Source organism: Acartia tonsa, chromosome 12, assembly GCF_053477335.1.
Source record: "Acartia tonsa isolate MP-2025a chromosome 12, ASM5347733v1, whole genome shotgun sequence".
In the NCBI taxonomy this organism is placed as follows: Eukaryota; Metazoa; Arthropoda; class Copepoda; order Calanoida; family Acartiidae; genus Acartia; species Acartia tonsa.
Window position 1 is genome coordinate 16,734,988 of NC_137271.1, and position 135,114 is coordinate 16,870,101.

General features: G+C 31.4%; 8 protein-coding genes and 2 long non-coding RNA genes across 11 annotated transcripts in view; 4 read left to right on the top strand and 6 right to left on the bottom strand.

Annotated features, from left to right (window-relative positions):
• Window positions 1–4,633, bottom strand: part of LOC145334502 (phenoloxidase-activating factor 2-like) — a 9,975-nt gene extending 5,342 nt beyond the window's left edge. Inside the window, exons 1-21 of the mRNA XM_080179968.1 lie at window positions 4,483–4,633; window positions 4,313–4,371; window positions 4,113–4,160; window positions 3,785–3,827; window positions 3,555–3,625; window positions 3,216–3,266; window positions 3,012–3,089; window positions 2,891–2,910; window positions 2,737–2,782; window positions 2,600–2,627; window positions 2,295–2,353; window positions 2,189–2,217; window positions 2,039–2,100; window positions 1,884–1,930; window positions 1,733–1,784; window positions 1,563–1,645; window positions 1,349–1,417; window positions 1,200–1,271; window positions 1,059–1,124; window positions 797–863; window positions 247–306 (exon numbers count right to left, since the gene is read on the bottom strand). Coding sequence (XP_080036094.1) covers window positions 247–306; window positions 797–863; window positions 1,059–1,124; window positions 1,200–1,271; window positions 1,349–1,417; window positions 1,563–1,645; window positions 1,733–1,784; window positions 1,884–1,930; window positions 2,039–2,100; window positions 2,189–2,217; window positions 2,295–2,353; window positions 2,600–2,627; window positions 2,737–2,782; window positions 2,891–2,910; window positions 3,012–3,089; window positions 3,216–3,266; window positions 3,555–3,625; window positions 3,785–3,827; window positions 4,113–4,160; window positions 4,313–4,371; window positions 4,483–4,494 — 1,122 coding nt within the window. The 5' untranslated portion in view covers window positions 4,495–4,633. The remainder of the gene's footprint in view (window positions 1–246; window positions 307–796; window positions 864–1,058; window positions 1,125–1,199; window positions 1,272–1,348; window positions 1,418–1,562; window positions 1,646–1,732; window positions 1,785–1,883; window positions 1,931–2,038; window positions 2,101–2,188; window positions 2,218–2,294; window positions 2,354–2,599; window positions 2,628–2,736; window positions 2,783–2,890; window positions 2,911–3,011; window positions 3,090–3,215; window positions 3,267–3,554; window positions 3,626–3,784; window positions 3,828–4,112; window positions 4,161–4,312; window positions 4,372–4,482) is intronic.
• A 548-nt stretch (window positions 4,634–5,181) lies between these two features.
• Window positions 5,182–12,188, bottom strand: LOC145333756 (uncharacterized). The gene is made up of 4 exons (XR_013884593.1): window positions 12,166–12,188; window positions 8,847–8,883; window positions 5,581–5,614; window positions 5,182–5,284 (listed from the first exon to the last, which is right to left on the bottom strand). It is a non-coding gene; the product is annotated as an uncharacterized LOC145333756 (long non-coding RNA).
• A 3,810-nt stretch (window positions 12,189–15,998) lies between these two features.
• Window positions 15,999–22,706, bottom strand: LOC145333784 (alpha-tocopherol transfer protein-like). Its single transcript, XM_080179019.1, has 4 exons — window positions 22,579–22,706; window positions 21,159–21,218; window positions 17,349–17,423; window positions 15,999–16,846 (listed from the first exon to the last, which is right to left on the bottom strand). The coding sequence occupies exons 1-4, from the start codon at window positions 22,629–22,631 to the stop codon at window positions 16,813–16,815; spliced, it is 222 nt and encodes a 73-aa protein (XP_080035145.1). The 5' UTR covers window positions 22,632–22,706; the 3' UTR covers window positions 15,999–16,812.
• A 342-nt stretch (window positions 22,707–23,048) lies between these two features.
• On the bottom strand, window positions 23,049–31,942 carry LOC145333216 (alpha-tocopherol transfer protein-like). Its single transcript, XM_080178359.1, has 10 exons — window positions 31,840–31,942; window positions 31,372–31,432; window positions 30,970–31,050; window positions 30,088–30,165; window positions 29,774–29,833; window positions 24,548–24,633; window positions 23,955–24,034; window positions 23,606–23,673; window positions 23,253–23,328; window positions 23,049–23,159 (listed from the first exon to the last, which is right to left on the bottom strand). The coding sequence occupies exons 1-10, from the start codon at window positions 31,928–31,930 to the stop codon at window positions 23,049–23,051; spliced, it is 792 nt and encodes a 263-aa protein (XP_080034485.1). The 5' UTR covers window positions 31,931–31,942.
• Window positions 31,943–36,629: 4,687 nt separating this feature from the next.
• Window positions 36,630–55,549, top strand: LOC145334642 (uncharacterized). Its single transcript, XM_080180178.1, has 16 exons — window positions 36,630–36,757; window positions 41,393–41,447; window positions 41,895–41,966; window positions 43,103–43,170; window positions 44,380–44,443; window positions 44,698–44,785; window positions 45,147–45,198; window positions 45,440–45,491; window positions 45,735–45,812; window positions 50,369–50,428; window positions 51,278–51,324; window positions 51,798–51,871; window positions 53,766–53,833; window positions 54,117–54,238; window positions 54,605–54,670; window positions 55,233–55,549. Exons 1-16 carry the CDS (start codon window positions 36,694–36,696, stop codon window positions 55,532–55,534), a joined length of 1,332 nt encoding a protein of 443 aa, XP_080036304.1. The 5' UTR covers window positions 36,630–36,693; the 3' UTR covers window positions 55,535–55,549.
• Window positions 55,550–55,763: 214 nt separating this feature from the next.
• LOC145334641 (peptidyl-Asp metalloendopeptidase-like) lies at window positions 55,764–58,532 on the bottom strand. The gene is made up of 3 exons (XM_080180177.1): window positions 58,506–58,532; window positions 57,907–57,968; window positions 55,764–57,710 (listed from the first exon to the last, which is right to left on the bottom strand). The coding sequence occupies exons 2-3, from the start codon at window positions 57,965–57,967 to the stop codon at window positions 56,140–56,142; spliced, it is 1,632 nt and encodes a 543-aa protein (XP_080036303.1). The 5' UTR covers window position 57,968; window positions 58,506–58,532; the 3' UTR covers window positions 55,764–56,139.
• A 3,457-nt stretch (window positions 58,533–61,989) lies between these two features.
• On the top strand, window positions 61,990–74,798 carry LOC145333463 (protein Shroom2-like). The gene is made up of 10 exons (XM_080178614.1): window positions 61,990–62,210; window positions 62,814–62,911; window positions 64,057–64,125; window positions 64,467–64,581; window positions 64,913–65,013; window positions 69,246–69,289; window positions 71,438–71,516; window positions 72,071–72,132; window positions 73,916–73,997; window positions 74,697–74,798. The coding sequence occupies exons 1-10, from the start codon at window positions 62,049–62,051 to the stop codon at window positions 74,785–74,787; spliced, it is 903 nt and encodes a 300-aa protein (XP_080034740.1). The 5' UTR covers window positions 61,990–62,048; the 3' UTR covers window positions 74,788–74,798.
• A 5,181-nt stretch (window positions 74,799–79,979) lies between these two features.
• Window positions 79,980–82,828, top strand: LOC145333217 (uncharacterized). The gene is made up of 4 exons (XM_080178360.1): window positions 79,980–80,266; window positions 80,656–80,767; window positions 81,581–81,663; window positions 82,737–82,828. The coding sequence occupies exons 1-4, from the start codon at window positions 80,221–80,223 to the stop codon at window positions 82,826–82,828; spliced, it is 333 nt and encodes a 110-aa protein (XP_080034486.1). The 5' UTR covers window positions 79,980–80,220.
• Window positions 82,829–83,672: 844 nt separating this feature from the next.
• Window positions 83,673–103,875, top strand: LOC145333007 (uncharacterized). Of its 2 annotated transcripts, none has more exons than XM_080178133.1 (30): window positions 83,673–83,745; window positions 85,048–85,127; window positions 87,656–87,756; window positions 88,119–88,174; window positions 88,781–88,868; window positions 89,285–89,385; window positions 89,907–89,968; window positions 90,122–90,182; window positions 90,633–90,712; window positions 91,073–91,181; window positions 91,408–91,492; window positions 91,984–92,074; window positions 92,898–92,973; window positions 93,144–93,256; window positions 96,073–96,132; window positions 96,442–96,476; window positions 96,586–96,699; window positions 96,791–96,866; window positions 97,040–97,110; window positions 97,262–97,323; window positions 97,515–97,570; window positions 97,696–97,743; window positions 97,874–98,009; window positions 98,281–98,380; window positions 100,428–100,524; window positions 100,733–100,798; window positions 101,017–101,120; window positions 101,246–101,314; window positions 102,824–102,944; window positions 103,351–103,875. In XM_080178133.1, the coding sequence occupies exons 1-30, from the start codon at window positions 83,700–83,702 to the stop codon at window positions 103,492–103,494; spliced, it is 2,508 nt and encodes an 835-aa protein (XP_080034259.1). In that variant the 5' UTR covers window positions 83,673–83,699; the 3' UTR covers window positions 103,495–103,875. The 2 variants fall into 2 exon arrangements, with proteins under 2 accessions (XP_080034259.1, XP_080034260.1); XM_080178134.1 differs by having other exon boundaries at window positions 97,874–97,958.
• LOC145333218 (uncharacterized) lies at window positions 103,654–104,831 on the bottom strand. The gene is made up of 4 exons (XR_013884477.1): window positions 104,768–104,831; window positions 104,536–104,584; window positions 104,275–104,342; window positions 103,654–103,661 (listed from the first exon to the last, which is right to left on the bottom strand). It is a non-coding gene; the product is annotated as an uncharacterized LOC145333218 (long non-coding RNA).
• Between the last annotated feature and the right edge of the window lie 30,283 nt (window positions 104,832–135,114).

Sequence of the window (135,114 nt, forward strand, 5' to 3'; positions counted from 1 at the left end):
TGATTAAAGCTATATAAAAGTAGAAGGATGTGTGTCTATTTGTTAAGTAACAATAGTTTTTCAGTTTATTATATGGAAATAGACCGTTGCCAAATTATAATATTACTTTAAAAAATCATTTTAAGCTAGTCCGGAGCCGGAGCCGTTTTTAACGAAAAATACGGCTCCGGATCCGGCTCCGGCTCCACCAAAAATGTTGCTGCTCCCGGCTCCGGCTCCAGAACACTGATTAGAACATTAACTTACTTTGTTATTAACCTTACAAACATGTGGAGATCCACCATCTCCTCTGCATGTATCAGCAATCTATAAAAAAAAAAAAAATAATATTTGTGTTACTCAAACTAATTAGGTTTATAGGGTGTAAAGAATTAAACAGCCAAATCAGTAATTGATTATCTGCTACATATAAGTTAAAACTTTTAATAAATCATTTGCAAGTTTCGGATTCCACTACTAATAACTAGTAGAGTTTACTACTGCAGTTTTAATTAGCTTCTAGTGGTACTTTGAATGATTTTTTTTATATTTAAAATATGTATATAATTAGAGAAATAATTGGTTTGTGTTTCGTTCAAGTCTCTTTTTCGGGAGGGGTAATTTTTCCCTGGGGGCGATTTCTCTTGGGAGGGTGGTGGTACCCTCCCCCAAAATAGTTATAAACTTTCCCGGGACCTATGAGAAGCTACCCTGTTAAGGAGAACCCGATCAGTTCAGCGGTTAGCGAGATCCTTTGGTACAAACACACAGACATCCTGTTACTTTAGTATAAGGATTTTAGTTGCAAAAATCTTACCCCTTCCCCTCCAACACACATCCAATCATCATAGACAACAAAGGTTTTACTTGGATTGTTGCTGAATCTATTTTGATTTAAAAATTATTGAAGTTGTATTATTAACTGTAAATTGTCTGTTAATTTATCTATGACAAAACAACAAAAAAACAGTTATGACCAAGAAGCTTAAGATCACTACTAGTTGGTCATAACTTGCTCTTCAATTGAAATATATCTGTTAATTTTTACAATAATGATTATTTTTTAAAATAATAGTTTCCTTTCTACGTTTTGATTTACAGTTCTGCTACAGCTTGTACTATCTACAACAGGCAATTTCACTTTTCTGAAAAGTTAAAAAATATTTTATTAGTAAAGTTCATTCAAGTTTTTAGATTCATTTTTAAAGAATTGAACTTACTTTAAAAAGTCACTGTAAACTGGAGAATCATATTTATCAGCTCCCCACCCTGAGGAATAACACTCTCTTGATCTAAATTGAATGAATAAGTGAAAAATATAACAACTAGGATGATAATCAATTTAATATTTATAATTGTTCATATTTACCCAGTAAATGAATCTGATGGGCTAGGCAAACACACTGGGCTGATATGGTTCACATAGTTAAATGGATCTCTAAATACCATATAGAAATATTGTAAAGTTAATTAGAATTCAAATATTTTTTAAATTAGGTCAAATTGAAATAATTCATAAAATCAATTATAATTTAAAAACCTGGAAATACAGTTCTAATAAGCTAAGAATAAACAATTCTTACTTGACAATAAGTATAGCAATGTTGTGTGTCAAAAGTGTAGGGTTATACTCTGGATGTATTACAACATCTGTCACAGTCCGGTCCTGAAATTAATGAATACTTTTAAAATTTGCAAAAAAATTAGTTTTTATATTCTAATATATTTTGAAGTAAATGAAATATTACTTTACCTGGGGGTCAGGAAGATTTGCTTCATTGTTTTTAACATTCAAAACTCCACACCTTTAATCACAACAAATTGGTTAAAATAATGATTTCTAACATGAGTTAACATACTCAAATAATTGCTATTATATTATTAAAAAATAAAAGAAATATAACCTTACGCCTAATGCTTCATTTCTGATATCAAGGGTCTTATCTGATTTCTAAAAAGTTTTCCAAAAAATAGTCATTAATATTTTAAACTGTACAATAAAAAAACTCAAAAAGTAAAAAGTAAAAAGATTAAATACAATTAAATTCAGAAAAAGTACCATATAGTAAAGTTTAGTTGCTGTGGTGAGTACAATATTCCTTCCAATCAATGATGCTCCTCCTAATAAATTTGGTAACAAATTATTTACAAAAAATTACCGATTAATTTAATTTTAGGTGATTTTTACAATTTTAGATTATAATGTTACCTCTAAACTCTTCAAAACTACCTCTCTTACTAAAATTATTTAAAGAAATCATTAACATTTATATTTCAAAAGCTATAAGAACATTTAAATCCTTTTTAATTAAGACCTGTAAAATAGACACATGTGAGGAAATTCTCCAATTTGAGCTGCATAATCTTCTAATACCTGCAAAAGAATGATTTAATAAATTATATTACCAAAAAATTGATCTTATTGTATTTAACCATACTGGTTCATAATTCAATTTAGATTGTTTTGTTTACAGGTTACAGGCAGGTTAAAATGTTAAAATGGATAATTTATGATCACTCTTAATTAAGGATCTAATTTTATCTAATATAATTATTAAATAAACTATTTATGATAAAATTTGTCATTTAATTAAATTAACACTGCTAATGATAAACCAACCTTTCCTGAGAGATCACTGTCAATAATTCTGAAAAAAGGACATATAAAGAAATTACTTGCTCTGTATGAGTTATTTAAAAAGTATTCAAAGTAAATAGAAAATAATATTAAAATAAATCTTATCCTAAATATTTTACCCGGGACCATTCACACCAGATATTCTCCCACAACCCGAGGAAGGTTCTAGTAAAAGATTTGATTTTAAAGTTATTATTGAGTTATTTAAAATTAAATAATATTAATCTTATAAAAAATACAATATATGAAGAAAATTATAAAAAAAACATTTACCTGTATCAACACACTTGGTTCTTTAAAAAAATGATAAATTATTTAAGGAAAAATGGTAGAAATAATAATGTTTAGATTTAGTAAAATAATTTTTAAAAAAATATGTGTTTAAGAAACATACCTTGGCTCTTTTGCTTTTCTACAACATGTTAGATGGTTAGGACATGTTTTATCTGCCAAATCTATGTTTCCAACATTTCTAGTTAAATATATTAATTATGGCATTTTCTCTACAATTATAAAAAAAACTATTAAATAATCATATCTTGTACATATATTTTAAAATTAAATTTGATTACTTCAAAACAGTTCAATGTCTGAGTACCTGTAGCACTGGTCTTTGGCATTGTAAATATCTACACTTCCACCAGTATTACTTAAAATTTTAATTAATAAGGTATGATCTAAACTGGATGCTGCTCAAGTCAAACAATGTACTCTTCTTTTAAATGTATTAGAAAATAAGAAATCTAAGTGTAAAGTCATAAAAATGCATAAATAGATTGATTAAAACAAGATTATCATAGATAATATGTTATCTGTAAAAAGATATTTTTAATTGTTCTAAAATGATCTAACCAGAGCTCAATTTTTGATATACTTTATGATTTAAATTTGTTTTTACTGAAATTGATTGTGTTAAATAAAATGTAAAAATTCTTACTCGCAAAGATACCTCTCCACACACTCATAGTTTTGGCCAAGATCTTCACATTTTCGGGTACAGTTACATCCCTATAAAAAGTAGCTCACAAACAAAATATGAATTTTTCTTATTTATTGAAACATTCTAAATTTTTAAAAAACATGTTTACTTTCTGATGTCAATGAGTATCTTAATTTATATATATACATATTGAATAAAACATGAGTTGTAAAAAACAATAGAAGAACCTGTTGAGCACCACTGACAACTCTTATATCAAAATCATCAGCACTGTTAATCAAATGACAAGATTTTGGTTTTTATATAAAATCTGCTTCCCTCTCTTAAAAACATAAATACAATTCTACCCTTTTATTTAAAAATTATGGTATTAGGAATGTTAAAGTATACTCTATTTTTTTTCAATCAATACTTAGGTTAGAATATTTTTATGCTTTGGTTTTTTTCTATTTCAATTTTTTTTCAATACTTCCATATTTAAAAGTAAAGTTCATTAAAAGAATGTATGTAGCTAAAGTATGTAATGCTGAAAAAAATAAACCATCATTTAATTTCCTAGCAACTCTTAAACAACAATCATCTTCTTCATCAGCACTGATACATCTAAATAAACAAAAAAATAATTATAAAACTCATCAGAAAATATGTAAGAAATTATATAGATGAAATTTAGAATGGTAAATTTCTAGATTCTGATTTAAATTTTTGTTGATTTTCTTAATATTTTGTTAGATTCATAAATAATATATTCAAACCTGACTTCTCCCCTTTGTAAAATTCTTTCTTCTCCTCTTTTACAATCATGTAATATATGCTAAAAGCAGTTTTGAAATAAAACAATTATTTTTTTTAAATTCATAGTGAATTAAAATTTATTAAAAATAAAAATATAAAATTAATTAAATATTAAAATAAAAATATGAACCTGCTGAGTCATTGTTTGGCATTTATCTAATTGTATATCAAATAATCTGTCCTGTAGTGAAATTTACACTCTTTGTATGTAGAATTAAATACCTAATATGTCTAGATTTTATAATAATTGCAAGGGCGTCAAAGCTTTTTTTTTGAGGGGGGGGGATACAATTTTTTAGGGGGGTAATTTGTATTTGGAGAGGGGGGTAATTAACCCCCTCCCCTGAAATATGTTAGGAGGGGTAAATATTTAGTGAAATGTTTTATTAAGTTGATTCATCTCTTTTATGGATGCTTTACAATAATTTTTGTTTTAATTGTTTTTTCTTAATAGACATTGTTTAGACACACCTAGTGCATTGTTTACTTGAAAGGTCATTACAAACCATAAAATGTATTTTTTGTGCTGTCTCAGAACTATTATAATCTGGTGGAACAATAAAGTATTTGATCAAGAGCATCCAAGCTTTTTAATTTTGGGGGCGGTAACAAATCTTTTTAGTGAAATTAAAAATGCGCGGGAAAGGGGGGGGGGGGGTAAAATAAAAGAAATTTCTAAAAATTTTGGGGGTGTCTACAACACCCACAAATTCATTTATTTTTGGGTCCCAGAATCTATGTATATATTTGGAAGTTTTTTGAAGTTTCATAAATTTAAAATTATCATCATTTATGAAATTTAGAAGGAATTTTTTCCTAGGAGAACATTTATAAGTAAATCTAAATTAATTGAAAGTGTAAATTCCCCGTCCACTGTCAGGTATGCATTTTTTCAAATAAACACTATACACTTCGTTAAGGAAACCACCACACTGAAATTGTGTAAAAATTTATATTGGATTTTACCCACTCAATCCATCCTTCACACAATAAAAAAAATTATGGAAGGCCTAACCCCTACTGAAAGACTAAAACATTTTTAATTTGCAATACTCCTTGGTTATTAGTTAAAGCCTTTATTTTTACAAATCAGGTAATTTTTTTGTCAATTTTATAAATCAGAATTTGAGTTTTTATTAACCCAAAAAAATCAGGAGATTTAATTACCCTCATAAATAGTTGTCAATACTATAAAAATATTTGTAAGGAAGTTTTTTTTCATATTTACCTCTTGTTGACCATTGGAAGGAATAACTCCAATACTGCAATATGAATAAGTTTAACATTTTAAAACTTGCAAAAATTTTATTTTAGAAATTAATATTCAATTGATGCAAACCTGGCAGGGTCATACAGGTAAAGAGCAAAAATATTTTGTTTGCCTTAAACTAAACATTTTAAGTTACCAAATACTAAAATATCCTATACTTTTACATACCAATATGAAATTTAAGTGTTTAAGTCAATTTCAGGGTCCAGGTATGATCCTGCAGGTCCTGATCCATCAGAAATCTTTAAACAGCTCTTGAGACCTATAGGCTTCAAATTTTAAACATATTCTTTTCTAACAAGTATGTATGACCTACTGAAATTATATGAAAATCTGCCGCCGTTTTCCCGCCGATCGCCGCTGCTGAAATTTATATTTTGAGATTTCTAATCTAAAGTTTACATACAGATAAGCCTATTTCTTATTTATTTTCTGTGTGTAAATGTAGGGAGGGAGGGGACAATAGGCTGTTTATTTAAATAGTCCCCAAATTCACAAAATAGCGTTTTCTTATTTGTAGGCATAACATTTTGTGGGACTTTTATTGAATTTTGATTGGTTGGTTTATTAGTTGAGTGTCCAAACGTTTCAATCACTAATTGTAATTTATAGAAGGGGCAATTTTGTGTATCAGCATTGGGAATGTACATTAATTTTTCGGCCTTTTTCTAATCCCTATAATCCCTAACTTTCATTTTATTTTCAATTTACTTGAAAGGAAGCATTTTCTAACTTAAACAATACAAATTCTACTTGTCTTTTTTTAATAAGTATGAGGGCACCTTTGGAAAAAGGTTGCTTAATATAAGGGTGAAGTAAATAATGCTAATTAAATAAGAATATATATTTGAACTAGGAAACCACATAAAATTTTTTAAACTTCTAGCTTTAATGGGTTCAGATGTGGATATTAGTAAGGCACCCCCCCCCCCCCAATAAAAAAAGATATAATGGTTCAGATAAGAGCCTAGACATTTAGGGATAATCTTTATTTAAAACTTTTCTTTACTTTTAGTTTAATTGAATATGTGTTGGAAATAAGTAGAAAAATAAATTACTTTTATATCTTAAAAAATTGTTATTTTTTGATAGACCAAGTGTCTTTGGGGCTTAAAAAAACAAACTTCGCATAGTTTCGCATACACAGGGTAAAGTTCTCTGATATTATACATACATCTAATATCACCATGTAAGAGGATTTGCTTGGACTTTTTTGGTCTTAAAAGATCTGGAACCAAACGTAAAAATTTCATTAGAAGAAAATTGTTTATTCTACAGAAATCGGGTATGCTAAGAAAACATAGAGAAAAAAATAAAAGAGAGGAATCGAAGCAACTAGAAGACGAAAATAGGCAGTGGGCCTAGAGGCCTACTCAGCGCTGTTGCCGCGCTAAAATTTATTGCTATTCCACTACTTTTCAAATGGGAGGATTAAAAATTATTAAAAAACATATTTTTTTACTTTTTACTATTTTCATATTTAGGGCAAGAATATTAGATTAGATATTTTCGTTTTAATGTTTTAATTAAAAATTACATAGAATTTTATTTTTATTTAAAAAAATTTGCTCATGAAAGATGAATCCTTCTATTTCTAAAAAGGGGGAAATTTTTTTCATAATGAACATTCAGCTGATTCTGACCGCCCACGGCTGTTTGCTAAATATCGCTTTTCTTTTTATTCACATTATTATTTATGATTGACTTACAAAAAGCCCTGGGCGGCTTTTGATTTTCGTCTGCTTCTAAATTTAGGGATGGGGAAGTAGTATTTTACCATGAAAAAGGGGTGAGTATTCATCCTCTTATCCTTTTTCCTTATGTAAGAAAACCACCTACAATTACAACAAAAAATGACAATTTGACTACTTTTAAAGGCTAAGCGTATAAATTATTACGTACTGATTCCAAAAATATATAATACTTAAAAATAGCTTTAAAAATAAAGGGTCCACATTGATTTGAAATGTAGTTTAGTTGACCTTAAAAATAGTTGTTTACAATGATGAAAAGGAACTTAATTCCATACCTCTGATATAATTACACATAAAATTCTTATTTTTCATAGTAAAGAGCTAATTCTTTCGGCTTTATTTCCAAAAACTTGTGTATATTACTAAACAATTGTTTAAAAGTGTATTTTCCAAAATGTAAAAAACGATTTTTTGTCACCCGTGGAACATAGTGTGATGGTTAATTAAAGACAGGTTGCTTTATTGCTTAGTTGGGCATGATGAAATTCAGTACTTATAGTGATTAGACAAGTAAAGTATTGTAGATACAAATGTTTTGTTCGAAATTAGTAAAGCCTATAGAAGTAAAGCAAGAAAGAAAATAAAGGAAAAATTATAATAACAAGGATGAAAACATCCATAAAAGCGAAGCACTATAACAGTAGGACAAACGGACATTAACACTTGTATAGTGTCTAAACTGAATAATCAGAATATAAAAGTATAAGAGTCGAAGCAAAATTGTAAGTAAATTTGTTGAAAATCTGCTTGATAAAGGATAATGTTTATGGACATACTTACATTTTAAGGACTTGATTATAGAGTTGCTTTGCTTATAATATTGTTCTTTGTTGTCCCAGGAATCAATAACCAAAAATCAGATCAAACGGATAATTAAATCATATTAAAATTTGTTGTTAAAAAAGTTGAAAAATCAACATGTTTAAAATGAACGTACGGACATTCTGGTAATGATTATAGAGTTACTACGCTTTCTAAATCGTACCTAACTACTACAGGAATCATCATGCAAAGTTTAAAATCGATAGGACAATTCTAACATGCCTAAGTTAACGAATAAAAGCTATCTATCTCGGACGGACGGACGTACGGGCGGACGTACGGACATACTTGCCCTAATTATAGAAAAGCTTCGCTTTCAAAAATTAAGCATAAACATGAAGCACAATATGAAAATATGTCATTTGATTATAAAAAGAAAGGAGAGGTGGAAGTGTGCAATAATTCTTAGAAATCATGAAACCTTTCAGAAATATTAATAAAAATATTTTTGAATTTCTTTTATGCATGACTGATGGACAGACGGACAAAGTACACTTTATGCTCCTTGATAGAGTAAAATTTCACCAAAAATTATAACTGTCTATCTTACAAAGCAGGCTAGAAAATTATATTTCCCCCATAGCGTTATGGTCGGACTGATGGACAAGCAACGTGAATTATAGATTAGTTTCACTACTAAAAATTTACCTTGATAAGAATAAAATCAGAATTAACATTTTTGCTTCTAAAAATAAATGTTATCAGCAATACAAAAAACAAATAAGTTGGATTAACATACATAACACTCATTTCTTATGTAAAAGAAAGTCAATGTGTTAAGGACATTTTTAGTTGAAGACGGTTATAAGAAAGTTATTGTAATTAACTATAATTTTAGCTTTTAAAATACATTTTATGCCACAAGCATCTTTAACGCAAAAGTTTTACTAACACTGTCTGTTGGTTTACTATTTAAAATACATTTTATGCTGTGCAAGCCAAAACAAAGAAAGTTAAATAAATGTAAGATTAAATACTTGAAACCGGTAGCTGATAAAAATCTAAACCTAACTAGAACAGGGAGTAAGGGAGGGGATGATGGGCAATTAATTCAATTCAAGAGTTTTCAAAGGTAGGCCATGAAATCCAGATTAATTCAGAAAATTTGGAGGAAATTGTAAAGGGTGTGTTAATGAAATTTAGAAAACTATAAAATAAAAAATAGTTCTAAGAAAAAAAGCAATCATTTGAAATTAGATTACCAGTATATAAAACTGACGTAACCATTCTGTAATTAATTACTAGAAAAATCTCCCAGGAACTCGTTCAACCCATATTCTTATATTTTAAATGCCACAATACACAAGAATTAAATTTAGGTTGTTAGATTAGGGTTCTTAGATTATTTATTACACAAATATCACAATAACACAATAAAGCTTTTATCTATGAAATGATATTTTTTGGAGAAATTTTTTTTTAAACCAGCCATATCATAACAAATTCTTCCGTCTGCTATATTCAAAACTAACACAGCGAGTAGCGGCATTTCATGTGCTAGTACCCAAATTTAGTTAGAAACCGCTAAATTCTTGCACATTCCCTTTAAGCCAGTACCCAAAGTCTGAGACTCCTAAATTTAAATATTCCATCAATTGCTTCTCCCTTACTCCCTGTAACTAGAAGCAGCGTAAAAACCCTAAATTTTATAGACATTTACAAGGTTGTCAGATCAAATAGGAAGGGATCTTAAAAGTAAATATATGCACCTAATAATCAAATCAAATGATTTTTGCTCAATGAGACAAAAGATTCTATGGTTACACATTTTATTTTGTGTAGTTTAAAAGATTATGATATACGTAAATCATTGATCTAGATGTTTTATTATACATGGAAGTTTTGGTGGCTATTTTTTTCATTTTTTTTTTGGCTACGAAGCACTTCATATTAATCCTCTAGATTCTGGAGGTAGCTTGGAGCCAATTGGTGAGTTTTAACAAGCAGATATTCAATGTCATAAAAACTAAATATATAACTAAAATTAAAAAACCTCATTTGTAGCATGACCGATGGACCTAAGACCTAGTTAATTATATGTATACTGAATGCTTATTAGTTATTAGTATTTTCTAAAAAAAAATTCTTACAGCTAATTTATCATTTTTAATTTTGGAAGTCTCGATAATTTGATGTGAAGACCCTGTTATTTTGCAATAGAATGTAAGCCAGCAACAAGATTTAAAGAAATTTTATTAGGTCCAACATGTAGATTTTTTGCGCACTTTAATTTTAAGTGCACAGCACTTTACAATTATCCGTCTCCCTCACTCAAGACCCATCCGCATGGCTCACTATTTTTTTTAAATCAAGGAAAAAATTGTGGGAAAGTGAAGAAATATATCTCAATAAGGGGGGGTGGGAAGATAAGATCAACTTGGAAATAGCCTAAAACCTGTATCTGTACATAATACACATATGTGCAGATACTCTATAGTAAAGAATTTGAAACTTGCTGAATGCAAAAAAACAAATGTTTTTTTTCATGGCTACGGCTTCATGATAATTTACAACGTTGGTCTGTCGGCAGTAAAATACAAGTTTTCACCAATGGTACCCCATCTAGTACTAGGGATCTTAAATGACACTTGACAAAGTTGATATACATCCCAATGATGATTTACAAAATCTATACGTCTTTACATTGAAATTTTGGTTGAATAGTTCGAGCAACAAAGATCTTTAAAAACTTATTCAGATTTTAAAAATAAACTTTAAGTTTTTCAGCGAACCAAGAATGCGTTGAGAAAACTGTGGGTACCAATTAATTTATGGTCCATTGCCCGCTCGCTCCTTTTCTGATAAAACACACATAAATTGCAACTTAAAAATGAATTAAAGTATAAATATTGATGTCACTAGCCTAATTGTTTATGTCGCCTACCCAAAACCTTTTAAATGCAAGAATTTTTTATTCTTTATCTTATCTTGACTGAACTTCTTCATGGGATTTCGCCTAACATTGAAAACTTACACTCAAAGTCACCGATCTGAACTTTTTGAACTTACTAAATTCAACGAATTTTAGAAAGCCTCTCAACAGGTCAGCCGAATTCTAGTTTCCGATTGTGTACATAGCACCGTCATCCTATCTCAATATTTACTACTAGCTAAAAAAGCTTCAAACTTTCAAAAAAATCAAAATTAAAAAAAAACTAAAATTTTGAATGTATAATGTATAAATCGTTTATACATTATATCGCTTTACCCTTTGACCGAAGTAGCTGAAAATAACTTTTGCAATAGTTGGGTCATCTTTTGTACAACTTCGGAAATAAGGCAAGAAATGGGTAGTCAATTTTCAGTTAATCCCTTCTCAACAACATTATGAATTAGCCAAGGATACAGGCTTGGGACAATAAAAATAAAATTTATTATTTGCTGTCGTTTGGCTTTAAAACAAACTTTGGTATAGTAGTTTCATTTAGGACGTGTGCTTTTTAGAGAAGTTTTTAATCAGTGCGATTCGCGTGCAAGTCCGTTCTGACTTGACAGGAAACTATCTAATAGGAAGTTACGAAAACCAATCGAACAAAATTCATAACGAGATTATTTTAGTTGGTATTACAAAATCGGTGAACCCATAATGAGATAAAGTTTGTCTTTGTTATTTTATTGTTATTATAAAAATCAAAATAATTGCACATTACCCTATCCCTGTATCCCTGGAATAACCCCCCATACCGATAGCCTGATATCTAGTTGCCGAAAGTGTACGCAGTTTCCTGAGTGTTTCCTCATCCTAGCTCAATATTTACTACTAGCTAAAAAAGCTTCAAACTTCAAAAAAAAATCAAAAGTTAAAAAATTCAAATGTATAATGTATAAATCGTTTATACATTCAAATTTAGATTTTTTAAGGGAAGTTTGAAGATTTGTAGCTAGTAGTAAATATTGAGCTAGGATGAGGAAACACCCAGGAAACTGCGTACACTTTCGGCAACTAGATATCAGGCTATCCCCATACCTGTTTAAATATTTAAATTATCGTCTGCGGTGGTGAACTGAAATTAGTTTACGAATGTGAACACATTTTCCGAGGTGTTTCCCAATCCTATCTCAATATTTGCTACTAGCTAAAAAACCTTCAAACTTCAAAAAAATCAAAATTTGAATGTATTAACGAATTTTATACATTATACATTCAAAGTTTTAATTTTTTAAATTTTGATTTTTTTTGGAAGTTTGAAGGTTTTTTAGCTAGTAGCAAATATTGAGATAGGATTGGGAAACACCTAGGAAAATGTGTTCACATTCGGAAACTAATTTCAGTTCACCTCTGCGGTTGCTGAACATTTCTTCTGAAAAATTTTGGATCTAGTGCAGTTCACGGTTAAATGTTCCTTGTAACGAGTATCTCCAAAAACCAATCGGTTGAACGTACATGTCATGGTGCACAGGAAAAACTTCACTGAAAAAAAAACGTGCAAATTAAGTCTTTTTTTGCGCGTTGTATGTGTAATGCGAGATAATTGTGCATTACTGAGTAGTAAATATTCCAGATTATTTATAGGTCTTTTTTAGCTGGTTGAAATTTAAATTGAGCCTAATCTACTGTTTAGCCGTTAGCAGCCTATATCACCGTTAACTGAACTGGATCCACAATTATATAAAGCAGAATATGTATAATGTATATTCCTTCAACAGACAAGTACTATCCAAATCCTCCCCCCTTCACATATTTAAAACAACATCCATGAGTAGAGACACACTAAAAATTCATGAATGACAAACCGACAAAGTAAATAAAGTATGTTCAGTGGTCTTAAAAAAGAGAAAAAGAAAGATTAAAATCTTCATAAAAATATTTATGTGGCTTTCGTTGCATGACCGACAAACAAGGCCCAGCTGTTTAAAAATCCGCATGTAAACTAAAGGAACGACGCATGCATACGTCGCAATACTATTATTTTCCTCGATGTAAAAAAACAACATATATGCACGCACTTGAGCTCATACGATGCTTTTTTAATATTTTTCTCGATATGCTCTTACGACGTACGTGTTTTTAAATGCATCGCGAATTGGACCACTTTTGCGATGGAATAATGAAAAATGCGTCGGTTTTATTTATTTGTGGAAAAAATAAAATGACGCCGTTTGCATCATGTGGGTGCGGGTTAGACGTTACTAATTATTAATACATACTTATAAATAAAAGTACTTAAAATCAAAGGATATACTCCTCTTATACTTTTAATATGGAAATTGAGTGAAGAGATTTCATGATATTTCTCTTGACTTAGCTAGATTATAATACTTTCCATGCTATACTGAAAATGATTAAATTTGTTATACTGTTGTCTATAGTTTAGATTTTGTAATGATTTAAATAAAATATTTCAAAGTACCAAAACACAATGAAATGGGAAACCAATTTACATAAGATTTACTTATATCATTTAAAAAAACCATACTTACATTTAAAAAAAAATAAAAAATTACAGTTTTTTCTAAAAAGTAAGAGACACCTGACAGCAAAAATTTGAACTATATATAGACACAAATTAATTACCATCCCTATTTAAATAAAATTTCATTATTTCAAGGTCACATTTATTTCAATTTAACAACATTCATATACGACGTAGAAGTTGTTATTTTTTAAAATTAAACTACACAATCAATTAGCTACATTTTAAAAAATTTGTCAACCTTTCTGTGCGTCGTGTGTGTTGTAATTTTTATGAAAGAAAATGGAAAGGTTTAACAAGTAACAATTTTAACAAATTCTCGACGCATTAATAAGGCAATAGCGTTACCTTTTCTTATAAACTGACGCATTTCTTATAATGTAACGTATGAATGTGTCGTTCAGCCATCCTCTATGCGGCTTTTTGAAAAGCTGGGGGTAAGTTAAGTATACTGGATGCTATTTGAAAAAGGGTATCATCACTAAAAAATCAGCAATCTGTCTTAACCAGCAGACGAGAATTTCATATTTCCTCTCATATCTTTACAGACTTTGTCAAACGGACGGGCGGGCAGACAAAGTGAATTATGGAGTAGCTACGCTGCTAAAGAGTTCTGAGTTCAATGTTTGGTTTGCTAATACTGAATCTTATGTAATAAAACTGGAAACAGGTTTAAAATTTCCAGAGATTAAAGATGCGCAATACTTTCCGTAAAAATATGTTTGAGATTTTACACAGTGAGATCTTTTGACAAATATCGAGACATTAAAAATACACAAAAGTAAACTTCAATTTCTAGGCTTGTATTTGAAGAAATTATTTATTTTTTTTGCTTTAGTTCAGAAATTACTTAAATTTTGCTTTTGTTAACTTCTAATGTGCATTTTGTAATTACGTCTGGCTGTTTTGGAGGAGCAAAGCTACCCTGTGTTTAAAAAATCTATAAACCTTCATAACTTTAGTGAGGATATGCCTATTTTAGCAAAATAAACGTCTATGTAAATATTTCTTCAATGCGAACAAGTCTGGGTTCGAGATTATAGCGTCAGATGCACCCAGTTCGAGTCCCGGCATTTTTAGGTAGGCCCAGTATAAGTAAAATATTACACTTATAAGGCATGTTTCCAAATATTTTTTTTGTAGATATAAACAACAATTACATCATTTTCAAAACACTTTTGATTTTGTGCTATTACATTTATTAGTAATGTCCATCTAAAGTTTGTATAAGAATATACACAAAATTACTTCCTTTGTCTCTCTCACATGCATTTTTTTTTCACTTTCACATGCATATATAAGGTTTTGGCAGAATTTTTAAAAATCCCCAAATTGAATTTCTGCTGAACCAAAACCGGTTAGAAATACAATTTTTTTAGAAAACATGAAATTTAGCTAATTTAATTGCTAAAATAAAAGTATTTTTAAGTCATCTTTATTAAAAGAATCCTATAATTTTTTGGACATCTTTTGAACAGGTAGCTGAAAAGTACCTCAACCAAAATATATTTTTATAAGATGAACAAAGAAGTTTTTTTTGCTTTGAAAAAAATGGGTAAAAAAATCATGAAAGCTGACAAGAAGTTTTTTACTACCTTTTTTAAAAATGGCATAAATCTGACAAAAATTTCAAAAAACTTTTATTCTAACTGTCTACTTTTAATTTTAAATTTTTTGGATGTCCCAATTTTTGTCAAAAGATCTCACTGTGTTTTAGTAAGATTATTAAATGAATAATCACAAAGAATAAAACACATTATAACAAGGATGACAACATCCATAAAAGCGAAGCACTGGAACGGTAGGACAAACGGACATTAATACTTGTATAGTGTCTAAACTGAATAATCAGAATATAAAAGTATAAGTCGAAGCAAAATAATAAGTAAATTTGTTGAAAAACTGCTTGATACAGGATAATTTTTATGGACATAATTACATTTTTAGGACTTGATTATAGAGTTGCTTCGCTTATAATATTGTTTTTAGTTGTCCCAGGAATCAATATACCAAAAATCAGATCAAACGGATAATTAGATCACATAAAAATTTGTTGTTAAAAAAGTAGAAAAATCAACATGTTTAAAATGGACATTCTGGTAATGATTATAGAATTGCTACGCTTTCTAAATCGTACCTAACTACTACAGGAATAATCACGCAAAGTTTGAAATCGATAGGACAATTCTAACATGCCTAAATTAACGAATAAAATTTATCTATCTCGGACGGACAGACGTACGGACGGACCGACCCTAATTATAGAAAAGCTTCGTTTTAAAAAGAACATGGTATAACATATATAATGTTTAAATCTTATAAATATCTTATTGATATGTTTAAAAGCTGAGCTTCCAAAATTTCTAAATAGTAACCACAAAAACTATTTAATTTTATCAATTTATTATTACTCAATAATTATATTTTATATTTTACACAAACATTTACAATAATTTAAAATTTTCAGTTCAGATACTGTATTTTTTTTGTAAAAAAAAATATATAAAAAGATTTTATGTATTCCGAATTGTTTTTTTTTTTAAATAAATGATTTATAGTATTTTAAGAATGTTTACATTTCAGTAAAAAAAGTTAAAAATTTAATTACATATTTAGACATTAGAAAATATCAAATAATATTTTGTTCAAAATAAATATCAAAAGTAAATTTTAGATAAAGAATTTAAATGGATGTATTGAGATATATTTTAACAATGATGCTTAATATCTAAGAGTAGCGAATCTAGTAATCAAAATAAAATAGATAATAATAAATACAGTTACATTATAGTAAAGAAGAAAAGTACTGAATAAAAACAAATGATTTAACAACTTTTGTATTCTATTCATTCTATTTGTCAAAAAAATTCTTAATAAAAGAGAAAATTGCTTTATAAAATAATTTTATTTATCGGATCGTATTGCAGAAACATGTCTGCCGAGGGGTCGAAGTCCTAGGCTCACAAAATCGGTAATACTTTTATGACTTTTTTAATGTTCTTAGAAGATTGTCTATAATACGATGCTATATATGATTTTTCAGTATGGCTGAGAACCGGCTCTAATCCAGCGGATAGTAATCAGTTTCGAAGCCATTCTAGAAAATGGTAACCGATTTTTATAGCCGTTTCTGATGGTATTGCGACCTCACTTGTGAATCTGGCTAATCAAACACTGTGAGACCTTGACAGGGCTCTTTGTCAGGCTCCTTGGGCTCCCTCCAACATCTGACATCTAAAATATGGTTTCAACTACATAGGATTACTCTAACAAACTGTTCAAAGGGATGAGACAATGGACAATAAATTAATGTACATCCCTAATGATAATAAAAACAATAAACATTAAGGTTGATAACAATTATTGGTTGAAAAATTTTATAGACACTGTTAGTTTGGAACCAACAAGTAAATTATAAAACCAGTGTAATTAAACAGTCCAATGTCCCCTTTCTAACCCCTCCGATAGATACTGAACCTTGCAGTAGCCTTAAGTGAATTTGATTTTATCTACTATAATTAATTGACTAACCCAACTTAACCTTTTAGTGCTTTCCTATCATATAAAGAAGTAAAGGATTTTGTCTGTAGCTTAAGATTTCGGTAAAAACTTAAGCTATATTTATTACGGTTAAATAATTTATTATTCAATAATAATTATATAATAAATCAATGTTCTGCATTTCTTATATTCTATAGGCGCTACCTCTAGTTATCTAAGTAAAATTATTAGTTACCTAAGAGTTTTAATTTCTTCCTCCATATCTAGAAGTGCTTGGACCACGCTACTGTTGTCTAACTCACCAACTCCTCTAAAATATATGCAAAATAAATGTATAAGAAAAGATGTATAATCCAGACCTGGCCCATATGGTAAAGACCCTTTTAGTCTGCTGGCAAATTTGCTGTTCTTTTGTAGGGACACGGCTGTGTATATATTTCCGACGTTATTAGGTGGATTCAAAGTACCAATACAAATTCGGGAAAGGGTCCCTGCCCCGAGGGAAAAGTTACATATAGCTCATACCTCCCTCTTTTTTTTAAATGCATGCATAGAGCAGTGTCGTGCATGCAAATTTTTACAATCAAAGGGGGTGTGAGGGCAATTTTTTTCACACCCCTTAATTTTGGCAGTTTTAATAAGGAGTATATATCAGGGGGTTATAGACCCTTGTAAAATGAGATGTATTGTGGTGATGAACCCTCGTCTTTATTTTATCGAAAGAGTAAACAGGGTGTTTAAGGGGTATTTATCCCCCTTAAAACAAATGTACTTTAAATTTAGGGAAGTAAACACCCCCACAAAACAAAACCATATAAAAAATAGCTATTGACATCCCGAACCATTTTTTTGGAGAGGCTTTTTTTAATAAGGGTAATTTTTCTTGGGATGGTTTCAGGGGGGTGGTAACCTCCCTCAAACTAGTTATAAACCTTCAGGACCTATACGAAGCTATACTTTAAAGAAGAATTAAATTGGATATTGTTTTAGCTATTTCTTTTTTTTCTTCAAAAAACTATATGTATCCCAGTATAAATCTTATATAATTTTTAATACCTCCTCATTTATATAACCAAAAGATGGTCGGAAAGCTGATAAGTTTCCAAATATTAAAATCATTAGTATATTAATGTACTATTAAATTACATAAGCTGCGCCGGTTGTTAACCTTTCTCCCACAAATCTGTGAACTGTACAAACTTATATAGACAACTTAACTTTTTATATAGCATCACACTTTTTCATACTGTATGAAATATTTTTTTTAAAAGGTTGCGTGAATAATTTGTCAACTAATCTTTCTTGACACTTAATAGTAACAGATTAACGATTTTTCTATAACTTTTAGTATCATGAACAATAACATTGTTGTTTATCGCATCGTGAGACAGCTTTCTGCGGATATTAAAACATATTCTTGGGGGCTAACAAAACTAGTATTAAGTTTATGATTTTTATTTTAATATTCGTGGAAAATTGTCTGTAATAAGATGCTTTACATGATTTTTTCAGTATTGCCGAAAACCGGTCGTAATCCAGCAGATATTTATTATTTCGATGCCATGTTGGAAAAATTCTTTCCTTTTTTAAAAAGTGTAATGTTAAAATATACTCCTATACAAATAAATAGAAAATAAACAAGGATGACAACATCCATAAAAGCGAAGCTCTGAAATGGAAGGACAAACGAACATTAACACTTGTAGATTGTCAGAACTGAATTAGCAGAATATTAATTCATCAGTACAAACAATATTTTAAGAAAATTTGTTGCAAAACTGCATAAATATATGATACTGTTTAAGGACATACTTACATTTTTGGGACTTGTTTATAGAGATGCTTTGCTTATAACATTGTACCTTGTTGTAATAGGAATCAGTTTTCAAAATATCAGAAGAATCGGATAATTTTAACATACAAAAATTTGTTGTCAAAAAAGTTAAAAATCGACATGTTTAAAATGGACGTACGGACATTCTGGTATTGTTTATAGAGTTGCTACGCTTTCTAAATTGTACCTAACTACTATATGAATCATCATGCAAAGTTTGGAAGTGATAGGACAATTCTAACCTGTTTAAATTAACGAAAAGAGCTAACTCTCTGTGACGGACGGACGGACCGACCCTAATCATAGAAAAGCTTCGCTTTTAAAAATGATAATATTTCATAATATCTATTTATTCTATTCAAAAACAAATTGGGTAATTTTAATTAAGTAAACTGTAAACTTATATTCAATTGAGTTTATGAAAGCAAATATAATTAAAATATTTGACATAATTTGTATATTTTACTCTAAATGGTTAATTATTTATTTTATATTCAGTATAGTCAGGGATCTAAAGGAATACGACAATAGCCGATAAATTGTGTACATCCCCAATGATGGTACACATATTATGATTGTTGGTTCAAACGTTTGGACACTTAACTCAATGAACCAACTTATTAAAATTCAATAAAAGTCCTCAAAGTTGTAAGACCAATGAATAAGAAAACGTTATTATTAAACTTTGGTAATAAATAGCGCCCAATGCCGCTCCCTCCCCCCGTAGTGTTGTTCTTTTCATTATCAATAAAACAAGGATGACAACATCCATAAGTAGCAAAGCACAAAAATATGTATAATAATTTTTTAGTTGTCAAAAGCATGTATATTAGGAAAAAATCACGAAACCTTTTCAACATTTGTTTTAAAAATCGGACCATAAACACCAAAGATATGAGGAAAAATGTGAAGTATTTAAAAATAGCCAAAAACCTGCAAAAAAAGCAGTCTGACCGTCATATTTGGTTTCTTGAAACGACAGGAAATTTAATTTTGATACTATAACGGAAAAAAAATTTGGAAATCGGACCATAAACACCAATGATATGGAGAAAATATGAAAAATACAAAAATAGCCTAAAACCTGCTAAAAAGCGGTCCTACCGCCATTGATGTTATATACTTAATTGTGTTCAGGGCTCGGAAGCCACAGTATTCATCAACCCCGTGGCTTTGTAATTTATCCAATAAGACTAACTGTCAGCCACTCAAGGCCTGAACTGTCCCCCAAACCTCTTTCAGTCTCAGCTAACCTCAATTGTAGCCACCAGGTCAAGCTGCTTTTTACCAGCTGTAGCCATTATAATACTCATTCAAACATCTTAGATTAGACTAAAGTAACAGTCGCAATTAACCGCACTGATATGGGAAAGCTTGGCGGCTTGAATGAAAAATCAGCCAACCTCAGTCTCAGCCTGAAGCTATGAGCCACCATAACTATTATAATACATTATTGTGTCATTTACTAAGTATATTTGCGATTACTTTTACTTAATGAAATCTTCCAATTTTTAACATTTACAAAACAGCCTGCTTTATTGCATCAAGATCCATGACAGATCTATATAGGAAATAAACGTCTATAAATGAGCTCGAGTCTTCCAATGGTAAAGTGTTTAAAACTCATAGTGCTCCAATAATCCTCATTAAACTCTCATTAACCAAAGCGATGAGACCTTTATCCTATTTGTTTATGGAATGAATTAAGTTTTTCACTTCATGTAAATATTTGAATTACATTGAAGTATTAAATCCTTATTTCATAAATAAAAAATATACGTTCATAATAGAGTAAATCTAAGAAAACTGTATTTTAAAAAAATTCGATTGTGGCGACACTTCCTTTGTGTTAAAATATTAAAACTAAAATTTTAATCATATTAACCCTTTGGTGATGGTATTGTGAAAAAAATATAATTGAAAAAAAACCCTTTTAAAATCATTTAAATTAATAAATATTTACTTCTTTCTTTTAGATAGTAATGGCGGGGGAGGAGAATTGATTTATTGAGAAATAGATAAATAGATATGTACTTATAGAAAACTAGCCAATAGCGATATAGTTATATTGAGCCAACTCTAGTAGATTATATTCATAATAGCACATGCATATAAATCTAACAATTGATCATTTACAATATTACTGGCCATTTCTTTTATAGGCACTATAATTTGCTCCTCTTCTTTGAGCTACCTAAGAAAAACACTTACCCAAGAAATTTAGGTAAAACGTTGGATGGAACTTCTTTGTGTAGTTCTGTAAAATCACTCCTAAATTATATACTATGTATTTACAAATTGATATAGAATAGGTGGATATATTGACAGGAGAAAATTGTCGTCAATTTAGGTTGGTAATATTGATCTCATTTATAGGTCACTTAGTTCATCCAGTAGAAGTGAAGAGGATAGAGTAAATATTTTAGCCTGTTGCAAGTATTACATTATTTCATGAAAATCTGGTCCAACATTCAAGTAATAATATATGGATTAATGTTCATTATTAAAACTTTTATTCTAAATAGAGGAATGTATGCAGGACTACACAAAATATAGAAAAAATAAGTTTAAAAGAAGCTTTTAGGTTTTTACTTAACCCTTAACGGTCTGGGGGGGGGGGGGCGTAGAACGCCCCCCCATCCGGTTTTTTTTCTATCTCATTTTCTATGTGTGAAAGATAAAGAGCCCAAACTGCTTGACTTTTTAAGTGTGGGTATGACACATAACTGAAAGTTGGAATTTTTTAAATATCTACATCCTGGCGGGCACAGGATGCCAGCAAACCTGGCAGGGTCATCCAGGTAAAGAGCAAAAATATTTTTTTGACTTAAACAAAGCATTTTATCTTACCAAAATACTAAAATATCCTCTAGTAGTACATCCTTATATTAAATACAGATATTTAAGTCAATTTCAGGTTCCAGGTATGATCCTCCAGGTCCTGATCCTCCAGGTCTCCAGAAATCTTTAAAAGGCTCCTGTGGCCGCAATTTTTGACTTAGAGACTTCAAATTTTAAACTTAAGCCCTTCTTACATGTCTACATAATGAATTAAAATTTCATAAAGATCCGCTGCCGTTTTCCCGCCGACCATCGACTGCGGCGGCTGGCAGCTACCAAGTACAGCTGCAGCCGCAGAAATTTATATTTTGATATTTCAAATATAAAATTTACATAAAGATAAACATTTTCTGCAAAAAAAAATTTCTTCTAGCTTCAAAAATAAACAAATTACAGCCGTTTGAAATTTTTAAGTAAAAAAGGACCTAAAAACAAAGGTTGTCAAATAAAAGGGTGAAGGAAGCGAAAATTGACTTTGACTTACTTAAGGTCGGAAATTCATCATAACACAGGGGACTTGCACAATTTTTTTTTAGCTCTAATAGGAACTGAGATAGGTGCGGCAAGGGGCCCGACTGTTAAGGGTTAATGTTTGATATAAAAAGACTTAAACAAAATGACAGCCAAAAAAAGACTGAAAAAGTAAGTTTGAGCGTTTGATGTTCATTTGAAAAATAGGTAAAAAAGTAACACTCAAAACCCATATACCTCATTAAACCCCCCTTCAAGAACAGACGGACGGACAGCCAAACTGAGTTATAGATTAGCTGCGCTTGTAAAACTGTCTTACCCATGAAAAACAATATTTTCTTTTACTCTTGGAACAAGGAAATGTTTGATCATCTTGTAAAGTATATTGAATATTCTTGGATGATGCACCACATGTATTCTGTTTACAATTTCATAACGGTTATTTTTTATTTTTATATAAATGCACTAGCGGCTACGCCCCTAGAGACCTATAGGGGAACTTAAAGTGGGTAAAAGATGACCACCAACCCCTCACTTCAATTATTATTTCAGTTTTAAAATGAAAATGAAATTTTTTGAAAGGGGGTTCATCTTTTATTTTGAGGGTGAATTTACCCTCACCCAAAATAGTTAAAAACCTTTCCTGGACTTATAAGAAGCTTCACTGTAAAAGAGAACCATATAGGTTCAGCGGTTAGCGAAATCCTTCGCTACAGACAAAAAAAACTTGCTACTTTATATTATAGGATATCATACCTACATTACTATTATATTGGTTGTCTTTGGGTGTTATTTAGCATAATATTCTATACTTGCCATTATATTATCGCATTCCACCATAAGAGGATAAATGAGACCGTTGATGTCTTGAAAAGTCTTGAACTCTAAGGAGAACCCTACCTTAACAAGATAACAAAGTATTGGCAGGAACAGAGACAGCAAAAAAAAAGACAGACAGACAGACGTTCACAAACACTTAAAATAAATAACTACATTCCTTCTGAACCAGATAGGAACAGAGCCAGTGAGCAATGCCGCGATACATTTTATCTGCTCCAGGCCTAAACAACTAAAAAAACACAAAATTAAAATATCAAATAGTTTCAAAGCACAGGCTGTTTCAAATTTAAAAAAAAGATTTCTGTCTCTTTCATATACAGACATACAAATCCAATAGAATGTCAAGAATTCTTTCTGATAATTTAAACAAAAAATGGCATTTTAGAAAAGAAAAATATCATTTTTGATTAAATTATGGAATCGATAAACAAAGCTTCTAACATAAAGAATTATTACTTATAGTATTTGATATTTTTTAACTTACTCAAGACAATGTATTTGATAACCTGATATGTTTGAGAGCAAAATTTGAAATGTCTGCTATCACAGTTACTCCTGCTATCTGAGTTTTTACCTGCAATTAGATTATATAAAAATGCGTCCATTGAATGGAGAACTCCATTGATTCAGGAACTATCGAAGTCTTAAGCAAAAACAAAAAAAAACACCGTACCACTTTATATGATAGGATTATGCAATTTGGTCAAAAGCAAGCTACCTCAAAAAAGGTTAAAGACCTACTATATTGTTCTTTTTGAGGTTGCCTCCTATATATCATGGTTTTATGCTATATACACACTCAAAGAAGCACCACGAGGCTAGGGGGGGGGGGGAGATAGCTATTAGTATGGTTACCTCTTTTGACATAAGATGAAATAAGAGAAAAGCCGAGGCGTAAAATTCATTTGTTGGTACGGTAGCCGGGTCCCATTCACCTGATAACAAAAAAAGGTCATAAGATCAGAGGATTTTTAGTCAGCAATCTAAAGGGATAAGTAGGTGGCTGTTAGATTGATGTACCTCCTCAATGATGATACAAAAAAATTCCCTTCTGTAGATTGAAATATGTGGCTGAAACGTTAAGTCGATAAAAATCGATGAAAGTCCCTACAGTTATAAACCTTCCCAGGGCCTATGAGAAGCTACCCTGTAATTTGGAACCATATCGGTCTTTGGTAAGCTTGATCCTTCAGTACAGACAGACAGACAAAGATCCTAATACTTTTTTATAAGTATTAATCAATTTGTTTTTATTTCCTATATAATTCAATACAATTAATTCCAACATTGTCTTATATAATCCGCTGTAGCTTAACCTTTTGTAAGAAAAGTCTCTATCTTGTTTTGGGCTGGTCAACTCTACCGCTCTAAGTTATTTTAAAATTCACCACGACATATATGAAGCTATTTCAAAAAGCATTCAACCCAAGCTGTTTAAGAGATCTTACCTAATCTAAATATGTAAACTCTGCGACCAAAAGAATCTCTTGTCTCTAGAACTGTATTCAGTTTATGTCTCCATACTGATTCCAATCTAAATCAGAGATTAATTACTCTCAATAAAATCAAAAATTTTCAATGTGCAGAGTGTCATGTAACACGAAAAAGGAGGAGACATTGGACAACAGAAAGGGTAATTAGGAAATCGCATTGTTTTTCATCCATTGTCTTATCCATTAAGATGCCTGGTTCTATAAGCCGTGCTATTATTTCTTCTACCGATTATAAGCAACTATTGAACCCTAAATATTAACGTATACTTATTTTAATTTGGGAACATAATAAGTACAGAGTACTTTTAAATACATTAGGTTTTATAAATCAAGTGAATTTTTGACATTTCATTTCAATGTTATTCTTCTTACAATCCCTAAACATTAAACACAGTGCATTTTTTTTCGTGCACTTCGCGCATAAGTTTATCATTTTCATATTTTGTATTTTACAAATAACATTATTTCTCACAAAGAATTACATTTGATATTCATAAAGGTAAGGTTAGATAAAAAATGCTATGAATATTGAATACATAAAATAAATAAAGAATGACAGAAATATAGTTTTTACAGAGGAATATATCTTATTTTCATAATGTTTCTTTCATAAGAATCAGAGGAAAGTTAAACGGAATGTTCGTACGTCTATTTTTAGCTTGTGGATTTTTGATTAACTTTTTAATGAAAAATCAGCCAAATAATTCCATTTTAAATGCTGAAAATTAAATATTTAGTTGGAGTATAACTTGTTTTTTGGTTTAACTGAAAAACTGTCAGAATCACATTCCCTTTTCCCTGATTATCCAAAAGACTTAATTTTTGAATGGTAATTATTATGACTGTTATAAAATTTATAAGCAAAGCTTCTAATAAGAAATAGATATATTAATCTAAGAATATTCATATTCATAGTAAGCATTTACGAAATAGTATAGTATATTACATTTTCTATCAGACTTGCACATAAGAATATGTTTTTCAATATAAAAGCATTGCATTTTATGGGTATTGTTATCCTTGTTTACTTATGTAAACTGAATAATATCAATATTTTTTTTATCTATTCTTGCAAAGGAGAACTCTTTTGTAACTTTTTAGCTTCAAAAAAACAAATAAAAGGAAAAGAAGTTTGAAAATGACATATCCAATCCATAAAAAAATTAAAGTGTCTATCTCTGTGTGTGTACAGAAGGATCTCGCTAACCCCAGAACCAATATGGTTCTTCTTTACAGTGTAGCTTCTTATTGGTCCTGGGAAGGTTTATAATATTTTGGGGGGAGGGTACCAACACACTCCTCTAAGAGTAATCACCTCCAGTCTCAAGGGTCTGCAGATATCCCTTGGGGCGTAGCCGCTAGTTATGAAATGCATGGCCAACTAATCGGATTTATCAATTATCAATATCTATTTTTTCATATTTCTAATTTTAATCCGAATTCTTATTTCCTTGAATAAATCAGATTACATAGTTAATATTTAAATTCACGTTTTTGCAGAATCCCTATAATCGTCAATTGGTGGGTTATATAACAACCCTCCCCCAAGATATAACAAGAAGATTTTTAGTAGCAAAGTTCATCTATAAGTGTTGTGTCAATCTGTCTGTCGTTCTGTCTGATTACTTATTTCTAGCCCTTGTAGGAAACTTTAACTGTAAGGAAAAATACCCTTGTACATTAAAAGCCTTGCTTTACTAATCCATAAGTAAAAGAAGAATAACAAAAAATCATAATCTAAAAGTATGAAATAAGGGATTAATGTTCCACTAGCTCACGTTAAATTGCATGTAAATCTATCATTGTGTACACAATTAATTATTGAGGCACGTGTAGTTATTATGCTTAGCTTCAAATCAAATTAACCCTTACAGCTCGGGCCCCAATTCCCACCTTAATAGATCGGCTCCTGTTACAGATAAAGACGTAAAATTTTTTTCTGGTGGTTCATGTGTATTTTTAGAGAAAATTACTTTTTCTTGGCGCGGCGCCGATTAATATTTTTATCTGTTTGATGTTGCTCAAGGATTTACCAAAAAAATTTATAGGACTCTAGCTGTAATAGAAGCCACGATATTCATGATATATGTCTGTAGTAAAAGCCGGACAAAAATCGGTCATAAAGTCGGTCAGGGAGCGGTCAAACGGTCATAACACATTTTTTTTCAGAAGGTCATTGATATCTAAGTATTCACCAAAAAAATTTTAGGTTTCTCCTTATACACAAAAGTCATAATGTAGAAATTAAGATTTTTTTAGAATTTTTTTCTAATTTTGGTGCTACCCAACCGACTTTGGCCGGACACCACGACCGACACAGACCAGATATCCTAATAAAATCAACTCTTGCCGACGTATAATTACTAAACTTAAAAAGTCATGAAGTCACAGCACTCCATCTTACCTACAAAAAAAATGAGATTGAAAAAACTAGAGGGGGGGGCTCTTGGAGCCCCCCCCCCCCGATCTGTAAGGGTTAACCAGATAAATGATATATTCATTACTATTGGCTACGATATTAATAGCTTCTAAGGAGTTCTTGAGGGAAGGAGTTCTGTGAGGTAACACTTTCCTTTCAATTTCAGTTTTTAAAACGAGGTATCTTATTTAGAAGCAATACGTCTTAGGAGGGATAGTTATAAACCCTCCCTGGACCTATAAGAAGCATCACTGTAAAGGAAACCATACCAATCCAGCGGTTAGCGAGATCTAAAGCAATAGAGAGACAACCTGTTACTTTTATATAATGATTCAGCAACTTTATAGAGTTTTTATTTATGGTCTCGTCCAAAAAACAGTATCATCCCCCAGGGGCGTCCAAGCTTTTTTTTTTGGGGGGGGTAAAAAATTTTAGGGGGGGGGGTAATTCGTGTTTGGGGGGGGTAAAATGGCGCGCGAAGCGCGCCGAAATTTTTTTTTACCCCCCCCAAAATTTTTACCCCGGGGGTAAAATTTGATTGGGGGGGGTAATTACCCCCCCTAAAGTCTGTTGGGGGGGGTAAATACTCCCCCCAAATCTGTTGGGGGGGGTAATTACCCCCCCCAAACTAATTTACCCCGGGGGTAAAATTTTTGAGGGGGGGTAATTTAATTATGTAAAAAAAGCACCTACCTAATCTATTAAGTTAATAAGTACTATCCTATAACATAAAGTAGTAAGTAAGGTTTATTTGACTATAGCTTCAGATTTCATTACTTTTAATACTGAGTTCTCCTTTTTAGGAAAGCTTCACATAGATCCCATGATGGTTCCACACTATTATAGGTCAATCCTTTGAGTGGTTTTAGGCTATTTTTCTCCTCCCTTTTTACCCTTTAGAAAACACGAGTTCTTAGATGCTAAGGGCGCCACTACTATTCAAATATATAGTAGTATCTCATTCTTTAGAACATAAAAATACAATAATTAACTCACTAACCAATGAACCAATATGATTATACTTTAAAGTGAAGCGTCTTATAGGTCCTGGTAAGTTTTATAACTAGTTTTGAGACACCCTGACATCCTCCCAAAAGAAATCGCCTATAGAAATTCTTTTTCATTATTTAATGAAATATTTAATTTAGTTAGGTATCTATTTTATGGAATCTTCAGTGCTTTACAATTACATCATAGATCCCCGGGATGGTTTTAGCCCTTATAAAGGCCCAAGCAAATAAAACATGATCAAACTATTAAATTTTTTGTTATCATGGTTAAGAACTGTTTTAACTGGTTGGACTATATTGGGGTATAGTCCCTTTTGTGGCAACGCTCTTTAAGGGGCGTTTCTTCGTTTTTTTCACACAAGCTTCTCTCCTATTTCTAGCCCCTGCGGGGGGCCAATTGCTTAACCATGTGGGGCAATCACCTAAACCAATATAACCTATCCTAAAATAAACTATCAAAAGCCATTTTAAAAATACGACGAATTGCCCCTTAAGGGGCGTTGCCACGATGCAAATTATGTAAAAGACAATAAAATATATTACACCTCAAGGCTCGAGTCACACTATGACTCTTTTTAGGGGGGGGGGGCGGGGATAACTCCCTCCCCCCCCAAAAAAAAATTTTCAGTAAAATTTTTTTTTTAAGAACATTCAATTTGGGGGGGGTAAATACCCCCCCCAAAAAAAATTTTTTAAAGAACATTTATTTTGGGGGGGGGGGTAATTACCCCCCCCAAAATCGTTTGAGGGGGGTAAATACCCCCCCCAAAATCGTTGGTAGGGGTAATTTTTTTTTGGGGGGGGTATTGTTCACAAAATTTTGGGGGTGCCTACGGCACCCCCAAAATCGTTTGGGGGTGCCAAATGGCCCATTACCCCCCCCCTTGGACGCCTATGTCATCCCCCCCTCACCAACAGAAAAAAAATATGTCAAAAAAATAACAACAATTTTGCAAAGCTGTATAAGAAATTAGTGTTTTTTTTATATTTAACCCTTCTCTTTCTGTTTCCTAAAAATAGATTTACTGACAAGAAACACAAAATACGCATTTTAGAGTGTCTCTTCTTGAAATAAACACATGTATTAAATGCATAGAATATCTAAATGTAAGGTTTCTTAACTTTCTCAAATTTCACTTTTACTTCCCATACACAAATTTAATTCTTTTGGAATTATTAAAAGCAAAAATTTTCTATAATTATAGTCGGTCCGTCCTTACTTACGTCTGTCTTATCGTTAATATAAGTATTTTATAATTGGCCTATCTATTTTGAAGTTTGTTGATGCATTCTGTAACAGTTAGAATTAGAAAGTTTATAATTTTTATAATCTTTACCAGAAAGTCCATCAATTTAAGACCTGCTTATCTTTTACTTATTTTTTAATAACAATTTTTGTTTCTATACTATTTAAATTCATTTTGATTTTTGGAATAATTATTTCTTGGACAACATTGTACAATATCACAAGCGAAGAATCTCTAGAAGTCCTAAAAATGTAATGTAGTAAAACATAATTATGTGATTAACCAACTTCCAACAAATTTAGGTAAAATTTTGATTATAATTATAAATTATTATTCTGTTTATTGAGTTCTAAAAATGTTGATGTTCGTTTGTCCTGCTGCCTGACTTTAAAAATACAAATAGGTTAAACAGGGAGAATTGGACTGTAAATAAATGGTTAAAATTCCTTATGGAACTATCTGAAATGGCCTACCTATGTAGTAGTGTGAAACTAAAAATGCTTACTGTTTAGGACTTGCCAAACTGATGATTGCTGGATAAGACTTGCCAAGCTGGCAAAAACTCCTAAAATTGAAATAGGTAATGATAAAATTTCAAGCGTTGGTTGATCACAGAAGAACTCTGTATTTTTTTAAACATCTTTAAAAGCGAAGTCTAAAATCCGAAGGAAGGACAAACGAACATTAACACGGACAAACGGACCAACTGTTGATTAGTGGAAAGTATAGGGAAGAGAGATTGTTGTTTTGCCTTTTTCATATAATTCCAGCACTCCAAACTTCTTAATAAAAAAGCTCCATAGCATACAAATAAGGTACCTCATAACTTTTAGTGAAGGTTCCAATTGCCAGGAGCCGGCCCGCAAAAATCTTGTCAAAAATTCACAACTGTTACATCTAGTAAAAAAAAAATTTAATCTAAAAAACTCAAATCTTGATAAAAGTAAAACTCAATGAAAAGAATCAATGCATTTTTAAAATTTCAGGGGGGGGGGGTATTTTTTCCTTAAGCCTAAGCTCTCCAAAGGCCTTAACACTGCGGGGACTATACCTGCGGAGTTCGAACTTTTCAGGGGCTACCTTATATCCTGTGTAACCTATCCTAAGGTAGAATACATATATACTAAAAGTAAAATCTAGCCTTTAAAGGAAACAACAAAAATTCCATTTACTATCAAAGAAACAAAAGTCTAAAGATGCTAATTCAGTCTTTGAAATACTCAAATGTATTGACAACATTTTTGAAAAGTCTCACTTCCAAGAATGGTTTTAAAATTGTCTTATGTATAAAAAGTTAGATAAAATACTGACATGGGATATATTTCAACTTTGGTTATAAAACTTTTTACATTTAGGTAAACCCTTTTTTCCGTCTTATTGTTTTTGTTTGTTTGTCTGACTAAATTTCAGTCTACCCGTATTTGCCTTTATAACTTTTGATCTGTCTATGTATTTATTAATTTTCCAATTCATCTACATTTAACCATCTTTCTATTACTATTTTAGAACAGGTTCTCAGCCATACTGAAAAATCACATACAGAATTGTATTACAGACAATACAAACCATAACATTAGGAACAGTTTTGTTAATCGATGCCTTCGGCCCCTTTGATCTAACAAAACTGATTTTAATCTAAATAATATCCACGGAATCTGTCTACAATACGAAACGATAACTATTATCTATCCATCTATAAACCTGTCTTTATCCATCTGAATCCAATGTCTGAGTTCATCATCTTGTAGGACAGATTGTCGGAAATTGTCAACCATTAGTTGTCTATAATTATTACATGGTTGAAACCATATAAAAATCTAAAATTGATAGTAATAACTGTAAGTATAAGTCTATTAATATCTCTGAAATAGTGTTATCACCTAACTCTATAAATGATTTCCCTATATTATATTTTATGCTTTTAAATTTAACCAAACGCCCTGGTTAACAAAACAGGTAATAATTTCATTATTTTTATTTGATATTTGTGAAAAAATGTATGTAATACGCTGCTATACTTGATTTTTCAGTAGGGCTGAGAACTGTTTCTAATCCACCGGATAACCATCAGTTTCGAAGCCATACTGGAAAAATCTATTCTACCTGTCTGTTTGATGTTCATTTAAAAGTTCGGTAGCTAGTATTCCCCAATCAGAATTATCATCTTAATAAGAAAATAATAAATTTTTTAACTGGCGAATCATTACCATGCAAACTTAAAACTTCCAATCAAATTTCTTGCAAATAAAGGGTTACTTGTCGTTTGGAAGTTACTTAACCCGATCTTTAAAAAGTAGACGTTCGAGTATCGCATCCAATTACAAGAGATTAATTCCCTCGTGTTCTCTAGATGATCTCTTGAATCGAAGGAGAATCCCGCCCCAACGAGATTATTAGCTCAATCTTAAGCTCTTAGTAGTGACTAAAACAACGAGGCCATAAAATACAAATGATCAATGGTAGGCCGTTGCATAGATTAAATTACCAATATTAGGCCAGTATAAATCTTAATTGACCAATGTTAGGCCAGTATGACGCCATTTTTTACACTGAATTTTTCACTTAATGTACCTATAAAAGGTTGGTTGTCTGCTGTGTTGAATGGATCCAGGTGAACCTGGAATGGTCCAGGACCAGGGGGGTCCAGTGGTACTGTCTCCATTTTTTAAAATCTAAATGTACAATTGACAGTATAAATAAAATGTTAGATGTAAGTTTGTCAGGAGCTCCAACATTATTGTCATTTATACAACTAAAAATCAGTCTTCCATAAATAATCTGTACTGTTTTAATTGAAATGGCAAAAATACATTTAATTACTGTTCTTCTGCTGGATGTGTGAATGACAGACCCCCACTCCCTTTGCATGTCACTGAAAAGAAAATATAGATAGCTAGAAAAGGTTAAGACTATTACTAAAACATAGTACATATTATTTTTAGTAATATTATATTAAGGCTACTTCTCTCTCTCTTACCCTCTCACTATCTCTCTCTCCCTCTATCTCTCTCTCTCTCTCTCTCTCTCTCTCTCTCTCTCTCTCTCTCTTTCTCTTCTGTCTCTCCGTTATATCCTTCTTTTCTAACTTATTTTTCCTTATTTTTTCTCTTTCTCTCTAACTTTTCTCTCGTATATTTTTCTTTAACAAACACATACCCTCTCTCTCTCTCTCTCTCTCTCTCTCTCTTTAACCTCTCAATTCTCTTTTTTTTCTAGCTCTAAAAATATGTCTCTTAAACGTGAAGAGCCTCGTATTATGAGTAGGGCTTCGTAAACTTACATCAATCTGTTTCCGTTTAAGAATGCAGGCAGGAAGGGGACATTGGCTGTAAATTACACTAGTCCCCAAAGTTTTATAATAAAGTTTTCTTATTCGGTGGCTTAATAACTTCTATTGAATTTTGTTTGATTGGTTCATCAAGTGTCCAAGCGTTTAAACCAATAATTGTAACCTACAGAAGGGGTAATTTTGTGTATCATCATCATCAATATATCGTCCATTGTCTTGCCCCTTTAAATCCCTGACAAAACCCACCGTTCCTTAATTTAATCAAAACTAAAACGTTTGTATTATTAGAGTGTTCTTACGGTTGTAATAAGAGGTAGTATCAAACAAGGACGACAACGTACATATTAGCAAAGCACAAATAATCATGTATAGTAAAACGGAAAAAGTAATTTAAAAAGCAGATGTTCAGTGGTCATAAAGAATGAATAAATTTATTAATTTTTACAAAAAAAAGTCCAATAAAGTCCAACACCTACATAATTAACATAAATAAAAGCCCCCCAAAAAGTCATTTGACTGCTAAATTGACGCACAAAGCGCGCAAATTCTTTTGACAACCCGCTTCTGCACAACTCTGAAAATTACCAGTAGTAGTTCTATTTTTATCTTTTTTCTGATATTGTAAAATATCTTGACAATAATAAGTACAGCGTACATTATAAATAAAATTAGATAAGAATACTATAGAAAAACAATTATATTATCCAATAACTATTTGATATCATGCTTGAACAAATTAATATTGCTGAAAAGGATAATTAGTTATAAAGGCATTTAACTGCAAGACATGCTTTTACTTTTATGTAAGGACTGCAACGAAGATTGTCTTCCTTGTTAAAAGCAATGCTTTTCTATAATTAGGATAGTTCCGTTCGTTCCTAACGGTTAGCTCCATTTGTTTATTTAGGCATGTTAGAATTGTCCTATAAATTGCAATGATGATTCCTATTACAATCGTTACCAGAAAGTCCTAGGATAAAAAGGTACAATATCATAAGCAAGGCATCTTTATATTCAAATCCTAAAAATGAAAGTATTTCCTTTACTGTACGATGTATTTGCGTCATTTTTCAACATATTTATGTACAATTTTGTTTAGACTTACCAATTAATTTTCTGATTTTTTAGCTCTGACATATTACAAAAGTTTATGTTCGTTAGTTTTTTCTACTGATTTTAGAGCTTCGCTTTTATGTCGACTTGTCGTCCTTGTTGAAACTACTTGTAATGCTAATACTCCTAGCATAATATACACAAGGGCTCAGCAACCGCGTGTAAGCCTTAGTAAAATCGTCACATTATAACTTAAATGCAGCCTAAACCTTTTCCTAAACAGACAAACAATCTTTTCAGATTTTTATTTCTCACACGCGGGTTTAAGTTTGGGGCTTAAGTTCGGCTGCCGAGTCCAGATGAATACTAATTAGCATTGAACTTTAAATTTAAATACGTATGTAGGTCAAATTATTAAGAAATTAAGGAATCTATTTAAATTTTTAGTAGCGAAGCTACTCTGTCATTTAAATGTCTTTTTGTCTGTAAATCAGAAACATTTTAGGAAAAATGTGATAATCTCAGCTCTTATTTAAGATAGATGGCTGATTTTTTGTGTGAAGATTTTACAGTTAAAACAGTTGTCCCTTTGTAGGTCTATCGCTCATGCAACGACTACAAACTCTATTTAATGTGTAAAGTTGACAAAGCCCAAATTGTGTTAAAATTGTGTCAAAAATGATCCATCTGACGTAATAAACATGAGGGATTAACCATCTCTTTTTATTACGTCACATGGATCATTTTGACACAATTTTAACACAATTTTGCCTTTGTCTGTAAAGTTTCATGGTTTTCTATTTAAATATCATATCTTTTATTTTTAAATAAAGTCCTTTGTCCATCCTTAATTTTTTTCAAAAAAAAAAAATAATATTCTTGTCAATGATGAAATACATAAATGTAGAATGGAAATATTTAGAATTAATTTTATTGTATGCATTTTGATGTTAACATCTTAGTATTTAGATGGCTTCTTAATTCATGTTTTATTCACTATAGCGGCTGCTCCTCTAGCATTTAGGGTTCTGTATTCACTGAACATTGATAAGGCCGGTCAATTTGCAATCTTTTTTGGATTTTCACATTAGTACACATTGGCAGGTTACTGGTCCAATATAAAACCCTGTGAAACTTGAAAGGGTTTTTAATCCAAGAACAATGGGCGCGCGGGGGGTGTAAAAAGTGCACAGTCCCTTATAAAACCAAAAATTTAAATTCCTTCAAACACAGGCATGTTGCATATTAAAATGACCATAACAAAATGCTGATTACGAATCTAAAAACCGTTTTGAAAAATATTGTTCCTAGTTCGAATAAGATCTCATTAAGTACCTAAAACAGCTGATTTTGTCAAAATTGTTTATTTTGGAAAGTTATTTGAATATCAGTTCAGACTGAATCAATATTTTTTAAAACGGTTTTCAGATCTGTAATCAGCATTTCAATGCGGTCATTTTGATGTCCAACATGCCTGTGTTTGAAGGAATTTCATTTTTTGGTTTTATAAGGGGCCGGGCACATTTTATACGCAACGCGCGCTCGTTGTTTTTGGATTAAAAAACCTCTTTCAAGTTTCACAGGGTTTTATATTGGCCCAGTAACCTTTGCCAACGTCTACTATTGTGAAATTACAAAATCGACCCACCCTACTGAACAAGTGGGAGAAAAAGAGATTATAACCATCCAAATTTAAAATAAAACAAGGATGACAACTTACATAAGTAGCGAAGCTCAAAATAATAGATAGACATCTGGAAAGAATCTATAGAGTATGTAAAAAAAAAATCCTTTAATAAAATTAAATCACGAAACCTTATAAGAATGTATGGTGGTCTTTTGAAGCATTAAGCTAAAAAGAAAAACGTGAAAATCTAGGAATCGATTCGATCTAGCACCCCAACCAACAGGAAGTCTTTATAAAACTTGGTGAAAATGTGTAGAATTTTGACTTAATTTAGATACCCAATCAGTTCAGTAGTTATTGAGATCCTAAGCTTCCGACAAAAAAAACCTTACTACTTTCTATAAATGGATATTGCCTAAGTAAATATATGCTTTGTTATTCTGTTAAATAATTGATTTCAGAAAATTTTACTATCATTGCATTGGATTTTTTGGGAAATATTTAATATCTAAAATATCTTTGTCCAGTGTTTTGTAATATAAATGTTTCCCCTAAAATACACTTATATGTATATAGTGCGTTTTACGCTTGTTCAGAGTGATTGAGTGTGTGTGTATGTGGGTATGTGAGTGTGTGTGTGTGTGTGTGTGTGTGTGTGTGTGTGTGTGTGTGTGTGTGTACGGGCGTGTGTATGTATGTGTGTAAAAGTGAGTATAGGTTGACCGTAGCAATTTAGTCGCGCTGCATTATGAATGATTCTCTTTTAATCCCACGGACATTTGACAGAATCATTGCCACAGCACATAAAAGGACTAGCAGAGTTCTGAATTGTGCTGTGCCTTGTAAAATTAAGAATATTAGACTTTGCTGAACGCATGTGTGTTACAATTTTGTCTTTAGTCAGCTGTGATACAGTATACTGTCCTAAGTAGCGGATTAGTTGTACTGCTGTATACTGTGTACAGTATATTGTTCTTAAACACTAAAATATCTGTCCCCCATTATCTTTTGTGATACAAAAGTGATTTAGTATGATCTTGAAAGGATCTTTATTGATAAGACAAAAGACTATCAAATAATAAAGAAAATACCTCTTCTGTATATTAAGATTTATATTTTTACAAAAGTTTTTACACTGTTAGTTTGTACTAATCCCTAGGTTTTTTAAGCCAACGATTGAAAGAATGTGTTTTGGCACTAGTGTCAAATTAGATCCTAGGGACGGTTACTCTTTGGAAGGTGGTGGTACATTCCCCTAAAATAGTCGTAAACCTTCCCAGGACAAATTAAAAGCTACATTGTAAAGGGGAATCATATCGGTACAACAATTATCAAGATCCTTCCAAGACAAACTATTAAACAAGTATTATTCCTATAATACTTTTTAGAAACAATTTTCTTTTTTCAGTTTGCAATGTAAAATATTTTGTTAAAAAGTTATAATATAAGTGTAAAGATGTCATCCCAAGCACCCAACAGAAGAGCTTTATTCCAACAAAATAAACAGAGCAATAGTTTTGGTAAGTTAGTACACGAATAATAGTAGTATTTTATTGCATCGTATTATAGACAGCTTTCCGTGGATATTAAAATTAAAAATGATAGTCACAAGGGGCCAAAACTGGTCTTGATTTTATCATTTTTATTTTTCTATTCGTGGAGAATTGTCTGTAATTCGATGCTATATGTAATTTTTCAGTGCGGCTGATAACCGGCTCTAATCTACCGGATATTAATCGGTTTGTATGCCATACTGGACTAACTAGTAGATAAAAGTTTAGTTTACATTGCGTAAGAAACTTTTAAAGCGAAGCTTTTCTATATTTTGGGTAGGTCAGTCAGTAAAAATTATATGATTTTAATGAAAATAAACTACTTTTGTTTAACAATTTTATTTTCTATTTTGTTTGTAACCCTTATCTTTCTCAATATCTGTGTTATAAAAAATGCATTTTAAAACTAAATTCAAAGGTTCTAATACACAAAAAATCTTTTCAACATTTCTAATCTACAAAGCAATTTAACAAAAGATAGAGTTTTGATAAAGATTGTTATTTAAATAATTTTTTTAGAGTCAGATAAAAGAAAATGTAAAAAATATTTCCAATGATTAAAATCTTTTCATGAGTTTTAAAGTGGTGATTTTTATTTCTTTTATAAGTGAAGAATGAATTTCAGTATTTTTAGGAAATTGTAAAACAGTACATCAAGATTAGCTTGTTTTAATACATTAGAAAAAAATTAGATAAAGGGTGAGCAAAAAAATGCGTATATTTTTAAAATTCAAATTGCGCGGCTTTTATTAATAGTAGAAAAATGTTAAGCATATCGTTAGAACCGCTATGAAGTGTATTTTTTTGGAAATATAAGAACGATTCCTCTGCTGCATATAGTTAGGGAGCTACGTGGTAAAATGTCCCAACTGACTTAAAACTTGACTTGCGAGAAAAATTTGGAACGTTTTACCACCTAGCTCCTATATTATTTGTAGCACAGGCACCGTTTTTATATTTCCAAAAAATAGAGTTCATAACGGTTCTAACGGTAAGCGTAACATTTTTCTACTATTAACACAAGCCGCGCAATTTGAATTTTAAAAATCTACGTATTTATTTTTGCACACACTATTCTCTAAAAGAAGGTGTATCAACTATTTTTTTTATAGCTAGCCGGTTCTTTTAGTAAGTAGTAGATGTAAAATTTTTCATAGAATTCAGATATGCAATCGGTTTTTTTGTAGACCTCTTATTTTTTAAGTAATTTAAGTTTTAAAAAAAAAAAATTAAGTCGATTTTAAGGTACTAAAATGCAACAAAAAAAAGAAAGAAAATGGTCATTATGAACAAAAATAGTAAGATCTTTAATTTGACACCTTACTTTTTCAATTCTGTCAGGTAATTATTGAAAAAATCGATTTTTTTAAACCCACGAGAATAAAAACTTTGAACTTAATTTTATTATTTCACAAATAAAAAAATATGGGTTCATATATACCATTAGAATCAGAAAAATATTACGAATCCATTGTAAGCAAAATTGAAAAAAAAAGTTTACAATATAGTATATAAACTACAATAAAAGGAATTATATGAAAATATCATATTATGTTGTACAGGCAACGTCTTAATTCTTCAATTGAGTATAAAAATGGGAAGGGGGTAAAGAGGGGGTAAAGAGGGGGTAAAAAAGGAGAGACAATAGTGTTGTCTGAACAAAAAAAATAATTGGCCATTTCTGTAATTTTTTAATTTTTTAATTTTTTTCAATTTTGCTTACAATGGATTCGTAATATTTTTCTGATTCTAATGGTATATATGAACCCATGTTTTTTATGTCTGTTTGAGAAAATATTTAGGTCTAAAGTTTTTATTATACCGAGGTTAAAAAAATAGATTTTTTCAATAATTACTCAACAAAATTTTAAAAGTAAGGTGTCAAATTAAAGATCTTACTATTTTTGTTCTTACTGACCATTTTCTTCTTTTATTTTGTTGCGTTTTAGTACCTTAAAACCGACTTAATTATTTTTTTTTAAAACTTAAATTACTTAAAAAATAAGAGGTCTACAAAAAAACCGATTGCATATTTGAATTCTATGAAAAATTTTACATCTACTACTTACTAAAAGAACCGGCTAGCTATAAAAAAAAAAGTTGATACAACTTCTTTAGTAATATACTCGCAAGTCAAGTTTTAAGTCAATTGGGACATTTTAACGCGTAGCTCCTTACCAATGCGTAGCACAGGAATCGTTTTTATATTTCCAAAAATACAGTTCATAGCGGATCTAACAGTATGCATAACATTTTTCTACTATTAACACAAGCCGCGCAATTTGAATTTTAAAAATCTACGCATTTTGTTTTGTTTACCCTTTAACATAAAATTTGATTAGTACGACTACGAGGAATCTCGTATTAATTTATATGTCCGTCTGGTTACTTTATAGTATCAAAAGCTTCACTGATAATTGGAGCTGTTTGTATGAGTTTAAAAAAAAAATCTCTATGTAGTTTCCCTTAAAGTGCCTTGTGATGCACATAAATCTTCATCTTAATAATAGGAGGGAGGGGGGGGGGGTTGAATTTGCTAGTTGATTTAGTTCAGGATATGTAAGGGTCCTACCCCAAACGTAAGAGTCCCAAACGTCAGAGTGGACAAACGCAAGAGTCCCAAACGCAAGAGTCCCAAACGTCAGAGTGGACAAACGTCAGAGTGGGACAAACGTCGGAGTGGACAAACGTCAGAGTGGACATTGCTTAAGTAAAACATCAGAGTCTATGCTATTTTAATTATATGACAAAAAATCTTCTAATTTTTTGCAAAAAATCTTTCAAATATTTTATAAAAATCTTCCAATTTTGAATGACATCTTATTCGTGTTTTGTCTTTGGTAACAATCAGACGTGAGAGATGATATTCATAAGGTAAAGTTATACAGTATTGAATTTATAAACAAAGTAATTTAGGTGTAAACAATTAATTTCAATATATTGACCTCAATTTATTTGAACAAAAGAAAAAAAACAAAAATTTTAATACCACCCTACCCCTCCCCCCCCCCCCAACCTCCTGACAAAACTATGACTCTGGCTGAAGCACCCTAGCCTGCCTAGCCGCAGCGCTCGGCCCCCTAGCCTGCCTAGCCGCGGGCGCTCGGCCCCCTAGCCTATAACCTAACCTAACCTAATCATAAAGAAAATGACTCTGGCTGCAGCACTCAGCACCCTGGCCTACCTAGCCGCAGCGCTCGGCCCCCTAGCCTGCCTAGCCGCGGGCGCTCGGCCCCCTAGCCTATAACCTAACCTAACCTAATCATAAAGAAAATGACTCTGGCTGCAGCACTCAGCACCCTGGCCTACCTAGCCGCAGCGCTCGGCCCCCTAGCCTGCCTAGCCGCGGGCGCTCGGCCCCCTAGCCTATAACCTAACCTAACCTAATTATAAAGAAAATATTGTGCTTGTCCAGAGTCATTGTTATGTTTGGGGGGGGGGGGGGGCGCAAAACAATGTTAGGCATAACCAATAAGATAGTTTTAAATTTACATTTAATTTTTTTTCTCAAATTTATATTTATTTAGATTCGTGATATTGTTGTAGAGAAGAAGATTAAAGAACTTGAACCAGCTTGGCCAGAAGAAAAAGACGAAGTTGATGAATTTATTGAGTACTTTGACAAGAATTTCGTTGGAGCCATAAATGGGAGGACCGGAATAAGAAACCAACCAAGATTCCCACATACTTTATGGAACAAGCATGATGCTGTCATCAATGATGAGTTTCTTACTACAAATTCTGCTGAAGGATATAACTATGGTTTATCATCAGCATTGCCTGCAAATTCAGGTACTTGGACTGTAGTAGCTCGTTTGCAAGCAGAAGAAGCAACAGCCAATTTAAAGCTCAGGGACGCGCTACTAGCACCTCAAAATAACGAGACAACCAAAAGCAGTGCAAGAAACACCTACACAAATATGCGAAGGAAGGAGCTGGCAAGCATAGTAGAGAAATATGACGAGGATGTCAGCCCTGTCATATTTATGCAAACAATTGTGGGATACTACAACCATGACGTTATTAATGAGTAATATTCCACTGCACAAAAATTATGTTTGTTAAAAATTTGGGTATGCCAATATTTAAACTTTATAATATATATGTGATATATTTGAAAGGGTGTAAAATTTTCGTTCTAACACAGTTGTTAAATAAATATGAAAAAAAGTAAAAATATAAATGTTTTTTTTTATATGGTAATAATTATAAAATCGAGACTCATACGTTTTACTTATAAAATGTCCACTCTGACGTTTGTCCCAAAAATTCTGCGTTTGTCCACTCTGACGTTTGTCCCACTCTGACGTTTGTCCCACTCTGACGTTTGTCCCACTCTGACGTTTGGGACTCTTGCGTTTGTCCACTCTGATGTTTTTCCACTCTGACGTTTGGGACTCTTACGTTTGTAAGGTTATTATGGTACTTGATAGCCCCTGAAGGGTTAGGGCACCATAGGTATAAGACCCACGTTTATTTTCACCTTATAATGATTTAAGAAAGAAAGGAAAAGATGGGGGAGGGGGGGGGGGATGGAGTTTAGGCACTTTGTGGAAAATTACTTATTATTTTTTACTATTTTTTTTTCTTTTTTTATTGTAGACAGTGGTGTAAAGAAAGGTTCAGCTGGCAGCCTTCAAGAAATAATACAAGTCAGGTTACTGTCATTATTTTAAAAAAAATATATATAATATGGACAAGTTTATTTTAAAAGAAAGCGCGGCAACATCATGTTAAAGATGATTTTTATAGAAAAAAGAACAGTAATAATTTTCGTAAACACATTTCCTCATTCGTTGGCTTAACAACTTGCCTTAGTGTATTAATACCAAAGGTCAATTCAACTAATATTCTTCATTATTAGAGGGGTATTTTAGTTTATAATCATTGGTGTTGTACAGCAACTTATAGTCTATTTTCTTATCTCTAAAACTCACCCTGAAAATTATATTAAACGGCATTTTAAAGTCAAACTGTTGTCAAAAAATAAATTTCAATGATAGTTATTTGATATGGATAGATATATTGGCAGAGAATATGAAAATCTAGTGCAACATCCAAGTAATAATATATCGATTATTTTAATTCATTTTTCTTTTTTTAGTGATAAGTCTATGTCAGAATGGTTAAAGAGAAGTACAGAACGTCTGGCTAATCTTCCAGAATATTTAGTCAGGTATGATTAGCCAAAATATAATGTGATTTGATCTTGTATTAAATGCGAAGCTGTTCTACAATTAAGTTCGGCCCGTCTTTAGGTTCATAACGGATAGCTCTACTCGTTGCTGTATCAATGTTATAATTTTCCTATCTCTTTTAAATTTAATATAATTGTCCCTTTAAAAGCTAGAAAAAAAAACAGCAACTCTATTATCCTTAGTCAATCTGTAACAATTAAAGCTACTTTACAATTAATTTCCAAAACGGAGGTACGTTGATATTGAATATTTAAGATATTTCGCGTCTAATTTTATATCGAAATTGAAAGTAATATTATGTTTTTTTAACTCTATGCTTGTTAATGTTTGTTTATTTGTTTGATTCGAGAGCTTTGCGTTTATGGACGAGATTATTCTTATCTGTATATGTGTTTCAAATAAGTGATAATAATATGACGTAAGTTATGACCCTATTTTAAACTTATAAAGCTTCGTCAAGATAGATATTGTCATCCTTGTTGTTATTTTGCAATTAGCTGTCATTTTGAGAAGGTCTTGGAATTTTTGTATTTACCCTAAATACTTTCTATATGTACAATCTATCTATCTATCATTATAGTTCACAGGTGTATGAATTACTTAATTCAGATGATTTTTACTTATTTTATGCAATTATATATTATATATATATGTTACAGAATGTGTGTGTTAGTTCTGAAGAATCTCGCTAACCGCTGGCCCAATTTAAAGTTTCGCATGGGTCCATGGAAGGGATTTGAGGGGAGGGTACCTCCTCCCTCCAAACAGTAATCGAGCAGTGAAAAAATAAACTAAAATTTTTAATTTAAAAAAAATGTAAAGTGAATGGTCGACCCCCACCCCGTTCTTTTAGTACCCCTGGGGGTCTATAAGGGCAAAGCTGCTAGTATCATTTATTCTATTTTATAAAACAAATATCATAATATGTCTATATTTCAGTTTTTTACAATCAACCCAATGAATGTTCCGTCTTTAAAATATCTTTCTAATCTACAAAATGATATACTTTTTTTACAAATGTTTTTTTTTGTATATTTCATTGATGTATCCCTGTTTTTATTCTTTTAATTTTATCCAACCCGTCAAATAAAACAAGAGTTGCATTTTTTTTCAGGACCGGGAGTTTGAAAAGCCGGCGAATATTTGGGGAAAGTTCTAGATCCTCGGCACTTTTAAGTCAGGGTGAGTTTTTATTTGCAGCTATTCTACAATTTTCCATGTCTGTTTGTTTGTTATAACAGATAGGACAAAACTAACAGCCATTTGCGTGTGCTAGAGTTCTATAGAAGGGTGTCAACACCTCTATTAAAATTTAAATTGGGAATTCCTCTATTTTCCTTTTTCACTCCTTAATGTTTTCACATCTCTCTTGTGAATCGCTTTGCACGCCACCCAAAACCCTAGCTTCACCAGTCCGGAATCAACCAATTAATTAAAAAGCTCCACGATGTAATATTTTTCAGTAGAACTTTACTTGAGCCCTTAGCAGGTTTCCAAGTTATCCAATGGAACATTAGACGCTATCATAGTATTTCTATGTTTCCGTAACTGTTTCAGACAAGATATACAGGAGCTGCGCTACAAAAATCGTAATATATTTGTCAATTACTGTGTAATTGTATAAATATATCTAAACAAGAATAACAGCATCCATAAGAAGTGTAGCGCAAGAAAATGAAATATATTAACAATATAATATAAAGGGGTTGATGGTTTTTAATCAAAGGAATCATATTAGAAAATTTCATATCTATTTCAACATCATAAAAAGCTGCATAAAATCCGTCCGACCACTATGGAATATGGATGTATTACAAATAAATATGCTCCATAACAATGGCAATTTTACACGACATTTAAGCTGTACGAGAAAATCCGCAAAAGGTTTCAACCAGCTATTTTGAATAATAAAGTAGCTTTGCTACTAAAAAGTAGAACTGTGGCAAAATATTTGTTTTGCAAGTATCTCTTTGAACAGTACGGGAATTGTAAAAATAGATTTCAAAAACGTTGATAACAAGAACAATAAATTTCCCTGGCTTATATATGGTGTGGCCATGTACGTCCTTCTATACGCTATAAGACTTTTGAATATAATAAATGCTTTTCTATTGTTCTAATAATTGAAAATATTGTTCTTTTTATAAGCAAAGCCTCTCTACATGTGGGTAACGGATACCTTTTATCGTTAATTTAGACATATTAAAATTATTCTCTTGATTTCAAACTTTTTATGATGATTCTTGTAGCAGTCAGTTATAATTTAGAAAACAACTCTTTAATCATAACCAGAATTTCCTAATATATATTCTAAGGACCATTAGGTATAGGTAACGATTTTCGGATTTGTTAAGCTTCTCTTTATAGATGTTGCAATTATTATTTATTTAGGATCGGTTGAAAATTTATTGAGATACCATTCGTTAAGATTGACAGAAAAGCCATCTTTTGCCAGGTAGCAATTTTTTGTGTAACCTTGTTTTTTTAAAGTACTGTTTTACATTGGACCCTGGTTCATGCTGAAAATTCAAATGTAATTTTTGATAGTTGATTTTTGTCTATATTTTATAGAAGTTTTACTGTTATCATCTTCTTTTCAACAAAAGAAAGAGAAAATATAATATATAAAAACTAGCAATTTAAACATAACCCTAAATTGTATTAAGTTAATGTAGAAAGCTTTGTCTTCATTTGTTCCTTTGTTTGCAGATTGCAGCCAAAGAAAGAATTATTACGGACAGATTCAACTCTTGAAGAAGATACTTTTAATGAAAAGTTAGAAGAGGAAAATAATCAGGTTAATACAGTAATATATATATATATCAATCCTTTTACAAAAGTATCAGACTGTTTATGTGTGTGTGTGTGGTTTCGGAGCAAAGGACCTCACTAACTACTGAACCTATATTGTTCTCCTTTACAGTATAGAACAACAAATGAGCCATAAAAAATGAACAATAACAAAAACAGAGAGAAGAAATTAAAATTTTTCCGATATAAATAAATTTTCTTCATTAAGGATGGAGAGACGAAAAAGATACACTATTAAATTAAATTTTAGCCGAGTGAAATTTACTTCAATGTCTTCCAAAGAATAACCGACCTACTAACGGACTGCGAGCAAATTGAGTTACACAGTCTAAAACAATTATTTGTAGATTAGAAATGGAAAAGAAAATAATGGACAAATTCACAAAAAACCACCTACAGGTTAATATTATTTTTTTGTATCATAATCTTATAAAATTGTCTGTCAAATGACCAATGATAGGCCATTATACATTTTACCATTGAGCAATTAAAATATATACTGGCCTATCATTGGTCGTTTGTGTTGTATGGTTTTTTTTATAGGCACTGTAAGCTGTTTCAACGTCGTTACTTATAATTTGTTGATTTTGGAATTTTTATTGTTATGAGAAAAAATAAGCATGTTTTTTTTATGTTTTAGGTTTAAATGATGACCTTCCAACAAGAAAAGCGGACACAATAGATGGAGTTAGGCAAAGTATTTTAACCAAAATTATGCAACTAAAAACTTTTATAAATCAAGCAATATTTATTTACATCAAACTTTAAAACATCTACAAAATTACTACTAAATACAAGATTTAATAAATTTAATACTTGAACATAATAAGGAAGATTAAAAAGTTACTAACTTATTATTCAACTCTTGAAGTTAAAAAAGTAATTCAAGATTTTCATCTTTTTTTCACATTGAGCTTAAATTACTTTGCAATTAGGCTTCGAAAACCTAATCCAAATCCTGCAGATTCCATCAGGTATGTTCTACAAAGTGGTTGTTATCTCTGGCCAGGAAAGTAAGTAACTTTTCCAGTATAGCTTCGAAACCAGTTCGAAACCGATTAATATCCGCTCGTTTAGAACCGGACTCAGCCATATTGAAATATCCTGTATAGCATCGTATCATAGACAAATTTTCTCAAATATTAAAATTTTAAAATTAATACCACCTGACAAAATGTTATAATATCCGCGAAATACGGTGCGATAGATAGCTGTTATCATAAATTTTGCAATACTTGCCAGCTAATTAAAATTAATTAGCCCCTAGGCCGTCCTCGTGGCTCTTTGTTAATAGAAGTTTCGATTAAGAGTTAGAGTTCAGTACCGATATGTTTTTTTTAAATTTTAAAGTAACAATAATTTGCTTTAAACTGTGAAGAAAAAAAGTTATTTTATATTTATGTTTTTGTTTAATTTGCTTTTGATTGATTGTACTTTTGTTTAATATTTTTTATGGTCAAAATAATCCAAAATAATCTTTAAAAAATAATAAGCAAATCTTGAAAAAATTATCGATTTTAATTTTGTAAAAACTTTGTTAAAACACACGAAAAATATTGTTTTGTATTTGCATGAGTAAGAATTTTAGAAAAACAAATACACAACCTTCTCACAAAAGCTTGTTTATCTCCTAAGCATTTTAATAAATTGTTTCAAGTTTTAATTTTGAATAAAAAGAGATTGATCACGTCCAGAAAGCATTATTTATAAACTCCAAGGAATTGTATAAAAAAAATAATACTAAATTTAAATCAAAACGGGTAATTATTTCATTAGCTTGTGCAGTTGTAACCATTTTAAATAGAAATGCCGATTTATATTTAATTTTCAAAAATTGATATTGCAAGGATTTTTCCGTTTGTTCTATGAATAAAAGGTTTTTATGAGACTAATCACTTTGAAATTTTTGTCCAGTATTGATTCGAAATCGATTAATATCCGCTGTATAAGAACAGGTTCTCAGTGATACTTAAAGATCATGTATAGCATAGTGTTAAATGTTAAAGACTATCTTCTTCGAATATTAAAGTAAAAAAAAAACATGATTAATCTTATAATTTTTAATGTTATAACTGCGAAAATCTGTCTCTAAATGACTTATAATTAGTTACATCATTGTTTATGCAGACTGTACGTTAGTGTGGCCCAAATGAAGGTCTAAATCGCTTTTCAATGTGCGCAATGTAAAAATAGGTTATGTATTGTTTGTAGATTTTAGCCCTATAATTTATTTTAAGAAAAAATCTATCGCTATCTCGTCAAATGCATTTTTATTTTCGTTCTTTCTTCCCCAATTAATATAGCCTTACACCAGATATAAAGCAATACATCAAATTTTCTGTCTGTTTGTTTACAAACATTGAAATAAAATATTAAAATCACCAGGAATAAACATATGAAGAAAGAAAGTATAAAAATTTATTTATGTACAATTACAATAATTTGGGAAAGCTAATTCATAGTGCAAAATCATGTAAGAAAAATAATTAAAGATAAGCCTTACATCTTTATTCCTGGTTTAATAAAAAACAATCAAACTATTTTTTGCAATATTAATTTTTTTATTAGTATGCTTTTTTGTAAAGTTGAATATGAGAATACGTATATTACATGTTTTTTTACCTTCATTTAATTTTTTATTTAAATAAATTGTCTCTTTATTGGCGATAATGTCTGTTGAGCCATGAAATTTATATTTTTCATAATTTCTCTTCATATAAGACTAATAGCTACTGTTTTAGTTCAATTTCTTATACAAATTATCAATTTAAATAAAACAATGTTTTTAGACATTTTTCGGAATTATTCGGCAGGAATGGCGGTTCTGCCTACTTTTTATAATTGCTTCATATTTAAATTCTTGTTACATTATTTTAGGTTGGCAGTTCCTTAATTATTTCCTGTTAAAATCATGGAAATATGCAGTTTTTGATAAAAAGCTTAAGATTGAAATTTCGAGATCAATTTTCATTGTAGAGAGGTCTAGTTTTCACTAAAAGGTCTACATTTGATCCGGTAACAACTTCAAGGTATGCGCAAATTGATATGGTAAAGATTTAAAAATTCATGTTTTTTTGGGCCAGTCTACTGTACGTACACGTCTATTCATACAAATTTTAAATGAAAATTAACTAGGACATTCAGAACTTTTTGTCTTTAACAGTAATTAATTGTCAGCTTAGAATTTTTAGCAGTGCGCCCCCAGAGGCAGGGTTGTGGCATCTAAAGAAAATAAAATATTAAAATCACCAGGAATAAACATATGAAGAAAGAAAGTATAAAAATTTATTTATGTACAATTACAATAATTTGGGAAAGCTAATTCATAGTACAAAATCATGTAAGAAAAATAATTAAAGATAAGCCTTACATCTTTATTCCTGGTTTAATAAAAAACAATCAAACTATTTTTTGCAATATTAATTTTTTTATTAGTATGCTTTTTTGTAAAGTTGAATATGAGAATACGTATATTACATGTTTTTTTACCTTCATTTAATTTTTTATTTAAATAAATTGTCTCTTTATTGGCGATAATGTCTGTTGAGCCATGAAATTTATATTTTTCATAATTTTTCTTCTTATAAGACTAATAGCTACTGTTTTAGTTCAATTTCTTATACAAATTATCAATTTAAATAAAACAATGTTTTTAGACATTTTTCGGAATTATTCGGCAGGAATGGCGGTTCTGCCTACTTTTTATAATTGCTTCATATTTAAATTCTTGTTACATTATTTTAGGTTGGCAGTTCCTTAATTATTTCCTGTTAAAATCATGAAAATATGCAGTTTTTGATAAAAAGCTTAAGATTGAAATTTCGAGATCAATTTTCATTGTAGAGAGGTCTAGTTTTCACTAAAAGGTCTGCATTTGATCCGGTAACAACTTCAAGGTATGCGCAAATTGATATGGTAAAGATTTAAAAATTCATGTTTTTTTGGGCCAGTCTACTGTACGTACACGTCTATTCATACAAATTTTAAATGAAAATTAACTAGGACATTCAGAACTTTTTGTCTTTAACAGTAATTAATTGTCAGCTTAGAATTTTTAGCAGTGCGCCCCCAGAGGCAGGGTTGTGGCATCTAAAGAAAAAAATATTCGCTTTTTTAGAATCATTTCTCAACCATACTGAAAACTCATGTATACAATAGTATCACAGACAATTTCTACAAGTATTAACATACAAATCATAAAATTAATACCAGTTTTGTTAGCCTGGGTCTATAGCCCATTGAGGATCAAAAAACTTGTTTTAATCTTAAAATTTTTAAACTTGTCTATAATACAATGCGATAAGTAACTATTTGCCATCAAAATTTCTTTAAACCTTGTTATAATTTACGAGGATTATGTCTTATACACGATTATAGATATAAAATAATAACTCTAGCAAATTTCAGAATAAATTGTAATTAATACAATATTGCAATTAACCTTTAATCAATTGAGACTGTTAACATAAAAAAATGGATGTCTTTGTGCCAATATACTTAATAAATAAGGTTATAGATTAATTTAAAAGAAAATATATTTTCTAAGGTTATTTCTATATCTAATAGTTCTCATTTTCTCCAATAAATCTCATCCCAAGTATTTAAACAAAATTCCTAGCTGTCCAAAAATACAAAATATTGTTAGACTAAAAATGCAAACTTCTCTTTTAAATTTTGAATAATCCTATCTTAAACTAAACATTAGGTGGTTACTTTTTAAAAATTTATTTCAATAGGTAATATCTTAAAAAGTAAAATTATTTAGAAATAAATCAATTAATCAAAGATAGACTATTTTATCCCCAATATTAGGTCAAATTCTGAGAAGTTTCTTAGTGTATAAGGTTACCTAAGTTTTCCTTTTTGTGTATGTAAGCTAAGAAAAACCTAACTCGAAGGCAAGCCTGAGACATTTTATTTGATTTTGGTGTCTAAAACTGTGTGTAGCTGTAACAAACATATTTATTATATTGTCATGCCTTTAATAAATCCACCACTTTTAAGTCATGTCACATAGTTAACGCAAATAATGGTGAATGATGTCCTTTAAAAAATGATAGTTTCACCTTTATTTATTGCCTGATATAGTTATTATAAACCATTGAAATTACATGTCGAAAAATAAACATTAAAGACATAATAAATCCTGTGAATCAATGTTGTAATGTTTTCTGGCATATTTTCAAATATTTTACTTTAATATTTGGGCTGGGAAAACTAATTTTAAAAATTGAAAGTTGTTCTGAAGAGAATAATTATTTATCGCATTGTATTATAGACAGCTTTCCACGGAATTACAATACAAAATTATAAGATTTAATCAGTTATCACCAAGGTGCCGAAGATCAAGGCAAACAAAACTGGAAATAATTCTATATATTTTTTATGATGCTTTACAGGATTTTTCAGTGTGGCTGAGAACCGTTTCTAATTCAGCGGATGATAATCAGTTTCTAAGCATACTAAAAAAACATTTATGAATTGATATATTAGAAAAGAACAACAAAATTTTTTTTGAGGGCTACATTTTTTATTTTGAACTTGTAATATGACCTTTTTGTTTATTTAGAACATTCAGTAAAGATTCATATATTATGAGGAGAAGAGAAAATAATCTACCTAGAAAAAGGTAAGACAATTTTTTTGATATATGTTTTAAGTTTAAATATATATAATCCATACAAATACCTGAATCCAGTGTCAGGGTCCTTTTTCGTCTGCTAGCAAATTGCTTTCTGCTATTTGGAAAAAAGGTAAAAGTGTCGAACTATGACGTCAGTAAAAATTAACAATAAACCAATAAGAAGCCAGTATTCACTGTGATAAAATATACAGCGGCCTCTCATTGGTTAATTGTTAATTTTTTCTGACGTCATAGTTAGACACTTTTACTGTTTTTCCTTTTGTAGCGAATTGGCTGTGTTTATATTTCCGACGATATTCGCTGATATTCAACGACCTAATTAAAGGTTGGCAGAGGGTCCACGGATTGGGGATATAGAGTTAAATAAACCCTCCCCCCTCAATTTTTTTACTTTAATAATTTTATAGATCTGAGATCTCCTAGATTCCTTTAAAAAAAATGTACGATTTTCACTACTAAACGCTTTGTTGAATTCAAAAAGACATTAATTAAAACTTTGCTCATTAAATGAGAATAGTTATTTCTCGCATCGTATTATAAACAGCTTTCCGCGGATATAGAATGTACAATTATAAGATTAAAACCAGTTTTTTAGACCCTAGGTGCCGAAGGCACGGGCTAAAAAACTGATTTTAATCTTATGATTGTACATTTTTATATTCGTAGAAAGCTGGATATAATACGATGCTAGACATAGTTTTTTCGTATGGATGGGAACCGGTTGCTATCCACCGGATTCGAATGAATACGAAAAAGTATATTATGTTGTAAGCTAAACAGTTCTTTTATTATAATTCATAATTATTTCACTGTTTTGTATTATATTTACTTTAGCTACAGCAAAGAAGAAAAAGAAGTGGAAAAACCTTTGGCGAAAAAAGGTAAAATCTATCATAATGACATTGAATAACAAGGATAATTTTATTCACAAGAAGTTTATAAAAATAAATGTCAACCTCAAAGAAGAAGTAGGAACTACAAAAGTCCTACTTTATAAATTTAAATTTTCATGTAAACTCAAATTTTAATGTAAATAATCAAAAAGAAAATTCTTCATTTTATGAGTAATAATATTCGCGGTTAGTCTTAAATTGATAAATAGCTTACTTTTTTTCTTTACTTTAGTATACATTGGTAAGGTATTTTGTTTGTCTGTTAAGATCTCAATATCCACTAAACTGATAAGCTTCTTCAGGATGGTTTTAAGCTTTTTTTTTCATTTTCTTAAGTTTAAGTTTTAATGCTATTCCCTTTCCTCTCCTCTAAATATTTAAAGCCCCTGGATTCTTTTTGTCGGTTAAAAAAACCAAATTAAATCATACAAAAACAAATTCAACTGAAATACTTTGTTAAGAGCCAGAACAGTTAGAAGCAGAGAAGGAGAAAGAATGGAAGAATATTGAATCTGAATATCAAAACAAAAATCAGGTGAGTGATATTTTCATTAAGATCTCTTGTACAGCATACATTTCATAAGAAAACCTTAGAAGCTATAACATGAGTGCTCTACCCGAAAATATAGATAGAAGCTTTTTATGATTACATTGGTATTGCACCCATACGGAATTGCACCCACGGAATTTCACCCGAATGGGTGCAATTCTGTGGGTGGAGTCCCGTATGGGTGCAATTCCGTGGGTTGAATCCTGTATGGGTGCAATTACGTTGGTGGAATTCCTTTTGGTTCAATTCCGTATGAGTGCAATTCCGTGGGTGGAGTCCCGTATGGGGGCAATTCCGTGGGTGGAATCCCGTATGGATGCAATTCCGTGGGTGGAATTCCGTATGGGTGCAATTACGTGGGTGGAATCCCATATGGGTGCAATTCCGTGGGTGGAATCCCGTATGGGTGCAATTCCGTGGCTGGAATCCCGTATGGGTGCAATTCCGTGGGTGGAGTCTTGTATGGGTGCAATTCCGTGGGTGGAATCCCGTATGGGTGCAATTCCGTGGGTGGAATCCCGTATGGGTGCAATTCCGTTGGGTGGAGTCCCGCTGGGTGCAATTCCGTGTGTGGAATACCGTATGGGTGCAATTCCGTGGTTACCGCTTTTTATAGTGCCATTAAAAATGACGTCATACAGGCCTACCATTGGTCAATTAAAATATATACTTGCCTGCCATTGGTTATTTATTATGTGTATTGGCCTCTCATTGGTCATTTGTAATGTATTTTTTTTCATAGGCACTAAAAAGAGCTTTCTATAAATATAGATTGTAAATATGGGAGGCTTTTTAAATGCCTAATTCATGCAAATTAAACATGTATAAAAAGCATAATTATTAAATTTTGAATTATTAAAGGAAAACGTATGCCTTTAAAAAAAAACATAAACTTATAAAAAAGCTAGAAAGCTATCATATATAAATTTTTCAACTCAAATATGCAGCGTAAAATTGTGATGAAATATATAGGACTTGATTGGTTTGCCTTTAAAGCAGCAACTAAAATTATTAGCAAATGTGTAAATTGATTTGGTTGCGAAGCATTTGTGTAAGTTTATCTTTCTTCTGTCTGTCTGTCTATATATCTGTCTCAAGAAAATGTAATAAGTATAGATGCATAACCCAGACAGCTATCTGCTAATGTTTACGAAGCTATTGGTTGATTTTCAAAGACTCAATCGAAAGTCGGAATAATGTTCACATGGGAACATACAATTAATTACCCCTTGCCCTCTATTGTTTTACTTTAATCTTTTTCCTTTAGGAATTCAGCAAAATTTTAGAGAAAATTATTTTTAAGGTTTAAAATTGTAAAAAGTTATAAATAAAAAAATGATCCTTTCTTAATTCTATTATAAAAGAAGAGCATTGCATATATATAGGTTAGCTTTTGAATTTTGTTTTTTTGGAGTTGCATCCATATTTAGCATGTAACGTTACTATCAAATATTTCATCTCTATGCAAAAAATTTCAAATATTTATTTTCATAACTTTGACCTTGTCAAGTTTTATAACTTTATTTGGAGTAGATTTTTTGTGTAGTTTCTTTTACTTTCATTTTTGCAGTTTTAATAATAAACAATAAAAAAAAAATATTTAAGATAATTTTTATTCTTTATTGATAACAATACAAGTCTCATATTTAATATATTACAATATGATAAAGTTTAAAAAAACATTTTGTTAAAATAATGAATATCATTTACTGGAACGCATTTTTTTAAAATTGCATCTTCATATTGAAATTTACACTCTAGCAATGGATATAAAACATTCGGGATTGGGGTATCGTTATTTTATCCAGCTGCGAGCATCACTTTATCAGAGTACATGAAAATTTGGTGCTGCATCCAAGTAATAATTTGATTATTTTAGTTGATGTACGGCAAGTTCTCATACGATGCATATGCGCCTCCAAAGTATAAAGATCTCAAAGATAAAAGGTAATTGTCATAATTAATGTATAAGCATAGTTGTATAATCCAAAAAAATAGCTGGCCCAAGTAGTGGGTACCCTTTTCATCTGATATCAAATTGCTCTTTTGTATATGGACTCGGCTGTGTTTATATTTCCAAAGCTATTAGCTAATTCCAAAGACCAAATAGAAGAGTAACAAGGGAGGAGATGCATATAGCTCATGCTCCCTCTATTCTTTTACTTTCTATTTTCATTGGCAGCTTATTGTGGCTGTAATACTAATTACATATTTTCTTTTGTTTATACAGATCTGATAAAACGAAAGAAAACGCGCAAGACAACCTGTATGAGGAGCCAGAATATAGCCGCACCAAACCAGATCTGCTCAATATTTCTAATCAAAGAAAAGACGACATTATCACAAGTCAAGGTAAATATGTATATTTATGGTATGGGTTGATTGACAGCTGATGTTCAATGTTCGAACCCTATTGTACCCAATATATAACCTAGCATAGACTGATCTAAAGTAATAAATAAACAAAATAAAAAATATCCTCCCATACTTATTTTCCATTTATTTCAAATTACGGAAGATAGAGGGGGGGGGGGTCTGGAGGAGGTGATCAGTGCTCAAGAGAGTACTTTGTGAAATAGCACCAAATGATAATATTTAAATTAAAATACACAACTAACCATAGACTTTGACGCTTTGGTTCAATATATTTTTATTTGTTTTTGATCATTGTGAAATGTTTACTTCTATTTTCTTGTAAAATACAATTTTGCTCTGCAGGTTTGAAGCCAAACCTTCCAGATGTTACCAAGTTGCAAGGTTCCTCAGCTTTGCCGCCTCGTCCAGGTAAACAATAGAAACGTCCAAGAGTTGGGGGTGGGATGGGGAATAGAGCATTAAATTGCAAAAATATAGGCAGGTTAATAAAAGGAATAGTAGCTTACGCAATAATCCGTGAAATTGTGAGCAAGCTTCCAGTCAAATGTGCTTATTAGGTAACTGTTTTTGAATATTCGTTAAATACCATGCGTTTTGTCAACATTAAGAACAGTTGAACAGTTTGAATGGAAGCTTGCATACAATTTTACGTATTATTGTGTAAGCTACTATTTCCTTTTAAAGTTTTTTTTAAAGAAGTTATTCGTCAGGTGCAAATAATTTATCTCTGATTCATGCTTTGATTGCTGGTTTCAATTTATGATTTTAAAAAAATATTCGTGGAAATTGTCTGTAATATGAAGCTATACATGAATTTTAGTATGGCTAAGACCAGGTTCTAATCCAACGAATATAAATCGGTTTTGAAGCCATACTGGAAAATTCAGTATCTGGTTTCATAAAAGCGGAAAATATTGCAATAGTCCCTTACTCATTTCATAAAACATTTTTTTATTGAAGCTTATTTTAGGCAAACCCTCCGATAACCTTGAAACTGGTTTAAGAAGCCCCCAGACAAGAAGTTATAGCAGTCAATTAAAACCCTCTTCATCCAGAGGAAATATTGTGCCAAGTGATAGCAATACTCCAAAATCCTGTTCTCTAATGCGTAAAGCTGATAGGAATAGCCAAGATTCATGTGTGCATGCCTCAACAAAGAATAAAATCAGGGAAAACAGTTTGTCAACATTGACTGGAGGCCTCACTACAATGAAGTCACTTCAAAACATTCCATCACTTGCCATTTCTTCAGGAATATTTTTGAGCCTATAACATTTCCTTTAGAATACAGACACCTGCATAAATAGATTTATTATTACTTGGATCTCACAACAGATCATCATGACTCTAATAAAGTGAAACTTGTTGCTGTATAAAATAATGACCCTCCATTCACCCATTTTACCCTATCCTCTTGCCTCCTACTGGATAAAAAACTGACTATGTTAGCAACAAAAATTAAGGTTTTCCCCTGTCATAATATCCATGTAAATGCTATATCTATTACTACTTATTTGTATTCAACAGTAGCATAGCAATAACAATGAAACAACAAAAGTTTTAAATAAAAAAATAATAATAAAGTATGAAAATATGTAATTATTATATCAAATTTGTAGTGTAAAGAAGTTTTGGAATTTTTGATATATGTAGATAATTCCACAATTATCACTTCACTATTTGTAGTCATGGTAAAAACTTGAGGTGGGGTGGAGGGGGCGAGGCAGGGTGGTTTTTCGTGATCAGACCTCATTTTCAATTTTAAATAGAAAAATCTAAATTAAGAAAATTTAATTTATATTATTTATTTTAAAAATTAAAATAACCAAAGATAAAAGCCAAAGTCAAAGCCAAAAGTAAGAAGAAAGATTAATTGATCAACAAAATCTTGGTCCAGAAGTCCATCCATTGTAGGATCGGTTGTAAAGTTGATATTTGTAGCAGGTGCCACTAGATTTATAATTCCACTGAGTACATCCAGATTGTTGACGGCATACATCATCACATGCAGCAGCACTGGATGTAGAACTAGTACCTAGGTAACGGATGTAGGTGATACTATTGGCACTACTACAGGAGCCAGGTGTGTACAAGTTGCAAGATTCTAGGGTTGGGTCAGGGCCGTTGCTATATGTAGTATAGGAGTACTGTTTGCCAACTAACAAGTAGCACCAACTATACCGGTTGTGGTAAACCCATGAATGACAGTCATTGGAAGATTTGCACTGGCTTTCACAGTTTGACTGAGAAGTTCTTCCTTTGTACTGATGTCTAAAGCTTTGATACTTTCCCTGGACTGTGCATGATGCTTGAGGTGGTGGAGTGGTTGTTCCAGAGCAGCGGCTACTTTCATCACCAACATTGGCAAGATCGAAACGCTGAACAGTTATGACTCTAGCATTATCAGCTTGTCCTGCTATCCCAGTAGCTGTTCCTGTAGCTGGATAAATTACATCTGGGTTAGAGTAGTAGTTGACACGTTGGCGATGATTAGTTGCACTATATGCAAGGATAGTTCTATAGCCTGTTGATGCGGAGCCTTGTGGAATTAAATAACCATAACCATCACTGAAATAAGGATTTGTAGTTACCTCTCTATTATGATACAAGCCAATGTTGTGTCCCAATTCATGACCAAAGCTATAATACCCAAGAGCACAGCTTTTTGCTGTAACTGATAGTGTTTTACCACTACCAATAGTATTAAGGTAACCAATTCCACATGAGCTGAAACTGTTGACCAATAATGCTGCAGCATCAGCTGTTCCACGAAGAGTTGCAGAATCGCCTTTCATTGTACTGAATTGGCTTAGCATTGTACTAGATGAAGACACGTCATTCAATGTTGCTTGTTCAATACAGTGCAGTTTAGCTCTAAGAGGAACTTTAGAGTTGATATATCCTTGGTTAGTTTCCTGAATTACCTGCTCAACAAATCCCTGGATATCAGCAGTGGTAGCAGCAAACTGGGGAGTGTAGTACACCTTGATAGAGTAGGTTACAATAGTTGTTGTATCACTAACAGCTTGCCGCTTTACTCTATAATTTGTGGTATTTGTATTTTCATCAATGGCATCAACTCCCTCATCAGCTCCTAGATTCTCAACATCAAGCTCTTTTAGAACATGAATATTTTCCCCACAAAACTCAATTACATAGGATTTACCATTCTCAAATGCAGCATGACCATATACACTTCCAAGCTCAACATTTGCAGTAAGAATAAAATCAACCTCTCCATTGCTGTAGTGATAAGAGTTGCTGCTCATTAGAACCAGTCCTTGGTATTGAAGAGTTGTATTCAGAGGTTCCAGATAGAGGTCCGCATCACCTAGCGCATTCAGATCAAGTTCTATCTCATCACAAGACAAGATATTCATTCCTTCACAGCAACTTAGCTGTTGACGGGTACTTGGTCTTGAATTCATCAAGTTACCACCTTCTACACCTGCAAATTGAATTATAATCTTTAAAGTTTTAATTTTACGACAAGTAATACATTACTTTGATTTGAATGAGACTATCTTGCTTAGAATTGAAAACAAAACTCTAATAAGAAAAGTAATAGGACAAAAATTAGAGAAAACAAAGCAATATTTCATTAAATAAATAAGAGATAATGACAAAGATTTAAAAAAAAATACCTGTACTGTAAAGGGCTCCAAATAGTAAAAGAACAACTTTTAAGTTACAAAGTCTCATCATCCTAAAAAATTAGGTATAAAAATAACACAATGTATTTCAAAAGAATTTATTACTATAATTCTAATGTTTAAAAGTTAAGCAATTTTTTGGGGGAAGTGTGGATATTAAAAATTTATCTCTAATCTATTATTTAAGTTACAAAGTCTCATCATCCTAAAAAATTAGTATAGAAATAACACAATGTAATTCAAAAGAATTTATTACTATAATTCTAATGTTTAAAAGTTAAGCAATTTTTTGGGGGAAGTGTGGATATTAATTAAATTTATCCCTAATCTATCATTATAACATAGTAAAACACTACAGGAGGAAGGGGTTAAATAACTGTATCTCCCCATTGCAGTGTCCTTGTGCCGACTCTCAATTTGGTCATTGAAAATCAACCAATAGTGTTGGTTATATTGAGTCAAGTATCAGAAAGCAATTTGCTAGCAGACGAAAGAGGTCATTGAAAAAGAAAGGGAAGTAGTTATCTGTATACACATCTAATCTATAGATCTGTTATCATTATAATATTAAATGTTTTAAAAAGATTTACCTGGATGTTTCCAACAATAGATAAATTTGACTGATTTTTTACAAGGAGTAACTAACATTTTATAGACTATTGTTATTAGGAACACTTGTTTATTGCATTTATAATAATAATTAATATTCTTTTTTAAAACTGTTTAAAGATTCCTGTTGATTTTTTAATGAACTTCAACAGTTTAAATTTCATTTTTTACGTATTGCCCAAGCTTATCAAAATGGTTCTAGAGTAATGGGTAAAAGATATGTGATATCCTGTGATATAAAATAGTAAGGTTTTTGGCCTGTAGCTTAAGATGTCAATAAATACTTTAATGATTAGGTTCTCTGTTTTAGGCATTCTTTACATAGGTTTCAAAGTGTTTTCTGGCTCCCCACTGCCATTATGATTTAAAGATTAATATTTCGTGAGGCGCTTTCAAAAATGGCTCTTAAGAGGCATAAACATGTGCGTAGCTGTGATTTCAAGATCCAGCTCTGGAACTTCAGGTGCAATTTATACCTGGTATTGTAAACAGCTTTTTAAAGTTCAACAAAGGATAGATTAAGCAAAAGTTGTATTCAAAGCAATTAAAGTGTCAAACTTTAACAGGGTAGATAATTGCTTCCTTTTGCATCATTCAAATCTATTTACAAAAAAGCAATTAGTTTTTTTAATATTTCTAAAAACAAAATTTTATATAGACAAAAATTTTTATATTTGAGTGGATTCACCATTAAGTTTTAATGTCCAACGCAGGAGGTGGTGTTTAGTCCTTAAATTTTGATCAGACCTTATATCTTAAAGGGAGGGAAATGGAGGAGAACACTCCAGTAAAAAAGTCAATATTATGTCAAGATGAGAAAATAGAAAACCCATTTTTTGAAGATGTCCCTAATCACTGAAATGTTTAGGGATAATTTAGGCTATTATACTTCTTTTAACTCCCCTAGATGCTAGGTTGCAAAAGCTGGTAAATAGATATAACAGAAAGATAAAAGTAATTAACTATTTCATTTTAAAGTACAAATTACATAACAATAATGTAAAAAAAGGATATCTATATTAAAACCAAACTTTGTTTTTATTTTTTCTATCTTTTCCATTAAATATTTAGTTGATGTTGTTTCCTAATAAAGTTGACAAAGCCAAGTCATTATACAAGACATCTTTTTATATCTTTACTTTAGAAGCTTTGTAATATGAAAAAAAGCGGTTTGCCCTAAAAATTAAATGGATAGTACCAAGGAATGCATTTGAGCATACATTAAGTGTTCCAAATATTTTTTCCTGTTTTATGATAAAAAGTCAATTTGCAGAATGAAATTCAAGTTTTTAAAAAGGAAGACATAACAATTTTGTGATATATGCAGCTTAGATGTATACTATATTCATATAACTCATGCTTACAAATATTTTTCTAGAATGGTAACCTTTTACTATTGTAAGTTGGAATTTTTGGGGGTTACACGAAAGTCAACTGGTTAAAGATATTTGGCGTTCTCCTCTGAAATTTTTATACCCCCCCTCCCCCCCCAGATCTTTTACTTCAAAAATCTTAATACCAGGAATCGGTAGCCGTGCATAAGTCTTTGTAAAATCCTTGTATTATATCCTTAAAATTCACCTGGATGTCTAAACGTTCCTAAACTTACATCCACAAATGTACCTCCATCCTCAAACAAACAAACGGCGGATATTCCACATTATTGCATTGCTTCGCTACTAAAAAATATAAAAATGAACACACTTGTACAGAATTTTTATTGGTGTTGCATTGTTTATTATCTTTTTTAGAATATAATATATATTAGATTATAATTATATTTGTCATATATCCTATAATCTATTGTAAAGGATTTATGATAAATAAATGTAAAAAGGGGGGGGGGGGGCGACCATCCACATTTAATTCTAGAAAAAGTAAGAAAAAGATATTTTTTTCAGAGGCTTCTCTTTGGAGAATAGAGGTACCTCAAAATATTTGAAAACCTTCCCAATGCATATTAAATTAAACCTTTACAGTTATCTTATCTTATCTTAATGAGAACAATATTTCCAAGCAATTAGATATCTTAAGCTTCACACAGACAGACTGACATTCTGATACAGTTGCTTGACAAACTTTAACTGTAGTATTTTGAGACTTTATTAATCCAAAGTATTCAATCGTCTTATAACTCAAGAAAACAAGAAATAGGACGATTACTTTGCGAAAATAAAGAATACAAATTAGAACACAAGACTCTCTGGTAATGATTATAGAGTTGCTACGCTTTCTAATTCCTATCTAATCAAAAGAGCTAACCGTTACATACGGACGGCCGCAGTTTGTCAGCCGCTTCCCAAGTTCGGGTATTACGGCAGTGTGAACAGACGTGGACAAGTATAATTATAGAGAAGCTGGGCTTCTCTATGTATCACCAAATAACAAACAGAATTTAATTGGGTGTTACTTTATTCAGAGCTTACAGGATACTGATTTATAATACAACAAAATGGTCAATGCATAGATTGGAATAATTACTACTAAAATCAGAGGTTAAAGTTATATACATACAATAAACACAATAGGCAATAATTATCCCCCATCTCTGGAAGGGGTAGGTGAAACGAGCAAATCAGATGAAACATAATAGGATTGTTAAACTATAAATACTTTTAATACATGGGGGGGGGGGGTTCAAATGTACCCACCCCCTTACTCAGGGGAGGTCCCTCGGACCTCCCACAAGTTGCCATAAAACCATGGCCTAGGGGTGCCGAATACCACATTTATACCCAATATATGTTAACGGTTAGCAAGATCCTTTGCTACAGGCAAAAAAATCTTACTAATTTACACACATTGAACTTAAAATCAGAAGTTCAAAGTAACATAATAAGTTTTGTTTTGAAATTTCTGAAATAGAAATCCAATTGAAGATTGTTTAACTAATAAAACAGATACAAGAGAATTTAGGAATTTACGGATTAAAATGCAACAAGTATATGTCCAAAGGTATTATAGCTGAATTCCAAAGATAATTAACTATACACCTTCTTTGTTTTAATTAAAAAGGGAACTAACACAATAATTGCTAGTTAGTTTAATTGAAATATGTTTTTTAAAATTATTGCTAGATTTTTTTTCTCCTAAGAAACCAAGAAACGATTTTTAAATCTTTAGGTAACACTTTTTCTTATTATATTTACATTTTGTAATGTTAAAATCTTAATAAGTTTTAAATATTCGACTTAACTTATTCATACATTCCCACTATAGAGTAGCTGCTTAAATCAAAAATGTAGAACATCACACAAGATACTTTTTCTCTTTTTAAATTTATTTGCAATAGCTTAATTAAACAAGCACAATGTGTCTCGTGTCACTGCTAAAAAGACATGGTAATACATTTGAGAAAATAAGGAGTTAAAAAAATATAATCATTTATTTATACTTTTAATTTAAAACTAAATTGCAGTAGACAGCATAAAATTATTTTTATGTTTGCATTATAAATTAACCAAAGGCCACAAAAATACGTGCTAGGTGACAAAAAAGAATTGGCATCAAAATCTTGTGAAAAAATGTGCCAATCCACGGAAAGTAAATCTACCAGTAAAATAAATACAACTGGAATAGATATTAAAACTGATGATACATATGATGTTACAAGTGATAATAATAATTGTAATAACCAAAGAAATAATGAACTGCAAGTATCAAGAAATCAATGCAATTTGGAACCAAGGAAAAAATATGAATAATTGTTTATCATTTAGATTTTTGTATTTTCAAATACATTATAAAATACATGCATGATGGAAAGGCTAGGTAGTTTTAAAAGATCTTTAAAGTTAGGACTGTGATTCAGCAAATGTATTCCATTTAAAATTGCTTGAAAAGATTTGGATATTTTTGTGGCGTAATGTTGGCATAAAACATGTTTTATTCTGTAAATAAAGGGAAGTGGGTAAAAAAAGAGTGGGGGGGGGGGACTTTCACTCAGAATTGTTTGACGGAATTTTAATCTCTTATCCCTGTTTAAAGTAAACATTATTGGGATGGGTCTATTTTATGGATTGAGGAAAGCAAAATTTTACAATTTTTTTTATATAATTAAAAGCATCTAATTTGCTAATAGTTATATATTGCATAGTATTTTTGTCAACTTTTCGCGGATATTTAAATAAAAGATTATAAGATTATAACTAGCATTGTTGGCCTTGAGAAGGCCGAAGACAATTTGTGAAAAATTGACTGTAATTCGATGCCATACTGAAAATGGGAATATGAGTCGGCTCAAGATATATTCTAATTTCAACAATTTATTCATTTTTATATGAACACTTAGAGGTATAAGTAGAGAAAGAATAACCTCGAGTGGTGAAAGGTCTAAGGATTGTTCTCCCAGCCTCCCTGCTCTAGCCACCATTTCTGATTATTCCAGGTAGTAAAAATCTGCATTTTTTATGGAGCACTAAAAACATTAAAATTAACACTAATGGAGGATATTTTTAAAATATTTTTCTTTTCGAAGATTTTTTTTCAGTGTTTTGGAAAATTTTAGTAAAAATTGAGCAAACTTAATCTTAATGGTAATCACCAAAACTTTCTAGTGCTTGTAAAATGCTATTGTTATCTAGGCTAGAGTAAGTCACACATGCACCATACAAAAGACTTTAAAAATGGGACCAACTGCTTCTTTTTGTTGTTCAAAATTGCATATTTTTTTTCGTTTTGCAACATTTGATTAAGATTGATTGGTATAAAGAATAAATAATAAGCTATATATAAATAGTTTTTTGCTTGCTTTTAAATCATACTAGTAGCTGCGCTCCTAGCCTCTAGGAGCTATGTTTTCGAGGAATTAAGGAAAGTAAATAAATAGCATAAAACCAAACTCAAATAGCCTAAGACCATCCAGGGACTTATAAGAAGCTTAAGATACAGACTAAAAACCTTACTACTTTATTTAATAGGATTAACAACTCCGACAAAATTTTGAGAATTAAACTTTTATTTTGTGCATCTGCAAATTAAAAAGAGATGACATATTTTTGTTTTTATTTGCCAATGCGTTGCAAAAATATTATCTCTCTTGCAAAACATAACAAAATAAAAATATAATTTTCTAAATTAGTTTTGATGATGTAATAAAAATATAAGAGCGTTAAAGTTAGGTGCAAATTTTCAGTCAAATGCTCTTATTAGGTCAAACTATCCCTATTTTCGACCACTTGTATATTATAATTAAACACACAATTAAGAACAATTTGACATAATATGCGCATTTGACTGGTAGCTTGCACATAACTTAAAGGAATTACGCGAAATAAAATGATGCTCTTTATCCTGAACCTTTGAGAAGGAGAAACATATCGGTTCAGCAGTTAGTGAGATAGAAAGACATACAGATATTGGATACTAGCATCTGGGGGAGGGCGACGAAGGTCAGAAAAATAGCTTAAAACTACCCTAAGACAATTATAAAGCTTCCCCAAAAAGTATAATCAATTCAGAATTTCAGTTTCCGAGATCTGTAGATTCAGACAAAACAACTTTACTACTTTATATTACACTTTTTATTTTTAGTTCATCTGCAGCGGAAGGAGAATATGAATTTTTGGAAGATTCTGACGGTTACCTTAAACCAAATGGAAGGTAAGCCTTATAAAAAAGTAACAGAATGTCCGTCTGCCTATCTGTTTGTTATTTTGTCTGTATTTATTAAAAGATCTCGCTTACCACTACACCTATATGGCTCTCGTTTACAGTAAAGCTTCTTATTGTTCTAGGGAAGGTTTATAACTATTTTGGGGAGGAAACCATCACCCTCTCTATGTAAATTTCACCTGAAGGGAAATCTATATTTTGTTTTTAATCTTTAATCTTCCCCTAAGTACCTCTAGAGGACTCTTTTGGTTGAATTTTCTCAATCAAAATGAAAAAATTCTGTTAAATGTAGAAAGTTAACCAAATGTTAAAAAAACTAATTATTCCAGGTTTGAGTTAAAGCGCCCAACAGTGCAGCAGGGCAACAACCATGGAGATAAATCAGAAGAGGAATATTTGGTCAGAAGAATGCAAGATAAGATTGCCATTTTAGAGGCTAAAAAGGTAAATATTCTGTTACATATAACACTAAGGCTTTTAAGTTGTCAGTTAAGGCAGTTAGGCATCTTTTCTGCCCTTAAACATACAGTCGATTTCTTAGCTCCAATATGCTAATAGCGCAGCCGTTATTATAAGCCTTTGCGCAGCCTTTTAGCCATGGTACAAAAGTACAAAAAATACAAATATTAAAAGATTTGCAATTCTATTTTACTTTTTAAAATTCTTATAATAATTACTGAACATCTGCTCATTAATCGCGCTGTCCGTAATTATTTACATCATTATTTGTACTTCGCTACTTATGTTGTTGACATTCTTGTTTTTTCTTATAAAGGTTGGAATAGAGCAACGCACCAAAGAGAATGAGTTGGTTGGTATGGATTTAGAGACAGAACTGTCCTTGTATGCTAACAAGAAAGAACTTAATCTTTTCAGGTGAGCCTCAACTTTTTCTGTAGCATATTAATCCTGTGAGGGAGGGGACATTGGTCTGTTTATCATTGCGTTTTCTTATTCAATGGCTTAACAACTATTAGGACTCTTGAGACAACGAAAAATGGCACCAAAAAAATTACGTCATATGATAAAATAACCAATGAGAGGTATAAATTTTACCATTGGTAAATTACAATGTATAATGACCTCTCATTGGACAACTTTACTTAATGACGTCATGTTTTTGGTGCCATTATGCGTTGTCTCGGGACTCTTATTTAATTTTGTTTGGTTTGTTGGTAATCTAAGGGTTTCCAGTACAAGCCCCGCCAAATGCAAAATTAACTATGATAAAAATGAGCCATACTGATTAGCCTGAAAGTGCGAAACACTTGTCTATGGATAATTTATAAAGTAGTAATGTTTTTCTGTTTATACGTTAAAAACTTGTTGATCAATTATCCGTTTGTTCCCTCTATTTTATTGAAGTTTCATTTGACGGTCCCGTGATGGTTATAGGCTGTTTCATTCTAAATTAAAGCCTGCGGATGGTATAATATTTTATAATATATTTTATTAGTAGTATACCCTTTATAGACCATGCCATTATAATTGTATTAGTCACACACCTATATGTATATTTGTTCCTCTCTTTAAAACGCCTTCAATAAAATTAAGTACCTCTACACATTTTGTTTTTCAGAAAGCTTTTCAATGTTAAATGAAATCTGGAACAAAATAAAAATTGAATTGCTAATCTAATTCCCATTCGATATTTGTAAGGAAAACAAACATCATTTAAACACGTTAAACACAAGGATGACATCACCCATTAAAGCGAAGCTCTAAAATAATAAGGAAAGACAAACAAACAATAGCACTTGTAGAGTGTCAGATTTTAATAATTTAATATGTAATTCTAAATTAAATTGTACACAAATCTGTTGCAAAATTGAGTAGATACAGGATACTGTAATAGGGCATACAACCATAATTATAGAAAAGCTTTGCTTTTAACAAGTAAGATTTTTATTCTGGAAAAGAAATATTTAATCATGGCAAAAATTTAAAAGGTTTATCTTGGTTTATTTGTATAAGTTTTAATAAGTGTGTGTATGAAGTTTGGAGGTTCTAAACACCTCCATAAAAATGGTGAGTTAATTGCTTATTTTTGTCAACAAATCTTTGTGTTCGCGTTTTAATATGCTTCAATGAATAGAATTATTATCTATCAAAGGAAAGATAAGATATATAGAGTAGCTTCAATCATTAAAAAAGAATTTAGGAAAATTGCGTATTTAAAGTGCAGCTTTTGTTGTCAGACTGTTTTTTATCACCCAAGATCTTAAACAGGCCGACAAAAATTTTAGATAATTTTGAACTAGAATTTTAGAGTGTAAAATAATCCCTTTACTAAAGTAACAGGGTGTCTTTTTGATTGTGTGTTTATATGTTTGTACTGAAGGATCTCGCTAACCGCTGAACTGATCGGGTTCTCATTAACAGGGTAGCTTCTGATAGGTCCCGGGAAGGTTTATAACCACCACCCCCCCCCAAGGAAAATCACAAAAAAATCAATTTTTTTTAACGTCTAGAGACTTGAACGCAACATAGATAGGTAACGTATTATTTAAAAAATAAAAAATAAATATTTAAAGTGCCACTAGAGGCCTCTAGGTGCGTAGCCGCTAGTATATTAAATAGTGCTCTTTGAAAAAAAAATTTATTAAATTCTTAATGCTACAAGCATTCTTAAAAATTAAAATCACGAAACCTATCAAAAAACAACATATGGGGAAGTAAGAAAAAAAGACAACTCTACCACCACTTAAGTATTTTAACCATACTAATCTACATTTCTGATGGCAAGAGTCAATCAGTTAGATAATTATCTAAAAAACCTCAAAGCAAAAATTGATTATTAACCTAAAAGTTGTTTATATTTATTTCAGCACCTTGCATTTTTGTATGTAATGTATATCTTATGCAATTAAAGTGTGAAAGATATCCACGTAAAAACAAGGGTGACGAAATTCATAGTTAGGAAAGTATAAAAGATGGATGTACAAATGGACAAAGTAAGTTAGAGAGCATTTGTTCAGTAGTCATAAATAGGACAGAGATCATGTGTTTATTATTTATTATCAATAGAAATCACGAAACCTTTATAAAAATCTATGACTTTTGTAGCATTGCTGACAGACTGACGGACGAAGTAAGTTGTATACTGTATGTTCTTTGGTAATAAAATATAAGCAGTCTATTTTGAATAGCAGAGAAAATTTACTGATAGACTTATAGACATATGAACAGACAGACAAATAATGCTATATTAAATAACTAGCGGCTTCGCCCCTAGTCTCTAGGGGCTTTGCCCCAAGAGGTGATAAAAAAAATTAAGGCGAAATTCGTTAAAGGACCAAGGGAATCTTCTACAAAACATAAAGGACCAAGGAAATCTTCAGCAAAAATAAAAAAAAATGGGGGGGTATTTTTTTGTTTTTAGGGGGGTTGGGGGTGTCCCATCCCCCAAGAAAATAGCTTAAAACCACCCAGGACCAATAGGTATATACATAGGCGTCCAAGGGGGGGGGGGTAATGGGGTCGATGACAAATTAATGCCACGCTGTATCATGGGATGGGGGCGTGATTGAAATGTGTAGTATACTCCTTTGATTAAACTCAATTTACGGGTTTTTATATAATTGCAACGTAGTTATAAGACTTTTAATAGCAATAAATTGAGACGTTGGGTATCCCTCTAACTGAACCGATTTTTGATTAGTCAACGGTCTAAATTTGTCTCGGCCAGGATATGATTAAAAGCCTAAATCGGCCAAGGAATAGCCGAGTACAATATTTTTAAACTTAAAAAATTAAAAATAAAGAGCTAAATGATTTATTGCGTCTTTCTCTTTTTATCGACAGACGCACTTGGATATATTATTTTCATAATTAATTATATGTATTTCCCATGTTAACGTCACCTTATGTGTAAATTTGGTGAGCTACATTATTGAGCAGCGTTGTTAAGTTAGGATGGAAGAATTTTGTAATGAAAGCAAAAGTGGGGTAGAGGATAAGGGATGGGGTAAAACGGGTTATCATAATGTTTTATTTTCTTGACTTTAAGTTAAACTCTATCGGTAATGGGGCGATTACCCCCCCCATTTAAAATTTACCCCTACCCTGGGGGTGCCTACGGCAAAAAAAATTTGCGGCGAGCTTCGCGCGCCATTTTACCCCCCCCAAAACCGAATTACCCCCCCCGTTAAAAAAATTTTACCCCCCCCAAAATAAAGGTGGAATTTGTTCCACTGGCAAGAAATTTGGGTTTTTTGATAACTCGTTTACCCCATCCCTTATCCTCCTTCCCCACTTTCTCTTTCATTACAAAATTCTTCCATCCAATCTTAACAACGCTGCTCAATAATATAGCTCACCAAATTTAAACATGAGCTGACGTTAAAATCGGAAATACATATCATTCATTATGAAAATAATATATCCAAGTGCGTCTGTCGATAAAAAGAGAAAGACGCAGTCACTCATTTAGCTCTATATTTTAAATTTTAAGTATAAAAATATCGTTTTCGGCTATTCCTTGTCCGATTTAGGCTTTTAATTATATCCTGTCCGAGACAAATTTAGATCCGTTGATTAATCAAAAATCGTTTCAGTTAGAGGTGTACCCAACGTCTAATTTTATTGCTAACTAAAGTCTTATAACTACGTTGCAATTATATAAGAAACCCTAAATTAAGTTTAACAAAAGGAGTATACTACACATTTAAATCACGCCCCCACCGCATGGTTTAGTTTGGCACTAGTTTGTTAGCAACCAAAATAAAAAGATGGACGCCCCTGGGTGTATACCCTGAAGAGTAGAATCCGATCGGTTTAGTGGTTACCGAGATCTTAAGGGACGGACAGAAAGACGGACAGACAGACATCGTTCTACTTTGTATTAAATAATATAAAAAAACAATAGATTAAAATTTATTAAAATATAAGAAATCCTGAAATAGAAAATTTAAATAAAAATACAAATATGTTAAACTTGTTACTTTTTTTCAACATTTCATTTAAACGTTTTATATTTATTTGGGTTATTCTTAAAAATTGAATTTATAAAAAATATTAAAAAAATTGTTTATGCTATATGATTTTTAAAAAAGGTTGAAATTAAATAAATTGATTTTTCAAATTAATGTGTTTTTGTTTTGTTTTAGAGTTCATATTCAAGAGTTAGCCTCTGTTTCTTGTCTACTGTTAGGTAAGCTACTTTTTAAAAGCGAAGCTTTTCTTTAATTAGGGTCCGTATGTCCCTCCGTACGTACGCCTGTCACATTTAGCTCTCAGGGCATATTTTCAGAAAGAGAGAGAATGAGTTATAAAATTATACACTGGATACCCCTTGGTACTATCATCCCACAAAATTCCAGCTTTCTTTCTCAAATACAAGCCGAGAAAATTATATTTCATAGCATTACAGACGGACGGACAGAGTATCTTTGCAACTAAAAAAGAATATCATAGATGAGGCAAATATGTCAGAATAAAGGGGACAATGGTCTGTATATTACACTACACGGTTGGTTTTTTATTAAATGAATAAGTTAGGGTACAATGTTTGGCACTTTCGATATAAGTAAATGATAATAAAAAAACCATAGAATGCGATAATAACTTCAGAAAAATCGAAGAAAATAGTTTTCATACTTAATTAACGTTTTTAAGTTTTTCTTTAAAAAGTTTAGATAAGATGCCTTTAAAAGTCGTCTATGATTTTGTCAGGGATAAAAATGAAACTTTAAAATAAGAATTACAACATATTTTTTCAATTAGTACAAAGTAAAATTTTGAACATTTTATTGATCAGTATATTTTTTAAAATGTGAAGTAGAAACCTGAATATTTTATCATGAAAATTGTGTTATGATTTGATTGTCTGCTAGATTACAAGAAAAAAGATACTGACAGTACTTGTTGGTTCTTTAAAAAAAATTAGGTAGATTACTTTCAGAACCTCTCTTTTTGCAACGTTATTTCAATAGAACAGAGCCGTAGTCTTAGTGTACTCAATATCTAGACAGCCAACCATTGTTTTAGAATTGTTCAATTTTTTTAACTTCTGATAAAAACAGAATTAATGGTATTTTTGTAAATATTATACCTCCAAGAAATGGCTATACTTCCCAATCATATGTTGTGTGATATTTATGAGGAATTACTTTGATATAATGTCATTAAAATATTCGTTGAAAAAAGTGCTATTCTAGCTTATACTTTACATTTTAATGTGTATGATAATTCAAATAAAAGATAATGAAGATTTATATTATATTTAATTGTTATAATTATAAAGAAAAACCTGGAAACAGTAAAAAACTGACTTTATTTTATTGACGTAGGGAAAATTTTGTCAAATATTTGAATAAAAAAACAATATAAAAAAAAATAAATTATTTTCAATATAGTCACAAAAAGGCTTAATGAGTTTAGGAAATATTTCATTCACTAATCATGTCATTTAAACTCTATTACACATAATACAGTGTAAAAAGATGTTCTCGTTTTAATTTTAAGTAATTTCAAATGCATTTTAATACCTTTTAATGATTTATTTTTTGAAACATCTTTTCATAAAATGTTATTGATTTTTGAAGTTATATGTTAAAATGTTTTTAAATTTTGTTAACATTTTGTTTTAAATGTAGAAAATTGGTAATTCTAAACATTCAAAAAATGATTTTATTAAATTTTCATCACTTAAATTGCATGTTTGATGAAATTTTCAACTGATAATTCAAGAAAAATCGTTTAAGTTTTATTATATTTTACTTTGAAATGTTAAAAAAATATAATTATTGTCAAAAATGTGGAAGTTATACTTTCCTCAAAAAAAGACCTAAAACATGCAAATTAACACGTGTAATGAGATTTTTTTCTTTCAGGTTTAATTTTAAGTAATTATTGATATTTTTTGTAAAAAGGATTTTATATAAAAAGTTTTAAAACTCGAGTTATGTAGTGGTTCTAAAAAAGGTTGCGAATTTATGCAATTTTCTTGCAAAAAAAATTTTCTAGGATTTTAAAAATAGCAAAGGGTGTTATTAGACGTACTTACAGATACAATTGCTAAGTCATTTTGGCCAAACACTAAAATAAAGTTTTGACATCTGAGGGTCCAACCGTGACTAGTTCCTAAAGTTTTAAAATAACATTTTCATATTCGTTGGCCTAGCAACTTTGGGGAATTTTATTGAAATTTGATTGTTTTGTTCTTTAAGCTGAGTGTCGAAACGTTTCAACCACTAATTTTAATCAACAGAAGGTTTTTTTGTGTACATCATTGGAGATATGTATCAGTTTATCGGCCATTGTCTTATTCCTTTAGATTCTTGCAAATATTATAATTTAGGTTTAGCTGGAAGGCTGGCGAAGGTAGAGACCTCTCTGGAGGATGCAGAGAATGATGGAGCTCCAACAGTACATCTCAGGTACATTTTTCGACTATCTGTCCGTCCGTCTGTCTGTATTTCTGTATGTCTGTTTTATTTCTGTTTTCTCGTCAGTCAATATTACTTTATGTCAGACCGTCTGTTTGTAATAAACGGTATGAGGAATCATGATTTTCTCGGTTGCTTTCAAGATAGACAGCTAAAATTTTATTTTAGAATTACCTATACGGAGCCGCACTATTGTTTAATACAAAAAGGTTCTTGAGTAGAAATTAGATTATTTATGACACTGAATGAATATCTGCTATAAAACTCACTTTGTCCTTAGGTCCATTTACGATATTTGTGCTTTGCTTTTTTACTTTTTGGTTAAATATTTGTATTTTATAGCTGAATATTTGTGCTATATGCTTTTTCACTTTTGGAATATTTGTATTTTATAACACTGAATATTTGATCTATAACTAACTTTGTTCGTTGGCCTATTTATATTTTTGTGTTTTCCTTATATACTGTCTAGGCATATTTTTGTATTTTACAACATTGAATATTTGCTCTACAACTCACTTAGTCCATTCACATTTCTGTTTTAGAAATAAACGAGATGGTTTGTTGCAGCAAATACAAGAAGCAAGATGGATTCAATCAAACATTGGTAAGTGTACATAATATATATTGGTTAGAAGATAATTATTGATGCGCTACTATAGTAAATATGTTTAAAATCTTTTCTCGTATTCGTTCGAATCCGGTGGATAGGAACCGGTTCTCATCCATACGAAAAAACTATGTCTAGCATCGTATTATACCCAGCTTTCTACGAATATAAAAATGTACAATAATAATATCAAAACCAGTTTTTTTAGCCGGTGCCTTTGGCACCTCGGGGCTAAAAAAAAATAGTTTTAATCTTATAATTGTACATTCTATATCCGCGGAAAGCCGTTTATAATACGATGCGAGAAATAACTATTCTCTTCGATTTTTTTGAATTACCTGTCTTTGTGTCTTCCCTCAAAAGGCTTGTAGAGCACTGAACCCCCAACCTCTAATTTTTAATCGTAGGAAGGAGGGGGGGGGGGGGATGATAAGTTTTTTTTGTCTCCCTTGCATAACTCCTGCGGAGGGCAATATCCTCTTAAGCCTATGTATTTTTTAAGTGCCTTTTACTCTGCGGAACTATCCAGTACCCAATTCAACCTAACCTAATCTGACATAAAGTAATAAACAAATAAACGAAAATTTACTACCCCTCCTTATTTTCAATTTTGTTTCAAAATAGTTTCAAAGTTATATCTACAAATTTGTCTGAACATAACAGTCTGCTATTCTGTTTTATTTAATCTTTGGGTTTTGGATGTATTTGTTCTTGCTAATATAATATATTATTTATAAGCTTTAATTGATTTTCATATAGTACGACTGCATTTCAATTTGTGAACGTTTACAAGTAAAGTATTATTATGCACGAAATTCCAGATATTTAATACAAAATTAATAACTAAAATCAAGTTCTGTACATTCAGGTTGATAAATAGCGTGGCAATAAACAAAAACAATTACGTTGTAGTTGAAAAAAAGAAACAATACATATTTTTTGAATTGATTAATTTTAACCATTAAAATTCGAGTTCATCTTGAACTTAATTGATCAAGGAAGGGGGTGGGGGTGGCGTTGAACGCGACCCATTATATCTCAGCTCCTATTAGAGCTAGAGGGCTAAAACAATGTACTATAATTCAGTCAAGTTATAGTTTAACTACCCCACCCCCTCATCCAAGACCGTTTAGGGATAACGGCAAATAGACACTAATATATTTTTTAAGTCGAATTATTAATTATTTCTAAAAATAGTCTGTTTATTTTACATTTTCGAAGGTAATTTCTTTTTAAATGTATTTTTTTTAAGCTAGAGAAAAACCTAAATGTACGTGAATATAAATTTTACAAAATGGGACCCTTATCATAGTTCTTATTAAAATGAATTAGTAGGTATGTTGCAAACAAATAAATCATATTTTAGCTAGTTTAAATTTCTATACAAACAAACCTTAAATTTACAGCTTTTTAAAATTATTACTATAATTTTCCTTTATACAACAGGGATGAACATTCTTTAAAACAAAGCTCAACTAACAACTAAACCTACAAGCGGAGCCCTAAACCTGCAGGGTTACCAAGTTCCCGATATAACCTGATCTAAAGTATTAAACAAACAAATGTTAAACACAATCACCCCCCCCCCCTGACATAAATATGAACTTTGGACGCGGCGCTCGGCACCCTTGCCTGCTTAGCCGCAGCGCTCGGCCCCCTAGACTGCCTAGCCGCGGGCACTCGGCTCCCTAGCCTAAAACCTAAACTAACCTAAAATAATTGTTCTCTGCCAGAGTCATAGTTCTGTTTTTAACATAATCAACAATTAATTTTTTTGTAGATAAAAGATCAAGTAAAGTAGAGAAGTTAGTTGAAAGGTATTTGGAGTCTGGAGGAATAGAACAATATCAAAAATTTGTTCGGTAAATTTATTCTATTTTTAAGCGAAGCTTCTCTATAATTAGGGAAGGTCTTATCGTTTCAAACTATTTCAAACTTTGCACTATGATAACGATTTATAATAGCAACTATTTTTGACAACAGTTTTTGCATGGTATACCTATCCTATTTTTTTTGTAACAATGACGTCTAGGACAAGAAGCTACCATATTTTAAGCGAAGTATCTCTATGGCCAACTCATAAAAAAGAATGTATGTCCTTTAACTGTATCCTGTATTTACGCAATTCTGCAACAAGTTTACAATATACATACCAACTGTATACATACTTTTTGTTTCATTTTAATCCAAGTTATTGTTAAATTTCAACATTGCTCTACTTATGGACATATTTGTCCTTGTGCAATGTTAAAAATGATTTTTAAAACACATAACAGTTGAATAAGGTAGAAAAATTTTTCTAGTATGGCTTCGAAACCGATTAATATCCGCTTGATTAGAAGCTGTGTTCAGCCATACTGAAAAATCATGTTTATCATCGTAATACAGACAATTCACTAATATTAAAATACAAGTCATAAAATCATGACCAGTTTTGTCAGCCCGGGCCTTCGGTCCCTCGGGGCTGACAAATTTTTTTATTTTAATACCTCGGAAAGTTGTCTATAATACGATGCAATTAATCACCAAGTCATCTATTTAATTTTGCCTTTATAATTAAGGGAACGAGTTAGTTTATCAACAGAGAAAAAGGAAGTGGATGAGAAGTTACAACTGGGAAGACGAGAGCTCAGAAAACTACAAACATTTTAATTTGCCTATTTTTTTCAAAAATTTGCCTATCAACAATAAACGAAAAAAGCATAGATGTATGGTCAAGACTACCTAAGCCAAGTGGTGGAGACCCTTTTCGTCTGCTATCAAATTGGTTTTATGTTATTTTATAGGGCTGTGTTTATATTTCCGACGCTATGAGCTGATTTAAAAGACCCAAAATCGGGACAGGGTCTCCGTCCTGTGGGCAGAGTTACATACATGCTCTCTCTATTATTTTACTTTAAGCTATCAACGAATATACTGTCTCTTAAAGTTGTTAATATGTTTTATTGTTGGTTAGACTTTACCAAAGTATTTAATACAATTTTTTTTTCAGGAATAATAAGTTCTAGACAACAAGCTTAATTAATAAAAGATAAATATAAGATAATTTTTTTGGTGCATATAAAAAGTTCGTCTTTATTACGAAGACATTGTCCAGAAAAATCACAAAAATCAGCTAAAATTATCAAATTTTTGTTTCGAATTATTTCAGGTTTGAAGGGTGAACTTTTCCTTCTCCCACTTTTTATCAAATACAGAATATTTCCCTTGATGATTTTTCTATTTTATCTGAAAAATTTACATAACTTTTTCGTATTCATTCGAATCCGGTGGATAGAAACCGGTTCTCATCCATACAAAAAATCGATGTCTAGCATCGTATTATATCCAGCTTTCTACGAATATAAAAATGTACAATCTTATGATTAAAACCAGTTTTTTTAGCCCGTGCCTTCGGTATCTCGGGGCTTAAAAAAACTGGTTTTAATCTTATAATTGTACATTCTATATCCGCGGAAAGCCGTTTATAATACGATGCGAGAAATAACTATTCTATATATAATTCTTCTACAAAACTAAAGTTATTTTTTAAAAGCACAGTATAAATATCCTATAATTGAAATAATTTATGTATATAATGTACTCGAATAATGTAAACCCTTATGATTTATACACGCATTAGCTTTTAGTCTTTTATAAACATTCAGAGCTCAATCATCTTTGTTATTTTTTTTAAAAGTTCTATAATATGCTTTCCTCTCATTTCTTGTTATTATCTTTTTTAAGCATGAAAAAAAACGGTTTAAATTTTAGATAATGGTTCTTTTTTTCATTAAGCTGATATAATAGACTAATAATAGTCTAGCAAAAGTTTCAGAAATTCATTTTTAAAGAAAAAAAAAGAACCTTCGCTTTTATGAATGTTGTCATACTTGTTATTTTTATAAATGTGATTTTATTTGCTGTGATCAAAATTGGATAGTGGATAATTTTTAATAAATATTTAATTGTTTTTTTTTTAAATTATTGGTTTCATACATTTTCCTTGATATCCAGAAATTTAATCAGAACAATCCATGTTGTTGAAAGTTTAACATCCATAGCAATTACCCCCCCCCCCCCACCCCACCTCCACTAAAGTTAGGATGAATGGAGTAGAGCCCCGTCGTTTTGTCATAGATTGATTTACTAGATCTATTGTACAAAAGTAATAGGATGTAAGTCTGTAGTTTAAGATCTCGCTAACCACTTGACAGAAAATGCTTACTTTATAGGGAAGCTTTTAACATGTCACAGAGAAGGTTTATGGCTATTTTGGATAGGGTTAGCGTCTAGAAATTCCCCCCCCCCCGTCTCCTTCATTTTTTACTTTTTTCTATTTGAATCCATTCTACTATTCTTATATAAAAGTAATGAGATTTCTGTCTGTCTGTCTGAGTGTCTGTAGCATAAGATCCCCATAACTGCTGGACAGATATAAATATTCTTTGTTTTTTAAAACTATTTAGGGGAGGATACTTCCATTCTCCCAAGAGAAATCCACCCCTGAAAAAAACTCCATCCCCCCAAAATAACTGAAATTAAAAGCGGAAGGGCGCCCCAGCCTTTCCAACCCACTTACCCTCAAGTGTCCCTAAAAGCCTCTGGGGGCATATAAACAAAGGAAATTAAAGTTTTTTAGTTTTACCCATAAACAATTCCTCATTAATTCATTTACAAAACTTTAAATGCATTCAAACGATATTAGGAACTATAAATGGTTGTATTTTTAAAATTAATAAAATATGATTTAATTTTTTTAGGATGATTTATGGAGTTTAGTAAAAATTCGTATTTTAAATATTAAAAATATTGGCTACGACCCTATTTATTGTTTTATCGAATTTTCGTATTTCATAAAATTTCTGAAAATGTTGGGATAAACGTTTTAGCATTGCAATCTTCAAAATTGCCCTTTTAAAAAGGAAAAAAAAAATTAAAGATCCGCAAAGCTTCTTGATGACAACATCCATAAAAGCGAAGCTCTGAAATGGAAGGACAAACGAACGTTAAGACTTGTAGAGTGTCAGAACTTAATAAACTAAATATTAAAACATAAGTCTATACAAAATAGTAAGTAAATTTGTTGCAAAATTGATTAAATAAATGGTACTATTTAAGGACATACTAATGTTTTTAGGACCTGATTATAGAGATGCTTTGCTTATATCATTGTATATTGTTGTAAGAGATGAATAGGATAATTGTAGCATACAAAAACTTGTTGTAAAAAGATAAAAAAACAACTTGTTTTAAATGGACGTCCGGACAATCTGGTAACAATTATAAAGTTGCTTCGCTTTCTAAGTCGTACCTAACTGTTATAGGAATCAGCATGCAAAGTTTGAAATCAATAAAACAATTCTAACCCGTTTAAGTCAAAGAAAAGAGCTAATCGTTACGGACGTACGGACCGACCCTAATTAAAGAAAAGCTTCACTTTTAAAAATAAAGGAGGTACAAGAATTGAAATTTGTTTGTGTTTGAAGGCGAAAACATATTAAACACAGCGTGGTCTCGTATAAATAAAAATACAACTGTGATTTCTTTATTACTTACTATCGGCTGCGCCCCTAGAGGCCTCCAGGGGCACTTGTTGAATCCCAAAACCCATTTTTTTAATTTTAGATTTTTTTTAAAAAAGGGGGGGGGTTGAGGATGTTTGCGACCCCCCCCCCCAACTTCATTTTTTATTTTATTTTATTAAAAAAATATTTTTTTGGGGGTGGGGAATTTTTTTTATGGGCGATTTCTCTTGGGAGGTTGATGTTATCCTCCCCAAAAATAGTTAAAAACCTTTCAGGAACATATGAGAAGCTACCCGGTTCAGCGGTTAGCGAGATCATTTGATACAAACAAACAAACAAACATCCTTTTACTTTATTATGAGGATTTCTTTATTTTGTGAGATAGAAAATTAATCGTTAGATTGGCTGGTTAATTTACATTCTGTACAAGAAATAATTTTATTTCTTAAGGACAAGCGAGCTAACCAAGATTTGTATAGCTAGTTCAATATCATTTGAATTATTTGTTATAAGAATATGAAATTTTTAAAAGCGAAGCTTTTCTATAATTAGGGTCAGTCCGTCCGTACGTCCGTCCGTAACGGATAACTTTTTTTTGTTGATTTAGGCATGTTAGAATTGTCCTATCGATTTTAAATTTTGCATATTAATTCCTTTAGTAGTTAGGTACGATTTAGAAAGCATAGCAACTCTATAATCATCACCAAAATGTCCGTACGTCCATTTTAAAAATGTTGATTTTTTACTTTTTTAACAACAAATTTTAATTGATCTGATTTTTGGTATATTGATTCCTGGGACAACAAAGTATAATGTAATGAGCAAAGCAACTCTATAATCAAGTCCTAAAAATGTAAGTATGTCCATAAACATTATCCTGAATCAAGCAGTTTTTCAATAAATGTATGTACAATTTTGCTTTGACTCAAATACATTTATATTATGATTATTCAGTTCTGACAATATACAAGAGTTACTGTCCGTTTGTCCTACCGTTTCAGTGCTTCACTTTTATGGATGTTTTTTATTTCGTAAATAGTTGTATGAAAAAAATCTCTATTTTAGTGTGTAATAGGGCAGGCTAGATAGTCAACTGTAACCTCTAGTAGCAAAGCAAATATAAACATATACATATTTATGTCTGTCATCTAAAAAAATGCACTTACGACTTTTGGAGAAACATTTGAGTGAAACACCAGAGGGAGAAAGGGTTAAATAACTAAATTTCCCTATCGCAATGACCTTGTGCCGACTCTCAATTGGGTGTCTTTGAAAATCAACCAATGATTAGCGGGAATATTAACACAGCCAAGTAGCAACGTAAACAATTGGCTAGCAGATGAAAAAGGTCATTAAAAAAGGGGAGAGGTAGAATGATGTTTGTCCGTCCGTCTGTCTGTCCGTCCGTCTGTCCGTCCGACCGTCCCTTAAGGTCTCGGTAACCACTGAACCGATTGGGTTATACTCTTTAGGGAATTCGCCATTAATTCGCGAAAATTTGCGACCCATTTTTTCGGCTGGGTAGGTAATAGAAGACAGGGAGTAAGGGAGGGGACAATGGGCAATTAATTCAATATAAGAGTTATCAAAGAAAGGGCATGAAATCCAGTTTAATTCAATAAATTTGTAAGAAATTATAAAGGGATTGTTAATTGAATAATAGATTTCCATAGCGTCATGTAAAGTGAAATCACAACTTGTTTTTGATGAAATATATTGAGGTTTTTTGGTGTGATTTTTATATTAAAAGATTATTGGACCCGGCCAGCTGCTAGCAAGAATATAGCTGCACCTTTTTATTCTGTTTATTTCCCTTGCCCCTTGCCCTCACCACCCTTCTCCCTTCTCCCCGTCTGCTACATTCCAAACTAACACAACGAGTGTTTATTTCCCTTCCCCCCACTTCCCTTATCCCTTCTCCCCGTCTGCAATATTCAAAACATACATAACGAGTAGCGGCATTCTATGCGCAAGTCCCCAAACTCAGTCAGAAACTGCTAAATTCTTGCACATTCCCTTTAAGCCAGTCCTCAAAGTCTGAGACTCCTAAAAATTGAATATTCGATCCATTGTCCCCTCCCTTACTCCCTGAATAGAAGATGTAATTATTTCGATACTCACGTCATTTTTTGGCACGTATCTAATGTTCTTTTTTATTACCTCTTGGGGCAAAGACCCTAGAGGATAGGGGCGAAGCCATTAGTGATTAAAATAACTGAAGTACTTTTTAATGTATTATAAATATTTTCAGACAATTATTTTTATGGACCAAAGTGCTTGGACAATAAAATGATAAATAATTAATATTTGATAAACCTAAACTTTAACCAATTCAAGTTTATTTCTACACAAACCATCAACCAGTTTACTTTGACCTTTCATAATTAAACGTGGTTTCTAGAAAAAAAAGTGAGCTAATTAGAACTTAACATTTCCAGTGTATTCGAGGCAAAAATAATTAATTAATTACCACATTAAGGACTATAGAATCATCATAGTGTTTATAATTAAGAATGTTCTATTAATAATGTAAATAATTTGAATAAAATTGACCGTACAGTCTTGATCATTGGGCAATATGAAGTGGTGCTGTGTCTTCATTTTGGCTACTATAGGTTTACAAGGTAAGAAAGTGGCCTTCAATATAGAAAATCTTACAAGAAAAATCATAATTTTTCATTTTATCTAAATTTTTGCAATTATATCAAAAGGCTTTTATACTTGGATCATGAAAGGAAAACAAAGTAGCCGGTTTCGTCGTATTTTTACGGATTTTACGTACTTTTGCAGTAGGGCAATCATTAACATTTACCGAACCTAAGATAACCTATCAAAAGCCACAGTGAAAATGCGCTACTTCGTTTTTTTCCGATATCCGAAAACTTCAAAATACTGCAAAAAAAACTTTTATAACACAGCTAGGATGAGAGCAAACTAGCAGTGTCCGAGTTTTTCAACCTATAACTTTAATCTAATTATAATGTTGATTTTATTAATATTAAAATTTGTGAAGGAATTACTGATGGGCTGATAATGACCTTCCAAGAAGATGGTAATTTTGTGGAGGAATATGCTCAGCTAGCAAACACTTTCCAGATACCAAACACTTACAGTGTTTGTTTGAGGTATGGAAATCAAAATTTACCCGCCAAAAAATGACAATATTATCCATGGTTGTGTTACATTAAATGCATAATAAAGCTACTCTCATTATTATGAGAGTCACAAAGTTGTTTACGGATTCAGAAATGTATATGTATTATAGACAGCTTTTCTCGGATATTAAAATGGAAAATTATGAAAAGATCAAAACTAAATTTGTTACCTCCGACGGGCCGAAGTCCCAGGCTTAAAAAACTGAGATTAGTTTTTAGATTTTTTTTATTTCATTCGTCATAGAAAATTTTTGTAATATGATGGTATAATGATCTTACAGTATGACTTGTCGAGCATTGATAACTCAACCCACCCCCCCTCCCCTTCTAATTTTTTTCTGATATGAATTGAAAACATTTTGTTAATGTTGTTTTTAGTTTTTCTTTATTTTGTTTATTACATTATGTCAGGTGAGTTAAGATTCTAGTGGGTTATGGGTAGTTCTGATTAAGGACCCCCCCCCCCCCCTAAAAAAATGCTTAGACATAGAAAAAATACCCACCGGCCTCCCCTTTTATTTTCAATTTACTTTAATATAGGTAAGTGGGGGTTATCATTGCTCAACTGACACTTTGTGCGAAAGCACCTTAGCTATGTAACTATGAAATTTCTAGAATATTTAATGTTACCTATAAAAATGACTTCATACTGGCCTACCATTGGTCAATTATAATGTATACCGGCCTGCAATTGGTATATTAGTTTGTGTATTGGCTCATCAATATCATTGGTAATTTGTATTGTATGACGTCATTTTTATAGGCATTATTTTCAATTTTTAGGTTTAAGGTGATGTACGCTCGAGGAAGTGTAAACTATTTGTTCAGCTACAGTCTTCCAGCCATGCCGGACAGAATGAATCTATGTAAGAAATGACAAAACAATGCTTTTTCTTCCGGTCATACGCCGTCATGCGTCATGTTCGAAGGGTGACGCAAATTTCAGATCCCAGATTTCGCGATTTGAGAAAAAAATATCTTTATCTTATAGCGAATTAAATAATCTTACAAGCATCGTTTTTATATTACAGAAAAAAATAGTAAATCAAATAGCAAAAACTGAGATCTATCATTTGCGTCACCCTTGTAACATGACGCATGATGGCATATGACCGGAAATAATGGCATTATTTTGTCCGTAAGAAAACAAGATAAAAGCAGTCGTAGATGAGTAATTATAAATATAAAATGTCTAAACTCATAGATAGACAAAGCTAGAAGATAAGTTTAAACCCAGGTTTCAAGTTTAGCCTCAGTATAAAAAGTTTATTATCTATAAAAAGTATCAATGAAGGAGAGAAATGCATAACAGAGCAATATAAGGCACCTTGGTTCTGCTGTTTGTGAGATTTTAAATGACAGCCATACAAAAATTACGACAATTAAACATCATAATCATTTAATATATTCTACATTTATTTGCAAATGATATACAGACAATTTTATGCTTTTATAAATTTTTAAAGTATTTTATCTAACCTTAAATTATTTATTATTTTAATTTTTAATAAATGGCAAACAGGAGGAAAGTCAAAACTTTGTTAATATCATTAAAATGCATTGGACAATGTATTTTAAACATTTTAATATATGAATTTTAAATAATTATACTTTTTAAAAACCTGTTTTTAGGAATAACAAACAAATGCTTAATTTAATGATTTAGAAAGTTTTAAACAAATCTAACTAAAAAAGTAATTTTTAAGAAGGAAAAGCATTTTGCATTAGTTTATTTTTATGACAATTCCAAATTGCATAATCAAATCATAGATACTTTTTTACTTTACTTTTTTACTTTAAAGTCTAGTTAGTTTTAATGAGGTTTTTGAAAAGAGGGGGGGAGGGTTGTGTATTTTTTCTATGGTAGATAACAAATTGTTGAGATAGTTACTTGATTACATTTTTTGATGGATTCTATTTAATTTTTTTTTTTTTGTAGATTTGGACATGAAGAACAATTTTATCAACTTCTGTTTAACTGAAGCTTGTACACAGATTAAATTCGATGATTTTCTAGTCAGGAATCATTAAAAAACTCTAATTGTTTTTTAAATCACTGGCGACTTCCCCCCCCCCCCCCTAGAGGCCTCTAGGGGCACTTGAGAAAATATTTGTTTTTCGGGGGGAGGGTGGCGATTTTTATTAGGGGCTATTTCGCCTGGGAGGGTGGTGGTACCCTTCCCCAAAATAGTAATAAACCTTCCTAGGACAAACAAACAAAAGACATACATCGTTCTACTTTGTATTATAGATTACCAGAAAAAAAACTAAAACTGTTCTTAACAATTTTAAACATCAATTTGCTGGAATTAAATTTGTCTGTATTGTACTTTACTGTTATTTTCCTCTATGCTTCTATTTGCTCATTTCTAATTTTGAATATTGTAGAAAATTTTAAACTTTGGTTTGTTTAATGTATCAATAATGCACCTAAAATAAACAAACCAAAATTCCTTAAATATTCATTGAGTTTTATTACTTTTTTTCATTTTTAAATCCTATATATATATTAATAGAGCATATAATTGAAATATTCATTTAATATACTTCTTATTAATAGTGCATAACTTAGTGCAGAAAACAATATTTATACATATTTAAGATGTTCAGATTATGTAAAATTTTGATTAGGCTTTACAAATCTTATTTTCTTTTGCAGTTTTTATTACACGCGAATAAGATTTAATACCCAGAGAGTGCTTGTACTTTAAAATACACTGGCACCCAAAAATTTATGTCTACTTTTTCTTATTCTTTGGGTAATTGATATGCATAAATGTTTCGTTCGTTAGCTTCCTGTTAAAAGTGCCCCCTTTAATAAAATTTATATTTCCTTATTTCTAATTGAACAAGAATGGTTTAATGATTAAAAACTGTCAGGGAGAGTTACCATTTGGTTTGTATGATGGCAGAAGAGGTTTTAATTAATGACTCGGTTGATGTTAAAGGTAAGTAACTTATTATTTTTATAAATAAATTGCCACAATTACATCATCTTACAATGATACATTTGAAATAATAAAAAAGGATGACAACATCCAATCAAAAGCTAATCTCTAAATTCAGACGGTAGGACAAACGAGCATTAACAAATGTAGAATTTTAGAACTTAATGAGTAGAACATTAATTGATAAGTCTAAACCAAATTGTATGTAAATTATAGGAATACATGAGAACAAATATACATTTTAGGACTTGATTATAGTTATGCTTTGCTTTAAAAACTGTACCTTGTTGTCCTAGGAATTATTGCTTAACAAGGATGACAACATCCATAAAAGCGAAGCTCTGAAACGGTAGGACAAACGGACATTAACACTTGTATAATGTCAGAACTGAATAATTAGAATGCGAATGTTATAAGAGTCAAAGCAAAATTGTAAGTAAATTTGTTGAAAAACTGCTTGATACAGGATAATGTTTATGGACATACTTACATTTTAGCACTTGATTATAGAGTTGCTTCGCTTATAATATTGTACTTTGTTGTCCCAGAAATCAGTAAACCAAAAATCAGACAAATCGGATAATTAGGTCACATATAAATTTGTTGTTAAAAATGTAAAATAATCAACATGTTTCAAATAGACGTACGGACATTCTGGTAACGATTATAGAGTTTCTACTCTTTCTAACTCGTACCTAACTATTATAGGAATCACCATGCAAAATTTGAAATCGATAGGACAATTCTAACATGCCTAAATTAACGAAAAAAGCTATTTAAAAAAGTGAAAAAATCAATATGTTTAAAATGGACGTACGGACATTTTGGTAATGATTATAGAGTTGCTACGCTTTCTAAATCGTACCTAACTACTAAAGGAATCACCATGCAAAATTTGAAATTGATAGGACAATTCTAACATGTCTAAATAAACGAAAAAAAAGCTATCCATTACGGACGGACGGACGGACGTACGGACGGACCGACCCTAATTATAGAAAAGCTTCGCTTATTAATTATAAATTAAATAAAAGATAATTATATCACAAAGAAATTGAAAAAATCAGTAAATTTTAAATGGACGTACGGACTTTCTGGTAATGCTTATATAGCTCCTACGCTTTCTTAATCCTACTAAACTGTTCATGTTACTGGCTCATCATGCAAATTTTAATATTGATAGGACAATTCTGACATGCATCATTGCATAATTCAATTATGAAAGTGTGAGAGATGAACATACGGACGGACCCTAATTGTGTATAAAATCCTTGCTTTTAAAAATCAAAAATTATATTTCAGCCACAGTTTATTATGGCGGAAAGATGTCAAACACAACACAACAGTACAACATCAACGAACCAGATGATTTCACAGGACCAGTAAGTTTAAATTATTACACTTTTGGTTCTATTTTGTACCCTTTTTGAGGATTTTTGCAACACAGAGGAACAATTTTAAAAGGGTAGAATACTTACAAGGCCATAGGTAGATCAGTTCTGAACTACGGATCACCGGTCTGGACGCCATCTCTGAGTAAGACGAACTGGGAAGAGTTGCAAAGAGCACAGAACAGTGCTCTGAGAGTAGCAACTGGTTGTATTAAAATGTCACAGGTTAGTCATCTTCACCAGAAAAACCAACATCCTCCCTGTGAAAGAACACAATGACATGCTAACAAACCAGTTCCTTCTCTCCATGCACCGCCCAGTTCAACCTAATCAACACCTTCTACATGAACCAATCATGCCTAGAGACAAGAGAAAGACCATCATCAACCATGTACCTTTTGTGAAAACTTATCTCAGATATGGTGAACCGGTTGAACGCAACTACAAGAAACGGCTAAAGAAGAATCATGACGACGCTCACAGAGACTGTAGAAATAAATATCCTGCAAACAAAGTTTTAAACTCTCGACCCCCTGCAATTAATGTCCAGGAAGAAAAAGGCCTCACACATGACGCGGTGCACACTTGCCCAACTAAGATCAGGATATAGTTCTTTCCTACGGTCTACAATAAGCAGATTTGACACAGCACAGAGCATACGATGCCCAGATTGTAAACTAAATGACCACACAACTGAGAATCTTTTTAATTGTACAGCTAAGAACACTACACTCACCCCCTCTGACCTCTGGACGCAGCCCATAAAGTGCGCAGAATTCCTTGGCATATAAAGTGACAACATCTGACCTCCGGATGGCTAATAACAACAAAAGGGTAGAATCTCTATCAGCCAGGAAGTTCTAAATTAGAGGTGTTGATTGTCACTACATCGAACAAAATTTGTGTTTTACTATTCCTAGAGATATGAGGCACACTGTTTAAGGCAAAGCTTTTCTATAACCTTGGCTTAATCAGAAAAACACTATATTTAATTTGGTCGGGGTCGGATTTCCTTGCCTAACCCCAGTCCCCTTGAATTGAAAAAATTGAAATAATTGTATGTGTTAGTGTTTTACCTGAGGTTATGATGGAAAAGGGCACCGCAGGTATATACCATCTTGCATTATTTTCAATTTGTTTCAAAATAATCATTCAGGGTTCTTTGTCTCCTAAGCATTTTGAGGGAAAGCAAGGTTCAGACTTGTAATTAGATTAATTACTTTATTTTAAATATTTCTACAGAAACGCTCAGCCATTAATACATCAAAACTAAATATATTGTTTTTTTCCAATTTCAAGCAGACATTTTAGCGATTTAATCTATTCATTTTGATATATTGTTGTAATGTATAAATTTTTAACATGTATGTTTTTTTAAAGCTTGGTTTCCCTCACATGTAAGCAAGAGTTTTTGTTGTTGTACAAAAGTTATACAAAGTGAATAAAAGAGTAGCTAACCGACTGAAAACATCTCATATGAACAGTATATTATTTAAAGTGTGGTCTTAAAATCATTTATTTTTAAATGCTGATACGTACTAGCGGAAATGCCGTTAGAGGACTATAGTGACTTTTTTTGGTGGGAGGAGGGAGTGGGACGTTGACCCACCGGAAAAAATTAATTGTAGTTTTACAAAGAAAAACTTTTGGTACCCTTATACGAAGGGAAGTAAAGTAAGTCATTCAGCGGCAGTTTTAAAGGTGCATTTACATTGTAAAGGGAAACCATATCGGTTTACCGGCGAACAATATCCTTCAGTACACACACACCCACACACAAAAGATTCCAAAACTTTTAAACTAAGGACAAAACTATTTAAAATAAATTATAAAGGGAAAACCAATACAATTTGTTGTCATTAACATTTTTATTGAAAGGAAAACACAAAAGACTTGGTTTCCATTTATTAGTTTTTTTTTATATTGGCCCTTAAATTACAATTAATTGTTGTAATTTTACATTCGAAATAAGGACATGATTATCCAAAAGAAGCTACAATAGTTGCCACAAGATTTTTATAAATCACAACCAATTCGAACCATCAATTTAAATTTATCTTCATAAAGGAGGAATAAACTATTTCTTATTTTATTTAGGTACTAGCGGCTACAACCCTAGAGGTCTCCCAGGGCCCTTGAGAGATTGGATTTCTCACAGGAGGGTGGTGATACCCTCCGCCAAAATATTTATAAACCTTCCAAGGGCCTATGAGAAGCATATAAAAGAGAACAATATCGGTTCAGTCGTTATTAAGATCCTGTTACTTTTATCATATGAACTGATTTAAACAATGGTAACTATTTCTTTCCAAACATACCAGTTGTTGTATTGGAAACAGCTTTCTGTGGATATTAAAATGAAAAATTATAAGATCACAACTAATTTGGGCCATTTTTATATTAATGGATTTTTTTTTGTAATTTAATGCTATACATGATTTTTCAGTATTGCCGAGAACCAGTTCTAAACCTGCGGATTTTTAATTAGTTTCGAAGCCATACTAAAAATATTATTGTAGGGTATTCTGATTCTATCCCAAGAACAAGATAAATATGGTGGAGATTTTTCCTATTTCAACAGTTATTCTGGTCAAATTACACAGTTCAATATTTGGAACAGGTTATTCTTTATAGCAAAGCTTGTTTATATTGAAAATGTTAGTCTGTCTTTTAGTTAGAGATGTATGTTTGTCCTTTGGTTCTTTCAACTTTACTCTATTTTAAAATCACAGTTTATGTGTTTTGTTTGATTTGTACACACCATCTTAATTATCCCGCATTTTTTTGGTAAATAATTTGCAGGCAGCCACGACTAAGTCTCAATCTTAAACCAGTTTGAAAGCTTTATTTTTTTCAAAAATGGATTGCCATATTTGGGTCAGGTTAAGTTTTTTAAAATTGTAAAAAGTTGATTTTTCTGATAATTTATTTGTTTCACGTATTTACAAATTCTTTAATATCAAATTTTGTGATTTATTTTAGATTACTAACTTTGGATGAGCTAAAAAGTTTTGATAATTGTGCTGTAGACCCAGAAGGTAGGATTTCTATTTTACTTCTATAGTTTTTGGAGTCCACTTTCAGAAAAAGGGATATTGCCATATTTATTTATTTTTATAATTTTATGATTATCAAATTTATACTACTAATTTATCTTAAAAGCTTTGTTTTTTACTGTCTTTAAGATGTCTGAACATATTTATTCTATACCTATTAGATACATACATATTTACATATCTGTTTTATTGGTTCATTATAAATGAAAACAATGCAATGTCAATTCATATAAGTTAATTTTATATAATTTGTCTCGTATAATTAAATGTCATGTAATTATTTTTCATATTTATTAAATTTCTTATAATTTATTGTCAATATTCTTAATTTTTGTAATTATAATATAAATAAAATTAAAGGGGTAAACCTATGATCCAACTTTAAGGCTTAATTACTTCTAGCTATGCAATAACTAATATAATTTATTATGTAAAGTTAGGACTTCAAGACAAAGGTCGTGCAATCAAAGTGTTGGTTGTCAATTAGACCGCAATTATAAGACGCAGAGTATGTTTTAATGGGTGTGAATATAACCCCAAAGCGACACAAAGACCCCTACTAGAGGTCATCATTTTATTTACTTCCAGGAGATGTAGTAAATTGGAATGAGGCAACATGGAAATATGTTGGTGAAGTTACAAGAGAACAACTCACAGATATCACGTTTTTTTGCAAGTATGTATGTATTGTCAGTTTTCTTCATACTGAGACATACATGACAAAAGACGTTAAAAATGGTTATTACTGCTGGTATATCAGATGCGCAAAAAAAAAATAGTTAGTGTAGGAGGGGGGGAGGGGGGAGGGAGCGGATGCTTTGACTTAAAAACAGGTGCAAATCATTACCATGCACAGTTGGGACTTCTCAGACAAAGTTTGTACAATCAAAGGGTTGGTTGTCTGTTGTATGTTATCTAACCAAGCGGATGCTTTTGGGTTCTTAAGATGATCACTTAAAATCGAAGGAGAATTCCGCTCCAATTAGTTAATAGTTGTGGCACAATTAATGGGTGTATAGTATTAATTTGTAAAGTAAATGATATTAAGAGGCTAAATGTTCAGATTAAACACAGGAATACCTATCTTTTTAGGAAAACGATAGCAAGTGAAGTGATAGTCATTCCTGAGCCAGTTGATTTCAATACTGCCGTCCGCCATTGCGAGTTCTTCTCTGGGGTCCTGCAAACTGCAGGTAAGCCTTTTCAATTTTTTATGACTGAGGCTTGACACCTTGACTTATTGTCAAGGAGGTGATGAGTTTCAATTTCAACTTAATACTGCGTCATCACTAAATATATTAAAAATGTGTTCTACTGCTTGCTATATCAGATGTGCAACATAAAACCATGTACAGTAAACTTTCAGACAAAGGTAGTGCAATCAAAGAGATGGTTATCTATTTCAAAACCTTATACCACGGGAATTTGAATGCAAAAGAAGAGATTTGATCCTGTTAGTCCATTGTTGTTAGGTCCTGAAGTTAAAGTAGTTTAGAACTTTGTGGGGTAAACCTAAACTAACTATCTGATGATCATAAAGAACTGAACTTAAGCGAACCTAACCTATCTATTGTTACATAACCCAGTATCCTATAGTATCGCAACCCATTGCAAGCTGATGATGCTCTTGAGATTAAATCTTGAATTTGAAAGAGAACCCAAAATCAAATAGATAAAAACATTTTCTCTTTCTAAACAATTATATAATATTAAGGTTTTAGTGCAAATGACGAAGAATTATTCTTGAGATATCAGAGAGAACTCACTTTTGATGCGGTAGGTTTTTTTTCTCATAATAAAAAGGATTTTAAAAAGTTTTTTTTCAAAATCTTTCATATATTTGTCAAACGTTATGTATAAATTTTCTTGTTAATCAATGATTTATACAAAATATTTAGACTACAGAATGCCTAAATTCTTAAAATTTAGGAAACAGAATGTTTGAATGATGAGGGTGATTTAAGCTTCTGGTTGGGTAATGTTTACCAAGGTAAAACGTTTATTTTGTATCAGCTTAGACCAACCACGCAATTATTTTTTATTAAATCAAGAAATCTGTATGTGATGTTCAGCTGTCGTTGGGGGGCAACACTTATCAAATTGACGACCTTTTTATCTGCCCCCCAAATATTATTTAAGATTTATTGTTGGCTATATCTTTTTTCTGGTTTTGTATCAATGAAATAGTATTTGCAAATGTTCTAAAAAATAATTAAATGCTATGCTAAAGTCTAACTGTTTAAAATTAACTGTACATTAAGCTGTTTTTTCTTGTGGTTTTTCTTGTTTCAAACTATTAATTTACTATGTTAGTTTGGAATAAGAGATTATTTTTTTTGAAAGGGGTATCAGAAAAATTAAATTTGAGAAAATTTGTTGTTCTTCTATCTATAAAAATTTGTTTTTTGATAATCCCATTAATGCTAAAAACTAAATTTAGATGGAAAATGGGTGGACTATCAGAATGGAACAGCCATTACATATCCCCTGCCTTACACTAGACCACCGAAATCTAAATTTGTAAGTTATCGAACTAGAATTATCATTCAGTGCAGTTGCTATAACACGGGTAAATCTGTATGTACAGCTTACCAATTATTCATTAATTGTATGTAATAAACTAGCGGCTACACCTCTGCAGTAGAATAAAAATTGTGCAAGAAGGAGGAGCGATTTTTCTTTTGAGGGTGCAGTTGTCAGTTTTAAAACTAGCTACATGTAAATGTTACCTAAACATATTAGAAGCTTCACTGTAAGGGAGAACCACTTTGGTCCAGTTGTGAGCAAGATTGACATATAAACAGACATACAAACACACACATAAGACATCCCGGTACTTTTGTTAAATGATAACTAATTACAAAGATTGAATTAATTAAGGATGTTTGTCTAATGCGCCAGCAGGACAACATACGAGCCAGAGATTGTAGGAAAACTCATTGCGCTGTTTGTAGAAGAAAACAGACCATCAGACCTATTTATTTGAAGGGTAATAATTTTTACGTGAAATTTGTTTGTCCTATTTATTATTACTCTAAAATCTATAACGCCCATAGGTGAAGGGGGTTTTCTACCTTAATTTTTTTTTATAAGAGAAAATAAAGAAAATTGAAGTGTAGTGGTGTCCTATGCAATAATTCCCCTATAAATAGCTTAAAACCACCAAAAGACCATATATAAACCTTAAGACATGATTTTTAAATTCTATATATCAGGATTGTGCCCAGAAATGTTAGAAGAGGGCTATTTTGATACACAGTACAATTATCTTGATGATGAAAACCACAGAGCTCGTTTAAGGTAAATTTTACATTAAGTAAACTCCTAACCTACAAACTTTTAGGTTAAATTCAATTGGTTTAATTGAAAGCAGGACACCTGACTAACTCAGCGTTGGTTAGGTTATTATGGGTAATCTTCCTCTAGGAATGCAGTGTTATAATAAAAATTCCTTACCTATAATATTGGTTGTATCTTATCCCCATATATAAGAATACTGTAGTATAGATATATATCAGTAATCATTATTTATCATATCGTACTTTAGACAGCTTTCCAGGGATATTAAAATAAGATATTATAACATTAAATATACTTTTCTTAGCCCGAAAGTGACTGTTTAACAAAACTGGTGGTAATTTTATAATAATATTCTCAAAATTGTCTGTAGAACTATTCTATACATTATTTGTCAGTATAGCTGAGAATCGGTTCTAATCCAGCGGATATTATTCGATTTCAAAGCCATACTGGAAAGTTTACTAATTTTTGTATTTGATTAAAATATTCAGGGGAGAAAGTATCAGCCATGTTATTTATTATCCTGGAGAGGATGATTCTAGTGAAGGCAGGACGGGTAACTGGAAAATAGAATCACTTTCGGTAAGTCTTAATTAAAAAAACAAACAAAATAAAGGCTGAAATGAATTGAATGAATGTATCCAGATATATCTAATGTGTCCTATCATATAAAGATTTTTTTTCTGTAGCTTAAGATATTGATACTGGGGAATCTCTACATAGGTCATGTGATGGTTTTAGGCTATTTAATTTAACCCTTAACGGTCAGAGGGGGGGGGGGCGTTAAAGTCCCCCCCCAACCGGTTTTTTCTATCTCATTTTCTGTGTGTGAAAGATAAAGAGCCCAAATTTCGTGACTTTATCCGCGCCGTTTTCCCGCCGACCGCCGCCTGCGGCCGCTGAAATTTATGTTTTGATACTAATATACAATTTACATAAAGATAAACTTCTAGCTTCAAAAATAAGAAAATTACAGCCGTTTGAAATTTTTAAGTAAAAAAGGACCTAAAAACAAAGGCTGTTATATAAAAGGGTGAAGGAAGCGAAATTTGACTTTGACTCAATTAAATTCATTTTCAAACAGGGGACATGCTCAAAATGCTCCGGCCAATAAAGGTGCGGCAAGGGGACCGACTGTTAAGGATTAATATTTGAAATTAATAGTTATTGCTAATTATTGGTTTACAGTCATTACACCAGGAAACAGGAACAGCTGAATATAGATTGCACAATAAAAGTTTTAAAATTTTATCAAACATAATATTTGCAACATTAGACCAGCAATGTTCTAAAAGCTTTATAAAGACTGATTTACAAATCAGTAAAATTAACTTTTTTGCCCCCCCTTATATCAATTTTAAATCTAATATAATCGAGTGTATTTTAACAAATTAAAACCTTTTAGGACCCAACAAAATTTCTGTACCTCTCAGAGCGAGGTTCAAAAGATTTTCCTTTTGGAAGAAAAAATTGGTATCTAGGTATTAAATTTTTGTAAGAAATAATTAAGAAACTGAGAAGCTTTTGGAAAATTAATAAAAATAATAAAAAAAACGTTTTTATGTTTTCAAATAAAAAAAAAGTGACTTAACATTTTTAAATGTAAAATATTTTTAAGTGAAAAGAAACTAGCTGATCTTTAATGTAATAGGAGCTGAGTTTTGTGAGATGCCCATTGATGAAACCATAGAGCTGACTTTAACCTCTTGTCCTCCAGAAAAATTTACATGTACTAATGGAGACTGTATACCCCTGGCTAATAAGGTATTATATTTTTCATTTCTGAATAATAAGAGCTTTTAGTGGCTGTTGCTGTTTCTTTCAAGGCGGTGGTCAAATACATTTTGTAATAACATTGAAAGAAATATATTTTCTAACTATATTCTGTATAAGTTACTCTTTTATAAAATATCAGAAAGAGCTTTAGTCCTATATACTTAACTAGCGGCTACGTACCTAGAGGCCTCAAGGTGCACTTGAGGAGGGGACAGTCGAATTTGATAACCCAAGTTATTATTTTAGATTTTAAAAGAAAAAATAAAAGAATAAAAAAATTTTGGGAGGGGGGGAATTAATTTTTTTGGGGAGGTGCCCCCCCCCCCCATTTTTAATTTTAGATAAAAAAAATATAATTTTTTTTTGGGGGGGGGGAGTAGTCTTTGAAGGGGTTGTGGTACCCTCCTCCAAAATAGTTTTAAACCTTCCCGGGACCTATGAGAAGCTACCCTGTTAAGGAGAACCCGATCGGTTCAGCGGTTAGCGAGATCCTTCGATACAAACACACAGACAGACAAACAGACATCCTGTTACTTTAGTATAAAGATTGACTTGATAAGGAAAGTATACCTTATCCTTGGGAAGTTTATTAGTAAATCAATCAAATGCATAAATGTTTTTCCTCAAACATTTTTAATGCATGTCAAAAGAATTGTATTCATTAATAATTGATAACCAAATATCAAAGTTTATGGCCAAAATTAGTTTTAACCAAAAGTAATTATTATTTTTTATAATCTTTACATACATTGTTTTTTTTTCAACTTTCTATTTAACTCAATCTTGCATAATTATTAAGATATATAAGTTTTCTGGAATTTTAAAGTTAGGGGGAGATTTGAAATCTGCATCAAATTTTGAGGATTTTTTATAAAATTCGTTTTTTCTATAATTCTTTATCTAAAAGCGGAAATGCAATTTAAGTTAATTAATTTTGGCATCTGTTATTGGTGGATTTAAAAAATCTGCGCTCTGATTGGATGGCGTAAATCATTCAACCAATTAGACCGCAGGTAGTTTAAAATCCACCTATCCTATTGGTCAAAATTAATTAACTTAAAATGCATTTCCGCTTTTAGATAAAGAATTATACAAAAAATGAATTTTATAAAAAATCCTTAAAATTTGATGCAGATTTCAAATCTCCCCCTAACATTAAAATTCCGGAAAACTTATATATCTTAATAATTATACCTTAAAAATAGTTTTATAATTTTCTTACAAAATGATCAAAAATAGAAATGTAACTTTTTCTTTGAAAAGAAAGAATCAGTACTTTAAAAATTAAATCTAAACAAGGATGACAACATCCATAAGTAGCAAAGCTAAAAAATTCTGGGAAAAATGACCAATAGAGTATGTTACAAAAAAAAAACTTTAATAATAAAAATCACAAAACCTTTCAAAAATGTATGATGGTCTTTTACAGCATTAAGCTAATAAGAAAACGTTAAAATCAAAATTCGTTTTAGCATCCCAACCAATAGTAAGTCAAAATATGTAGAATAATGTCTTTTTTAATAACTAAAAATTCCACCCGTTTATCTTGAACAGGAGTTAAGAAAATCACAAAAACTTAAAAAACTAGGAATCGTTCTAGCACCCAAACCAATAAGGGTATCGTAATAAAAACTTGATGGAAATATGTAAAGTTTAAACTTATTTAATCCCTAAAAATTTCAGCTTTCTATCTTGTATAGGGATCGAAAAAATCATGAAAACCTAAAAATCTAGGAATCGATCTAGCACCCCACCCAATAAAGGCATCTTAATAAAACCTGATGGAATATGTAGAATTTAAATTTATTTAATCCCTGAAAATTCTAGCCGTTAATCTTGAACAGGAATAGAGAAAATTGCAAAAACGTAAAAATCTAGGAATCGATCTAGCACCCCAATTGATAGACAGACGGACAAAACAATGTATAGATTAGATGCGTATTTGTCATAGTAATCTTCACTAAAAATTCCAGCTGTCTATCTCTAGAAAATCACGTTTCTCCCATAGTGTTACTGACTGACGGACGGACAGACAAAGTGAATTATAGAGTAGCTTCGCTACTAAAAGTACTGATTATTGGGGATAGAGGGAGGACTAGTATTTGTGTATGTAAACTGAAACTTAATGTTTAATTAACTTAATAACATATTTCATTCTTGTTCTTAAAATCAATACAACAATAAAATTAAACTAAAGCTAATATATTTGGTTTTATTTGACAGTGCACATTAATTTAAAATTGGTGAACTCATATTTCAAGCCAAAGAGCTTATAATATATTATAGTGATTTATGAATTTACCTTTAGACTTAATAAGTATATATAATTTATATAAATTGACCTTATTAATCATGTTAGGCTTTTATTTTGAATGATATATTAATAACTTTTTGTGATAGAAAAGGTAGGAAATTTAAATTATAAATGAATTAAAAGATACTTAATCACTTTACAACCTTTCCTTTAAAAAAATAGAGTATAAAATCTACAAGTATTATGAGAAAATCCTTTTGTTACCCAACTTATATTTAAGTATTTCAATACCAAATGACCAATTCAAATATATTTATATTTCATTCTTTAAGAGATCTAGCCAGGGAAATATTGGAAAAATTTGGTGTCTACAGCAATCTGATAAAATTTTGAAGAATAATATCTGACCAATATTCACATCTTTCAACAACATTAACTACCTGATATTAGAATTTAGTGGAAAGTAAACAATTTAAATAAAAGTTTGAGTTAAAAAATTTGGTACAAATACACTGCACATGCCTAGTTTTGATCCTAACTTTTGTTTTAGTGTAATTCCAAAGTAGATTGTATTGATGGATCAGATGAAGATGTTTGTGACTATCACCAGGTATAGCCAGATTAATTCTATTATTAAAGGATAAGTCATAAACCATTTAGTATTGATAAAAAGGCCTTTTGTTATAACTGGTTAAAGATTTTCTGTAGACTGTAACATTTAACAGGCAACTATCTCATGTATTCCATTCTTTTTTTCTAACTAATATTGTCTTCAATACTAATACAATATGATAATACAATATAGTTTCATCAATCATACTACCTTCCTTTACATTACAAATTTTTCATTGACAATATACCATATTTTTATAATTAAAAAGAACTAAATAAAAAAAAGAAACACTTTATTTATCTCTAGATTCCTCCTGGTTACAACAGCTTTTTGGGACCAAGGTACTTTTAATCTCTTTAGTAAATTATCTAAACTTTAAAGATTCTTGATAAATGTAACATGAAGATATAAGCTTTAATACTTGTTTAATGATTTATTTTTATCTTAAAGGACTAAAGGAGCAGAGCCAGTACAAATCTATATCAATGTTTCAATCCTTGCCTTCCCTGATATTGATACTAAGATTCTCAAATTCACATGTGATTACTATATTAATTTGAGATGGTAAGTTGTTCTGATAAAGAGGTGTTTTATAGATTTTAAAGATGGCTTATTAACTGTAAAATAATAATAAAAACAAAAATCATATTTGTAGGTATGATGATAGATTAGCATTTAAAGATCTGAATGATAATGATATGCTAAACAGTATTCAGCTAGATAAACTTCAGGTAAAACATATCTCTAAGATGAAAACTTTACATTAAAACATATACAATATATTTTTTCTTATTTCTTTTGATTGTCTCACAAAACTGGTTTTATTTATACCTTGAGGAAATAACCAACACAGTTACCAATTTAACACAATTAATTTATAGTCAAGAATTATTATTGTTTTTAGAGAACCTGGAATCCTGAATTGGCATTCTTAAATTCTCTAGGTCCTTATCAAACTGTCACAGATGAACTTAGGTAAAAACATAATCAGTTTTTACATGCTTTCTTCATGATTAGAGAAAAAAATGAGATCAATTAGACATTTAAAATTGTGAATATGATAAAATTATTAAAAGCCCAGTCTTTGTACCATAATAAATGTTGGTATAATTGTTATTGTTTGCAGTGTGGCAACAATTAGCCTGGAAAGTAAACCAAGCTTTGATGATTTTACTACCAGCAGAGAATGTAAGTTAATATTGGTGGAAAGAGATGATGCTCTCAAAGTATCTATTTTTTCACATTGTAGAATGATTTATAATACATGTTTTCATATCAAATTAAATGTTATTTCTCATTATAAAAAAAAATCAATACAAAAACTTATCGTAGATGTTTTTATTTTTTTTGTTAGTTTTTAAATTGCACTTTCTTTTAAGATTACAGATTTCCTGGAAAATATAATGCTTTGAATCTTAGAAGAGAGTATTATCAGGTTCCACTTTATTTCAATTATTTAATAATTAAAAACATAATAATTTAGTTACTTTTTTTTCTGACAGGATCAAATTTTATAGATTTGACATAACAAGTTGGTTGATAAATCTTTTTACATTTTAGGACTATTCTTGTGAGTTTGATCTATATTACTACCCCTTTGACACTCAGGTAACTTTCAGATAAATTGGAATCCATTAATAAAACGTAACACTTAAATTATTTTAACATGAAATAGTTGGATAAAAAGAATCCAAAAAAAATTTTGTGAAAGGATGAATTAACTTACTTTTTTTATTAGGTGTGTAGGATGTATTGGGCCCTGCAAGCTTTTACAAGAGATTTTATGGTGCTGAAAATAGATCATGCTGGTGTGGAATACTTAGGTAAAGAAACATTGGAGCAGGTAGACAAACATGCAGGAGTTGAATATTTAGGTAACTTTTACAAATAAGGGACAAGATGGCAAGTTCAATTGAACTAAAAAAATTAAATATGTCTTTGAATCTAATTTTATTATTATTGATGAATTAAGATCAACCATTGTTAGAGTTTTTGTTTGATTTTTCTCATAAGGGTTCTCCAGAGTGTAGCAGCCATTAAATAATTATGGTAAACAAATCAGTTTATTATGCATATACAATGATGTCTTCAAAACTAAAAGATTGTCTTTATTGAATTCAATTTTAGGATACTTAAATTTTTTAGGAAAACGACAACTGCTTGAATATGAAATACAGGATGAGCAAATGTTTATTGATGATGATTACCAAGAAAGTAGAGTTGAGATTAGAACTGTTTTCAGAAGGTATACTAAATCAATAGACAAAGTGTATCTAGATTGTCCAACAGACCCAATTTTTTGTCAAAACGAAAAAGGGATTTTTGCAGACATAAACTATTGTTAAAATTTTTTATATACAAGATAAGGACGACGAAATTTGAAACAAATTTATTTGACTATATAATTTTTAGAAAGCTGACTTTATTAAAATAATTTCATAACTAACTTTTATGTTTTGTCATATGCTTCACATTATACGAGGAAGAAATTTTTACACAAATTAATTTATGCAGGAAAAGCTTAAAGGGAGTGTGAACGTAAAAATTTCTCATCTGATTATCAAATCTTAACATTTACTAAGCACATTTCACTACACTGATCAACCAAACATGTCCTATTCACAAAAATATCCAGAAATAATGCCTTGATTTTATGGTATTTGGAGAGGGAAAAAGGAAAAAACAGGGAAAATCTGAACGTTTTTGTTTCTTATGTTTGTAGGGATATTTAACTTGTCATATATAGTTGAAACAATTTACTTACTGTTAAGGATTTATTTTATGCTATAAAATTGCCAATTCGTTTTTTTATAACGTAGTAAATAATACAAAGTAGAACGATGTCTGTCTGTCCGTCTGTCCGTCTGTCTGTCTGTCCCTTAAGATCTCGGTAACCACTGAACCGATCGGATTCTACTCTTCAGGGTATCTACCTATTGGTCCTGTGGGGGTTTTAAGCTATTTTCTTGGGGGGTGGGACACCCCCAGCCCCCCCAAAAACCAAAAAATCCCCCCCCCATTTTTTTTTTTTTTTTTGAAGGAGATTTCCATGGTCCTTTACGATTTTTGCCATAATTTTTTTTTATCATCTCTTTGGGCAAAGCCCCTAGAGGCTAGGGGCGAAGCCGCTAGTTAGATAATAAAGACATATTTTAAATTCGTATTATTGACAAAAAAATACCTCACTGTCTACAAAGGGTTGAATCTCATAGGTTATATAAAATAATAATATCCTTTTTTATTGTGTTGAACAATAGATAACCCACTTTGGAGAATTAGTTTACACTTTTATCAGACTGTTTATAAAGAAATATTGCGTCTTTATTATTTACAAATTTGTAATTAAAGGTGGGCGAGAGATGGGCCATTTAAAGTTAATTGAATACTAATAAAAAACCTGTTTCTGGCTTTGTTATTGTATTTGGTTTTCAATAAAAAAAATATTGCTTATTTTATCAATTTCTAAGTAACTATACATTAGATTAAAGCAAGGATTATGTTAAAAGTCAGCTTAACTGTTAGGAAAAATCTAGAACTATGTGAAAAAGTTTAATTTTAGCTATAATGGGAGAAAAAAGCAATTTAATGCACATTTTATATAATACGGAAAATTTCTTCCTTTCCCCGTACCTTATAAAAATCGTCGGAAAAAGCCGTTTTTTAAGCAAACAAAAGCGCGTTTTGCTCTATCTGTGAGATATTATGAATGAGATAATGTTAAGATTTGATATTAAGATGAGAAAAATTTACGTTCACAGTCCCTTTAATCCCATGATATGCGACAATTTATTGCTTAATAATTATGCAAACAAAATGCCCTTACATAACAAGATCTGTAAAATGTTTCAACCAAAAAGATCTCTTGAATTAGTCCATTTAGATAATATGTCTCTTGGATAACTCTTTTACTAAATCCTAATTTGTTGTAACTTTTTGTTTTTCAACTGGTTAGCTTCAAATGTCATCTAGATACAGCTCAATCTTGTTTGAACTTAAATAAAGGAGCCACACCCAAAAGAAGTAATAGGGATCTTAGGGGAAATAATAATGAATAATACAATGTACATACCCAATGAGGATAAACAAAATTACTCCTTTTCCAGATAAAAATTTTTCACTGCTTGTTGATGAACGAACCAATAAAATTTTAAAAGTTTTAAGCTAGTAAATATGAAAACATGATTATAAAACTTTTGGTACTAATTTAACTAACAGTCTAATATCCCCATCCTCATTTCTAACAACTTTTGTAACTGCTAATCCATGGAAAATTGAATTCTATTTTAATTTAGGAAAATTCAGTATCATTTGTTCAACACCTTCTTACAAACCAAGATTTTGATAATAGTCGCCTTCCTTACTTTCTACTTCAAAGTTGATAATTTTACAGTAAGAATTGTTATTCCTTTTTCATATTTATCTCTTTTTATAGTCATACAATTCATGAATAAATTCTCTTCTAGCACACTTTTTCATTCTATTTTACTCTGGAATCTTTTTTCATGAAAGTAAAATAAAATATTATTTTGTAGTATAATTTGTAATTTGAAGATTATATTTACATTTTTAACTAAAAATGTTTATTTCTGAATTATAGGACAGAGTGATGGTTAGTTTAACTCTACAACTTGTTGTGGCAACTATTTCTAATGGAATTTCATTGGTAATTTAGTTCTTATAAATTTATTATTGTAATACAGATATACTGTGACCATTTCAAACAACTGAAAAAGTATGCTGTTTAAATTAAATATCCTTGAAAAAAAGGAGAGGATAGGGATTTGTTCCTACACTAACCAAAAAAATCTATGCAATTAGTGTTATTGTATCCTTAACATACACACATATATATATTGCTTAAAGATATAATTTTAATTTTAGAGTTTACCAGCCACCCCATATTTAAAAATGATAGATTACTGGTTATTTGTTGCCCTCAATCAGATGGTTGGATCTCTTATTTTCCACACTTTTCTGGCATACAGGTAAATTTCTACCTGATTGGTCTCCAGGGGCACTTGAGGTGGACTTATGTAGCAAAACGTGTAGATAATTTTTATGTCAAAATAAACTATTGTAATTGTTTAAATAAATGATAATTATTAATCAGGGTGATGAAAGAACTTGATGAGAAAGAGCATCAAACTGGAAGAACTACAAGAATGTTTGGGACAGATAAGTAAGATCTTTATAAAACTTTACATATAATGAATTTTAAATTTTTTTTTTTGAAAAATGTATGTTTTCTGTAAAAATGAATAACAAAATTAACAAAAGAATATTAGAAAGTAAAAACCTTAAGGAAATTACGTGAAAAATATTGGATTCTTGACTATTATATTTTTGTATTAACAGAAAAAAAAACCTAGATTAATAGAAGAGATATGAAATAAAATAGGTTTAGATATAAAAAGGAGAATAATTAAAGAAAACAAGTAAGTTTCACACACCTGTAAGATTTTATTTGGAACAAATTTATGTTCTTCTTTTCATGAAAGAGTTAAAGGCCTACATCATTTACTAAGTATATTTGCGATAACTTTTATTTAATAGATTCTTCCAATTTTTAACATTTACAAAACAGCCTGCTTTATTGCTTCAAGATCCATGTCAGATCTATATAGAAAATAAATGTCTATAAATGAGCTCAAGTCTTCCAAGGGATAAATGTTTAAAACTCATAGTGCTCCAAAAATCCATAATAAACTCTCATTGCCCAGAACGATAAGACCCAATATTTTACTTTATTAAGAATAAATTCATTTTTTTTACTTCATGTTGCTATTTACATAATGTTGAAGTATTTAATTACTATTCTTAAAACAGAAAATTTAAATTCATAATATAGTAAATTTAAGAAAACTTAGTTTTAAAATAAATTGATTCTAGCGCCACTTTTAATGTGTTCAGATTTACAAACAAAAATTAAAAACATTTTAACCCTTTCATGACGGTTATATAAAAAATATATATTGGAAAATAAATTCCATAATTCAAATTACATTTTTGAAAGAATGAAAAAAAGCATTATCATAAATACGTATCTGAAGATCAAATAAAGAAATCAAAAGACAAATGGAAGAAAAAGCAAGTGTGAGAGAGAGGTTTAAAAAAAACAAGAAAACGCTAAGGCAGAATGTTATTACGTTGATAGTATCAAAGGCTTTTATTATAAAATAAATAACTAAAATCAGCCTGACAGAAATTCTAACGTAAGTAGTTGAACTTGAAGTAATCTTTATGTGCAAGTTAATATATTTATATTTATTTTCTAATATTTCTAATAATTAACAAAATCCATATTTCTAATTCTGAATAAAAAAAATGCATACCTAGCGGATGCGTACCTAGCATCCAGGGGCTTTGTAATTAAAGGGGCAGAAACAGGCTAGAAAAAATAGCTTAAAAACAATCTGAAAATGAAATAGTCTAATGCCCTCAGACAAAAAAAACTTTATATATTATTAGCGTTTGCCCCTTTGTTATCTACGGACTAGAAAAAAAGCTTAAACCCATCCCAAGACTTAAATCTAAAAATTAAATAGCCTAAAACCATCACGGGACCGATGTTAAGTTTATATAAAATAGAGAACCCAATCAGTTAACCCTTACAGAAAGGGGGGGGGAGAGTTAAAAATATAGTTTGTATAGCTTCACTCTTAAAATTAAGCTTACTATTTTGTCATAGCGTTGTGAGAACAGATTCTAGCGCAAGGATAATCCGGCCACAGAGTTCTCAAATCCTGCGGATGGCTAATAAGGTTATGAATGTAAATCAACCTGCTCCTGACATTGAGGATGATGATGAGGTTTGTTTATTTGCTACTTAAGACCTTCAAATAGGAAGTCATGATATTTTGATAGTTATATGAAGGCAACCATTTTTCTCGCATTCATCCTTTTTTTGCAAATTGCTTTCAATTTATGTTTATTGTCAATTATTAGACATTAGACAAAATTAGTTTAAAGCCCTCATTGAGAATATTTTACTGTAATTAATATAATTACTTATTTAATTTAATTTCAATACTAAATTTAAACATGGATAGGTTCTTCAATCATAGCTTTTTGATTAATTTCAGTACATGTTGTAACTGCTAGTTAATTTGTCAAAAAAAAAATATTTTATTTTTAGTCAAAGAAAATGTTAAAAAGAAGTCTGGTTCTAATATATAATTTGTCTTTTATAATAATTTTTATTCTTATCTTTTTTAGGAACTACCAAAGAGCAAGAGATTCAACAGAATTGGACGAAACATATTTATCCTAGCCACCTTAACATTCTGGGTTGTATTTTGGATCATTGCCACTATTGAGTTCCTTAGACCCTCAGACGAATATATGACTAGGAAATTGTAAAATAATAGCTTGAAATCATTTTACAAAGCAACATATATATTCTTTATGGTTCTTACTCTTACATTATTATTTTTTTAATTCTATGAATGAGATGAAATTTTTTTTTTAGTTAATATTTTAATGGTATATTATCAATTTTATTTGTATATCTCTGATAAACTATTTCTCTAAATATATATAATTTGTTTTATGCAAAGATTAATTGGTAAATACGTCTGTATTTCAATATTGAATGATTTTAATTTAGTCAATATTACTCATATTTTTACATCAAAGTAATATTTAAATTTCTGCCAATAGAATACAAAAAGATCCAGAAAACTAATAGCAGATAAACCTGTGAATAAAAAGTAAATGATTTTAATACATTTTGAACATAAATTAGTTAATTGATTTCCAATCTAGTTATCATACGCAATTTTTAAATTAATCACAGATGTTCAAGTTTAAAAAGTGTCACAAGTTAATCTCGCAGTCCTATAAATAAGTGTTGAAAGCATTTTTTGGTGAAAGAACTTACATTACCAAATATCTTTTGTTTTAATTTACAAAAAGGTTCATAAATTAGAAATCTAAACCTCAAATAGCTGACAAATTGCATTGGTGCCAATAATGTTAACAAATTTAAATAATAATAAAAAATTAAAAACTTGATTAATTTTACTCTACAAATGTTTTTATGGGACTTTCCTTTTTCTATTTGTCATTTTTTATATGAAAACATGCTCCTATTACCCAACTTAACTGAACACAAAAAAATGAAGTAAAACAATCAATTACCTAGCCAGAGTCCTAATGAGCTTCCCAATTCAACAATCAAGTTAAATACATCAAAACTGTAAGCATCCCTACAATGTAAATTAAAAAAACACATTATGTACCCCAAAGTCTAAAAAAAAGTAAATTATATCAAATAAAATATCATAAATGAAAAATAAATCAAGATACTAAAACAGAAAAGCTATGCCATCCTTTCATTTTCATTCAAAACCTTTACTTTATAATTTTTTCAGATGACTTTTGTGATTACAATTACTTCACCTTGAAACAGAAACAACTCCATTGTTTTTAAGTCTCAAAGCAGCTGATCCTGAAACACAGTATCAAAAGCTTTTTCTAAGTCATAACAACAAATTTCCAAGATTTATTTCTATAGAATATTAAAATGGTTTGTTATAACTATCATGTAAGAAGGACTAACTTATTTTGGAAAAAGTGCACCTATTTGAAAATAAGTTCAAGCAAATATTTTTTTCAATGTTATTTCTTGTACCTGGTATGTTTGTAGATTTAAAAGTTCTCTGAATTGTAATCTGTAATGTTGTACAAGGAGGCATGCATCTAGTGGTATCATATTTTATTGAAGTAAAGAAATATTATGTGTAGTAAGATACCTATGTGTTTTTGTGTCCTAAAGATGTTCGAAAGTTAACTTGTGGGGGGGGCGGGGGGGATAATAGAAAATAAAGAATAAACTAGAAAAAAAATTAAATAATTTATTTCTAAAATGATTCCTTTTCATAATGTCCAAGTCATCACTGCTCAGAAATCTGTTATTTTTAAACTTTAAATCTATTTTTATACTTGCAAACTTATCTTTTTTTAGAATAATTCTAAGAAAAATATAATTTAAGGTTTTTGTTTAAAGTTTCCTGTAGAGTATATCTCGAATGTTTTGGTATTTTTTGGGGTCCATCTAAAATATCATACGCATTTTTTAATGATCAAACTATTTTCAAAATTTATTATTTTTATCCTTTACTCTTAATCGTGAGTTTCATGTTCAACGTGGATATTATGAAAGGGGAAATTTTTTGTCAATTTAGCTTGCTAACATGGAACCTATTTATTTGCCCTTCAATTAATCTAAATAGTATTTATCTAGTAGCAGGGTAGGAAACTGGGTTAATTGGGTTGAAGGGGGAAATAATTTTTTTAGCCAGTTTCGTGTTTCACTTAGTTGGAAAACATGAAAATCTGGTGGATATCCAGGTAATAATCTATCTATTAATGTAAAATAAAATTTGTTGCCTGCTTCATAGTAGTGTTTTCACAGTTTAAAAGTGAAGCTTCAGTATTTGACCTAAAAGAAGATAACAAACATAAGATCTAATGTATTCAGGGTTGAATAAATATTCTATAACAGATTTTTTATAATGGTAACTTTTTAAAAAGATTACAATATACCCTTTATTTAACGTCCAAAAAGGAAGGCATCCAAACCACTCAATAACCTGCTCTACCATTGCATCTGTGCGATCAAAAGAATTAAGAACTTCAAATATTAAAACATTATAATTCAGGTACTATTCAAAATTAGGTATTAGGCATGTACCTATTATATTTTATAATTCAAATTTGTATTGAGGTACAATACAATCTAGCAATTTAAACTATTAAATAATTATGTCTATAACAATTTTTCATATTTTTTTTTGAAAACACAATTATATCCACTGAATTGATATAATTATTCATTCTTTGTATTCAATAAAAACATTAATCAATGACGTAAAAAACTTCGAATACATATCTTTTTATTTGTATAAAATTTTTATGTACTATGAGTAGTAAGATATATAAGTTTAAAAGAATTTTAATGTTAGAGGGAGATTTGAAATCAGCATCAAATTTTAAGGATTTTTTTAAAATTCGTTTTTGTATAATTCTTTACCTAAAAGCGGAAATACAATTTAAGTTAATTAATTTTGACATCTGTGATTGGTGGATTGAAAATTATCTGCGCTCTGATTGGAGAAGTTTAAGTGTCGCACATCATTCAACCAATTAGAGCGCAGGTAATTTCCAATCCACCTATCCTATTGGTCAAAATTTATTAACTTAAATTGTATTTCCGCTTTTAGATAAAGAATTATACAAAAAACGAATTTTATAAAAAATCATTAAAATTTGATGCAGATTTCAAATCTCCCTCTAACATTAAAATTCCTTCCAACTTATATATCCTAATGAGTAGCTCCTCTATGATTTGTATAAACTACAATATTTAGTAGCAATTTTTTTAGAATGAACATCTAATATATACTATAATTAGTCCATTGTTCTTTCAGTCATACCTTGAAAAAACATTAATACATTTGATTAAAAAAAGGTTTTGTGATCTTTAAAAATGGTATTTCGCATGTGCTCATTCAATACTTTTCTTTTTAAGGCAACTGCACATCTGCTCTGTAATTCAATTAGTTCATTTGTCCAACAATAATTTTTTTATAGTTTTTTGCCACTTATGGATGTTGTCATCTTTATTAATAAGGTAAGTCAGGATAATAAAATTGTCACCTTGAATACACTGTCCATAACTAGAACCAGACTTCACATAATCTACAATTACATATACAACCACAAAACTCAAATAACATTAATTGTTTAGAGGTACAGCCACTCTATAATTGATGGTTTCTGTCTGTTGGTTGGTACTTATTGTAATTCACTAATAATTCCCCTTACTACATTTTTTTAACTTGTTAGTAAAACTGTTCTATAGTTTTTTCTTCTCTCAGCTATGCTTATTATCTTTTTATACTATCCCACTCCCTATGTTTCTCTAACTATCTTTATTGTCCTTATTTTAACATTGGATAAAAGTAATGGAATGACTGTATTTGTCTGTCAGCCTGTCCGTTTGTACCGAAAGATCTCACTAACCACTGAACCGATACAGTTCTCCTTTTCATTGTAGTTTTTCATTTGGCTTAATTACCTTTAATTACCTCGTACGGGCGGGATTGCAGTCATGGACCTTATCGACTTGATGTACTTTCCAGGTCCTGGTCCAGCAATCCAGGAGAACTAAGGATGACTGTTACGCACCCTTCTCTGTCCAAACACCCAAGGATATTAGGTTAAGTAACGTCGAACAGACAACCAACTCTCTGTGATGCACGACCTTTGTCTGAGAAGTCCCAACTGTGCATGGTAACGAGTTGCGCCTGTTTTGGGCCAAGGCATTCCCCCTACTCTACTATTCCCCCTTTCATGTGGCTTGGTACTGTTTATAACTATTACGGATAAGGTGTCACCCTTGTGAAATTTACCCCCCACAAAAAAAATTGATGAAACTGTACATTTACATTATTGTTTTGTGACAATTGAGCTTTAACCTGTACAAGTTTTGCCGTTGTGTAATGATCTATCCATCTTTTTATAGATTATTTCATAGTGGGCTCTCTCAAATGTATTGTTTCCTAAGAAATTAAAATAAGATTTTAAGATAAAATTTTAAGATTGTATGAGATATTTTGAAACAGATCATATACAGATTGGTCATTGTGCAAAGCAATGTACTTTATTCTCTATCTTTTTTAAGTGGGCTTTATCCTAGGTTACTTCTGGAACCAGAATTTGTTTTGTACTACATTTCAATTTGGGAAATGGCAAAAGCTTTGTTAAAGTCAACTATTATTTTTGCGGTCAGGATTATGCAATATAGGAATTCTCACACATGTTAATTAAACCATTATTAGATTTAGCTAGTTATTAGACTTCTATTATCTAAATTTAAATTCATAGTATAAAATCCTCTGACTCCATATTTAAAATTTTTCTATCTGGGCAAAGAACAATTAAAAAATATTATAACCTTCTGATTGAATATCCAAACTAGCGCCAGGTATCTCAATAGCTCTCAGACTATTATCCGCATATGGATCAATTAAGAGAAGCTTGGTCTCTTTTTTAATACTAAATCATTATAGGGTCATGACAAATTTTTAAAAAATATTTTCTACAATTTATTTTTTCTTTTTATTATCAAAATGATTATAACAGTTATCTATAATACAAAGTAGAACGATGTCTGTCTGTCTGTCTGTCTGTCCGTCTGTCCGTCTGTCTGTCCGTCTGAAGCTTAAGATCTCAGTAACCGCTGAACCGATTGGGCTCTACTTTTCAGGGATTATACCTACTAGTCCTGTGATGGTTTTAAGCTATTTTCTTGGGTGGTGGGACACCCCCAACCCCCCCTAAAACAAAAAAATTCCCCCCCCCATTTTTTTTTTTTTTTTTTTTTTTTTTATTGCAGAAGATTTCCTTGGTCATTTTTTTTTTGCAGGATATTTCATTGGTCCTTTTACGAATTTCACCTTAATTTTTTTGTGATCACCTCTTGGGGCACAGCTCCTAGAGGCTAGGGGCGAAGCCGCTAGTCTTTGATGCAATATCTATTGTTTGGTCAATTCTTGTAAGCTAGAAATAACAAGGTAAACTTCTTCGAGTTTTATGGGAAATATTGCAGAACTTGTTTAGAAAGCTGAAATGCCTCTTACATTCATAGCTTACTCTTTATTGCCAAGCAAATTCATTAACATCAATAAAACCTTTTTATAATGTAGTGAAATGATTTATTTATGATTTATGAAATGTTTTGTCAATATTCCTAAACCAAAGTTCTTTGTTGATAGTGTGATTGCTAATGAGCAAGCAATGTCCATATGGGAACATGAAAATTGGGTTCACTTCTGCTGTATACACATTATTCCCTAACAAGATTGTAGTATCTAAGGTTTTACTGTACATATGTATTTTGAATTTTGAAATGACTTAGAAAATTAAAACTTGAAATGAAAACTACAAGAAAAAAGTGTTGAATTTTTTAGATTTAAAAAAATTTTCAAGTTCAAACAATTGCTTTGTGTTTATTTACGTACTTTCCCATAAAATACCTATGGAGCACTGAACTCACACCCCTCCCTACGCTCTTAATTTTTGATGAATTGAAATAAAAGTGGAGAATTGCTTATTTTCTTATGAATAATTAATACGTGGCGTATGACTGCAGTGCCCTAACTATTTACGATTTGTTTCTGAAAGAAGGAGAGGGGGTCAGTGCTAGACAAGTTAATTTGAGGGAAATCTCCTTTAATTCTACATTTTCCTGAATAGTCAGATTTATAAATTTCTTGAAGAAGATGGGTAAAAGAAGTGTTTCCAAATTTTCCTCTCCAGTTTGGTATGTCATTTTTAATTTCTGTTATGTATCCTATATCAACAAGAAAATACAATAGATTAATTAACCTAGATGGTCTGTCAGGATGCTGTGAGTATTGGTGAAAAAAATATGACGTAACAAAAAAATTAGCCACTGAGAGGCCACTATAAATTTTACCATTGGTCAATAACGGCCTCTCATTGGCTAATTTTTTTTGTTACGTCATATTTTTTGCACCAATACTCACAGCATCGTCTGTCAGACACAATAATACCTCTAACTGGAAAAGGAATTTTTGTTTATATTAGTCATGACTTATTAACACGAGCGTTGATATTTTGGACGTTACAATTTCACGAAAGTTTTACCTGAAGAAATTATTTTTTTTTAAATGCGAATTATTTTATCTAGAAGAAAAATCACTGCCCTTTTGTAATAAAATGTGTGCACATTCTGACCAATATTATGGCCGGATTGTTTCTACACTGTGCTCTTGTTGGTCTAATTCAACGATGAGGGAGCTAGATTTATTATATTTATTATGCAAACAGTTCCTACTGAAAGGCATATTTTGACATTAATAAAAGAATATTACAAAAGATAGCTTATTAAGGAATGGATGTAATATAAAAATCACACTAAATCACTTTCAAAGGGATAGTTGCACGAAGTGCATTTAACGAGTTGGGGGGTACTTGTAGAATTCTAGATGTATAATCCAGACAACTACCTGGATGGATTGTTGGGGACCTTTTTCGTCTGCTAGCAACGTGATTTTAAGTTTTTTGTATATCTATTTGAGTATATCTCTCTTTCTTTTCTTTGTTATGATAACAGTTAATCTGCTCTATTCATCACTTTGTCTGTTTGTCTATTTCATAATAGATGTTGTGCTTCGCTACTTATGGATGTTGTCATCCTAAAGATATAGGTTAGATTAGATTAATGTTATTGGATATATATTTGTGCATATGATTTTTGGATATTATACACAAATGTATATCCAATAATCTTAACCTAACATAACCTTTGTAATTAAGTCTTCTGTAATTAGGTTTTTTTTGAAGCAACGCCGTAAAATATGCTTATTCACCTGCAAAAAGACAAACATTGTTTTCGTATCCATAGCTCAAAGACGCATTGAAATCAAATTGATTTTCCTAAAATGTAGGTAGATTGATTTGTAAATGTGTGAGGCTTGTTTTAAAGAATTTATTAAAAAAAATAATTAAATCAAAAGTTCCGAATCAACAATTGTTCTGGTGGTTTAAGCTTATTTTTAACAAAAAATAAGTCTCAGGATGGTTTTAGGCCATCTTTACCTTACCTATAGCTTTGAATACATAGCTTTAGCTATAAACTACTTGAGTATTCATTAAAAGCCCTTAAATTTAATATTCCTTCCTTTAGGAAAGTTTACCTTAAAAAATATTTAACAGCTACGCGGAGATTTTTCTTCAGACAGACAGACTAACATCCTTATTAGATCTTTTCATGAAAATACACTTTTTCGAATTTTAGTCTTCTGCTAACCTAAAAAGTTACTTTAGGAGCCTAGAAATACATGTACAAAATTTCAGCTCTCTATCTCTACTGGCGACTTAGCGCCAGGCATGTAAAATATCAACATATAACGGTAGCACGGCGGTTTTAACAATATCTCAGCAATGTGCAGGTTTTAAGCTCTTCTGCATATTTCAATTTAAACACATAAGGGCAAAGGTATATTATCCCAAAAATCTTTTGTCAAAGTCTTTTCTACACCTAGCGCCAGTCAGTTTTCTAAAATCATGCATTTTATACCTGTGAAAATAGAAATCGCCAGCGCTAGGTGTAGAGTAGACTTTGACAAAAGATTTTTGGGATATTATATCTTTGGCGTTATGTGTTTAAATTGAAATATGCAGAACACCTAAATTCATCTTCCAAGCCATTCTCTAAGCATTTTAATTTTTTTTATGAAATAACGGGATTTCAAAACTGCCCTTTGAAAAGGCCTAAAAAATATCTTTTTTTGTCACTTTTTTTACTGCTTATAGTTACAACTTATTAAGATATTATGCTCAGTTAAAAAAAATCGGCGCCTCCAGCACCAAAACCGGCAAAAACTGGCAGTTAAACTTCTGTGCCCCTACTTGCCCCCCTCTTCGGCCAACAGTAGTTATCTAAAGAAGTAAAAGAGATATCACACAGAAAGAAAACTTTTTAAATAAAACTGAACTAAGTAACTATTACAGATTTCATTTTGGGACTTTCCTTCTAGGGGCTTGTGGAGCAAAAGACCCCCCAAAACACTTAAAATATGAGTTCTGAGCTTATTTTTAAAGATATCAACCTGATTTTTATTGAAAACTTTGTTAACATAATGGAACTCAGTAAAATTTACAGATTTCATTTTGGGACTTTCCTTCTAGGGGCTTGTTTGGCAACAGACCCCCAAAAACTAAAAATATGAGTTCTGGACTTATTTTTAAAGATATCAACCTAATTTTCTTTGAGAAAACTTTTTTCACATAACCAAACTCAGCAACCTATACATATTTCATTTTTGGACTTTCCTTCCAGGTGCTAGTGGAGCAAAAGACCCCCCTAAACACAAAAAAATATGAGTTCTGAGTTTATTTTTAAAGATATCAACCTGATTTTTTAAAAGAAAAATCTGAACTCAGTAATGTTTACACATTTCATTTTTGGACTTTGCTTTGAGGGGCTTGTGGAGCAAAAGACCCCCAAAAACACAAAAAATATGAGTTCTGAGCTGATATATAAAGATATCAACCTGAATTTTTTAAAGAAAACATTTTTAACATAACCAAACTCAGTAATGTTTACAGATTTTATTCTAGGACTTTCCTTCTAGGGGCTAGTTGGGCAAAAGACCCCCAAAACTAAAAATATGAGTTCTAAGCTTATTTTTAAAGATATCAACCTGATTTTTTTTGTTAAAAACTTTGTTAACATAACCAACATTTACAGATTTCATTTTGGAACTTTCCTTCTAGGGGCTAGTGGAACAAAAGTCCCCCAAAACAATAAAAATATGAGTTCTGAGCTTATTTTTAGAGATATTGAGCTGATTTTTTAATGAAAACTTTTTGAACATAACTGAACTCAGTAACCATTACAGATTTGATTTTGGGACTTTCCTTTTAGGGGCTTGTTGAGCAAAATACCCCCAACACTTTTATTCCTTCTAGGGGCAGGTGGGACAAAAGACCTACAAAACAATAAAAATATGAGTTCTGAGCTTATTTTTAGAGATATTGAGCTGATTTTTTTATGAAAACTTTTTGAATATAACTCTACTAAGTACCTATTACATATTTGATTTTGAGACTTTCCTTCTAGGGGCATGTGGAGCAAAAGACCCTCCAAAACACTAAAATATGGGGGGGGGGGGTCTTTTGCTCCACAACAATCTGTAAACATTACTTAGTTCAGTTTTATTTAAAAAGTTTTCTTTAAAAAAAATCAGGTTGATATCTTTTTAAAAAAGCTCAGATTTCATATTTTTTGTGTTTTGGGGGGTCTTTAGCTCCACTAGCCCCTAGAAGGAAAGTCCCAAAATGAAATCTGTAAAGGTTACTGAGTTCAGTTATGTGAAAAAGTTTTCTCAAAAAATAAGGTTGGTATTTTTAAAGATCAGTCCAGAACTCATATTTTTAGTTTTTGGGGGTCTTTTGCCCAACTAGCCCCTAGAAGGAAAGTCCGAAGATGAAATCTGTAAACATTACTGAGTTTGGTTGTGTTAAAAAAGTTTTCTTTAAATAATCAGGTTGATATCTTTATATATCAGCTCAGAACTCATATTTTTTGTGTTTTGGGGAGTCTTTTGCTCCACTATCACCTTGAAGGAAAGTCCCAAAATGAAATATGTATAGGTTGCTGAGTTTGGTTATGTGAAAAAAGATTTCTCAAAAAAATCAGGTTGATATCTTTAAAAATAAGCTCAGAACTCATATTTTTTGTGTTTTGGGGAGTCTTTTGCTCCACTATCACCTTGAAGGAAAGTCCCAAAATGAAATATGTATAAGTTGATGAGTTTGGTTATGTGAAAAAAGTTTTCTCAAAAAAATTAGGTTAATATCTTTAAAATAAATCCAAAACTCATATTTTTTGTTTTTGGGGGTCTTTTGCCAAACAAGCCCCTAGAAGGAAAGTCCCAAAATGAAATCTGTAAATTTTACTGAGCTCCATTATGTTAACAAAGTTTTCAAAAAAAAATCAGGTTGATATCTTTAAAAATAAGCTCAGAACTCATATTTTTAGTGTTTTGGGGGGTCTTTTGCTCCACAAGCCCCTAGAAGGAAAGTCCCAAAATGAAATCTGTAATAGTTACTTAGTTCAGTTTTATTTAAAAAGTTTTCTTTCTGTGTGATATCTCTTTTACTTCTTTAGATAACTAATGTTGGCTGAAGAGGGGGACAAGTAGGGGCACAAAAGTTTAACTGCCAGTTTTTGCCGGTTTTGGTGCTGAATGCGCCGATTTTTTTTTTAACTGAGCATAATATCTTAATAAGTTGTAACTATAAGCAGTGAAAAAAGTGACAAAAAAAGATATTTTTAAGGCCTTTTCAAAGGGCAGTTTTGAAATCCCGTTATTTCATAAAAAAAATTAAAATGCTTAGAGAATGGCTTGGAAGATGAATTTAGGTGTTCTGCATATTTCAATTTAAACACATAACGCCAAAGATATAATATCCCAAAAATCTTTTGTCAAAGTCTGCTCTACACCTAGCGCTGGCGATTTCTATTTTCACAGGTATAAAATGCATGATTTTAGAAAACTGACTGGCGCTAGGTGTAGAAAAGACTTTGACAAAAGATTTTTGGGATAATATACCTTTGCCCTTATGTGTTTAAATTGAAATATGCAGAAGAGCTTAAAACCTGCACATTGCTGAGATATTGTTAAAACCGCCGTGCTACCGTTATATGTTGATATTTTACATGCCTGGCGCTAGGTCGCCAGTAGAGATAGAGAGCTGAAATTTTGTACATGTATTTCTAGGCTCCTAAAGTAACTTTTTAGGTTAGCAGAAGACTAAAATTCGAAAAAGTGTATTTTCATGAAAAGATCTAATCCTTATACTTTAAATATTAGTATACCTGACACATATAGATATTAACTTCTGGTAGTTCAGTTACAGATTCAACTGACTGCTGTTGTACTAAATTTTATTATTGGATACACAATTATTTAATTTGTAATTGCTAGGATGTACAAGGTGGGGAAAATTAGATGATTCCTCCCCCATAAAAAATACTTTGTTTATACCATAAGATTCCCAAAACCTCAGAAACCTCCAAAAAATTGTTTTAAAAAATCAGCTAAATTTGGAACATTTCACCCCTAAAATGTTGGATTTGGGATCCCCCCCCCCACACACCATGGATGAGTTACTTTTAACTAATCCCCCTCCCTTAATGATATCTTGTATCCCCCAAACCCCCCCTCCAAAAAAAAAAAAAAATATGGAGCTTGGATATCCCTGTTGGGTTGTACGTCATGTGGTGGCTTGTAAAACAAAAGTTATCACAATAAGAAAATTTTGCTTAAAAAACTAAAATTGAATGAGTGAAAGGTATTCCCCCCTACTAGGGCGTAACCGCTAGATCTCAATATCACGACTATTATAGGTTAGGTTAGCCTGTTAAACAACCCTGTAACAGTTTCTACTGTAATCTTTAAATCGTTTTATTTTTATCTGTTTTTACCTATAGGATAGCTGTAATATTTTTCAAGAGCACTTTCCATTTGATATGTAAAAATACAAACGGCAAATACTTGAAAAATAAGTTTAATGTAGTAAAAACTATTCATGTCTAATCATTACTGGACTAATCTGTTAAATTTCTTTCATAACATTATTTGAATTGGTTCTAATTATGTTTTTTTTTATTGTGGATCTACTCTACACAAGTATACAATAGCTTATCAGTATAACATTCCCAAAACAAATATTTTTCACTTTAAGTGTTGATTGAATAGCTCATCTATGAAGAGAAAGTTTAAATAATGTATATTCTGAACACCCTTCCTCTAATGTATTTTCTTTGTTGTTTAATATGCTTTTCCTTGTTAATAGCGAAGCTTCTCTATAATTCCAAATGTCCGTAAGAGACCAAGTGGGGGAAACGTAATTTTCTCTGTTCATATAAAATATAGAAGGCTGAAAATTCTTGTAAATATTCCCATCAATATGAAGCATAATTGAGTATAGAACATGCGTAGTAGTCGGACTGCTTTTGGGCAGCTTTTTAGTCGCTTTTATTTTTCACAACTGATTTTCTCGACTCCTGTAAAAGATAGAAGGCTGAAACTTCTTGTCACAATTTCTATCAGCATTAAGCATAATTAAGTATAAATCATCGGTAGCGTTCGGACTGCTTTTCAGCAGCTTTTACTTTTTACAATTGGTATTCTCGGCTGTACAAAAGATACACGGCTGAAACTTCTTGCCAATATTCCCATCATTATGCACTATAATTAGATTAAAGAAAATCTATTGTAGTCTAACTGCATTTGAGCAGTTTTTAGCTGCTTTTCTTTTTACAATCTAAGATATAATATTTAAGGTTTCGTGATTCAAGTTTTTGTATATTCTCTCTCTTTACTTTGATATGATAACAGATAACCTGCTTCATAATTCATTTTGTCTGTTTGTCTATTTCACAATAGATTTTGTGCTTCGCTACTTATGGAAGTTGTCATCCTTGTTAATAATAACATTTAAGCCTATTCCTAAACCATAATAATTGTGCGTAATAATGTTTTAATGTATTGTCAATTGAACAATTTATAAACAAGTTTGTCTATTTATTCAAGTCAACTTCCCAAAATTTTTAAGATTCTAAGGTTTGCTACAGTGAACTACAGACATACCCCCCTCCCCACTTTATTTAATTTTTGAAGATTGTATTTCTAGACCTTTTGGTCTCTAATCTTTAGAGAGGATCAGGTCATTCTGGACACGTTTTTCTTTACCTAACTGAAACTAAGGGAGGGAGTTTAGCTATTTATCTAAGTGTAGGAAATTTCAGTTTCCTGTGGAAATATTGAGTAGGTAAATACTTTTATTTATTTTCTCGTATTCATTTGAAACCGATTAATATCCAGTGGATTAGAACCGGTTCTCATCCATACAAAAAAATTATTTCTAGCATCAAATTATATCCAGTTTTCTACGAATATAAAAATGTACAATCATAAGATTAAAACCAGTTTTTTAGCCCATGCCTTCAGCATCTCGGGGCTTAAAAAAACTGGTTTTAATCTTATAATAGTACATTTTAAATCTATGGAAAGTTGTTTATAATACAATGCGAGAAATAACTATTAGGTTGTTGTATACTTTAGAAACTTACATTAAACTTTAATTTATACAGCATGATCCTTAAAAAATTATTGTTTCAAGATCTGAATACTTGGTATGTTTTAAAAAGTAGTATTTATCCTTGTTCTTTTTACATTTCCACACAAGAAAATACAAACTGTTTCTTATATATTAAGTTTTTAAAAGTGACTAAGGAAAAAGAAACTTTAGAAGAAATATTATTTTTGCTTTTAAATTTTTTTAAAGTTTAATATTAAAACGTTACAGCTAAAACTTTTATTAAACATAAACAATTAAAATGATTGGGTCATGAAAAGAAAACAAAATTGTAGGTTTCATCGTCTTTTTACAGTAGCTTTTGAAAAGTTGTTTTAGGGTAGGTTAGGTTAGGTAAATGTTAATGATTGTCCTGCAAGGTTAGAAAATATGCCTCACAGGGCTAGTGTCCCTGCTGGTGCTAGAAATAGGAGATAAGCTACTGTGAAAATAAGACGAAACCCGCAACTTTGTTGTCTTTCCATGATCCAAATTATTTTAACATGTTCTCTGAGTAAAATGTAAAAGTAGGTGACAATTTATTGGTTTAATGTTGCCTTATTGAACCTTTATGGTCATACATTGAAAGGATAAATTGGTGAGGGGAGTGAAATTAAAGGAATCCTGCATGAAATACCACGCTTTAACTGCTGAAAGACTGCCACAAGTAGACCAAATACCCCAAATTTGAAGCCTTCAGCTTCTATAACAAAAAAGTTCTAGGCATTTTAAAATGACATTTTATGTACAATGAAAATTTTGAAAGAATTGCAATGCTCATGTTGAAAACTTTAAAATTAAACTACATGGCCTAGAAACAAAATTATAAGCTTATTTTTGTCAAAAATTTAGGTTTCCAGTAACTAATTATATTTTTACAATAAAAATACCCATTTTTATAGTCAAAATCATTAAAAAAAATTAAGTTTTACTTGCGTTGTACCGAATGTACTGTAGCCAATCAGAAGGCTGAATCAGCTTAACAACCAATCACAGCTAAGCTTGTATTAGTTTACCCCTTTGTTTCCGCTATGATTTTCGTTTAAAAATGCAATTTAAATCGAATTTTTTTCATAGATTTTGACAATGAAATGTGGTGTTTTTATTGTAAAAATATAATTAGTTACATGCAATCTAAGTTTCTGACAAAGATGAGGTTATAATTTTATGTCTAGGCAACGTAATCTAATATTGTTTTTTTCTTTTATGAGCATTGGAAATCTTTCAACAATTCCATTGTACATTAAATGCTATTTTGAAATGCCTAGAACTTTTTTGTTATTGAAGCTGAAGGCTTATAATTTGGGGTATTGGGTCTTCTTGTGGCAGTCTTTCAGCAGTTAAAGCGTGTTATTTCTTGCAGGCGTCCTTTAAGTTAAAAATAAATTCATATATATTTGAGACAAGTATAAATCATACATAGTTTTCACATTATTAAAAAAGGGCATGATAAAAAAAGCAAAATTTAGATAATTGTCAATTTCATTACAGAGCTTAAATGATCTTAAGAAAGGAACTTTTAATATTATTTATCTACAAAATTTATTTAATTAGAATTAAGTAAACAAATCAACTAATATACTTGTTACAGAAAAGTTTTGTAAAAGGATTGTGTCATAAAATTAAAAGGTTTCATAAGTCAAATAGTCTTTCACGTGGCTTAAAGTTTGATGACATTAAGGTCACATGTTTTTTGAAAAACTCATAAGCATTGTTGTAAGGTATTGACTTGACAAACAAAATGTTTAATTTATGGGTGGAGACAAGCTACCAATCTATTGTTAATAAATTAATGAAAACTTTATACAACATTTCATTCAACTTTAGGTTAAAATAAAAATATTATTTTTCATAATTTTGTTATTGGGATTCAACTTCAATAGATAAAAAGCCGCAGAGGGCTGTAAATACACAAAGATTTAGTTTTTAATTCAGAAGTTCATGGCAATTCAATTAGGATTTTTGTTAAACCATACTGGGCTAAACCCTGCAGGCTCAACACATCCCTTTAGCCAAATTTAATTAACCTAACTCAGGGTAAACTAATGATAAGATTTCTTTTGCCTTGAAAGCCCAATTAACCTTTTCTTTCATTGTTTTTAAAAAGCTGGAAGGTTTAAAGGTTTATGTGCACAGAAATAAATTCTGATATCTTTTGATGTACTTTTATCAAAAAAACCATTTCATGATACACATTTCTGTGTAAGATTTGGCTAAAGATGACTAGAACTGTCAAGAAGATAAAGATTAACATTACATCATAATCCTTTAATCATTACTACCCTCCCCCAAAATAGTTATAAACCTTCCCGTGACCTATGAGAAGCTACCCTGTTAAGGAGAACCTGATTGGTTCAGTGGTTAGTGAGATCCTTTGGCACAAACACACAGACAAACAGACATCCTGTTACTTTAGTATAAGGATGAAATATGACACCACATATATTTTTTTAATCAATAAGGACAGTTTGATTTTAATTGATATAAAATACTTTGATATTGATTTGCAGTACTAAGTAAAATCTTAAAAGAGAAACAAATTTTCCATTTTCTAAGTTTCTATAGTTAAGATTGGCAGAAACCATTATAAAGCTTCTCCCTCAATTATAGGTCTGTTTTCTGGACTTTGAAACCTTGGGATAGGTGAGTTGGAGGTGCATTAAATGGTTTACCTTTCTATTATCTTAGCTGCTTATAAAGCAAGATGGCTATAAATAAGCTTTTTGAACAGCAAGTAATTTTTTTCAAGCTTGGTACTCTTAAAAAATGAAAATAGTTATAAGTTTTTATTTCAAAAGCCAGTTTATTGCATACTTTTTATTACAGTATTAGCACAAGGAACAAATAAAAAGAGAGATTTCTTCATTTGAGGGGAAAAGTACCCAATACATCTTCAAATTTGAAGAAAAGCAAAGCTAATCAAAGCAGAAATCCTACAGACAAAAAAATTGAAAACCTAAAATCTTGTTTAGAATTCCTATAAAAATTGTCTAAATTATTCAATTTTAAAAAAAATAAAGAAAGCTAATGCTTTTAGCATTAAGCCTAAGAGTTCCAGGGATAGAAATTCCTAATCTAAAATAAATGAATTAGTGAGAGGAAAACCAAAAATTGTATAGTGATAAAAACAATAAATATTCCTAAAGGCATTAGAAGATATTTTAGCCCCTTTTTACAACAATAACTAAAAATCTAGATTACAGACTTAATGTTCTTTTCCTTGGAATAAGGTTCCATGTAACAAATATTTAGTAGGACTAACAATTTGTTTAATTTATGGGTGTTAACTTTATCCATGTTAGGTTTTTTAGGTAATTCTTTAGAATTTATGAAATTATTGGATTTTTATCAACGCGTGGAGGTTGAATTTATTTGCTACATAAGATCTACTCTACAAAAGGTCTACTTTACAAAAGGTCTACACCTACAAAAGGTCCACTTTACAAATGATCTAACCCTACAAAAGATCTACTCTACAAAAGGTCTACTTACAAAAGGTCTACATCTACAAAAGGTCTGCTCTTCAAAAAAATTAATTGCTAATAGGTGTAATGCTGCAAGTTATTTGAGTATTTATCAAATCATTGGGTTTTATTAACATGTAGAGGTTGAATTTATTTGCTCAAGAGTTTGTATAATTTAAAGATTTTTTAGTAGTTCTTGGAATTAATGGAATTATTGGCGTTGCTACAAAAGGTCTACTCTACAGAAGGTCTATAACCCGCGACCGTGGCTCAACACGTAGCGCATAGGTGATAGGTTCGAATCTCGACCCGACACCGCGTCATAACTAAAGACGTTAAAAATGGTTCCCACTGCTACTATGTCAGATGCACGACGTAAATAGTTAGAGTGGGGGGAATGCCTTGGCCCAAAACAGGCGCAACTTGCTACCATGCACAATTGGGACTTCTCAGACAAAGGTCGTGCATCTCAGAGAGTTGGTTGTCTGATGGGTGAATGGACGCTTTACACCGCAATCATAAGTATTGTATGCATGTTTCAAGGTGCGTGGAGAGAGGTCTAGTTACCTAGTACCCGAAGCGACACCTAGCCCCCAAGAGTCTTAACTCTTAACAGAAGGTCTATGCTTACAAAAGATCTACTTTAATAAGGGTCAACTTACAAAAGATCTACTCTACAAAAGATCTACTCTACAAAATGTCTACCTCTACACATGATCTACTCTACAAAAAGTTTACCCCTACATAATATCTACTCTACAAAAGGTCTATGTCTACATAAGATCTACATCTACAAAAGGTCTACTGTACAAAAAAATTAATTGCTAAAAGGTATAATGCTGCAAATGGTCTACTGTTATATGGGTATTTATCAAATTATTTGGTTTTTATCAATGCGTTGAGGTTGAATTTATTTACTCAGGAGTTTGTATAATATAAATTTTTTTTAGTTTTTCTTGGAATTAGTAAAATTATCGGCTTTTTAGCAACACGAGGAGGTTTAATCTATTTGACTCAACACTTTGTGTAATCAAAATTGGTTCTTTGAATTCCTGAAATTATCGGCTTTGTGTGTAGGCAGAAAATCAGCAAAGTGTGTAGGTAGAATTCTTGTAACCAACAGTTTGTTTAATCAAAAGGAAATAAACTTTTTGAGTAGTTCTTTTGGTGAAATTATTGATTTTTTTAGAAGTCCTAGAATCAATAAAATTATTGAATTTTATTGTGTAGGATGAATTCATGTGACAAGAGACAGCATGCTGAAGAAGGAATGTATCACCCACTCACCCAATAAAACCCACTGCAACCCAGTTTATAAGCTGGTTACTAATACAGCCAGATTACAAAGGCAATGAGGATTGTCATGTTTAAAATATTACACTCTTTTAATTTTGAGGGGGATGTAAAAGGATATATTCCTGGGTTTAATTTAGCTAAAAAAATTCACATGAAACAAACAAATCAACTGATGTACTTCTTATAGAAAATATTTTTTACAGAGTTTTAGTTAAATAAGCTTTTATAAGTCGAATAGTCTTTCACGTGGCTAAAACATTGATAAAATTAAGGTCACATGTTTTTTGAAAACTCATAAGCATTGTTGTAAGGTATTGACTTGACAAACAAAATGTTTAATTTATGGGCGGGTAGAAACTACCTATCTATTGTTAAATAATTTATACTAATGAAAATTTTTTATAGACCTTTCATACTAATTCAAAATATAATTTTGTTAATATTGTTAAAAATACTTTATTAGTATTTTAGCTTAATCAGATAGCATCATTAGGTCTTTTTAATAATTTTGTTCATATCATGGAAAATATTTTATTATAATTTCATGATTTCAACTTCAATAGACAAAAATGTATGTGTTTTGTCTACAAAAAGCTCATTTTTTCTCAACAGAGGGCTGTAAAGATCTAAAGAACTAATTTTTACTTTAGAAGTTTATGGCAATTAAATTAGGATTCATGTTAAACCATAATAATGGAATTAACCCTGTAGCCTGATTTCATTAACCTAACTACATTAACAGTATTCTTTTGCTTTTCTTTCTAACTTTACTTTTATTGTCTATGAAAACCTGGAATCTTGAAAGGTTCATGTGCCAAGAATTAAATTCTGATATCTTTTGATGAATTTTTATTAAAAATACCATTTCATGATATTATTTTCAAGCAGAAAATTTACCCCTATAGCAAATAATAATTCTCATTCTTTAATAAGAAAATGTTGTAATTTTGTCTTGCCTAAATCAAGGCCTAAATATATATAAAAAGAGAGGCTGTACTTTCTGCACTAATTTTGTTCTTGGAATAAGGTTTTATCCTTCAAAAGAAAACTATTCCAAAGAAGATAAAAGAAGTGATAAAAATTTAGCATAAACTTTTTATTTACAGTACATTAAGCCAGACTTTCATTTGAACAAAAAAATATATATAGTAGATATTTATAAGAGGATAACTCATAAATAGAATGTGAATTTTTGAATATTCAGACATTAGAAATTATTTCATACACGTTTGTACTCTTCCGATGTAAAAGGTATGTATTTATATATGTAGAGAGAAATTATTAGTGAGGCCTACATTTAATTTTTGGGTGTTAACTTTATTGGTGTTAAGTTTTTTATGTACTTCTTTAGAATTTATGAAATTATTGGATTTTAAGCAGAGCGTAGAGGTTGAATTTATTTGTTCAAGAGTTTATATAATTTCACGTAGTGTTTCGGTACGCATGCCTTGCCGTACACGAAATCTTAATCTCCAAGCCCTCCGAATGACCAACATGTGAATGTTTACAAATGTGTATTTATTACCATGAAAACGGTGAATCTAAAACAAAAATATAAAAATTAATTACATAATATTAATGGTTTATTATTTTTGTATATCGAGGTTGCGTGATTTCAATTTAATTAAAAATATAAAATTTCTAAAAAACTTTAAATTGGCACGAAACATATTAAATAGCATCAGAAATTGATAATTTTAGATTCAAATGATCAATAAAATTAAGGAAAATATTCGTATGTCAAAAGTTAGCAGTTAAATGGTCTATTTGTTGAAAAATTAATGTTTTAAATTTCTTCGTAAAATATACCATACTACACTTATTATTAAGAATTAAGATAAATTCTTACCACATTATGATGTCAAACTAAGCAGGAAGGCTTATTTGAGATCTTCCACGGATTAGAGCGCATGTATATCCATCCAATACATTATTTTTATTCACGTAGCTCTTCACATGGGAATCAACAAGGAAAAAATGTGCGCGCCTTTGTTTGTTTACAAGCGAAGCGCGGAGATAGTTAGGAATGCCGCGTAACACACTCATTCTCTGGTGTAAGGAAAAGGGAATTAATGGGTTCGAACTTGCCAGGGAATACAAGAAAATCATTCCAACACACACCCGTCTAGTCACTGGGAATCGAACACAATAACTCATATTTACATCATGCGTGCAGACAGTGTCCACAAATCACAATCTCATAACGCATAAATTACAAGAGTTTAAAATGGCATGGCCATCAGGCCTAAAATTAATTATGGTAACTTACGAACACCACAATAACTCAAACCGACTCCACTACCACATAAGGATAGGAATAAGGAATGGGAAAAGCATTCAACATTCATGAAATGCACATTTACCACTCACACATCTCATTAATCATGGCCTCATAATCTCAATTAAAGTTAGAATTACAGACCATGTAATTGCGAATACATGAATTAATAATCAATAGTACCTAAACTTTGATTAGGTACCTACATAATAATAGTCAAATGATTTTTATATTAAAAATCGCATCAATAATTAAATAATCAACTCAAACTTTTAATCAAAAGAAAGAAAGATTAAATAATGACATTTTTTCTACTAAATCTTTTTGCTAGAAAAGAAAAATAGAATTTTCATAAAAAACTTCTCAAAATTAAGCATTTTCTCCAGCGGAAAAATACTCGGGCTTACATCTAGACATTCTTAGATAAAATAGGTAAATCCTTAAATCTAACATGTTTAATAAAATAGATACTCAAATCTAAATAAAATATGACTGTGAAAAAAATCATCAAACATCGGAAAATTAAAATCTCATAATTTTAAATTTTCGTGAATCAAAATTGCGTAAAATAAAATTGCAATTGAAATATGCAAATTAAATTACCAAAGTAAAACAAAAGCTCAATTATAAGAAAAGAACTTCTCTAAATGCTGAGTTTGCAATTTCTCTCTGTTTTAAGAAGAAAGCAACTTGTACATATTCATACAGTCAAAATTAAGGCAATTTGGGGCCTCAGTTAGAATGAACCCCTCAAGATACAAACTAACCAATCTTTCAAATATTAATAATGCCATGTTCCAGCTATCCTGACGGACGTTATGTCTTTCCATCACAATTTTTGATACTGCATAATTTCCGACAGGATTTCTGGCGCAGGGCTCCATCAACTGAAAATAAACATAATTAGTGATGTTTAAATCAAATCAAAAATTAAAAGAATCATGAATAATTCAAGAAACTTTAGAATCATCAATCAAAGCAATCAAAATAAAATTATCTTATGCTTTAGTTTTGCCGTTCTGTAGTATGTCTGGCCGAGGTAACAGAGCTAAGATACACTATAGAGCGGTCTTATTAAGCTTAAATCTTCGAACTCAAAGAATCTACTTAATTCAAGACGAAAAAAAAATCTGCATTTTTCTTTAGGTACATCGGTTAAAAGGTAAATAGAAATAATTTTAATATATATGTAATATTAAATTATCTATGTGATTATAATAAATCTTAAAGAAATATTTGTATGATGTAAAAAATCTCATTGTGTTACTTTTTATCATATCGAATTTCAATTAAACAAGGATAAAAATGTTCGTATTTGCGTAGGTACCTAGGAAAATTTCCGCGAAAAGAATCCCTGGTCCCGGAAAGACTTAAATCATTGAAAAAACTTGCGTAAACGTATAAATAACTTAAGTTTGCATTTCAAATGAAAAAATCTTGCGTCGATTTGAAAGTTTAAACGAAATTGAGTCAAAATTTGCGTTTTTTGTCTTTCGAAAAAAATATCTGATAAATCTACCGTAAAAATAAAATTCAAAGTTAAACAAGAACGATACTTATACTAAACTTTGGGTAGATTGATCTTGAGCAGACGTCTTGCGGAAGTCTCGTTACTCGTGGCGGCTGCGTCATCTGATAATTTGAACTTGCAAACCACGGTCCTCCCACCTGGGCGCACTTCTTCCACACGCCCCAATCTGAACTTCTTCATCAAATTTGTGCTATCGTCGATCAGCACCACGTCTCCCGGCTCGAGCAGCACCTTGTTGCTGCGCCACTTGACGGACTTGAGTAGCTCAGGCATGAGCTGCTCCTTGTACACCTGATGGAACTGACGGGTCAACTCCTCCAAGTTCTCCAGCCTCCTGGTGATGGGCTCTTTACAACCTGTCTCAAAGGTGCAGATTGCATCGTTGGTCCTGCCGCCTAACAGATCAGCAGGTGAAATTATTCTCCAGCAATTGACGTCATCTCCTTGGGTGGCATAGGTCAATGGCTTAGAATTCAAGACTTTTGCAGTCTCAGCACACAATACCAATAAATCATTGAAGGTTACAGTAGCACCAGCCAACTTCTTGTTCAACACACGCTTGACCAGCCCAACCTGCCTCTCCACAGTACCCACGAACGAGTGTGCTGTGGTGGGCACCAGATGCCATTCAAAATGCATTCGGGTATCCTTCAAAAGTTCATCCATAATTCGCTTGGCACCGGCCATATTGGTGCCTCTGTCTGTGGTAACCCTTCTAGGCATATTGTAAAACGCCTGAAGCTTTCTCAAGCCGACCAGCACGGCTTCAGTTGAATAATCAGTCAACACATCAACAAACACAGCCTGTGTAAATCTACAGGCCACAATCAACAACCAAACTTTGTACTTGGTCTTGGAACTCCTGGTACCAACGCCAGGCTTCGTAACTTCGATTGGCCCCGCAAGGTCCATATGCACCTCCTTGAAGGGCACAGAGGGCTCGACACGATCTGGCAGAATATTAGCAATTGCGGGACTCGAACGCTTGGCATATTCAATGGAACATGCAGCACAACTCTTGACCACTTTCATAGCCTCCATGCGGCCATGTGTGATCCACGCATACCTGCGGCTTTGCGCCAACGTCTTACGATGGCCTCCATGCCCCAATTCATCGTGGGACTGTTGAAGGATGAGCCGCGCCAGCCTGTTGTGGCGGCTGAGCAAGACAACACCTGGGCTGTCCTTCATAATCTTCCTGGGGCCTCCAGCAGCGGCCTCAAGAGCCTCATCTCCTCTCCCGGACATTTTCAATATTGTAAATGTCCTAAGAGGATAACATCCATCATGACCCACAATGGGCCAACAAACCTGGACCTTGTGATGATACGGTTGAAGGGAGTCAAATTTCCCCTCGGCGTCCATGGTCATCTCCTCCTCTTGGTTGAAGGAAGTCAAAAACAGGTCACAAACAGAATCCATGTATGTATTTGTGAAAGTATAGTTCTCATAATACTTAGAACTATCATTGTTGCTAACACCATCCTCATTTGCTGCAACGCCACGTTTCTTGATAAGCAGCGTTTTAAAGCAGTTGGCAGCCTTAAGAACTGCGGCCACAGTCCTCCTTGCCTGCCTGTAGGTCCTTCTTGCCAGAGACCTCCAAAAATCATTGACCACTACCTGTGTGAACATTACCTTGAGCTTCGCCATCTTGGGATTTAGCTCGCTCTCGGGAATGGATGCATTTACCTCACCCGCCGTCTTAACGGGCCACTGGTCCTGTTCCAGGCGCAACCAGCTTGGACCTTCCTGGTATGTAGATCCAGGTTGTACATCCTCAATCGTACACAAACCACGCGTTGCCAGATCGGCAATGTTGTGCTGGGTTGGAACCCATCTCCAATCTTCAGGGCTCGTCAACTGTTGTATCTCGGAAACACGATGACTGTTAAAAACATTTAACATAACACTGTCACTGGATAGCTGAGCTAGGGCGCAGCTGCTATCACTAAAAAACACTTTGCCAGAAATGTTGAAAGGTAGGGCTCTGGCAACAGTATCCACAAGCCTTGCCAAAATTAGACAACTAAGCATTTCTAACCTTGGTATAGACTCAATCTTCACTGGTGCGACACGTGACTTGGCGCAACACAAAACCACATCATATCCCCCAGGAACTGGCCATCTCAGGTAGGTGATGGCTGCATAGGCCTGGTTAGATGCATCGCAGAAACCAACAAGCATTGGAAGCCCCAACGGCTTATCAGGAACCATCGAACGTCTGAACGACACGTTTCCAAGTGCCGAACGGTCCTGGAGGCTGGACACGAGCTCCGACCTCAACTCTCCAGGTATAACATCATCCCAGTTGCATCCATGTATGCAAACTGAGCGTAGACAAAGCTTGGATTTAAGCAGCAATGGCGCTGCTAGACCCATTGGGTCATAAAGTTGTTGCACAATTCTCCAAACTTCACGTTTAGTTATCAACTCAGGTAGACTTCTCCAGAGGTCCTCCAGATCCAGATCCTCCAGTAACTTTCTACCCTTAATCTTCTCGCCGTGGTTGGCTCTGACAGGTAGGAACAACTTATCCTGTTTAGGGTCCCATACAAGGCCCAGAACTTTTACACTGTCAACATCATCTCCAGAATAAACAACAGATTTAAACTTGAAATTGCCAGGTGCAATCATATCCTCCAGCTCTTGGACCAGCTGGACAGCTTCAGGTTTGCTGTTATGACCGCTCAAACAGTCATCCACGTAAGTACAAGTCTCCAATTTGACCGATGGAGGATCTTGATACAAAATAAATTCGGAACTGAGTGGTTGCTGAACATCTCTCCACACCTCCTGCTGGGCTACAACGTCACAACCTCTAATCTTCTCAGATCCATAAACATCTTGAACATCCTGCTGGGAACGTCCACCAAAAATACGACCAGTGAGTCTGAGGGCGGTCACGGCCATATCTCCAGCCAAGGCCTCACCAAAGTTGATGGTTTTGGTAAGGTAGACCTCTGGCTCTCCATCAACTGTATCAGCGAAAAAAACACGTTTCAGCTGAGAATCTTCATAGGTAGCTAATAATGAATTATAGAACTTCTGAATATCAGCCACGAATGCACACTTATAACTTCTGAACCGGATAAGATTGTGCATCAGAGTATATAATGGAACTGGGCCGTCCATCATAATACTATTGAGGCTTAGCCCCTTGCAGCAGAGGCTAGAATTGGCGCATATCCTTAAGGGCGTGGAAATAGACTCTTTATATGCGCAGACTAGGCTCGAATAATACACGGGCTTAGTATAAGCTAGGTCTTCTGGCGAAGCTTTCTGATACACTCCATGAGACACAGCTTCTTGAAACACTTGGCAGAAGGTGCTGTATTCACCTTTTTTAATCATTCTCTGCCGGTCACGTAAGCAGATCTTATAGGCCTGCTCTGAATTGTCAAATAACACACTTGGCGGCTGCTTGTAGGGATATGAAGCCGTCCAAATATGGTTCTCAAGATCTAATGTCAGACCTTCTTCAATCAGCTGCCGCTTACGCACATCCAAGGCGGACTGCCCGGCGGCTATGGCGGCGCAATGACGGCAGTTCTTACAACCGCTGCACATTGATGGCGGCTGTATTCCCAAACTCTCAGTACTCAGGAACTCCATCTTGCTGACCTCCAACTTCACAGCTTTACAGGCGACGGGATTAGCAACAGTCCTGCCATCTGCAGACACAACTAAATAGCCTGTACCAAATAAGCTTCTGTACAGTCTAGAATCACCAACCATTTTATCTGCACACGGGAACATAGCTGGTGTTAAATGGCCGATTAAAACATCAATCTTGCCGTCGACCATAGAAAAATTATCAGGCTTCATGTTGAAAATGTCGGCGGCGGCTGTAGGATCAATAGAACGCAACCCTTCTTCAGTACCAATGCTGGGCACTACCGCCGCCTCCAGAATATGTGAATTCCGGTTGCGGTCAACCAAACAAATCTTGACTGTAGGACATGCTTGGCTCTTTCCATCTGCCAGAGAAATAGTAGCTGTGCGACCAGTTGATGGCAACTCTAACTTCTTGGCAATACTTCTAGAAATCAACGTCAAATTTGCTCCACTGTCCCACATGGCATTGACGGTGACTTGACGTTTGTCAGCCGCCAACGCCGGGACCTGCTGCAACATCAGCATAAAATTGTTCTTGCTAAACAATTGTGATTCATACACTGCCGCAACTTGTCCACTAGCAACTGATTCATGTAATAATGAATTATGAGGCTGGTTGCAACTGTCAATGGTACAGCTGCCAAGCTTATCGGCTCTGGGACAATCGGCCACCCGATGCCCTTTTTGTAAGCAGAGCAAACAGGCGCCTATCTTCTTGATGAAGACTTTGTGTTCAGGAACAGACATATCCCTAAACTTGGAGCACTTAAACAACAGGTGATCAGAGTTACAACCTTCCGACGGGCAAGGCTGTTTCTTCTTGGTCTTAGCTGGAGACCCAGGTTTACCAACGGCTGTAGCTGCGGCCGCAGGATTACCTTTCTTCTTGGAGGGGGTGTCTACATCGATTGAACACCTCATCAAAATGGCGCCACGCTGTTCCTCTATAATCTTCAACAGCTTAGGAATATTTGGGGTATCCATCGAGCCCAACGCCAGGTTGAGCTTGTCCTGGAAATCACGTGGCAACTTTTTGGATAACATTTCCAAAAGAATAATGGTCAACCACTGGCTTGTGGTGACTTCCTCATCATCATCATCTTTAGTCAGCTGCTCGAGCTGGCTAACTGCACCACCAAACTCTGCTAAGACTGTCACAATCTGGTTGGAGTCCGACGGTTTAGGCTTCTTCTCCCATTGGTTGAAAAGGCAGAGCATCTGACGTGTTTTGGACTTAAAACGTGCGTCGAGGTAAGCCCATTGAGATTCATGTGATTGAATCTGAATTAACTGAAGTCTTAACTCTTTATTTTTGCAGACCTTTTCACTGCTCAATAATAACTGTAAATATGACGGGTCCTGTCCTACGGTAAGCTTTTTAAAATTGTCCTTGAAACTTACGTAGGCTGACTCTGAGCCGTCAAAGCTTGGAAGAAGACGTTCGTCGACACGATTCATATATCCTGGCGTGAACATAGAACCGGTGCCGAACTGTGGTGTGCCAAACGGCGACACAAATGGCGATGCTGTCGAAGCACCCGCCGTCATTGTAGGCGGCTTCACAGGTTCAAGCTTAACCTCGGCCAGCCGTTTCATCAAAGCAGACAAAGTGTTTATAATTGGTTCTGGTAAGGGAAAGTATGACCCTTTAATAACCTTCACAATCTTTAAGCAACGATCATATAGTTCAGCCTTATGGTCAGGCAAATTATCACCAACTAAATCAACAACACTTTGAATGTCACTAAGCTCCTCCATAGCATCTAGAGCATCTTTCAGAGCGTTATAATCTTTTTGCACAGTAATTATATTAGAATAAATGTCACTAAACTCCTCAAGCTCTTGGATTCTCACACCAAGCTTGCTAAAACCGACCATAATGCTATCGAATGTCTCGAACTTGTCATGGACAAGGATTGACTCCTTAGTGAAATGTCTAACATCAAGCTCTGAAGATTCACTGACCAACTTCATCACTTTATCTAGTTCACTGGTTAGGGCCTCGACGGCTGGGCGCAGCCGTAGTCCCAGTTGAGCGCCTTTATTCTTTTTAGGACCCATGATTGTCACAATAATTAACTGTACTGATTACGATTATAATAGTGTGTGGTAAGGTATCACAACCAACACATTCACAAAACTTCACAGATATTTTCTTAGCCGCATCTGTTCTGTCTCGTTTTCATTGTTTCGGTACGCATGCCTTGCCGTACACGAAATCTTAATCTCCAAGCCCTCCGAATGACCAACATGTGAATGTTTACAAATGTGTATTTATTACCATGAAAACGGTGAATCTAAAACAAAAATATAAAAATTAATTACATAATATTAATGGTTTATTATTTTTGTATATCGAGGTTGCGTGATTTCAATTTAATTAAAAATATAAAATTTCTAAAAAACTTTAAATTGGCACGAAACATATTAAATAGCATCAGAAATTGATAATTTTAGATTCAAATGATCAATAAAATTAAGGAAAATATTCGTATGTCAAAAGTTAGCAGTTAAATGGTCTATTTGTTGAAAAATTAATGTTTTAAATTTCTTCGTAAAATATACCATACTACACTTATTATTAAGAATTAAGATAAATTCTTACCACATTATGATGTCAAACTAAGCAGGAAGGCTTATTTGAGATCTTCCACGGATTAGAGCGCATGTATATCCATCCAATACATTATTTTTATTCACGTAGCTCTTCACATGGGAATCAACAAGGAAAAAATGTGCGCGCCTTTGTTTGTTTACAAGCGAAGCGCGGAGATAGTTAGGAATGCCGCGTAACACACTCATTCTCTGGTGTAAGGAAAAGGGAATTAATGGGTTCGAACTTGCCAGGGAATACAAGAAAATCATTCCAACACACGTAGTTCTTGGAATTAGTAAAATTAAGTTCTTAGAAATTCTGAAATTATTGGCTTTTTAGCAATGCGTGAAGGTTGAACTTATTTGACTCAACAGTTTGTATTATTTAAATAAGTTCTTAGAATTCCTGAAATTATTGGCTTTTATCAACGCGTGTAGGTTGAATTTATTTGCCTGAACAGTTTGTATAATTTAAATTAGTTCTTAGAATTAATGAAATTATTGGGTTTTTATCAACGTGTAGAGGTTGAATCAATTTGCCTCAAGAGTTTATATGATTTAAAGTTTTTTAGTAGTTCTTGAAATTAATGAAATTATTGGCGTAGCTACAAAAGGTCTCTACAAATGGTCTACGCCTACAAAAGATCTACTCTACAAATGATCTACCTGTACAAAAGGTCTGCTCTACAAAAGGTCTTCTCTACAAAAGGTCTACTCTACAAAAGGTCTACTCTACAAAAAAATAATTGCTAAAAGGTATAATGCTGCAAATGGTCTACTGTTATATGGGTATTTATCAAATCATAGGGTTTTTATCAATGCTTGGAGGTTGCATTTATTTGCTAAAGAGTTTGTATAATTTAAAGAGTTTTTAGTAGTTCTGGGAATTAATGAAATTATCGACTTTTTACCAACGCGTGGAGGTTGAATTTATTTGACTCAAAACTTTGTATAATTAAAATTAGTTCTTTGAATTCCTGAAATTATCGGCTTTTTAGCAAAGTGTGTAGGTAGAATTCTTGTAACCAACAGTTTGTTTAATCAGTATTTTTGAAATTATTGATTTTTTTTAGTAGTTCTTAGAATCAATAAAATTATTGAATTTTATTGTGTAGGTTGAATTCATGTGACAAGAGACAGCATGATGAAGAAGGAATGTTTCCCCCACTCCCCCAATAAAACCCACTGCAACCCAGTTTGTAAGCTTGCTACTGCTACAGACAGATTACAAAACTAATGAGAAGTATTTGAAATATTACACCCTTTTAATTTTGAGGGGGATGTAAAAGGAAATCAATAAATCAATCCTTGAATCAATGAATCAAGTAAAATGTAATTGCTATCTATAGTTAGCCTATCATTGGATAATCTGTTTTACACCAATGACTGCCCCCAAAAGCACCTCATTCAAAAGCACCTCATTGATTTGTATCCTATCAGTATTTGTCTATTATTTCTAAAGGCTGTTTATTAACAATATTGTTACTTTTCCAGAAATGATTTTATCTACAGAAAGGGTAATTTTGTTGTTGATAATTTGGGGAGTGTACACCAATTTTATGACCTTTATGTCTGATCTTAAAAGTGTTTGTTACTTCTTTGAACCATTTTAAATTACAATAATAATTAAAAGCATAATTTTAATGAAAAAGAAATATATAAATTTGGGCCCAGGAAAAAATATTTTTGTTCCAACATTACAAAAAATTTTAAGTCTCCATAAATATGGAAAATTCAGATGAACATTTGAACCAATAGAAACTCAGCATAGGAACAATTCAGCTTCATTATTTGTTACAGAAATTATAACCTAATAGAATTTCCCTTTAGAAAATAAAGCTTTTCTATAATTAGAATAAATATATCTGTACATCAATATGTATTAGATTGCACTTTTTGATAATTCAGGCATGTTTGAATTGTCCTATCAACTTCAAATTATGAATTACAATTCCTTTAACACTATGGTACAACTTAGAAAGCATAGCAGCTCTATGATTGTTCCAAGAGAGTCTCTACATCCATTTAAAACCAGCTATTTTCACTTTTTGACAACTATTTTTAGTATTATATTATTATTCTATTCAACTGATATTTGAAATAATGATTCCAAGGAAAACAAGGTACAATATGTTAAGCAAAGAATCTCTATAACCATATCCTAAAAATGTAAGCATGTACTGGAGTTGTGATACTTTACAAGTATTAATGTTTGTTGATCTGATTTTAGATCTCAAAAAATGAAAGCAGTAGGAAGGAAGGGAGTTCATCCATTAATCCAAGCATAGGAAATATCCACAAATTTCAGTTTTCAGTGGAAATATTGAGTAGGTAAATACTTTTATTTATTTTCTCATATTCATTCGAATTTGGTGGATAAGAACTGGTTCTCATCCATTTTATCCATGGAATACTATGCGAGAAATAACTATTAGGTTGTTGTATACTTTAGAAACTCACATTAAACTTTAATTTATACAAGATGACCCTTAAAAAAGTTGTTGTATGTGTTTCAAGATCTGAATACTTGGTGTGTTTTTAAAAGTAGTATAAATCCTTGTTCTCTATACATTTCCACACCAGAAATTACAAATTTTTTTTTATATAAATAATGTTTTTAATAAATGACTGAGGAAAAGAAACTTCATAAGAAAAAGAAATTTTATTCTTTTAATTTTTTTTGTTAAGTTTAATATTAAAAACTCTTATTAGACATTAACAATAAATTTTTATTTATAATTATTAATTTATTAATTATAATCACTCTATTTTGCAATGCTTTTCTATAATAAGGGTCAGTCCGTCTGTCCGGAATGGATAGCTTTTTTCTTGAATTTAGACATGTTAGAATTGTCATATCAATTTCAAAATTTGTATTTTGATCCCTGTAGTAGTTAGATACGATTTTGAAAGTGTAGCAACTCTATAATCATTACCAGAACGTCCGTACTTCTATTTTAAACATGATGTTTTTAAACTTTTTAAACAACAAATTTTCATGTTATACAATTTTCCGATTGATCTGATGTTTTTAAAACTGATTCATTGGACAACAAAGAACAATGTTATACGCAAAGCATCTCTATAATTAAATCCTAAAAATGCAAGTATGTCCATATACATTATCCTGTATACAAGGAGTTTTACAACTAATTTACTTTATGTGTTAATGTTTGTTTGTCCTACCGTTTCAGAGCTTCGATTTTATGGATGTTGTCATCCTTGTTTTAGAAATTTTAACTTATTAAGTAAATTACTTAAACTATTTTAAAAATACAAAAGTCTATATAATTAATTAAATAAAATTTTAAAACTACTCGCTATATATTCAAGTTTATAAAATATTTAATATTCAATAAGTAAAGTCAACAATTTAACCTAAAAAAATCGATAACAAACATGAAAAGCTAACATTTATTACAACACAAAATTATAAATGTACAAAATTTGATAAAAGTACTCTATAATTATTTTCATGTTTTTAGTATTGCAGCTTCCCAGATCTATAGTAAAAATGT

Coding starts and splice junctions, on each gene's coding strand:
- LOC145333784 (XM_080179019.1), bottom strand. CDS start 22,631: ATGATCAAACATTTCCTTGTTCCAAGAGTAAAAGAAAATATTGTTTTT. Junction 21,219..22,578: donor GAAAATATTGTTTTTCATGG/GTAAGACAGTTT, acceptor TATATAATTTAG/GAGTGATTTTACAGAACTAC. Junction 16,847..17,348: donor GAAGAAATTAAAACTCTTAG/GTAACTAATAAT, acceptor ACCATATTTTAG/ATGTCAGATGTTGGAGGGAG.
- LOC145333216 (XM_080178359.1), bottom strand. CDS start 31,930: ATGGAGACAGTACCACTGGACCCCCCTGGTCCTGGACCATTCCAGGTT. Junction 29,834..30,087: donor CCTTCACTAAAAGTTATGAG/GTACCTTATTTG, acceptor TTTCAATTTTAG/GAGTTTTTGCCAGCTTGGCA. Junction 24,634..29,773: donor AGTTTGGCAAGTCCTAAACA/GTAAGCATTTTT, acceptor TCTCTGATTTAG/ATTGGAATCAGTATGGAGAC.
- LOC145333007 (XM_080178133.1), top strand. CDS start 83,700: ATGATGGCAGAAGAGGTTTTAATTAATGACTCGGTTGATGTTAAAG. Junction 101,121..101,245: donor CACACTTTTCTGGCATACAG/GTAAATTTCTAC, acceptor ATTATTAATCAG/GGTGATGAAAGAACTTGATG. Junction 101,315..102,823: donor AGAATGTTTGGGACAGATAA/GTAAGATCTTTA, acceptor ATTTTGTCATAG/CGTTGTGAGAACAGATTCTA.
- LOC145333217 (XM_080178360.1), top strand. CDS start 80,221: ATGAAGTGGTGCTGTGTCTTCATTTTGGCTACTATAGGTTTACAAG. Junction 80,267..80,655: donor GGCTACTATAGGTTTACAAG/GTAAGAAAGTGG, acceptor AAATTTGTGAAG/GAATTACTGATGGGCTGATA. Junction 81,664..82,736: donor GCCGGACAGAATGAATCTAT/GTAAGAAATGAC, acceptor TTTTTTTTGTAG/ATTTGGACATGAAGAACAAT.
- LOC145333463 (XM_080178614.1), top strand. CDS start 62,049: ATGTGCCAATCCACGGAAAGTAAATCTACCAGTAAAATAAATACAACT. Junction 62,211..62,813: donor ATCAATGCAATTTGGAACCA/AGGAAAAAATAT, acceptor ATATGAACACTT/AGAGGTATAAGTAGAGAAAG. Junction 64,582..64,912: donor CCATTTTAGAGGCTAAAAAG/GTAAATATTCTG, acceptor TTTCTTATAAAG/GTTGGAATAGAGCAACGCAC.
- LOC145334641 (XM_080180177.1), bottom strand. CDS start 57,967: ATGATGAGACTTTGTAACTTAAAAGTTGTTCTTTTACTATTTGGAGCC. Junction 57,711..57,906: donor TGGAGCCCTTTACAGTACAG/GTATTTTTTTTT, acceptor TTCAATTTGCAG/GTGTAGAAGGTGGTAACTTG.
- LOC145334642 (XM_080180178.1), top strand. CDS start 36,694: ATGTCATCCCAAGCACCCAACAGAAGAGCTTTATTCCAACAAAATAAA. Junction 45,199..45,439: donor TCACAAAAAACCACCTACAG/GTTAATATTATT, acceptor TTTATGTTTTAG/GTTTAAATGATGACCTTCCA. Junction 51,872..53,765: donor AATATCAAAACAAAAATCAG/GTGAGTGATATT, acceptor TGATTATTTTAG/TTGATGTACGGCAAGTTCTC.